The sequence below is a fragment of the Anabrus simplex genome, chromosome 11 (genome assembly GCF_040414725.1).
Source record: "Anabrus simplex isolate iqAnaSimp1 chromosome 11, ASM4041472v1, whole genome shotgun sequence".
NCBI lineage: Eukaryota > Metazoa > Arthropoda > Insecta > Orthoptera > Tettigoniidae > Anabrus > Anabrus simplex.
In genome coordinates, this window is record NC_090275.1 from 20,522,683 (window position 1) to 20,666,861 (window position 144,179).

The 144,179-nt window shown below is 38.7% G+C and overlaps 2 protein-coding genes and 1 pseudogene across 5 annotated transcripts; 1 reads left to right on the top strand and 2 right to left on the bottom strand.

Moving 5' to 3' along the window:
• The first annotated feature begins 12,323 nt into the window (after positions 1 to 12,323).
• On the top strand, positions 12,324 to 45,875 carry LOC136883433 (protein FAM177A1). Its single transcript, XM_067155714.2, has 5 exons — positions 12,324 to 12,626; positions 12,824 to 12,916; positions 16,004 to 16,159; positions 29,478 to 29,642; positions 39,139 to 45,875. Exons 1-5 carry the CDS (start codon positions 12,498 to 12,500, stop codon positions 39,265 to 39,267), a joined length of 672 nt encoding a protein of 223 aa, XP_067011815.1. The 5' UTR covers positions 12,324 to 12,497; the 3' UTR covers positions 39,268 to 45,875.
• Positions 45,876 to 58,041: 12,166 nt separating this feature from the next.
• LOC136883536 (uncharacterized) lies at positions 58,042 to 113,375 on the bottom strand. 4 transcript variants are annotated; one of them, XR_010861265.2, is made up of 9 exons: positions 113,071 to 113,375; positions 112,632 to 112,762; positions 107,555 to 107,696; positions 97,433 to 97,554; positions 97,026 to 97,124; positions 89,912 to 90,118; positions 63,196 to 63,321; positions 62,822 to 62,919; positions 58,042 to 58,187 (listed from the first exon to the last, which is right to left on the bottom strand). XR_010861265.2 is itself a non-coding variant. In XM_067155902.2 (8 exons), exons 1-7 carry the CDS (start codon positions 113,204 to 113,206, stop codon positions 63,205 to 63,207), a joined length of 954 nt encoding a protein of 317 aa, XP_067012003.1. In that variant the 5' UTR covers positions 113,207 to 113,374; the 3' UTR covers positions 58,042 to 58,187; positions 63,196 to 63,204. The 4 variants fall into 4 exon arrangements, 2 of the variants coding, with proteins under 2 accessions (XP_067012003.1, XP_067012005.1); XR_010861264.2 differs by having other exon boundaries at positions 62,822 to 62,923; XM_067155902.2 differs by lacking the exon at positions 62,822 to 62,919 and having other exon boundaries at positions 113,071 to 113,374.
• Positions 113,376 to 137,105: 23,730 nt separating this feature from the next.
• On the bottom strand, positions 137,106 to 138,497 carry LOC136883100 (serine/threonine-protein phosphatase 2A 56 kDa regulatory subunit alpha isoform pseudogene; annotated as a pseudogene).
• Between the last annotated feature and the right edge of the window lie 5,682 nt (positions 138,498 to 144,179).

Genomic DNA, 144,179 nt, shown 5'->3' on the forward strand with positions numbered 1-144,179 from the left:
AGTAGAGTGATTCACATTTGAAGGGTAAGCACCCCGTCTCCTAGTCAGAACAAAGGTTCCCATATGTCTGTGCACGCTGCGTGAGAGTTTATCTCATCACGCGACTAATGACGTTGGTATTCTGTTGAAGTGGAGCGGGAAAAACTTACTCCTGTTGTACGCATTAGCATTTGACTTAGATCATGCTCGGAGCGTTCTCCATCTGCAGTTACTGATAAGTGTGTCTTCAAAAAGGTTGAGTCGAGGAAGAATGTTAGTTGAATTAGAGCTGTTACAAAATCCAGGTAACTCACATGTTGAGAGAAGACCTAATGTACTTCATTCTTGGTTTTGTATTGCGAGTGTCATAGAGTCTTATATTTTCAATATTACGAATATTACATACTGACATGTGATTGAATTTAAGTCTAATTTCCAATATAGTTATTTTCAGACATTAATGCATGACGACAGGAATCTCACCTAACAGAAGACTTAGGAGACGATGATGACCAAATGAATGAGAGTGATAATGAAAGTGAACATAGCGAACATTTTGCGGACACAGGTCACTCTGCATCCAGTGAATCGGAGTGTGGCGAGCTTCGTACTTATGGGCCTAGTTATTTGGGAAAAGACAAAGTAACTGAGTGGTTGATGCATCCTCCCCTCCTAATGTACGCACTGCAAGATATAACATAGTTACTCACCTTCCAGGTGTAAAGCAGGTAGCAAAAGATGCGAAAACAATTCTGGATTGCTGGAAATTGTTTTTCCCTGACACAACCATAAGTGATATAGTTCAGAATACCAATATTTATCTCAGAAAACTTCGCGAAAATTATAACCGTGAAAGAGACCGTAAGGACACAAACTTTGAAGACATTAGTGCCTTATTCGGTCTTCTTTATCTAGCTGGAGTAAAAAAAGCTCAGCACATGAATATCGAAGAATTATGGAGTGATGATGGGACTGCACCGGAATGCTTCAGGGCTACCATGACCATGAGAAGGTTTTATTTGTTGCTTCGAGCAATCAGGTTTGACAACGTAAATGACAGAAATCTGCGAAAGACGAGTGATAATTTAGCACCTATGCGAAAAGTTTTTGATGATTTCGTCGGTCGGTGTAAAGCAAATTATCAGGTTGGGGAATGTACAACTGTAGATGAAATGCTGGACGCTTTCCATGGTCGGTGTAAGTTCTGACAATACATTGCAAATAATCTAGCTAAATATGGCATAAAAGTTTATGCCCTAGTAGATGCACGCATGTTCTATACCGCCAAATTAGAAATATATGAAGGTCGGCAGCCTGAAGGCCCTTACAAAGTTGACGATAGTGCAAGTAGCATTGTAAAGCGTATTGTTGCTCCCATACTGAACACAGGAAGAAACGTTACTATGGATAACTACTTCACATCTTTGCTGCTGGCAAAGGATCTTCTTGAAAACAGGACCACTATTGTTGGAACACTGCGAAAAAATAAGAAAGAAATTCCACCCACATTTCTCAATGTAAAAGATAGGCCACAGTACAGCAGTATGTTTGGATTTTCAAAAACTGGCTTATTGGTATCGTACGTTCCTAGGAAAGGCAAGACCGTATTACTTTTGTCCACCCTTCATTCTGACGACAAAATTGATGAGGATCCGGGTGAACAACAGAAATCGGAAATAATGATGTTTTATAACTTGACAAAGGGAGGCGTAGATGTGGATGAGTTGAAAGGTCAATATTCCGTGTACAGAGTAAGTTGCAGTTGGCCTCTGACGATATTCTTTTCACTTCTAAATATTGGTGGAATCAACAGCCAGATAATATACAGGGAAAATACCTATGAATCAGTAGCAAGGCAGGTATTTTTTAAGACACTGGTTCTTGATCTCATGAAGCGACACCTCATAAGCCGTTCTTCCATCACAAACCTGCCGCAGACTTCACACGATGCTATAAAAATAATTACAGGGGTTCAACAACCGAAGAAAAGGGAACTTGAAGACGGTTGACCTGAGTTTTGTGGGTTTTACCCTCGCAGAAAGAACAGGAAAACAAAGAAAGTGCGTAATACTTGTGAAAAACCGATCTGTCCCAAGCATTCTGTGTACACTTGTCCCGACTGCTTGGAAAGTGCTCAAGAGTAAAACCACAGATGTGACTATGCAACAAGACCTTGTATTATGAGCACTTCTTGTTTTTGAAAATGTTATTGTGTTCAGAAACCTTGCTTTGTATGTAAATAATACAACTTCAGGACAGAAGTTATTTTTATGTACATTGCATATTTTATTTTAAGTAGTAATTTGGGTCTTTAATAAACAGCTGATCATTTCATTTTTATCTAAAATATATAAGGTAGAACTTGCGATTAATTTCAGTAGTAAATTTCAGCCTTACGCACCACAAAACTGTGAAAAATGTCATATTTATTTTAATGTGAGAGAAAGTCTCACACGCGACCACTCACGTTACATTTCGGCTAGCGACCACTTGCGGGTTAATACCCTCTTCAGACAGTCTTCATTAACATTACTGTACTGGAAATCAAAGCACTTCGGACACAGCTAGCAGTGTCAATAATAAAGTATACCAGGTCTGAATTTATTTATTTTTCTAATGGCTTGTAGAGAATGATCAACATACTAGCAGAAACTTTAGGCAAATGGAACCTCAAAATTAATACAAGGAAAACAAAAACCATGATATTATGTAAATGTAAGAAAACACCTATAACATATTTCAAAATTGGCTCTGATAAAATTGAGCAAGTGAAACAGTTTTGCCACCTAGGAACCCTAATCACGAGTTATATTTGGAGCATATCAAAAGTCAATGTATTGACAATAAAAAGTACCAGGAATCTGCAGGATATATTGGGTGGGTGGGAGGAGAAACAAAATTGAAAAATATGGATGCTCTCTGAGCGAATTTCGACAAAGAAGTAAGGTTTGAAAGTTTACCAACCTAACTGCTGGTTATAAAAGTTTTCGTGGTATTGATTCAATACTAGACAATAAAACTTTCACCAAAAGGACAATTACATTACAATTAAATAGAAGCATGGCATTATTATACAACAAAAAAGAACTACACAGACACATTGATTGAGTGAGACAAATTGACAAATGCGCGTAGCAAGTGGGGGAATCATATCTCATTGTCCATGACTTTGGCAAACATCTACCCCTGTTTCCCTTTCTCACAGCATATGCTAAAAGGTGTGATTTATATCTGATGACACAAACCTGCGCAAAGCCCTGAGTTTGGAGGGGAAAGTAGGGAAAGGAAGGTAATGATGGGGTAACTTCTGCTGAGCTATTTGGAGAAAAATAAAGACTTGTCACCCTAACGTAGTTGTCAGGTGCCGATGTGAACATTCTCCCCTCTCACTCCCACTGTGGCATATGCACTCGCAATTAAGGTTTTGTGCCATTGCCTAGTAATCGCTCTTCTACACGCTACTGTATGAGTTCCCACTACTTGCTGTGACACTGTACGAATCGGTTAGCTGCGTCAAATGACATTTTGTGCATATTTACGCTCAGTAATATTTAAAGATATTAGAGGAAACAATTAGGTTTATAGACAACAGGGTTTGAATACGGTAAATGTTTTTTTTTAATAATTCCTAGTTTTAGGACTCTAAAATGGAATAAAATTTTAATTTTTCCCTCCATAAAGTGGGGGTGGGGGTGGGTGGGAACTGCCATCTCCAGCACCCCCTAATCGCCGCTACTGTCAGAAGTCATGAAAAGGATAGGAATGGAGAGCCTTCCAAGATAAAAAGCATTTGCTGGCCAACAAATATATAGATATTCAAAGTCGGAAGGCTTTTGCAAAAACCTTTGTATGGAGCGTGTTTCTGTATGGTTGTGAATGCTGGGCATTAAGAATGCAAGAAGAAAAAAAAAAAGACTAGATGTAATTGAAATGTGGATCTGGAGGAGAATGCAGAGGATAAGTTGGACTGAAATTAAGAGCAATACCGAAGTCCTTAGAGAGATAGAAGGAAAACGGAATCTAATAACTGAAATTGATAAATGGAAAGTAAAATTTACTGTTCACATTCTGTGGCATGAGGAGTTCCTTTGTAACATCACTGAAGAAAGAACTGCAGGGAAAAGTGGAAGAGGACAACCCAGAGTGTCTTATTTTAAGAAACTGCTTCTGAGAATGAACTGCAAGACCTACGCTGAGTTGAAAAGACTGGCTCAAGATAGACATCTATGGCTGCAGCGACAAGGCTTAGCCTTTAGAATATGATGATGATAATGATGACGTAGGGAGAGGGTGAAACCTGGCATCAGCACATAGCCTACTCCTGTCGAATAACACCAAGAGTATTGCAAGCTGTCCACTTCATGGCCGTATTGACACCGCTACTACACTAGGTCGTGCACAAAGGCAGATCCCCAAGGCAGCACAGAATATACATTTCCCAGATAATATCGTGAGGCAAGCTACCCCTAAGCAGAAGACCGCCATTTTATATAATAGAAGCTACCATAGGATTTTAGCAAGTCAAACGGCCAACACATTCTTTTACCACAATCCAAAGAGCAATTCTCGGAAGTTAAACAGTCAACACGGCCTTTTACCATAACCATGAGTGCAAAAATTAAGGAAGATATTCAACACAAATTATAAACAACAAAATACCTGAAAACTGGTATTCAATGACATAGACTTTTATTCAAGCACAAGTGTTTTTAAAAAATAAGTGCCTCACCATAAACGCTTTAGGATATTTTAAAGTATGTTTATTAGAAAACAAGGTTTTTAACATCACTGCAGACGTGAATTTTAATTAAGTATTCTTCTCACAAATGCCTGAAGATTGTTACAAACATCATCATCATCATCATCATCATCATCATCAGTTTTCCACTCCAGTTGCCTGGGTGTGGTTTACGAGCACTCTCCACTTCTGTCTGTCCATGTACCACTCTTCTCTCAAGACGACATCCCAGCTGATTCCTCTTGTTCCTATGTCCTCTTTCAGTTGGTCCAGCCACCTCTTCCTAGGTCTTCCTACCGGTCGTTTTCCGGCTACGACTGTGTGTAGCCATTGTTTTGCTGTCCTTCCATCGTCCATTCGTTTGACATGGCCAAACCATTTCAGACGGGCCCTTGTCACTTTTTCATTCAGGGATGGGTACACACCAGCTTCCTCCCTTATTCTTTCATTCCTTACCCTGTCCCTTTTTGTCTTCTGTACCATAGTTCGTAGGAACTTCATTTCTGCGGCTTGTAGTTTGCTATCCACTTGTTGGGTTGTTGTGCAGGTTTCTAGGCCATATGTTATTATGGGGGTGAAGTATGATTGGAATAGAATCTGCTTTGATCTTAAAGGAACTTGTTCGTTCCAGAGGAGGTTCTGAACTTGATGGTAAAACTGAGCTGATTTTTGAATGCGGTTGTTAATCTCATGCTGTATTCTGTTATCACTTGAAATGATGCACTTTTTATTCATGCCACCTAAAGTTATTACAAAAGTATTTCACCACAGACGCTTTTAAATATGTTAAATATGTACTTTAGTATACAAGTTTTTAAACACAATTGTAGACGTGAATTGTAATTTAGTAACATTCACACATATTTCCTTAGCCCCCCTCCCTTTTCATTTAAAGCACGTAGAACAATAGTTTTTAGGATCCCATGGGACATAGTTTTAAGATCTAATGTGCTTACTGTCCAAATGCTCTCATCTAAGATATTTATATACAGCTGAAGATGACCACTAAATGGTTGAAACATGTTCTGTGTGTGCTAATGTATTCTTAATTTTGCCTAAGGCAAAAGAAATAAAGTATCGATTAGGTGGCTTTTTAGATTAATTTGTTGATAACACCAAGAGGTCGGCTCAAAGCTTTACATCCCCATCCGATGGACAAATCACCATCAACAGTGTCATATGCCCTCACTCCATATGAAACTGTGGGGAGGTTTTGAATTGAATCCAGACTTTAACCTTGCAAATCTAGTGATTTGAAATTGTATACCACCACCTCTTCCACCCTGCCAGCCAACATTCTGATGGTAAATTTTTTTTACTCAAACTGGCTAATCACGGTATCAGACCATACAGACTTGATGCCTTAATGATCTTGACCACCAGGCGGACACCAGGTCCAATGAAACATTGAAACCACCTCTGTTAAATGTCAAAGTAAGTGTCATTAGTAGACGCTTTTTTTTCCCCTACTAAACTATCTACACATTGGGGTAATCATATTAAAGAGGTTGTAAAGAAATGTTACAGATCTGTTCTCAAGGTTATGAGGGTATTTTAGATTGTAGTAATGATGAAAGAGAGAGAGTATAAGTTTCTGGTAAGACCCCCAATTGGAGTACAGTTCCAAATTATGGGACCCATACCAGAACTACTTAATACGAGAACTGGGGAAGATGCAAAAGAAAGCAGCACGATTTGTTCTGGGTGATTTCTGACAAATGAGTCGGCTTACAAAAATGTTGTAAACTTTGAACTGGGAAGACTTGGGAGTATGGAGACGAAATGCTTGACTAAGTGGTATGTCCTGAGATGGCATGGAATGACGTTAGTAGACGAATAGAGGAATTTTTAAAAGTAGGAAAGATCATACTATGAAGTTTGAATTCAAGAACAAATTGGGGCAAATATTCATTCACACGAAGGGGAATTAATTGGGGATTGGAAAAAATGATCAATGGAAATGCTCAATAAATTTTGAAGTTCTTTGGAAACATTTAAGGAAACGCTATGCAAATAATTAACAGGGAATCTGCCATCTGTGCGACTGATTAATTGATTTGTTCTGTGGCCAAAAAGTGAACATTCTAGCTTTGAGGAAATGAAGCATAGCCTGATACAAAAGGCAGGAAAAATCAACTTGAAAGTTTAAAAAATATATTTTAGAATACCATACTCGGCAGATTTTATGCCTAAGACTTTTCAATCTTAGTGACTGTAAAAATGTATGAATGTAAAATCATATTTAGTCTACACAAAAGCACACTCTTCAATGTGGCCTCGATTAGGGAAAAAGTTTGTATTTTATATCACTTACAACTTAAACTCACCTGTTAGAGGAATATGCACGCTACTGTAGACTTAGTTTAAGCGTGCTAAGTACAGCAGAAGGTGAATAATGCTGTGAAATAAACGAGAACACTTTGGAGTCTGAAAATTCTTTTCGAGTTCCCGCCTGGCACAGTAGTAAGCAATGTTGCCAAGACTCAACCGACCGTTACTTAAACTCACCTGTGAGAGGAGTATAAATACGCTATTGTAGACTTTGTTTAAACATGCCAAGCATAAAAAAGCACAATAGAAAGTGAATAATGCTGTGAAATAAACGAGAACACTTTGGAGTCTGAAAATTCACTTTGTGTTCGCGCCTCGCACAGTGGCAAGCAGTATTGCCAAACTTCAATCGACATGTTACTAGAGTAGACCTACATATTCTCTTTGGAGTAGACCGTGTTGAACTCTGTGACAACTGACAAGATCGAGGATTGTGTACTGTATATTTATATATTTAGAGGAGCTTTGGAATCTATTCTCTCTTATTAAAGCCTATTTAAAATAGTACTACAGGACCCGTGCTGTTCCGCAGCATCGTTATAAATAGGTCTGATAACTCGTCATGCCTGTCAAAATCATATTGTTTTGCCTGCCCTTTTCAATGGCGTATGAATACTTAATAAGAAGCGCGTTATGGTATGTCTTAGTTCGTAGTCATTAAACCATTCTAACGTTTGGTAAAAAGCTATCCATATATTCACTTGTTTTAATCTCAATTCCTTATGTAAAGTTTGGTATTGTGTAGTAGAGGGCAGTGGTATTTTTAATCGCAGTTCTGCTATATAGAACGGTTGTCTTGTGAGCTCAGAGGTTAGTCTCGAAGGAGCGTTTTTTGCCAGGCAGAGAACTTTTTGAAATGCATGGCCTTCGCTCTTTCTAGTGTAGCTAGGGTATCCTTCGATACGTGTTCCCAGGCGTGTTCTAAGGCGTAAGTCATGATGGGGTCTATTTGTACGTAACTTTTTGCTTTTTTTTTTCTCTTAGCAACATGTATGTTACAAGGTCTGTCTAGGAAGGTCAAGTCACGAATGCTACTTTTGGAGTCGCCATATTGGGTCTTTAAGTTAACGTAACCGAAGGCAAGTGTATTCGAATTTAGAGGATTTAGGCACCGCATATTGAACAAAAAAACTATTTGAATAGGACGTTAATTAAAAGAACGTAAATTTCACTTGTTTTGAGGAACAAGAATCAGGAGAAGTGCTCATGTATACCCTTTCACGTCTATATTACTTGATCTTACCGTGTTTCTAATCTATATCGTCTGTCAAAATACGTAATCTCATTGACAGAAACATAGAAATCTGTACAGTACCTCTATTATATCCTGAATAGATGAAATATTGAACTTAAAGTTATTTAAAGACAGTTGTAGTAAATTTCCTTGAGCATTTCCTTTATTAAGAAAGTGGTTTTTTTTTGTAGTTGCTTTACGTCGCACCGACACAGATAGGTCTTATGGCGACGATGGGACAGGGAAGGGCTAGGAGTGTGAAGGAGGCGGCCGTGGCTTTAATTAAGGTACACCCCTAGCATTTGCCTGGTGTGAAAATGGGAAACCACGGAAAACCATCTTCAGGGCTGCCGACAGTGGGGTTCGAACCTACTATCTCCCGAATACTGGATACTGGCCGCACTTAAGCGACTGCCGCTATCGAGCTCGGTTATTAAGAAAGTAGTAACGGGCACTGTGTTTCTAAAAGGTTACTTCAGCATGTTGACAAAGATTGAATGCCTCTTGAGTTGACTGCATTAAATTATGTTCGCTGTTTTTTCTTTTTTTTTTTCTTTTTTGCGAGTTGATTTACGTCGCACCGACACAGATAGGTCTTATGGCAACGATGGGACAGGAAAGGGCTAGGAGTTGGAAGGAAGCGGCCCTGGCCTTAATTAAGGTACAGCCCCAGCATTTGCCTGGTGTGAAAATTGAAAACCATGGAAAACCAATTTCAGGGCTGCCGACAGTAGGGTTCAAACAAACTATCTCCCGAATACTGGATACTGGCCGCACGCTGTTGTTATCCATTGATGTGGTAAATTCTTTGGGTTCTGAGGCAAAAATACGCTTCTCATATATAACAAGGGTGATTTTCTTAGCTACTCTAACTAGTTCATGGATAAACCATGCAGCTGAGTAGTAAAAAGTGGTGGTGGTGATTATTGTTTTAAAAGGAAGTACTATTGGGCAACTATCCACTTTTAACACTAGTCAGAGGGGAAATTTTGAAACGATCCAACATTTCAAAAAATTATGGTATTGTCCAAAGAATGACAAAGGTCACGAAGTTCGTGAAAATGAAAGACTCCCAAAGCTTCAACTGCTCTAATACCATCGGGGTCGGAAAAGAACAAGAGTTGACCAAGGAAGGTTGGATACGATAGAAAAGTGAGGAGCCTGGCACAAGTAAGTGGAAAGAATGTTAAGACTCAGCTAATGACCCCGTGGTCACCAACACATGCTCTCAAGTTAAGAGTTCCTGGTTCAAACCCGACGTCTGTGTTATGTTTATGTCAACATCATTTGAAAACCAGTGATAATAATTTGTCGGGCTACAGTCTTCAGTTGGCTTTTGGCAAAAAAAGTCAAGGTAATACTCCCCCTCCTCCTCCTCCTCATCATCATCATCATCATAAGAAGATTGATCAAGTGGCTGTGCGGTTTCGGTCACGTAGCTATCGACTTGCATTCGAGTGATAGTGAGTTCGATCTTCACTGTTGGCAACCCTGATGAAGGTTTTCCGTGGTTTCCCCATTGTTTTTCACACCAGGCTGTTTCTTAATTACGAGGCCACGGTCGCTTCCTTCCCACTCTTAGCCCTTTCCTATCCCATAGTCAACATAAGACCTATCTGTGTCAGTGCGACATCAACCATATTGTAAAAATAATAAGAATAATACTTAGGCATTATGCGAATATTGGGCTACACTTATCATTCGAATCACACATATCACAGTTGTAGGAGTGGTATAACACTTGCGGTATAGGCCTATAACTCCAAACCTGTGGGTGGGGGTGGTAGAATAACACCCACGCTATCCCCTTGCCTGTCGTAAGAGGTGACTAAAAGAGGCCCCAGGGTCTCTTAACTTGAAAGCCCGGATTGGCGACTATGGGGCCCTTAACTGAGTCCTGGCTTTTTTTCTGTCACTTAGCTTACTTGTGCCAGGATCCAGACTTCATTTTTTCCTTAACGACCTCCCTTGTGAAGTTAACTCAAAAATAAAAAAAGAAGTAACAAATAATATTATTATTGTACAGTTCCAATTACATTTGCTGCTTCTTTAAAAAAAACACATTTGTTTGGAAACTTTCCTATAACATGTTAAAGACTTGGGTGGTTTAGAAACATTTTTGGGATCAAATTCCACTTGAGTGTTACCGTCCATCTACACTCTTCTTTTCCAATTGCGATTCGTAAGAAAATACATAATGGAACCCACAAATACCAAAATTGTTCATATAAACATGTGATTCTTCGGGAATAATTCTATTGTAATAACTTACTAACCTCGAACAAGACGGAATCATAGGTGGGTTGCCATTTATCACGCCTGTAATTTTTGACCGTATCCTCTGAGCTCACCATTGCTTATCACTGGAAAGCAAAACTATAATCTGCCAGTTGACTTATTCTGACAAATTGGTGTAGCGCAGTATCCCATTTCCCTTAAAAATACAAATATATTTCATATTATAACTTCGGGCCCGCCCACATCATAACGATGCTTAAGACCGAATATGGCCGTCACCGCAAAGCATTGTGGTAGCGTGACCAGACCTTGCTGGACAAATACCGGTACTTAAAAATCACAACACTCGCTTCACTCGCACTAATCAACTACTGTAATTTAATGTACCGTAGCCTAACATAATTTCCTAATGTAATCCCTGAAATTGCCTAACCAAGGTTAACTCAACTTAATAGCAACTGAATTTCTATTTCTGATGGAATCGTGTCTACCAATGGCTTTAATTTTCTTAACCATTATTATTATTATTATTATTATTATTATTATTATTATTATTATTATTATTATTATTATTATTATTATTATTATTATTATTATTATTATTATATGCATGAATATTAGGACTCGGCTAAGAGCCCCGTGGTCGACAACCCACGCTCCCTAGTTAGGAGCATCTGACGCCCCTTTCAGTCGCCTCTTATAACAGGGAGGGGAGACCGTGGGTGTTGTTCTATTGCCCCACTCACGGGGGGAAATCTATTTTGGGTTGTGACTACGAGGCCCTTAGCTGAGTCTTGACATGGCTTTCACTATTCTAGCCCATCCGACCTACCCTGGTCAACACTTGGTCTTTTCCGACCGCGACGGCATTAGCCCGTTCGAGGTCTAGGAAGTTTTTCATTTCCCCGCACTTTGTGGCCTTCATCTTTCTTTTGCCGATACCTTCATTTTTCGAAGTGTTGGTCCCCTTCCATTTGTTTTCTTCTGATTAGTGTTTATATAGAGGATGGTTGTCCAGTTATAGTTCCTCTTAAAACAATAATCACCACCACCACTTTGTACTATATAGCTGCATGGGTTATCAATAAACTAGTTAAGAGTAGCTAAGAACATCACTCTTGTTGCATATGTGCAGAATATTTTTGCCTTGGAACCCAAAGAAATACCATATGAATGGATAACAACAGTTACCATACATAATTTAATGCACTCAACTCAAGAGGCATTCAGTGTTTGTCAACATACTGGGGTAACCTTTTAGAAACGCAGTAGATATCGGAAATTATTGCAACCGTCGTTTAGTACTTTAAATACAGTACTTCAAGTTCAGTATTTCGTGTACCGGTAATCATAATATGACACAGATACTGTACAGATTTCTATTATTCTGCCAATAAGATTACGTATTTGACAGATGATATTAATAAGAAACACAGTAAGACCAAATTGTAAGGAAGTAAAAGAGAAGAACTTGAGCTTTTTTGTTGATTCCTGTTTCTCAAAAAAGAATTTCAAGCTCTATTCAAATAGCTGTGAATGTATTCATATCATTTAAGTGTTATACAATTATATATACATGACCAGTAGATGCCCAATTACATTTTTTTATGAAAAACAGTTGGTATTTAGTTTTTATTTCAATTTACGGTACCGAAATCCTCTAAATTCGAATACACTTGCCTTTGGTTACGCTCGCTTAAAGACCCAATATGGCGGCTCAATGAGTAGCATGACCTCCCTAGACAGACCTTGAGACAGAGGCATGGTATATTTATATATTTAAAGTCAGTCAGGTTTTCGCGGTTTTCGTTTCCTAGATGTCAGATTTTGTTATCAAAATATTTACATGTTGGTCGAGTTCCAGTGACCACGCCTTCTAAAATGGTTGCTGTCTGATGTTTGTGTACTTTTATACATATCATTCTCTTCAACAGAATATTAGTAAGATATGTGATATTATTCGCGAAAAATGTTGGCATGTGGAGGGCTTACGTCATTGATCATTTCAGATTACTAATGGTAACAAACACAACAAATGCTAATGAAATGGAATCAAACCGTCCTGTAATGTCTAATGTTCCTGCCGAGTTATCGCCACAAGATTTGGTAAATATCATAAAGGAAAAGAAATATATTTTCTGTTTTGTTTTGTTCAATGACTTACATAGAAGGGATATTGTCATCACTTGCTATGTGTACTGTATGAGGTGCTGGAAGACATTAGTTTCTACGAATTCTTGTTGCCAAATTATTATTCAACCTTATAGTAATTCGTTGTAACGATGTTTCCTTTTGCCTTTTAGTTGAATAACGGAATCGGTGATTTCAAGCAAAGACAGCAATTGAATGGTGAACAAAGTGATGTGTTAACGACATCAGAATTGCCAGTTGACGTGGTAAGTTTTGGCCTCACTGAGTGTTCTGCATATAAAGTTGTTTGATGGCAAAACTTAACGACGCCCTCCCCAGCATAAATTATTGCAAAGGTAAATCATATAAATACATGTGACCTTGTAAGACTTCTAGCTGAGTGATGTGTTCATTGCTATGGTCAAGAACTTACCAGCCTGCATCCAGAAATGGGAATTTTATAACCTACCGGTAATATTATAAATGGTAGGACTTTCCGGCCGGGTCGGGGATTTTCACTTTGTCTGTTTAATCCCTCTAGCTTGGTGGATGGGTGTATGTGTTCGTCTTAATACACATCTTCACTTACGATAAATCACTCTAAACCATCACAGAAACTGTAATACCGTAATAAGCCTAAATACTTCCCTCTACATGGGGTTGGCGTCAAGAAAGACTAAATCCATGCAAAGTATCAACCCCAGTAAAAAAGGGAAAAGGCCAGCAAGATCATAAGTCGTAGGACATTTTCCATACTACCGGCATCAACAATCATTGATAATGGGTGAAATTTATACAATTTCACATCACTCCCAAAATTCAACACAAATTTTGTTACAACTGTGGCACAAAAAAATCTAAACCAATTGATAAACTGACACACACACATACAGAGTCTAACCTCTTAAGCCAAACACTGAAAATAATCTAGTAGTGGTAAGTTTTCTGGTAGAAATTCTAAACCCTCATGCCTCGCTTTGTTCACCATAATATACATACATACATTAACATTAAAGACTGTTATGCCTTTCAGCGTTCAGTCTGCAAGCCTCTGTGAATTTACTAAACGTCGCCACAATCCTCTATTGCAACTAGTGCTGTGGCCTCATTTAGTTCTATACCTCTTATCTTTAAATCGCTAGAAACAGAGTCTAACCATCGTCGTCTTGGTCTCCCTCTACTTCTTTTACCCTCCATGACAGAGTCCATTATTCTCCTAGGTAACCTATACTCCTCCATTCGCCTCACATGACCCCACCAACGAAGCCGGTTTATGTGTACAGCTTCATCCATCGAGTTCATTCCTAAATTAGCCTTTATCTCCTCATTCCGAGTTGTTCCCACCTGTTTGTACCAGCAATCATTCTCGCTACTTTCATGTCTGTTACTTCTAACTTGTGAATAAGATATCCTAACTTGTGAATAAGATATCCTGAGTCCACCCAGCTTTCGTTCCTGTAAAGCAAAGTTGGTCTGAAAACAGACTGATGTAAAGGTAGTTTCATCTAGGAGCTGACTTCCTTCTTACAGAATACTGTTGATCGCAACTGCGAGCTCACTGCATTAGCTTTATTGCACCTTGATTCAATCTCACTTACTATATTACCATCCTGGGAGAACACACAACCTAAATACTTGAAATTATCGACCTGTTCTAGATTTGTATCACCAATCTGACATTCAATTCTCTTGGATTTCGTACCTACTGACATCAGTTTAGTCTTTGAAAGGCTAATTTTCATACCATACGCATTGCACCTATTTTAAAGTTCCAAGATATTAGACTGCAGGCTTTCGGCACAATCTGCCATAAAGACCAAGTCGTCAGCATAGGCCAGACTGTTTACTACATTTCTACCTAACTGAATCCCTCCCTGCCATTGTATACCTTTCAGCAGGTGATCGATGTAAACCACGAACAGCAAAGGTGAAAGATTACAGCCTTGTCTAACCCCTCTAAGTACACTGAACCAAGAACTCATTCTACCATCAATTCTCACTGAAGCCCAATTGTCAACATAAATGCCTTTGATTGATTTTAAAAATCTACCTTTAATTCCATAGTCCCTCAGTATGGTAAACATCTTTAACCTCGGTACCCTGTCATATGCTTTCTCTAGATCTACGAAACATAAACACAACTGCCTATTCCTCTCGTAGCATTTTTCAATTACCTGGCGCATACTGAAAATCTGATCCTGACAGCCCCTCTGTGGTCTGAAACCACACTGGTTTTCATCCAACTTCCTCTCAACGACTGATCGCACCCTCCCTTCCAAGATGCCAGTGAATACTTTACCTGCTATACTAATCAATGAAGAGGCTCCTTGTCTCAGACGGCAGCGCGTCGGCCTCTCACCGCTGGATACCGTGGTTCAAATCCCGGTCACTCCATGTGAGATTTGTGCTAGACTAAGCGGAGGCGGGACAGATTTTTCTCCGGGTACTCCGGTTTTCCCCGTCATCTTTCATTCCAACAACACTCTCCATTCTCATTTCATAGCACTTATCAGTCATTACTATCACCTTGGGAGTGGCGACCCCATTGTAATAATAGCCTATATCTGGCTCATTCATTACATCCCTGACCCGGTCAAAGACTGGAAAACAGGTTTTGGGTTTTCATTTTCACTAATCAATGAGATACCTCGATAGTTGTTGCAATCTTTCCTGTTTCCTTGCTTATAAATAGGTGCAATTACTGCTTTTGTCCAATCTGAAGGTACCTTACCAACACTGCATGCTAATCTTACTACTCTATGAAGCCATTTCATCCCTGCCTTCCCACTATACTTCACCATTTCAGGTCTAATTTCATCTATTCCTGCTGCTTTATGACAATGGAGCTTATTTATTATATATACTGAAATAATAAAACCAATGGGGAAAACATAAACATACCTTATTGCCCTCTGTTGGTAGCAGTTCCAATGAACTAAGTACGTCCCTAGCATCAAATAACACCGAGCTCAATAGCTGCAGTCGCGTAAGTGCGGCCAGTATCCAGTATTCGGGAGATAGTGGGTTCGAACCCCACTGTCGGCAGCCCTGAAGATGGTTTTCCGTGGTTTCCGATTTTCACACCAGGCAAATGCTGGGGCTGTATCTTAATTAAGGCCATGGCCGCTTCCTTCCCACTCCTAGCCCTTTCCTGTCCCATCGTCGCCATAAGACCTATCTGTGTCGGTGCGACGTAAAGCCAATAGCAAAAAAATAGCATCAAATAAGCATCACACAGCAGTATACCTGCTAGAGCGGTGCAAGCCATGCATGTTGAGGAGATTTTGTTAAGTTTTACCAGAAGTTTTCTTGAATTTTATTTTATTTGATTTCTAATGACCTTTTCTCTTTAGGTTGATCATAATGTGATTGGTGGTGATGCACATATCAGTGTAGGCAAGAGTCCTCGGAGAATTCTTCATTTCAGTGATGGCACATTGGAGGAATATAGTACTGATGATGAACCTGATGAAGTGGATTCTTCACACGTAGTGTCCTCTGTTGATCCTGTAAGATTAATGTCCGTTCATTATATTTATACCCTTTTTGGGGGCTTGATTTGTAGTTTTAAAACAATGGTCATCATCACTGCCCAATTTTGGTAGCTTGATGTCCATAGAAAAATAAGAGCAATTCTTTCCTTGTTTATAAATCTTCATGCAGTATATAATAGGCCTACTCTTTTATGAGGAAGTATGTAAACAAGAATACTTAGATATTTTGGATTTAAGATTAGTTATATTAGATATTTCTCTCATAGTGTATTGGCACTGCCGGTGGCTTCAAGTAGCCTACGCATTGGCCTCCACGGTATGCACTAGCCATGTGTCTTGGTGGGTGTGCTAAGTACCAACTGATGAGCCCAACTTAGCACACTGGGGCGAAACGCTGGCAACCAGGAATGAGATAGCTGGAAAACTTATAATGTCCAATAACGGACCATTTATATTGGTATTATAAATTTACTCATTCGGGACAGGTATTTCAGGTTCCCTGTGGGAATCAACATCGATATCACAATATGACATGACGGTTGGTTAGGTTAGGTCCCAAACTTACATGACATGCAAAGGAGGTGTAGGGGCTTAAATCCCTAAATTAGCTGCCATAAAGAAACCTGCAGGCCTGTATACCCTGGACAAGACCATTGGTTTGGTTAAAAATATGAATAAATAAAAATCCGTGAATTTCACAGTAAAAATGTACCCTGCTCTCTGCAAGCTTTATAACATTATAAGGAAGTAGAAATTATGCAAATCTTGTGTTGAATTCCTTTCATAGGAGAGATGTGTTCATTGCAAAGTCCGGGAACCCACCAGCCTGTTCCCAGAAGTACATTTACTTTTATAACCTAATTAAGAGCGGCACACAGCATTCCCTATTGCTCAAGTAGCTACTAGCATTGTTATTGGCCTTGGTAATGATGTGAATTACATTCCATTACCAATCTCCAAATAGAACCTGTAAAGGAGCATCCTGTACGTACGGCAAGAAAAAAGTTATTTAGTGCTTATCTTAATTCCTAAGTAGACAGCCTTGTGGACCGCCCGATCACATTATCTGTGAGGAGGAAACAAAGGATGGTCATTCCGCTTGTAGATGTTTGCAATACAAATGGTGACCCGTGGAACTAATATTGAGGTGCGTGGGATATAGTTTTAATTTCACCTGATCGTTAGTTGTAATGCCAATGTGGTCGCATCTCACACACACCATGACAGTTTCAAACTGGGCACTTATTTTGACCAAATGTTGTTCCCATGTAGCCAGTCACTCAGCATTTGCTTGGTGTGAAAATGAGAAACCACGGAAAACCATCTTCAGGGCTGCCGAAGTGGGGTTCGAACCCACTATCTTCTGGATACAAGCTCACAGTTGCACGCACCTAACTGCACGGTCAACTTGCCCAGTCTATTGGAGTCAATTGCAAACTTGCCTTCATCACAGCTGGCCAATAGCAACATGAAAAGTGGTTGCATTTCTCACATTTACACAGTCTCGATTTTAATTCTTGTATATAAGTAAGAATACTCCTAGGGGTGGCTAGGTGAATCCCTAGCTAGCATAAAGGAAGGATCTGTCCTCACTGCTACTTCTTGTAACACTTCATGTCATATACTTCCTGTGGTGGATGGAGGAGTGGGGCCAACATTAGCTCCATGCTCTCACTTTATATCACTGCCATCTGCACAGCCTGTTGCTTTATTAGTCACCTCGTCAGCCCTTTCACTGCTGCTTGCTTCTTAAGGTTCAGAAAGGTAGTCCTTGGATCATGATTTCTGTGGTAGTCTTGAATACAGTTTATTTTCATTTATCATATTGCTTTTAGTACCGGGAGTGTCCAAGGACTTTAATACAGTGTTGTCCGGCTCTATGGCTAAATGGTTAGCGAGCAGGCCTTTGGTCACAGGGATCATGGGTTCGATTCCTGGCAGCGTCGGGAATTTTAACCATAATTAGTTAATTCCCCTGGCACGGGGGCTGGGTGTATGTGCCATCTTCATCATTTCATCCTCATTACGATGTGCAGGTCGCCTACGGGAGTCAAATCAAAATACCTGCACCAGGCCTCTCTGGAGGCCACACATAATTTCATTTCAATAAGTGTTACAGGAACTCAAATATGTAGATAAGATGTACAGAAATGTATGCTCTTCTCTAGCCCAGCATGAGCTCAATATCAGTGAAAGTATACATGAATTTTGAAGAAATATGAAATTAATTATCTAAATACAAAGAGGGGGGGGGGGGGAGAAATGCATTACAGTGAATCAAGGGAATGACCAAAAAATCTACCCTTCCAAATCACATTGTCAAATTTCCGCAGTGCATTACACAAACCAGAAGATGAGAAAAATCGACCATCAATTTTTAAGAATCAACGTGAAATTTAGGGCTGGTTGCATAAAGACATCTGACCGGAGATCAATTCAGAACCTACTGTAGTTCTGAAAATGAACTGAGATTACGACTTCGCTGCGTTGAACAAAGCTGAACACGGATTATACGTGTGTAGTTCAAATGTAATCAGAGTTCAGAAAAGTGGACGTTCAACACCACAAAACAAATGAAATACGAAATAGATTTGCCCATAGGGTAATACTTAAATGGTGGGATTGACCTGGCCGTGACTGTCAACAAATAATGAAATAAGAAATTGCTTTGCCCCTTGGATAATACACGTTGAATTGAGCTGGCCAGGGCATTGAAATAATAAGTGATTTGCATCCCCCGCTCGTGTGCCGCATATGCATGTAGAAAGGTTGGTAAAAATGACTGTCGACAAATGAACGTCGTTTGCAGCATGTACTGGAATTTCTTCACATTATGCTTTTCTTGCAGCGAACACATGTGAAGGAAAAACGGATATCCGACTTTCCTCAGCATGGACGCCCACATGACAGTTTGTAGTGAGGGGGGCAGACCTTGGGGTATGTAGTATTTTTAATATTTTGGAGGATGAATGGTGACTTGTATTCCGTGGTAGAATAATGCCCACGGTATCCCCTGCCTTTTTGACTTCCTAATTCTTCTTTTCAAAAATTCCAAATTCCAAAACCCCAATTCTATTTTCCATGCCTTACATAGTTCCCACCCACATTTTCTACTCCAATATCCCACCCTCCTAACCCACCCTAAACTACCCCTCCTTCATTTCCCTATCTTATCCTTCCTCATTACTATCTAACTTCAATTTCTTTTATTCTTTCTCTTATTTCACTATCACTCTTCCTCGTTTAATTTATTCTTCCTTCTCTATTTAAAAAAAAAAACCCACGACCTTCATTTCGGTTCTCCTCTTTCAAATTTTAACTCTTGTCTTGCGCCAACTTCGACTACTTCAATCATAACCTAAAAATTTTTCATTTAAAAAATAGCGCACTGTGCATATAAGTTTTCATTTGTTTTCCGATATTGCGCTTTTTACTACTTTTTTTCTTCTCTCTACAATTGTTTTTTCAAGTCAACTGTTTTCCAAGAACTTAGCAGGAGTACAAGTACTCATTCAATTATACTGATTTGCGTCGTATATTTTTATATACGTACTTAACTTCCCGCAACCGTGACAAATTCTAGACCTTCAAAACATTCTCCACTCTACTTTGGCGTTCGACTGCAGCGCATGACCTTGAATGTGCCGCGCTGATCACCAGGAGCTGGCGGCTTTCTACTACAAATCTATTCGTCTGCGACTTCAAGTTATTTTTGATCTCCGTATATTAGTTGATAGTGTTGTGACTTTGTGCATGACAGAATATGGTGTCGTGTCTTTGTGCCTATCAAAGTGTGAAACTGACCTCCAATATTCATAAACATTGTACATGTTTTTACGGCTGATGATGACCTGGACTAAGGTCGAAACCGGTCCCATTTAAATAGGAATGTGATTACTGCATTTCTTTCTTTTAAGTATTGAATAGGTTGAACCTCCTTTTCAATTATTTAATTTTAACATCAATAATTTCAATACGGAACAATGAAGTTTTTATCTTTAAACTTCTACGTAATACCGACTTCTAAATCATTTTCTTGAAAGAAAAACACCTGACTACATAAGATTTTTTTCCTTTCCCTGAGAGCTAGGGGGGGGCCACAGCCCCCCACCCCCTTGCCCCCGGGCATGGGCGTCCTTTTTTTTTTCTGATCCCCACGGTATTAGGTTTGCGAAGTCTAGTGAGTCTTTCATTTTCAGGACCTTCGTGGTCATTCTTTCTTTTATTAATTTTTTGATGAATCGATTAGTGTTAATAAGGGGTAATTGCCCAGTTGCACTAGGGTCGTTCGATCTTGTGTGGTTTAATATCACGTCAGGATAAAAATTTTGTCACGTAGAGCACGTTGCATGTCCGTTTTTCCTTTACGGTACCTGTTACCTGCGGCGATATCAATGAGGTTTTAAATCATATATTTGGTCATAGTGCAGTTATGAGCACAGCAGAATGAATACATAGCTGTCAGGAAAAGGTGAAGCAACTCTGCATGTCATTGGCTAGCTGATGTTTGATACGTAGCTCGAATTGAACAGGACAGTCCCCAGCTGGCAAATGAAGCATGTTTGAATTCATTACATTTTCTCGAGAAGTACTTGGATCTATTTTCGGAATAATCACAGTACTGAACTTGTAATGTTTGTAGATTTAAGGCTAGGTGTAGAAAACAGTGTACTGGTAGTTCCATTTTAAAAACAAAATTAATAGCATTCTCTCAGAGGATATTGACACCTACCATTCTACCTTGAATGGCCCCTATGTTATTTGAGATGGACAACTTGGCTGAATAACCCTCTATATTCCAGTAATCAGACATCTGTAAAACATGAACGTAAGCAATTCATAGAGGTTATGTTGTAGAATTAAGTTTCACTGCTTTATAAGAAGCGTAAAGTAGCACATATATGGACAACTATAGCTAACAATGTATTAGGTTAGTCTTTTGTGTATTTTCTTATGATTTATCGTAACAACACAGGTAATATTATGTTCACAATCAGCTGTTCTTATATCTCGGAAAGAAAACAACTCCTTGAACTGAGATCAAAGAGTTTAATCGGATAAATTTCTCCAGTCAAAGTGAATCCTAGGTCAGTGCGAATTGATTTCAGATTAATGTTTATACAACAAAAAATCCGAGTTTAGCGTGAACTGAGATCAATTTCATCTCTGATCTAAGATCAAACGGTTTATGCAACCGGTCCTTAGTGCATAAAATCACAAAGTTTAAATTAAGTTGCCACTTGTTCCAGTTAGTATGGCAAGGATGAAGTGGTTGGTGCAAGCGCAATGGTGAAGGAAAGGCTACAGTCATTTTCATCACTTGCAGTGCTTTCCTTTTACCACAAACCAGGCATTCCCAACTTGTGTATCGTAGAACCTCATGGAGTGTGTTACAAAATGAGCCCGGTACATAAGCCGACCATTGCCATTTGGGTCTCTGAAATTTTTTAACCTAAAGGGCGAATTCTACCATGTCTAAAAGAACAATTTTAGATGCAAAAATTATGATTTTTCACAATTCGTAAGTGATTATTAAATGAAAATATTTGCCAAGCGCTACGACTATTTTGCCATGGTAGCCATGTTTACGACGTCATAGTTTTACAATGCTTAGTAAAGCTAAAGGTTCCACCTATTCAATACGTTATCGTAATGGTCTATTTAGAACATCACATATTTATTTAACTTATCATAAAATACATCTTTGGTACCGGTTTCGGCAAGATGTATTTTATGATAAGTTAAATAAATATGTGATGTTCTAAATAGACCATTACGATAACGTATTGAATAGGTGGAACCTTTAGCTTTACTAAGCATTGTAAAATCTTGAGTCAATACGGACAAAAAATGAAGTTTTTAATACTAAATAAGACGTCATAGTTCACAGTCAGTACATGCTTTCAACTGTTGAAGGTCACCTACTATATAACTATGATTTTACGAGCCAACACCTGACAGTTTAAATGTGAACAAAAACACAAACTGAGCACCCCATGGGTTACAGCAGAAAATGATCACTTCACATCACATTATTGCATACTGATGTTCTTCTCAGAACTTCTTCATACGTCGGCTGATCACCTGCCTCTGTTCCTCCAATGACACAACCGAGTTTGACGTTGAATTTGCAGAAGTGATCTGTTGCCAGGCATCTGTGATCTTCAGTCTTTAGAGATCCTATCATTTCTCTTCCAACCAACCGGTGGTATGTTTTAATTTGGAGATGTAATCAAAAATCTTCTTAGCCTGTTATTCATTCTGTGAAAGTGACCATCAAAGTGTAGCCTTCATCTCTTAATTGTGTCTGTAATTTTCTCTATATTGTGGTAGGGGGGTCTTCATTTTTCTCTTCATCCAAATATCTTTATTCCTTTGGGGTCCCAAAATTTTTGTTAGTATTTTCCTTTCTTCCATGTGATGTTTGAACATGATGTTCATAATGGAATAAGCTGTTATCGACAGCAAAATATAATAGATGGCTGCCTCATTCATTGCGCTCCCCTAAACCGTAATGTTGCACCATGCCTCGCAAATGATTATCCATTGCAGTATTCCTGACCATGGCATTAAAATCTCCTAGAACAATTGTGATTCCCTTAGGTTTCAGGGTTTCTCTGACATTATCTAAGCTAATATAAAACAAAAGGTAAAGGTTTCCACCTATTCAATACTATTTATTATAACCTTAAAAAAATTACATATATTTCATTAAACTATTTCGATCTTTCTTTAGACCATCATCAGTCAAAATCAAGTTTAAGCAAGATATGAGTTACAGAAAAAATTTATGAAGACAGCGTGTGTTGTTTAAAATGAGTGCAAGTCAAGTAATGATTTCGATGTTAAAACACTCATCACAATCACATTGTGTAAGTTCTCAGTTTTTTCAATTTGAAGAAAACACTTCACTGAAGACCAGGTGAAATACTTAAAATATTAGCACTTGAATCTTGTAGAATTCTGTTCACACTTGTTTCAACTGAACCAGGAACCAAAAACTTTACGCCAGGAAGTTTGTCAGAGACTCCTGCATCACTACGGGGAGGAAGAAGATTTCTTGTGTCGTATTGTGACTTGTGATGAAACTTGGGTGCATCATTACACCCCAGAGTCAAAGCAAGCAAGCATGGAGTGGTGGCGAAGAGACAAAGCAGGTCCAGTCAAGGCCAAAACACGCCCATCTGCTGGAAAAGTGCTTGCAACAGTTTTCTGGGACTCCATAGGCGTTTTGCTGGTGGATTTTCTTCACAAACAAGGTACAGTTAATGCAACCTATTACTATCGCCTTATGAATGAAGTAAAAGCTGTGTATCACAACAAGCGATGCGACAACCAATCCAAAATGTCATTCTTCTCCATGAAAATGCAAGACTGCATACTGCTGCTTTAACAGGGAAAAAACTGGAGGAAATTCACTGGACACCTCTGGAACACCCTCCGTACAGTCCAGATTTATCGTCCTGTGACTACCATTTGTTTGGACCACTCAAACAAGACCTAGGAGGACAGTGGTTCTATGATGATGCAAGCGAAGAAGAGTTTGTGCATAACTGGCTCCGCACACGTCCCTCTTCTTTCTTTTAGGGCGGAATCAGAAACTTACCGATCTGATGGAGAAAATGTGTATCGAAGGCAGGACACTGAAGAAAAGTGATCTCTGCATGTGTATTTTTTTGGTTGATGCAATAAATTTTAAAAAATAATTCTCGTTTATATTTGATTCGCCCTCATCTGCTCTGCTCTAGTGTTTAATAGGACTAACCGTTCAGCAACTTATTTACTTTTAAGGGTCCAGGGTATACGTTTTCCTCTGACTGGCTTCACATTTTATTTCTCTGCACTGAGCGAGTTGGCCGTACGGTTGGGGTCACGTAGCTGTGAGCTTGCATTCGGCAGATAGTGGGTTTGAACTCTGCTATCGGCAGCTCACCTTAATGAAGACTGTGGTCATTTCCTTCCCACTTCTATCCCTTTCCTCTCCCATCATTGCCATAAGACTTCCCTGTGTCGGTGCTACGTAAAAGCAAAATTGTAAAAATAAATTGCTGCACAGTCCCCTCAAGATACACTGTAATAGTAGGTAGCCTGTATGTTAACCAAAATTCCATTTGTATGCTTACCAAATTTGAGCACAGTCCGTCAAGTAGTTTTTATGTGAAAGAAACTAAAACAAAGAGATCAAGGATAAAACATGGGCTAAAACACAGCAAAACATTTTTTCTCGAAATGCAGATATATTTGTCTTTTCTGGTTTATATTAAACTGATGTCAAATGGACCTTATTTACAAAGTTCTGTCGAATCTTAGTAATATATTGGTGGTTTTTTTTTGCTATGGGCTTTACGTCGCACCGACACAGATAGGAAAGGCCTAGGAGTTGGAAGGAAGCGGCCGTGGCCTTAATTAAGGTACATCCCCAGCATTTGCCTGGTGTGAAAATGGGAAACCACGGAAAACCAGGGCTGCCGATAGTGGGATTCGAACCTACTATCTCCCGGATGCAAGCTCACAGCCGCGCGCCTCTACGCGCACGGCCAACTCGCCCGGTTATTGGTGTTTTGGAAGGGAATATCCTGTAAGGTGATTTTTGCTTGTTACTGTGGTGTTATGCATGGAGAACCAGTAAGCTTGTGATGTTACTTGTCTGTTATACAGCTTGTGGTGTTGAAAATATGTGAATGTCTGTAAAGAAAGAAGAAGAAAAATGGAAGTGAGACTTTATAAAAGATCCTGACACTAAGTGTAGAGCTATTTAATCGTACTTACTCCTTTCCTTGTCCTAGAAGTGTTAGCTGTACTTCACTTGTTCGTTTTGGTGCGGAGCTTGTATCTCGGTGAGACTGGAGGGGGTGTAGGGGAAGAAGGTTTCAACTTGGAGGGGAGGCTCGAGGGATTTGCATGTTGGAAAGTACATAATTATGATGGAGATCGATATACCTCTGATATGTTTTCATGATGAAAGAGTAAACTATTTCGTACAAGGTAATTAACTTTATCTTGGTTCATTTAAATTATTGTTAGTTTTTTTGTTCCAGAAAAATGAAAAAATCTTCTGTAATATTGAGTAGGAACCCCTTATGTATCTTTATCAATATTTATAAATCTTGACTAATATCGGAAAAGTCGTGACCGGAATCCTTTGTGTGTTGCCCCATAGCTGAGAACCAGTTACGTCTTATTGCATTTATGTGTCGCGTATTCAGCGCAGAGGTTTGATCCTCCACAGCTCCGCCAACAGCTGTCGTAGATAGCCTAGGTGTCACTGAAGAGGCATGCTTGGGAAATGAGGAGTGATGTAGTTTCCCATTGCTTTCCTCACCAAACCAGAAGTTGCTATTACGTATCAGTCTGCTAAGCCCACTGAAATGCATGCACCAACCAATCCTATAAGCAATATTTTCACACCATTCATAACAGCGACTGACTGCATAAGGAATGGTATTACTAGCATCGCTCATACCTCGGTCACTTTCATATTACAGGTAATAAATCTCATTGTAGACTGTATTGGACATCAGATTATGAACATTAAATAATAGTTTGCACCACCTTTCCAATACTTATCTTTCCTTATATTTAGGATATAAACATTACAACAAGTGTTGTAAGTTGGGACGTTTTGCTTAACTGTCGTAAGCATCATCAGCCACAATAAATCTTAGCCTAAAGTTAGGTCAGAGCCCCGAACCTAGTGTCCTTAAAATATATGGTACCGTAAGATTCAACATTTACATTATAGAAAATCAAATAGACTTTAAAACTAGTGTGAAAAACATAGAATGTTCATCATGTCTAAGAGAAAAACTAGTTTTATGTATGAACATTCTGATTGACTGACTGGTAGCAATGATATCCTATATGATTTTAATTATTTAAATTATTTCACTACCAGCTCTGTATTGTACTTTATGGTTTTAACCTCTGCAAACACCTTGTCATCTCAAGAGGCCAAATACTCTATATACTTTATATACGAGTTAGAGGGACTTGCCGTACTCTTTGCTTTAGAAATTTCTGCCTTTATCTAGAGCATGTCAAGTTTGGATTAGAGATAAACAATCAAGCCATAAGCTGGGTATTAGATAGGCCCTGTCGTACCGGGCTTATCACCCGCTGGGCTATTAGAACTTCAGCTTTCCAGTTTGACGTGCGTCATATTTAGGGATCTGAGAATGTGGTCGCAAATGGGTTAAGCCAAATGTTTTCCAGCGATTCTAATTCTGTTAACTCAGAGAAAAGCCCTCTGCCTTCACTTTCCACACCTTCTGGTTTAAATGCAACTCTGACTGATGTCCCTATGCTATATCATGACATAGCGAAATACCAACGTGAAGATCCTGTGCTGGCTCCCAGGATGATAGCCTATGTTGCCCAAAAATGATCCATATATTTCAAATGGTGAAAGAGGTTTCAAAATCGGTCCAGTGATTTCTAAGATTACCCATTACATACAAACAAACTTATAGTCTCTCATCTATACGTTAAAAGAGTTTACTAAAAACAGCTTTGGCAAATCAGTCCGTCCATTCTGCTGGACCGATTTGCTTCATTTTTGTTTTGTTCTCTCCGGAATCACCTGCCGGTGAATCACAAGACATTGATAGGTCTCTAAGTTCAGCGAAATTTGAGTAATTATAAAATCAAATCATTAAATTATTACTCCAATAATTGCAGGTGAAGGCTTACCCTAACCCGCAGTACATTCTGTACTTAGCAGGTTCCTAAGCAACTAACACTTTCATTAATATTCTGATGCTTACTAATATCATTGCATGCAGCTATGTTAGATTACTACCTGTCAAGCCAGAGAGTATAAACTTCCTTTGATCATGGAAGAATACTATTTCCTGCTAGATACTCTTTGATACTCTAACCCCTTTCCCAGCTTCCAAATATATTCTTTAGATGCCAGAGCGTTTCTGATAACTTACATGCTGCTAACAGAAAAAATGTCTGCATACAAACAGACCCCAATATGACATACGCCTTAGACATTACCTGGGAACACCTATTGAAGGATAACCTTCCTACACCAGAAAGAGTGAAGACCATGTATCTTTAAAAAGTTCTCTGCCTGTCAAGATACGCTCTCTCGAGACTAACCTATGAGCTCACAAGAGAACCGTTCTATGTAGGAGAACTGCGATTACAAATACCATTGCCTTCTACGACACAGTAGCAAGCTTTACATCAAGAACTGCAGGATTTTAAAATAAGCAAATATATTGATAGATTTTTACCAAATAAATTGTATGATGACGTCAAAATGGATGAATTCTGACTACGAACTGTGACTTCTTATCAAATGTTCACAAAATCATTGAAAAGGGCTGGCAAAACAAAATTACTAGGACAGGCATATCAAGACGAGTTATCTGACCTATTAATAATGTATGCTGCAGAGCACCACGGGTCCTCTAGTTATATATTATTATAGATATAGATGTGCAATTCATGACCATTATGGACTTCAGATTAAATGTGAAGGATTTTATTGTAGTTTTAATATGATTTTGATATCAGGTAGATTAATCTAATACTTTTTTTTAGTTTATCATTCTTTTATCTGTGAATAAATGCTTTATTATTTTTTGTGATTTTCAAAATATAATTTCATGAAACTACTTTTTTCTTTTAGTATCTTAAGGTTTGTCAATCTAGGCAACTTCCAACTGTGGGGAAACCAGAATAAAATTTATACTGGTACAGGCTTTCGCAGACAATGTCAACTGACAAGTTTTAATGTTCTCCACGGATATTAAGCCTAGTTGATATATTAAGCATGTTGATGTTTCATCTACTCTACAGTAGCCCACGTCAAGATTAAACGACACGAGCTGGTAGCCGCTCATACTTTTAGAGCAGTGAGAAGTCTTAAGTGGTGGTGCCAGCATTGTCTTACCTCACTTGCAGATTGGTGTTTCTAGAACCTGCACAGTGTGAACCAAGTGAATTCATTCTTCATCGTCTGGTGGTGAACAACAATCAACAAAATCTGCTATCTGCAGATCCTTTTCTTTCCTATTGAAACATTTTTTAAGTTTGTCTCTGCAGCCACCCAAATACTGGTGGGTGGTAGCCAAAACTACACGATTTCCTCAAATTTTAGTTCATGTTCAAGGTATGAGAGTGTGGACTCCACTACAGCAGATTCTTTCGCTTGGATGAGACAGCGTGATGCTTGTATTCTTTTAGTCTGGTGTTAATGCTGCATTTGGTGGTTCCAATATAAACCTCTCCGCTCAAATGGCAAATACGGTACACACCTGCACAGGAAAGAGGATCCAGAGGGTACTTAGCTGAGCATAACTGCTGTTTTTTTTTTTTTTTTTTTTTTTTTTGTTTTTTTTTTTGTTCTTTTTAAGGCAGTCTTGATGTTGTGTTGCTGATCCTGTCTGTAATTGCTGGGATGTATGGATAAATGCCTCTCTCATGTCTCTTCCTGTTTCTCCTCAGATTGTGGAGGAGACTCGACAGCAGTCTTGATCTCAGTTGTAATGCCGAGAAGAGATTCTCCACTTTACTCTAGAAAAGTTTTACAATCCCTTGGCTTACTTTGACAGCATCCTCGTGTCTGTTTATACTTAGGGTGATTGTTGTAGTACTTATTGAAATAGTGGTTGATGTGTGTAGGTTTCCTATATACTGTATTGACTATATGGTAGCCTTCCCTCTTCAGAAGGATGTCCAGCAGTAAACTGGATTTTTGCTTGGATGCTGATGACACTGGAGAAACTCAAGCAGTTTATATCTCCGCTTTGTGGCCATTGGATAAACTATTCATGACATAGCTGTACCATATAGTGGGCTTATATATTGCCACTTCCAGTGCAGAATTCTTGAATCTTTTCACACAGATATTGATGATGACTGGACTTAGAATTGTCAGGTAAGCAAAGCAATGTAGGTGCCACAAAATATGTAAACTTGCGACTGCCCTCCCACCCACCAGCTTGTGTCATTTTGTCTTAACAAGGGCTATCGTAGAGGTGTTGAAACATCAACACAGCCTATTCCACAGGAACATCGAACACTGAAACTTGCCAGAATAAAGTTTAATACCAATATAACTGGTCCGTTATTGGACATTATATTCAAGATAGAAAATAAGCAACTTCATTGATGATTTAAGGGTAAAAGTGTCCTGCAAAAGTGGAGCTAGTACACAAGTAAACAGTCTGACTCAGTGTCACATTCATTGAAAATCCAATACTTGAACGAAAGCTGTAGCTTAGATGATACATAGCTATGATACACAAGATTATTTGTAACATTGTGTTTTATTTCTCCTGTAATTCTCACTCATGAGTAATTTTCAACCTTGTTATAGAAAACCTTACCTTGGGGTTCTTGGATGTGGTATCAGACAGTTGTAGCTGCTAGTACATCCCTTCGAGTGTGTGATTATTTGGGTGAAACCCTAGCAAACTTTTTTGGAATTACTTCACCAAAATATCAGTATGAAATTGATGAGTACAAGAGAATGATGGCACAAGTAAGTACTGATATATTTTTCTGTTAATTATGTTTAATTTTAACCCTTTGCTCTCCAATCACTTTTACAACTTCACTGTCAGCACTTACTGCATAAAAACATCATTACACTTTCAACTTATTTATTTTCTGCAATTTTACAAAATAAAAAGAAATAAAAAATGGAATAGAACCTCTGAAAATATATTGCCCTACAATGTAGTGAGCCTGCCTCTCACCTTGAAACCCCAGCTTCGATTCCCAGCCAGGTCATAGATGTTTACCTGGGTCTAAGGTTTGGTTTAGGAGCTATCTGGTGGTGAGATAGTGGCCCCAGTCTAATAAGCCAAGAATGACTGAAAAGAGGATTAATCACACTGACCAGTGTCACCTCATAATCTGCAGGTCTTCAGGCTGAGCAATGATTGCTTGGTAGGCTAAGGCCATGCCATGATTTTGAGAAAAATGTCTGAACATACTCGGGCTGTGTTTTTTTTTTTTCCTTCCTACAAGCTACATGATTAAAATTAAATTTGTCAGAGTCAATTCATTCAGCACTAAAGTCACCAGAATTTCAATGCTTAATTTCTTCCTTAAAAGTTTAAATAAACCACAATAAAGTATGATAAAAATTCATTAGTTTTTAAGAAAACTGCACAGAAGTCCACATAACACACCAATGTTTACATTTGCAACTTTGAAAATGTTTGAGTTTGGGAAAAATATTAGAAGAAAATTGCAAAAAATTTGTAACAAAGGAATACAAACAATGAAGCGTTCACTAATTGGCAAACAAATAACAAGCAATAATATGATGTCATCTTATTGTCGACATCAACTTACTTCACTTGTCATCACAGTGTCATTAGAGTGGAAAGGGTTAATTTCTAGTAGCAGTGTGCTACGAGGCTTTTGGAATATTCAACATTTTATGCAATTCTTGTAATAATATGAATTTGTAATGAAAAAACTACAAACAAATGACAAATCAAATCATGTATAGAAGGGTAGGAACACACAATACTACGAGGGCGAATCAAAAAGTAAGTTACACTTCCAAGTTATGTCCATTTATGAAACCACCTACACATAAGCAATACAGCTATGACAACGTACAATGTAAGTCCACTTTTCCACATTGTCCCCAAGAGACTGTAAACATTTCTCGGAATAGTCAACCAACTTTTTGATTCCGGATACGTAGAAATCACCTCCAGCGCTATGTAACCAGCTGGAGATGGCTGCTTTCATCTCCTCATCATTTCAAAATCGTCATCCACCGAGATTCTTTTTCAGCTTACAGAACACATGATAATCACATGTCACTAAGTCTGGACTATATGTAGGAGGTTGCCATACCTCCCACGTGAATCTCTGCAGCAGTTCGGACGTTTGGTGAGCCATGCGAGGTTTTGCGTTATCGTGTAACAAAATCACACCGGCGCTCAATTTTCCCCGCCGCTTTTCTTTAATTGACTTACGCAACCGATTCAACGTTTGACAATACGAAGCTGAGTTTATTGTAGTGCCTTTCAGCATTAATTCCATGTGCACCACACCTTGCTTGTCAATCAACACTGTCGCCATACCTTTCCTGCTGAAAATTGGACCTTGGCCTTCTTTTGTGGTGGTCACACGGTGTGCACCCATTCTGTTGATGTTCTCTTTGTTTCGGGGGTCAAGAGGTGGGCCAGCGTTTCATCGCCTGTAATGATTCGCTGTAGAAACTCGTTGCCCTCCACAGAATACCATTGCAAAAATGCCAGTAATGATGGGAAGTGTTGTCCCTTGTGAACATCGGTGAGCACTTTACAAAGGTAAAATTATGTATACCCTCGTAATTCAATACATCATATAATTCCATCATTAGATGGAGTAATCAAATTCAAACATGTTTCGACTCGTTTGAACCATTTTCAGTTAAAAAAAGGGGTGGGGGTTGAAGTAATTTACATAATACAAGCTAAAAATGTGCCAAAAAACATAATGAAGGAACAAATGAAAAAACAAAAAAGAGACATGACGAAAATAAAAACAGCACAATATACAATATTTACATCATCATATGGAGTAAGAAAGAACTCGCTGCGATAAAATTAGGTGAAAACAGGGTTAATACAAAACATAATTGAATCTAAAAACTGTGTTAACTCAAGAAAAGAAATGAAAACAAATGATACAGATGGAAACGAACAATAAGTGCACATAGTGAGGTTGTGGACCTCTTAGTTTACAAAATTTTGGTTTTATAACAATTCAAAACAGGATGAAATCACTGTGTCGAAAATTCAGGCTGAAAGTCTGCATTTTTTCATCACTTGTCACATGCATTTCAATCAATCAATCAATCAATCAATCAATACTGATCTGCATTTAGGGCAGTCGCCCAGGTGGCAGTTTCCCTATCTGTTGTTTTCCTAGCCTTTTCCTAAATGATTTCAAAGAAATTGGAAATTTATTGAACATTTCCCTTGGTAAGTCATTCCAATCCCTAACTCCCCTTCCTATACATGAATATTTGCCCCAGTTTGTCCTCTTGAATTCCAACTTTATCTTCATATTGTGATCTTTCCTACTTTTATAAACGCCACTCAAACTTATTCGTCTACTAATGTCATTCCACGCCATCTCTCCGCTGACAGCTCGGAACATACCACTTAAAATGTATATTGGATAATATTTAATATTTATTTCCACCTATTCAATACAATACAGGATATTGGCATTTAAGTTAAAACATTTTTTTTAAATGTGAGACATGATTCATCAAGTGAATTACATATAAGTTTATCATTATATTAGATTTTTAGTTATTCATGAACATTTTTACAATAACTGTAAAATTTTTATCTCAGCTACAATCATTATCAAACACATTTTAAGATAATTTCAACCTGTTGCCTGACAAAAATAAGGTTTTAATAGTGACTGAAGATGCCTCACAGTAAGAGGCGAAACATGTCTCACATTTAAAAAAATGTTTTAACTTAAATGGCAATATCTTGTATTGTATTGAATAGGTGGAAATAAATATTAAATATGTTCCTATATACATTTTATGACACTTTCAATACGGACGAAAAATGAATTTAATCACTTGTAACATACCACTTAGTTGAGCAGCTCTCCTTTCTCTCAGTTCTTCCCAGCCCAAACTTTGCAACATTTTTGTAACGCTACTCTTTTGTCGGAAATCACCCAGAACAAATCGAGCTGCTTTTATTTGGATTTTTTCCAGTTCTTGAATCGAGTAATCCTGGTGAGGGTTCCATACACTGGAACCATACTCTAGTTGGGGTCTTACCAGAGACTTACATGCCCTCTCCTTTACATCCTTACTACAACCCCTAAACACCCTCATAACCATGTGCAGAGATCTGTACCCTTTATTTACAATCCCATTTATGTGATTACTCCAATTAAGATCTTTCCTTATATTAACACCTAGATACTTACAATGATCCCCAAAAGGAACTTTCACCCCATCAACACAGTAATTAAAACTGAGAGGACTTTTCCTATTTGTGAAACTCACAACCTGACTTTTAACCCTGTTTATCAACATACCATTGCCTGCTGTCCATCTCACAACATTTTCGAGGTCACGTTGCAGTTGCTCACAATCTTGTAACTTATTTATTACTCTATAGAGAATAACATCATCCGCAAAAAACCTTACCTCTGATTTCACTCCTTTACTCATATCATTCGCCTGTTCGTTATCTAACGTTTGGTTGCCCAAACTTTTTCGCTCTCGCTCCCCTCGTAGCCATTCAATGTGATGGTGTTTCTACAAAGTCAGACTTTCGGCCTGAATTTTTGACACAGTGATTTCATCCTGTTTTGAATTGTTATAAAACCAAAATTTTGTAATCTAAGAGGTCCGCAACCTTGCTATGTGCACTTATTGTTCGTTTCGATCTGTATCGTTTGTTTTCATTTCTTTTCTTGGGTTAACACAGTTTTTAGATTCAATTATGTTTTGTATTAACCCCTGTTTTCACTTAATTTTATCGCAGTGAGTTCTTTTTTTGCTCCATATGTTGATGTAAATATTGTATATTGTGCTGTTTTTATTTTTGTCATGTCTCTTTTGTTTTTCATTTGTTCCTTCATTATGTTTTTTGGCTCATTTTCAGCTTGTATTATGTAAATTACTTCAACTCCCCCCCCCCTTTTCACTGAAGATGGTTCAAACGAGTCAAAACATGTTTGAATTTGATTACTCCATCTAATGATGGAATTATATGATGTATTGAATTAGGAGGATACACTTAGTTTTAACCTTTGTAAAGTGAAAACAGTCACTACGGAATGATTTTAATATCTTGTAATCGGTGAGCAGACGTGGGACCCATCTTTGACACATTTTACGAAATCCAAGATGCTGGTGAACAATGGAGAACACACTGCTATACGAAATGTTCAGCATGCTGGCAATTTCCTGCAGTGTTATGCGCCGATTCTTTCTAATGATCCCATCCACACGGCCAACAGTTGCAATGGTACTGGATGTTGCGGGCCTGCCTTCACGATATTCGTCCATGAGATCCGTGCGTCCGGTATCAAATTGCTTACACCACTTTACAATACCTGGGTGAGGAATTGCATGTTCACCATATACAGCAGTGATTTCACAATGAATGTCTGTGCAATTGAGCCATTTAGCCCATAGAAATCTGATTGCTACACGCACCTCCAATTTGGAGTAAACATCCAATTGATACGCCATTGAGCCTAGCCCGCGTTGCACACACAACAAGACAGAATACGACACCAACCTTCCTATCGGACGCGTCAGCAGTTACAGTAGCTTGCTCCACATTGGCCACGGTCACGACACATAGCGTGCTCTTGCAGCGAGCTATTGTAACTTACTTTTTTATTTGCCCTCGTATAAACACTGTGATAGGCAGCATTGAAAGAGAGAGCAACAAAAAAGGAGACAAGGAGACACAGCTGTCTTCAAATAGATATGCTCTCTAGCCTCGATATATCAATCACAATTTTTCTACATCCATTTCTTCTCAACCCTGTGTGAGCTCATTTTGTTTTCCCAGCTTCATCAGGAGGATGGGCACGAACACTGACTGAGGGGCCATCTGGACAGATCTTCCATCTTGATGTGGAAAGCGTGAGATAAAGAAGAAAGTCAGATAAACACAGGAACAGGGAAGAGATGTAAGATAAAGATGAATGCAGGTGATAATCGAAGACCAGGATTATAGGACAATAACAAAAGGGTTGCCTGTTATCACAAACAGTTGAGGTTCTCCACTTGCACGTAATGGGGTGCAAGTCGGTACATTGCTGTACTCTACTCAAGCTTCTGTTCAATGATTGATTTCAGAAAGATGCTGCCATCATTGTTTTGTCCTTATACACGAAATCAATTGCAAGAAATTTATGCTTGGCATCAACAAGAGCCAGGAGAACTACGGAGTGATTGCCTTTATACTTATAAAATGCAGAACCAGAATTTATTGGGCATCTGATACTTATGTGCTTCTCACCTAAGGTTGCAATTTAGTTCAGGGGTTTCCGTAGCACTTTCAACTTATCTGCTGACTTTGTCCAAATCTCTTCTGTGGGTTCAGGCATTACAGTAGGTCCTAGCTTGCTCCAGATGGTGTTGCAGACCTCGATGACAATCCTGGAAACCCAGTCAGAAGCTCAAGCCCAAACTTCTAAAAGAATTTCCAATTGCCAGATATCTAGAAATAAATGGTCTGCATACAATGGTATGGCAGCATTTATGTCATATAACTTATGTCTCTTTATATGTACACAAGTTACACATTTAAAATCAAATTTGTCTGAGTCACTATCATTAATCATCAGAAATTATATACACATCAAGATATATAGTGGATTCAAACCCCATCATCGGCTGTCCTGAGAATGGTTTTCTGTGGTTTTTTCATTTTCAGACATATGCCAGGATAGTTCTTATCCATAGGCGTAGTCTGTTCCAGATGTGTTCATATTATTAAACTAAAGACACTTTTGGCAAAAAAAATTACATGTATTACAAGTTTACATCCATGTACATATTATATTCATACATTTAATACTTACTTTGCATGCCTTTATTCTTAATCAACAACTTTATCCTGTTTGGAATCATTTTTACCAAATTTTCACACGAGTTTTTAATTTCGTCATCGTGGTACCAAATTTCCTCTAGCCTGTCCATGAGATCTTGTTTGATGATTATTATAAATTTTGTTATCCTTCACTTGACATTAGCCCATAAAATTTTGATGGGATTCATGTTAGGGCTGGCGAGGGTAACACTTTCAGCTGTCTTTCTTCCAAATACTTGGAGACAATTTTGACTTTGTGGCAAGGTGACCCATCATGCATGAAAATGACATCTTTATTTGGGAACCACTCACTTGTTTGGGGGAAAAATTCCTTTTAAAGGATTTTGTTATATTGATTTTACCTCATTGTTCCTTCTACAATTTTAGTCTGCCAGGACCTTTCACAGACATCACACTCCATATCATAATGGATGTTGGATTTAAACGCATTCGGACTTGAAAGCTTCTCCTGGTCTCCTACGAACATACTTGCTACTTTCTGCCATCACAGTGTATACAGATTCGTCAGTGAAGCATACTTGAAGAAAATATGTACAGAATTCCAAATTTTTAAAAAATGTGAATAGTAGCACAGAAGACTTCAACCAACAATCCCAAAATTCAAATTTGTGTATATATGTTTTTCATTTTTTCTTTTATTGAATGCCAATAAAGCATCACAATTTGGAGCATAAACTCTTAATTTTGCAATGCACCCCACATTAATTTGACATACTACATTAACACTTGTTCACTCTCGAATTTGTTTGGCTCACTGCAGTCTCTTGGTTTTCATTGCTGGTATGATTTTTTTTTTTTTTTTTCCTTGGTCAGCATGTTTTTAAACCAAAACAACCTCCTCCTCACTGTCACAGGAGACACTTCAACAGCAACACCTTTCAGCTGATGGCATTAGACGTAAGCTTACAGTTCAACGTTGTCATGTTCATGTCTTCTCATTGATCTAGGACTAATTTTTCTCTTACGTTCACATTTTTCTGCTCTCTTTGGCTTGTATTCACCACTTTTATGCAGTGAAAGTTTGATTCTGCTGACAATTTTCTGTGATATTTTCGTTCTGTTGGCTATTTTCTGCTGTGTATAACAGTTTTCAGCAGTAAGTGCTGCCACAGCAGCAGTTTTCCTAGGTGAAATGTCTTTTCTCTTCCCCTTAACCTCAGTTTCATTTGCAGGTTTAAAGATTTATCTTTATATTAAACACGGTCAAGTTCACAGGCTTTATAATGTCTCAATAATGTAGCAAGAGGAATGCAAAATGAAAACCAAGCCTAAGTTTACCACAGAAACATAAAATAAAACTGCAAGGCTATAGTGTTGGCTACTGAATGTATGATTCGAAGCAGTGTATCGATTCATTCAAGTGTCCGAGTGAATCGATTCACAGGAACGGCGAGCTCACGGCACATGATTCAGCTTACTCCCAGCGGACAGTGCTGAGTGGCGCACTCACTGGACGTTGACGGGGAGCCGAGCTTCCGCTGCAGCGAGACAGTGTATCATGGCACATCGAAAGAATCGCGAACGAGCGCGGCTCAGTGAGACACATGATACACACGGCTCCTTATCGGCTCACTGGACACGCGGAGAGCCGAGCTTCCGCTGCAGCGACACATACAGTGAGCCATGGCACATCGAAAGAATCGTGAATGAGTGCGGCTCAGTGAGACACAAGATACACACGGCTCCTTATCGGCTCACTGCAGCGAGGCATACAGTGAGCCATGCTACACTGAAAGAATCGTATGCTATAATGGACTCTCGAGCTCAGCTCATTTGAAAATAATACCCATTTGCATTCACTGTCCTCTTCTTACAGGGAGGTTTAAATAATAGATGGATTTATTTGCAGTGTTAAAAAGGTAGTCACAACATAATTCTGAAGTAGCTAGTAAGTAGGTAGGCTATTAGGTTATACTATTTATTAGTTTAATGAATCTTAGTATTATAACTTAGTTGACATTTGACAATTAAACTCGACTCTAGCCTGCCCTATGACTATGAGTCATGCTCATGACCACTCAAAAGTACCTGTTTTATATTGGGAAGAACGGCTCAGTATTCTCTCAGTTCATATGTCACATCGTTGCACAAGACTTCAATCATATGTGGACAGACGCAATAACAGTATGTTGAATCAGAAAACCAGCGGGCTACTGTACATCTCGGGTAGCCTATACAAAATATGACTATTAAAAAAAATCCTCAGCTGATAGAAAAATACTTTTTTTTTAAAAAATGACTGAGCGAGTTGTCGTGCGGTTAATATCGCGTGGCTATGCGCTTGCATTCGGGGGATGGTGGGTTCGAATCCCACCGTCGGCAGCCGTTAAGATGGTTTTTCCGTAGTTTCCCCATTTTCACACCAGGAAATGCTGGGACTGTACCTTAATTCAGGTCATGGCTGCTACCTTCCTAATCCTAACCTTTCCCACCCTGCGTCGCCGGAAACCTTCGATGTATTAGAGTGACTAGCATTTTTTTTCTAAGAAAGTAGTTCATAGTACGAAGACCAGATGGCAGCTGCGAGCACTGAATGCTGTTGCTGCTGTCTTACCAGCACATACTACACAGATGCAGTAGGAGCGGTGACCAGTGAGCCGTGAATCGGATCACTGTATCGATTCAGTAACGTGAACGGAATCAAATGAATCGATTCAGTAAAATGAATCGAATGTCCCATCACTACAAGGCTACACTAACACAATTTGGAGGGAAACAGACACCTGTTGCCAACTGTGAAAAATACATTGATCTGCGAGTTGCTTGAAAGGGAAATCTCCGAGTATCAGTCAGGAAGGAAGTAACCAGTAAAAACAACCAGCTATTATACTTTTCTCTCCTATTTTTATACCATGGAAGTGAGGAATAATAAAAATATATTCCTTGGTCTAATAATTTGAACACGTCTGTCCTTCCACCTCCTTATCCAGTTTCGTTCATCATCATTCACTTTATCTTCACTAGCTCAACTGAAGGTGCTACAAAAGGCGAGTCAAGTAATTACGGTTCGTAAGTGGTTTCAAGACGTTGAAATAATTATAGGAATTTTCAATAGATTATGTCAACATCTATCAGTGGAAAGATGGTGATTTACTGTATACTATCAGTCTACATAAGGAAACATTGTGTAGTGATACATCCGTTAGAATGCAGTGAGTCTATATGCTCTCAAGCAGAAAGAGATCAAACTACTTTCGAACTCTATAGAAAGAAAAAAAAAAACAAAACACTGATTTGGGCTGGTTCAGAACACAAGATTTCTGAGTTGCTCTAACGACATCAGATGCAGGCCTGTTATATTAGTGAATTGGACTATACATCTTGGCTTTATTATCTTCCTTATCACCTCCTTGCTTTTTACTGTACTAAGAGTGACTTCATTTAAATCTTGTTTACAATTTTGTTGTTTAGGAAGAAGCTGCTAAGGAAGAAGAAGACATCGAAATGAAAGGTTGGAGAGAAGAAAACTGTGAAGAAACGGTACACACATCACAAATAAACACAACTGAAGCAGCACATAATACAGAACAGAGGTACTAATAATCGAAAATTGATTTATTTATTTATTTTTTTATTTTTTTCCTCCCTTCAGAGAACATTGTACAGTACATATCCAACAAGGAACCCTCGTCAACTTGACTTTTCTGATTTTGACAAATTGTGATAAGTAACACCCTTTCAGGTGTGGGAGATGACTGAACCTTTTACTTGGTGGTCTTAATACAAATAATTATCCCTCCTCCTCCTCCCAGAAGGTCAGTGATGATCATAGTTTTCCCATATCACAGTTGTTGCATCATGGATGTTGAATCCCTATCGGAGGTTCCACATCCGGTATAATCTTCTCCACGCAAGTTTTCCTTCTAAGATAGGTTGTATCAGACTATTTGTCATTTCTGAAGATGTAACTGAAATTGGCTGTTTTCTTTAATAAATTAAATGAAGCCTTTGTAACAGCTGTTGTTCCTACTCCTTCAACTACTCCTGGCTATGTGTAGTGACTGACGAAGGCAGAGTAAAATTAGTAGCAGAGGGATCAGCACCTTCTTTAAAATAATTAATTCAATAGTGTTAGATTTAAAAACCTATTAACACGTAGAAATCATATTTAAATGGCCTAGCAAAGAGTTTGGAAGCCTTTTCTGTTGTAGGAATATGCAAGTCTTTCATCTTCTTTCTGTCTTAATTGCTCAGTTGCTTTTTGCATATGTATTGATTTAATCAGAAATTTTGTCATTTAATAAATGTTACATATTATATAAAGTGTTCAATGGTGGAGCATTCCTCAATTGATTCCTATTATATAAGTCAAACGTCAACACGGAAATGTAAGTCATAAATCATGATTACAGTAAAACCTCGTTAATTAGAAGTCGTTGGGATGCAAAAATCGGACTTCCAATGACGTGATTTCGAATTAACTGCCAGATCTTAATTCAGAAATGCCAACCCTCGCGACATCACAAAGTATTCTAAGACCTGTTACTGCATGCAATTAACCTTGATTCACAGTTTAAACCTTTCAAATGCCTTGGAAAATTGAAAGAAAAAAAAACTATTTTCAAAATGTATCCATCCAATAAGGTGCATTTACAGTATTCAAATAATGCACTTGGATAACTCGCTAACAAACATAACCTCACGCAATGAATTTTTAAAAAAAAGAAGAAATGATTCGAAGACAATATTCTTTGGTGCGTACAAATTGATTATATGAGCCACGCTTTTTCGCTAACTGTTGACATCGTCAGTGTTAGCGGATTATGTTTCTCCACACATTGCCTGCTGTATGATATTGTGGCATTCCTTAAAACGCCAAATACAAAAGAATTACTATTTCACTCAAACTTAGCACATATGAAGCACACTGTAGACACACCGAAGTGAGTGAAAGTGCTGAAAGCTATCCCTGCACGTTCCGGAAGAAGCGTTTGTTCATGACGCGGAGAAATTTTGAATTTAAATTGCTCTCTAAATACTATTTTTGTAAAATGTAAAGGCAGTCTTGAATTAAAAGTCTGAATTTTGGTAATGGGATTGACATTGTTCTTCAAGTTACGAATTATCGGTATTTGAAATTAAACAATTTAAATAACATTCAAAACTGTACCTCATGTTTCTGGGAACAAGAGCTTCTTCGAATTAGGCGAGATTTTGAATTAATTACTTCTTGAATTATCAAGGTTCTACTGTATTTACTTTGTTAAGAAGGAAGCCATACCTTTTAGTGTCGACTTAGTAAATGTAACTTAAAACCTTTTCAGTCTGTCAAAAACACTAGTTGTTACATAATTAACACTATAACGTAGCAGTAAAAAAAACACACCATACTATTAAACAAAGAATGACATGTTTCATTCTACAAGAACATCGTCAGATTACATCAAATCCCGTTAAATCATGAAACGATCCTCCCTGCCAGGGTCAATGCAAGCCTTCTTGACGCATATATGTCCTCACATTTCTACTGCGTCCAACACCAATACTCAGTGTAATGAGAATGGTTCAAGTTACAAGTAATGAAAATCATTGCAAATCCATATTGAAAGTATCTTATAATAAATGTAAGAAATTTACTTCATTTCCACCTATTCAATACAATTCAAAATGTTGACATTTGGAGTTAAAATATTTAAATAATAATAAAGTGGAAGTGAAATAAATTTCTTACATTTATTATAATGGTTCAAGTAGTGTTCAGTGAACCAAACCATACAACCTGCCACGCTTAGTCCGACAATGAAGTCTCTCAAATTTATTTGGTTGGTCAGAGGCTTGTCGAATGTACCATCAGGTCATGCTGTGTGTTCTCTCGACTTAGCTCTGTGGCTTACACTGCTACTGAGGTCTTATCTGGTGCCGTGCATTTATGAATGCCACTTCTGTGCGATCAATCATCATTAAGTCCGGCTCCATGGCTAAATGGTTAGCGTGCTGGCCTTTGGTCTCAGGGGTCCCGGGTTCGATTCCCGGCAGGGTCGGGAATTTTAACCATAATTGGTTAATTTCTCTGGCATGGGGACTGGGTGTATGTGCCGTCTTCATCATCATTTCATCCTCATCACGACGCGCAGGTCGCCTACGGACGTCAAATCAAAAGACCTGAACCAGGCCTCTCCGGAGGCCACACGCCATCATCATCAATCATCATCAAACACAAAATAGTGGGTCACATGCCAGCCTACGCCTTCATTGTACTGATGAGATTTATTCATAGTATGCACCTTTTTTTGCAAACTATAATTGACACGTAATGTAGTACATTTTTCAACCTTAAGATACAATATGTTAGTGTAGAACATCCGTCTTCTGTCCTTTCTCTCGGCAAACATGTCGATAACTTTCCTGAAGGTGGGCATGTCCCTAGCTAAAGTTGTCAGTAGTTTTATGCCCCCCCACCCCCATTGTGATGCACAGAAACATTTTGACACTCTTTAATGTTGAGAAACACCTGTCAGCTTCACTAGGCATTGTCACAAGAATCTTCAGGAGTTTAAGACTTCCACAGAATGTGCGTTATTAATTATTCTCAGTCATGAACTGCAATAGAGCACCAGAGCAGTTGCTAAAATCTTTACACATGTAGATAATCCATTGCTCATTTCAAAGTCTGTGAATAGGTAAGCTTCAAGGATTTTCTTCAGCAAGGTTTCTTTGGCTACTACTTTCCTCATCTCAGGCATCTATCAATCAGTCTACATTTAGGGCTGTCACCCAGATGGCAGATTCGCCAACAATTGTTTACCGTAGTCTTTTCTTAAGCGATTTCAAAGAATTTGGAAATTTCTCAAATATTTCCCTTGATAAATTATTCCAATCCCTAAGTCTCCTTCCTATGAATGAATATTTGTCGCAATTTGTCCTGTTAAGTTCCTACTTTATCTCCATATCATTATCGTTCCTATCTTTCAAACCTCTACTAATGTCATTCCACGCCATTTCTCCACCGACAGCTCGTCTCCTTACTACCAAATCTTTCCAGCCCAAAATTTCCACCATTTTTTTGTAAAGCTATACATCTGTCTATTTCCGCTCTGATATTACTGCTTCTTCCTACATAGCAGTAAGGTCCATCAGGGGCACTCGTCCTACAAATAAATACTGGGACCTTGAGGACTTACTCTTTCAAGCTAAGATACAGTGGTGCATTTTGTAAATAGCAACAAACCGCTGTGCCTACCCCTTTGCAGTACAGGTCCATCTCGTATACAACACTAACGTGATCATTTCTTCTCCCCAAGTGCCTTCCTATGCCTTGCCCACAGCACATCGAAAATCCTCAACATTTTCTCAGCATACTGTAATGCCATGCTATACATTCTGTGGAAGAAGCCTCATTGGCACTTCATGTTAAATAGCAAGAGTTCTAAATTCCATTTCCACAATAATTGCTGCATAATGGTTTAAAATGTACAGTAGTTGTTCAGGTGTACATATACAATCATGTGATAGCCATCTGCAGCTACCAGTGTTTTTATTATTGTCTGCAAAGGCAAGAAATTTGAAACACGTACAGAACATAAGTAGATGTCTATCTTCTTCCCGAGTGCTGTTCCTGCACCTTGACCTCTACTTCAGTCTGGGGCATCACTATGGTGAACGCCTACACTTCTCACATCCTCGTGCAGGCAATCCAACTGCCACTTCTGTGATCTTCTTCTGGGTCACTGTCCATCAAGGCTGAATACAAATGTATGTTGAATGATGGACTCTGCATCAGCTATGGCAGCATTTGTCCATTCCAACATAGCCTTGCCTCTCTCATCTTGTCTGGTGTAGGGGCAGCTTGAAGTGAGGTCGAGACATCTTCGTTTCTTATATGGCCCAGCCTTGCGACTGTCAGAGACCATCATAGTATCCTCATGAGTGTTCCCCCAGAAATGTTCATCAGCTGGGTGGCAGGAATGAGTAGCCGGATGGAGAATACTATAAAAAAATGAATATGATAAAATCTCAATTTATCCCCCTCAGGGCATTAACAGTAATAACAGACAGGGAAACATTAACTCCAAAATTGAATTATTTTAGTGTTATCATCACAAACAAGACATAAGAGTATTTTGAACTTCTGGTGTTCAACTGCTCGTTCATAATCATTTAACTCCGAGGCTTACCACTCAGTTGCTGTGAAGTGCCATACGGGTTTGTAACGTCATGCAGAATTGACTGCTTGTATGCGATTTCACGCTAATCCATTCACCGCTCGCGCACGACACTACGCGATAGTCAAGCTAAACATTGATGTACATGATGCAATTTTGCTGACAATAATAAAGATTATTATATAAACAGTTTGACAGTATTTAAGTTTTAATTTGGAGCACCGTACGATTCAAATATGTATTGATAAATCTATTAACTAGCATATACAGTATCTAGGTTATGTTAGCTGAGCGTTCTGTAAAAATGGCAGTGCGGAGCGCCCATTAAAAAGGTCCTGGAGAGAACACTGCTCATTGTGTGGAATATCTGCTCATGCTGCTCTTGTTGTAAGTAAACATTCTGTCCTATACACTGCCATTAGCTGAACAAACAGAGGGGGTGGGTGTGTTTATACCTTAGATTTCAAGTACAGCGGAATTTCACGGTCACAGAGGACACTCGTGGCCTGATGCCACTGCAACCAGGCAGCATTTATAAGTGGTCGGGCATCCAAGAGCTTGCTACCATCCGTTATCAGATATGTAAAGCCTATGGAGGACTTTGTAAGTGGGGTTCTATCAGCTACGGTCATGCTGCCTGTTTGAGCTCCACACTGTAGGTATTCAGTTTTTTGTAAGATTAAACTACAGCTCAAATTTTTCAATTCTCCTTTTAGATTGACTGGTTCCTCAAGATTGTTTATAAGTAGCTCTCATATTAGGGCGAATATTAGGAAGAGCACTGAGTTGCATTTGGAGCACTTCGTGAGCCTGACATTGAAAAGTATTCTAGCAGGTTGTCGAAACATTGGTCTCGATATTTGTGTATTCATCATCATCATCATCAACGAATCTCCACTCCAGCAGGCCACATGTCAAATGAACTAGCCTCCTTGATAAACTTCTATCTTGCCACCTCTTCTCTTCCAGTATCTACTCCATTTTGGGCTCCTCCTGGCTAGGTCTTTTTCTTCCTGCTTCATACAGCCATCTCTAGGTCTGTTGTGCATTTTTTCCCCTAGTTTTTCTTTCTTTCTTCTTTTTTTTCAAAAAGTAAGCCTTGGGCATTCTTTTTTATGTCATTCTCGCAATGTGGCCAAAACCATTTCTGTTGCGATTCTTCTAGAATATCAGGCACACTCTGTTGTAGCCCTAGTTTGAGGTGGAATAATCCATTTCTGATTTTGTCCCTTCTGGTCTTCTGTATGCTCGACTGAAGGAACTTCATTTCTGTTGCTTATAGTCGACTGTTGTCCCTATTGCCTAGCCCATAGGTCAGAATGATTAGCAAGTAGAACTTATAATAAAGTGACACTTTACCTTTGTGAGGAAAGCTTTTGTCCTGTAATAGTAGGAAATCAGAACTGTAGAAGGCTGCAACTGCTTTAACCTTGCTGCTAATTTCATATGTAACTCTGTTTTCAGCTGACAGAACACTTCTGATGTATTTCATGTGCTGAGCCATTTCAATTTCATGCCGTCCAAGTTTCGGCTTCACTTCCTCTGTTCACCGCCTAACTATTTTGGTTTGATTGATTGTTAATCCAATCTTATCAACTTTCTCTTTCCACCAATTTGGTCATCGTCGTACCTTTATCTACAGTACATACTAATGATTATAATTTTAGCCAGGGTACATAGTTCTGCTCCCACAAAGTACATTGCCACATGTAGCTAGTAAGGAGTGAGAACACTATAACAATATTCAAATGTTCCCTTGCAGTGTTAAATGTAACAGATATTGTCATATTTAAGGTTCAGTAATCTCTCAAACCTGAAACAATGTTTTTCATAATGCTCCATCAAATTAGATAGGTTCATTCGGTGAGTATGACTTGTAAGGTATTCAAATGTGACTTGAAAGGTTAGAACTGAAATAATATATTACCTCGTCCATTCCTCCTATTTAATGTACAGTTTTGAACTGAATTTACTATTTAATAGTTACTGTTGATAAAAGCAAGTTTGTGATGTGGTAAAATTTATTAGTGCCTTAGCAAATGAAAACATTGCATTTATTTATTTTTTTATGCATAAGAACTGCTTTACTAGAACTGTTGAATGTTGCAACTTTCTTGTTAGCCTTTAATTTCAATTTTTGAAAATAAATTGAAGAAATAAATGGCATGAAAGGTTCTGTACAGATGAGGCAATCATGTAAAAATGTAGTTAAGAAGGATGGAGAGACAAGAAAGGACATACTTCAGTTTGTATTTTTTTAAATCCTTCTATCAGATGAAGAGAGAAAGGGTAGCTTACCAGATAACACAATAAATATGATTGTGCTATTCATAGGTAAAGGAAGAGTCTCCTAATATTCAAACTAAAATCTTCCTTAAATATGAGAGCTGATGTAAAAGTAATGCACACCAGTTTTTAACAAAATGTTTAATGCTTAGGGGGGGAAAAAAATTAAGGACAGAAAAATGCAAGAAAACTTTTACCAGTTTTTCAACATATGACTCAAGTCTATAGACATATTTCTCCCATTGTGACATCAAATTTAATATGCTTTGTTCATAGAACCCTGTTCCCTGGGAGTATTTCCACCTGTGTATGATTGATTTCAAGTCTTCACCTAACCTAGGAATTTCTTCAGTGGCCCAAAGAAGTCAAATGCTTGCCTCATGTTGCAGCTTCTGTTCATGCAAAAACTGAAGTATGACCGGGAGATATTCATTCATCCGCCATACACTCTAGATTTTCCAGTGTCTGACTTTAACTTCTTTGGACCACTAATGAAATTCCTAGGAGGTCAACACTGTTTCAAATGAAGAAGTAGAAATGGGAATTCTTCTTGCTCGAAAGTCTTGAGGCTGGCAGACAAAACCTCGAAAATCTCTTGAAACATCTCGTACTGTCTGCGCACATGTGCGAAGCGTAGGACTCAAGCTGTTTTTATCAAAATGGTCTTAATTAGTAAGTCTAGTAACTAACACTAACTTAACTTTGCGCTCCAAAAACATTTAACAGTTGACTTCCATCTACAAGAAATACAAATACAATATCATGTGTTCAAAGAACAAAGTTATGATTTGACACTGTGCGAAGTCCAAGAAAGTATGAAGAAGAAGAAGAAGAAGAAGAAGAAGGATATCATTTTCACTTGATCTCTCATAACACATGCACAATATATTTTCAGAATGCCTTGCTCCGGAGTAATCACACTGTGTATCGGATCTTCTTTGTTAATATTCACATAAAATATTATTTATGAACCTAAAGAAAATAGGAATTCTTCAAAAAAACATAAAATATTATTCAGATATAAAAGTGGAGTATTTTGAATTATTCATTTTTTAAAGTAACTTGGTATTTAACTGTAAATTAGCATATAAATATGTATTTTCATAGTGAAGAACAGAACAGAATGTAGTTTAAGCTAAGTAGAAGAGCCGATGATTGACTTGAAATGTCCCACGATACTTCAAATGGCAAATCGTGCCCACTGTATTTTTTGCTTTTGAAACTAATACACTGCAATGTGCGACTTCCATGAAATAATCTCATGCTTATGATTTTCTTTTGATAGCCATCATTATGCGCTAAAAATATATTGTTAAATTTTTAGCAGAAGGGCAGAGATAAGGTTCAGATTCAAATGAAATGGCAGATTATGTTACCTGCCACGTGGATTGACTGGAACTCCTTGCACATATGACTTGGCTATGTGCAAAATGGCAAACTGCTTCCCAATTTATGCAGTTGACTGTGATGTCTGAAGCATACTTACGAGGGGATCACGCCAAATGTAACAACCCGTTTGCCAGAAACTTTGCTCAGCGAGAGAGGTGTCGGAATAAGCGAACGCATGTTTCAGTTTATCTGTAGACACTCGACCGTTTCTGAGAAAATGACGGTCGAAGTTTCTGATGTGCTTTACTTGCCTTTTAGAGTGTAATAAGTTCAACCGACACGGTGGTGCAGTGGCTTTTGCCGCGACCTCAAAGTTTTGCGCTCTGTATTCAAATCCTGATGAATTGTTTGATATTTTTTTCATTTTTTTTTTAATCACTGCAACAATGATTTATTATTGAACAGTATCCTCCTTATTCATTGCATTATGGTTAATGTTATTTTAAAAAGAAAAACTTAAATTTCACATTTGTTACATCTATACATGTTTCGATTCTTATTGGATTATCTTTAGTAGATAGCTAAAATTAACATATACATATTGTAGTTAAAAACATATAAACTTTAAGCAAGAATGATGTTATATGAATGTTTATGCACAAAACCACGCATGTAAACACATCGTTCAACTGGGCAAAGAAGGCAATCATACCACCGAGACATATGAAATTATTGTGATCCCTGTTGGCAGCAGACCAAATCACAAAATATCAGCTATTAATCAGAAACCGCCTAGTCCAATTAGCAAACTTTTAACTAAAGGAACATCAAGAGGACATCGTGACCAGTGGATAGCAGTGCACACTGAAGATTTTAACACAACCTTATAAGAGCGTGAACTTTTTCTTAATAAGAACATTTTAACATTCGTAACATCATTCTTGCTTCAATTTTATATGTTTTTAACTACAAAGGTATATGCTAATTTTAGCAATCTACTGAAGATGATCCAGTTAGGATTGAAACATATATATGTGTGTGACAAATGAGAAATTTAAGTTTCTTTAAAATTCACATTAACTATAATGTATTAAACAAGGAGGATACTGTTCCATAATAAATCATTGTTATAGTGTCCGGCTCTATGGCTAAATGGTTAGCGTGCTGGCTTTTGGTCACAAGGGTCCCAGGTTCGATTCCCAGCAGGGTCATGAATTTTAACCGTAATTCGTTAATTCCCCTAGTACGGGGATTGGGTGTATGTACTGTCTTCATCATCATTTCATCCTCATCACGACGCGCAGGTCGCCTACGGGTGTCAAATCAAAAGACCTGCATCAGGCCTCTCCGGAACCACACGCCATTATTGTTGTAGTGATTTAAAGAATATTAGTTTCCCTGCAATAGGGAAACATGACATTTATTTACTTTTGCCCATTGATCCTTCTTCTTCTTCTTCTTCTTCATACTTTCTTGGACTTTGCACAGTGTCAAGTCATAACTTTGTTCTTTGAACACATGATATTGAATTTGTATTTCTTGTAGATGGAAGGATCACGAATGGTTTTGTTCAAAGTATTTTGAAATATTGTTGTAGTGTTTTGTCTTTTAATGCTTTGTCTGGTAAATTAATGTTAAAACGTCAATAATTGTTCTACACTCATTGCACAGCAAAGGGATATCACGACTAGACGCGATGCAATAAAAATCCACGCATTGATTCATAATCAATGGCAAGCGCCTGTTTTGGAAAAATTATCCGTTATGCGTGTTTTGCCGCAAACTTATTGCCAACATGTGACATCTTCAGTAATATTAGCAACGTTTCTTTCCCGAGTGACATTCCCACCCAGAAATGTAACTGTGGCAAGCCTGTCTTCATGCGATGCGCATGGTGTGCAAAAATTCTATGTTTTGAATGGTTCTATGATCGGTAGTATGCAAGGGAATTCACCATATCTATCAGAAGCATTAATATAAGAATAAACTTGCAAAACATTGTAATCCATATCAAATACCATATATATAATAAATACATAACCCTTATTGTGAAACCAGTTGTAATTTTACAACGGCGATAGCCGCTGCGCCACTGTGACAGTTGAACTTGTTACGCTCCAAAAGGTACGTAAAGCATGTTGGAAACTTTGATAGTCGTTTTCTCGGAAACAGTCGAATGTCTATGGATAAACCAAAACATGTACTGTATTCGCTTATTTCGACCTCTCTTTCACCGAGCGAAGTTTCTGGCGAATTGGCGTGCTCCCCTCATTAGTATTATCGAGAGTTCCTTTGAAGGTTGTACACAGGTGACTATACTTCCCTTCTATGAACAAGTTATACTGAACTTGTGTCACTATGGGTAAAATATTTCGAGAGACTTGGTTCCTCAGAATAGGTAAAACCTGTAGTTCTTTTGTGCATATTTTTTGTTATTTCTATTTACAAAATAAGCTGTGTTGTGCATTACTTTTCAGTCCGCCAGTGTATAAGTACAGCTGCATTTATTCATGTACCAAACGCTCCACATTCCAAATATTGGCTGACAAAAAATAATTTATGCCCTTCTCCGCTAGAATCAAATACAGGTAATCGGTATTGAAATAATTATTGTATTTTAAAAAATTATATTAAAAGCTTAATAATACCATCATTCATTACAGCATCAGTAATTTGAATGTTAACTATTTACTGGTAGCGGCAAATGGGCAGTGTCGCCACTCACAAACTGATGACGGCCATGGAAACAAGATTTTTTCATGACCACACATTTGGCAAAAAGAAAGGAGGGAACGTCACCTGTGCACAACCTTCAAAGGGACTGAATGAAAGAAAAATAAAACTATCAGCAAACAAAGTCAAGCTGATAGTTTAATGTATTACCATATTTGCCTGCTTAATTTTCCCACCATGATCATGTTAAAGTTTTCTGTTGATTTCTTTTTGCCAAATGTATGGTCATGAAAAAATCTCGTTTCATTGGCCGTCATCAGTTTGTGAGTGGCGACACTTCAGTAACGGAACCGCTCAGCAATCTATGTTAGTAAGCCTGAAGTAACCACATGGGAAAAGCACACCTGGTGCGTAACATATACCAGTCTCTACACTAATTAATTTTTATGTATGCAAGTGAATAATAATTGTCAGTGGGAGTTACAGCAAACAGTTTAAATTAACAGTGAACATGTTCATAGAAAATAACTTCAGTAGTCATGCTGTAACACATGAGTTTTGTGTAGAGCCATCACATGCAGTAAAACAACAGTTGTAGTGTGACAAGAAGACAGCCTAATCATTTTGGATATCAAATTCAGGCCAGTATCCAGAAACAGAAGAAAAAAAAAAAAAAAAAAACCTGTTAAAATATTTAACTGGGGTAAAAAACAAGAGCACTTTAGTTTTGCACAAAATCTTACAGTTAAAGGCACTGGAGATTGCAAAGAAAAGCAATATGGGAATCTCACAGTTTAAGCAAGTAGAGAGCAGCTCTGTAGATTCATGATGAGAAACAACGTTACTCTTCGAAGGGGGTCACCTCCATGCCTATACTGAAAATGTGGTGAAATTCCATGGTATTTTAGATTCAAAATGTACATAATTTTCCCTCCTGTTAAAGGTTAAAAAATTGCTTTAAAAAAGCAGAAAAAATGCATGAATGAATCAAGTATGAACATAAATTTTAAAAAATTGTAATTCATTTTTCTGGAAGATATAAGATAAGATCAGTTACAAAATTCAATGTAATGGTGGATTTCCTGGTATTACTTTCCGGATATGTCATTACCACTAGCATGTGAACTTGCTCACATTTGTTTCCACATGTGTAGCACAAGCACAGGAGTGGTTTGTAAAGAAAGGAAAAGGGAGCACCGGGCGAGTTGGCCATGTGGTTAGGGGTGCACAGCTGTAAGCTTGCATCTGGGAGATAGTGGGTTCGAACCACACTGTCGGCGGCCCTGAAGGTGGTTTTCCATGGTTTCCCATTTTCACACCAGGAAAATGCTGGGGCTGTATCTTAATTAAGGCCACAGCCACTTTCTTCCCATTCCTAGCCCTTTCCCATCTATCGGTGCAACTTAAAACAATTTCAAAGCACGTCAAAGCAGATTTAGCAATTCTTAGCAGATTCGGAATACAGAATACAAATCGCATGCTATTATTCTGATACCAATGTTGTTATTTCGTATGGCATGCCACAGTTTAATGTCCAAAGAAGTAATCCACTTCACTGCATCATCACTTGCATTCTGATGGTCTTCATATCCTCCATTGAAGGACTGTAATGAGCATTCCGTCACAATATGATGAATTGCCTGCACTGCATCACAACAGTCACACTGAGGGCTAGGAATTTTGCCCCACTTGTTTAGCCATAAGTTACATCTTCCATGATAGGTCCGCACTCTATTCAGAGACGTCCATATCCTTCTTGTGAGATCGAAACCAGGAGGTTTTCTGGAGGGATCGGTGATCAATCCAATGTCAATCTATTTGAATATAAAACTTATATAGACTTTCGATGTAGCGATCCATTAACATGTAGCACTTGAAATACAACATGACATCAAAATGGTTGTTCACCATATGGGTTGGCTTATTGGCCATGTCTGTTGAACTACTGTTAAAATTATGAAAGTTTTAAAATTCTGTAAAGATAAAAAAGTCTCCAAATTTGTAAAACTGTCTGCCAAAGTTTGATTTGATTTATTCTGATAAATTTTGGCTTTCTGATTTTCAAACCAATATCTATCCCAATCCTGTTGAGTTCTTGTTCCATTAATGCATCTCAGCATCTATAGGAATTTCTTTTTGTACTTCATAATACTCCAGTAAAGTTTGGTACAACAATTTTATCAAAAGAGAGTTCTGCTTTCTTTGCATGTGGTCAACATTTACCTTGAGTTTGGATTTGACTTCCATCATTTTCTGTTTTTTAATACTTCTAAGGTTACATACTTTCTCCTCGCTTGTACCTAGCAGTCCTTTTCACAGCTTTGAAGATCTTTCATCTTTTCCAAATATGAAAACTTTGTAACAATCTTTTTGCCTTAAGAACAAATCATGTTGCATGGCTTTTGGAAGTGTTTCTGTTCTATAAATGAACCTCCACAAGAAAAAAAAAGTCACCTCTGATAGCAATATGAACAACGGCAATGCTGTCCCTAACACAGTTCACTAGTGTTATGACTACTGCTCATGCTGTAACAGTTTGTGTCACTCTATATAAAGCAAATAGAACCTGTTGTTGCCTCTGGTAATAACTAATACTAATGACAGTTCAGGTATTTGGATGATTTTTAAAATATATATATGGTATAACATGAAACCATTAAAGTACACACATGGACTAGTAAATGGTGAGAGCAGAGGTATAGGTTTGATTCGTTTGTTCTGATGAGACTAAATATTAAGTACTCTGCAAGTGCTATAACAGCATAGCTGCTCAACCAGAATATCGGTAGCTGTAATGGATCTACGCACCCATTAATATTTTCTTACCTCTCTAAGAAGTATATTTGTTCTTGTGGTCTCCACCACAGTTTTGCCTGGTGAACCCCAGCTTTCCATCTGTATTGAATATATTAAATATAAAACACTGTAGATGTTTGTAACAGTGTTATAATTAAATAATATTATAATTGTCTGTAACTCAATTTTAAACTGAGGTCCTGGAGTTTTATCCTTTTTTTGATACAGCTTTCTTTATAGTAATTGTTGATGAGGTCCATTGTAGAAGTTCTGTGTAATGAACCATGACCCTAAAAAGTGTGCCTGTAATTTTTTTTTTTTTTTTTTTTTTTTTTTTTTTGCACTCAGAATGGAATTTTTGAGATATGACTTATTTCCATAACATGAATTTTGGGGGGCAGATGACCTGCGATGTTAGGCCCCTTAAAACAACAGGCATCATCAGCATGAATTTTGGCAGCTTGTTTACACTGCAAACTAAATCTACAAAGGGTAAACAGAAGATGCTGCATCATAGAACAACAGAAATATCAGGACTGAGTAAAGAGCTCAGCAGAATTTCTCGGTTGAAATAAACTTTAGTTACTGAACCTGACAGCAAATTTCTCAGTATTTATTTAAAGGGTTAATATTTAATGGCAAGTGGCTTTGATAGTTTTAATGTTATCTATTTATTAAAGTTTAACTGAAACAGAAAAATAGCAGTATTTATTTAAATATTATAACAGTGAATGGCAAGTGGTCTTAACAATCAGCTTTTAACTATTTAATTTTAATGACTTTTTGTATGTTTTGTAATGATTGAATTTCACCAGATGTATTTATTTCTAGAGAATAAACATGTTGCAAAACCTTATTCTAGTTATCCTGATGTTTTCCAATCATTTAACCCATTCACATACCATTTAATTGAACTTATTATTTTATGCCTTGGTGTACCCTTTATTTTCATTATCACTGACACAGAAAAAGCATGCCTTACGGCAATGTAATGAGAGGAAATATCGAAACTACTGTCATATGTACTTTGTAAAGTCTTTATGTGAATGGTAGATCATAAAACAGTCATGTACATGCAGCGCCACCTTGCAGCGGTGGCATTCATATGAAGTGTACTTCCTCGGACCCCGTGTCACACAGACTTTGCATCTCCGTGATGGGATAATCTTCTTCGTTGTTGGGGGTATTTTGGTTGGAAAGTGTCCCCAGTGCCTCCCCTGATGTCTCAGTGGTGTATCCCCAGGGCTTGGACGTCCTCATTTTGGTTAGGTAGGCAACAGCTGTTCGGCCAAATTGATTCGCAAGCAGGTAAAGCCTACTTGCTTCTTGTCAGGGTTGATTAGGCGGGATGCTGGAATTCAGAAGTGTCATGTCTAGCATGTAGAAGTATATTTTTTTGTGGTATATTTTTGGTGTGGGTTACTGTAGTCACATCCTAGTTTGTGAACCATGGGCAACGGCTAAGTGGCCTAGTAAGTGGTCCTGAGAGTCGGTTGCTATGGAATGGGAGTGGGAATCTCGGACATATTCTAAGCCATTGCCCTCCTTGTGCTCGGGCGGCTAGGACTATACAATCCACCAGTGGTCCATAACCCGTTAAAGAAGAGATCTTCACTTGGACTATGTGTAACTAGGGTAGCATCCTGCTTCATGAATTTACTGAGCTCAGAACATTTTAAGCAAGCCTCGGACCTATGGAAGCAACGGTGTCCCACTCCCATTTGACAGGCGAGGGATTCTTTGGAAACAACTTGGCGAACGAAATGGAATTCGATGGGGAGCTATCAATATTAATTGGGCTTATGGAAGAAAGAAAGTAGAACTAGCTGAGTCAGCAAAGAGGATGCATCTGGATGTTCTACGAGTAAGTGATATACGTGTAAGGGGAGATAACGAGGAAGAGATAGGAGATTATAAAGTGTACTTGACGGGTGTTAGAAAGGGAAGGGCAGAGTATGGGGTAGGGCTGTTTATCAGGAATACCACTGCACGCAACATAGTTTCTGTTAGGCACGTAAATAAGCGAATGATGTGGGTAGATTTGGCAGTTGGAGGAATTAGGATAAGAATTGTCTCAGTGTATTCACCATGCAAGGGTTCAGGTGAGGAATGAAGTTGACAAATTTTATGAAGCATTGAGTGACATCGTGGTCAGCATCAACAACAAGGATAGAATAGTGCTAATGGGTGATTTCAATGCGAGAGTTGGAAATAGAACTGAAGGATACGAAAGGGTGATTGGTAAATATGGGGAAGATATGGAAGCTAATAGGAATGGGAAGTGTTTGCTGGACTTCTGTGCTAGTATGGGTTTAGCTGTTATGAATACATTCTTCAAGCATAAGGCTATTCACCGCTACACGCGGGAGGCTAGGGATACCAGACCCATAATAGACTATATCTTAACAGACTTGTAAACAAAACAACAACAACAAAATGAAAATACAATAAAACTATTTATTGAAAGGAGGAATTTGAAAATGAATTTAAAAAATTAAAGTATGATTTATTAAGCCAGAAAGGACACAAACTCATCAAAGGGGGAACATAATTATGTTCCCTAAGTAACAGAACACTTGAAATTTATAAGCCCTTGATTAATCCACTCTCACACATAAAGCGAATGACTCGATCATCAGTATTCTAGTCATCAGCTAGTATGAGTTTGAGAGTCTCCTGCAGGCCAAGGTTCCATCTTAGGCCAGAGAGGTCCATGCACTCTGCAAAAATGTAGGCCATGGTGAATTCAGTACCACAAGAACACACTGAAGTGGGCATTATCCCTTACTAATCAGGAAGATAATAAAGACTATCAAAATGAGAAGAAAAACTTGAACGAATGATCACTCGAAGAATGAGGAAAGAAAGGAATCATAAAGGGTTTTAAAATCCTAGGCCTCTGATGCTTCTAATAGCACACAGCTGGGAGAAAACAAAATGTCATAAGTCCCTAATCTTATCACCAATAGCATTACACTGACTGATGTTGATGTTAGTGATTGCTATCTAATTTAATGTAAATTTAATTTCAGTTTCATTCAAGGATCAAGTAAACACCAGATTTGTGAAGGATGAAGGTGGCATAATTTTAACAAAACCAGAAGAAGTAAGAAATAGATGGAGAGAGTATTTTCAGAAGCTCCTGAACATAAAAACGGATGACAGTCATTCAATGGACGACCAGGAAAGGCAATTAGTTGATGAAGAAATGGATAAAGAAATTACAATGAATGGAATTGAAATGGCAGTTAAAAAGATAAAGAATGGAAAAACTGCTGGAATAGATGAAATTTCAGTGGAGATGATAAGGGCAGCTGGAGCTGTAGGCCTGCAGTGGACATAACGGGTTCTCAGGAATGTCTGGGAGAATAAGGAGGTCCCTGAGGATTGGCAAAAAGGAATAATCATCCCAATTTTCAAGAAAGGTGATAAGAAAGTTTTGAAGAACTACAGGGGAATTACTCTAATATCCCATGTTGCTAAGATAATGGAAAGGATACTGGAAAGTAGAATAAGGTTGAGGGTTGAGAATCAGATACAGGAAAATCAGTTTGGTTTCAGAAGTGGAAGGTCAACAACAGAGCCCATTTTCATTATGAGACAACTAATGGAAAAGCATTGGGAGTACAGGAATGATATGGTGATGACATTCATTGATATTGAAAAGGCATATGACAGTGTCCCCAGGATGAAAGTTTGGGACAGTCTGGTGCAAAAAGGAATCGGACAGGGATTAATAAAAATGATCATGGCATTGTATAAGGAATGTTGTAGTTGCGTGCAAACACAAGTTGGCAGGACAAGTTGGTTCAAAATAACTAGTGGGCTGAGACAGGGAAGTGTTCTATCACCAATCCTGTTTACAATAGTAATGGATGACATCATGAGAACAGCAAAAGCAGCATATGGAGGAAGAGAAATGAACATGATGTTATTTGCAGATGATATTGTGATTTGGGGAGAAGACAACAGGAAGGTTCAAGAACAGTTGAATGCGGTGAATGGGAAGATTGAAGAATGTGGATTGAAAATAAGTGTAGAAAAGAGTAAAACTCTTGTTATGACTAGAGGGAAGAAAGAAGGGAAAGGTCAGATTAGACTTGCAGACAAGCCCCTGGAAGTAGTGGAAACGTTTAAGTACCTGGGGAGTGAATTAATGGAGAATGCTCGACTGGATGCTGAGATTAGTAAACGGATTCAAGCTGGAAGTTGTTTCTATCATAGTGTAAGAAACATGTTATGGGACAAAGATGTACCAACGGAAGCAAAGGATACTATGTACAAGATGTACTACGTACCCATAACAACTTATGGAGCAGAAACTTGGACAATGACAAAGAAGGATGAGAGTCGAATACAGGCAGCCGAAATGAAGTTCTTGAGGAGTATGATGCAGAAGAGTAGAAGAGACAAAATAAGGAATGAGAAAATCCGGGAAGAAATTGGAGTGGAAAAAATTAATGATAGAATAGAGAAGAGCCGACTAAGATGGTTTGGTCACATAAAGCGAACGAGCGACGAAAGGACGCCAAAAAAGGTGATGGAAATGCAAATCCAAGGAAGTAGAGGCCATGGACGACCACGATTGAGATGGAAGGATACCATCCAACGCAGCATTATAGAAAGAAACCTCGACTGGGACACAATGTTGGAGGAGGAGTGGTGGAAAGACCGAAGAAAGTGGAGAGGAACCATATTTGCCCCTACCCGGCTACAGCTGGATAAAGGGAAATGATGATGATGATGATGATCAAGGATTTTAATAATAATGGATAGTATTTTTATACATGATTAAACTATGTTAATGCATTTAGTTGATTCAACATTTAACTAGTTATGGAGCTGACCAAAAGAATTAAGAACTGAAGAAACTTTTAAACAAGATGTAACATGTAGGCCTATGCTTAAAATTAATGGTACTAAATGGCTGTAAGAATACTGATTTTTATGTAAGACTGATAAATAAATATGGTTGAACATGACTTTCTTTTTCTATTATGATCCATATGCACCATTCCCTTGTTCCTCATCTCTGCATATCGTAGCTGCCTCAAGGAATAATCTAATTTGCTCACATTGCTCACTGTTCAACAATGCTTTATCATTTCCTTGAAAAGAAACAATTCAGTAGAACTGAAAATAATTTATTGTAACAGTTTTAAACTATGAGACCAAACAGTTATATAAACAACACGACACAAACTCAACACAGTACAGAGAAGGTGGCACTCATACTGGTTCAGGTAGGAATGTCATCCAAAATGCGTAAGTCACCTGTAAGGAAGAGAAATAAACTGTTAAAAAAGAAATTAAGACTTGATACCTGTATTTGAAATTAAATCTATTGTTAAGTTCTGGAACAGGAACAATATCTAAAAGCAGAACTATGGACAAAGAATTTTCCTTAACCCCTCTGCGCCGACCTCTATACGTGGTATAGACCCTCTTTTCTTCCGTAGCCGCCGACCTCTATACGTGGTATAGACCCATACATGGTTTCACATTGACGGCTATAGCACGAAGAGTTTTTGAGTTACTGATATGCAAATTGTTTTGTTTCCAAGAAGACAGTTTCGGGTTTATCATTCAGTGTTGTAAATAAGAATTGAAAAATCATTATAATGTTGTTGTTTTGTCAAATAAGTCTGAGCACTAATGTCTTGTTTTTTAAAAGTCTGTTTGCTTCATTCTTTCCCACAGAATAAAATAAAGAAAAGATGATCTGAGAAGTTTGTCTTTTCGTGTGATGTTCCTTGCTCTATGTGTACATTTGGAGTGCGGTTTATTTATTATATTTGTCTTTATTTCTCAGCTTGTAATATTTTCGTAACGCTCCACGAGCGCTCTGTGTAGGCATCAGTTAGTGCTGCTTTCTGTCATACGATACGAGAACCAGTTGTTCATGGTATATATCTCGTTTGAAAGACGTTGTCTCGACCTTTTATCTGAAATATGTATCGAGTTGGTTTGTTTCGTCATAAATGTTATTCCCCTCATTCAGTTTCATCCTGCTCTTTTCGGTTTCGCTGCAGCTGCATCAGTCCGTGTGACGCGCCGTGCTTAATGGCCAGCTCCAGCCATGGTTTGACTGACAGAAACGTGCTTGAAATATTGTATAATTCAGATGAAAGTTTAGTCGGAAGAATAAGCAGCAGTGATAATGAAATAGATGATGTAGCAGTGGTAAATGATGAGAGTGACGATGAGGAGGAAACAGTACTTGGAAATTTTGTGTAAGAGACTATAGATAATTATACAGGTCAAAGAGAAGTTTTCAACGGTGAATTCTGATTGCTAAATTCTCTAATAATACTCACACAGGTCACAGAGACAAATATTGAGCAATTACCTTATCGGGTTCAGCTGGTGAAAGGTTTGTTTACAAAATACGCTCGGGAGGGAGGGGAACGAAATATTCAAGGCCGGCGCGCATCAGATAATACAGTTCCAAGGTTGCAGGAAAGACATTTTATCAGGAAATTAGCACCCAAGAGTTGGAAATCCAAACCTTAGAGACATTGTATCCTGTGTTCAAAACACGGCGGAAAGAAGACATCAGTGTACTGCTGCCAGGAGTGTGACTTGAGTCCCTGTCTCAAAGAGTGCTTCGAACTCTATCACACGGAACTAAATTACTAAGGAAATGTGAAACAATTATGTAATTATCTGCATGTACATAGTTCTGTCATAAGGAATTCCAAATTTCGTGAAAATCGGGCTACTCTTATACTTGTAGTAACGCTTTAAGTGAATCGATGTATTTCAGTAGAGCGTAGTTGAAATCTCATCTGGCCGCGGGGTAGGAAGCTATTTAAATGGCTGCGACGCTGAGGGGTTAACACTCTTAGCCAAGAGTCGCTGTGAACACTCCTAAAAAAAATGAACGAAACTTGGCAGCGTCGCTCTGAGAGACGCTTTGTTTCTTTAATCTTCGATAGGCCTGGTCTTGGAACAACCACCGAAGAGAGTTCAAGCTACCCTGTTCGGACAATATTGTTTTGTTTTACTGTCTATTGATAATCTCGAGCAATATTTAAAATTCCTTGAATTGTTTATGCGCAACTTGAAAACAGCATGATGTCAAAGTGTAAGGAAGTGGTGTAAGACAAGAGGAAATTAAAGAATTAATGAAACCAAAAACTGTTGTGGAGTCTTTGCAGGATTGTCCTGGTCAACATTCCTTTCTTCCCAGTCACTATTAGTATCAACATCATTGTCCGAGACAATATCGGCACTTGATTTTCACCAAGATCGGAATCACTGTCCACGAAGTATGAGAGGTCACCATTTGACTCTCAAATCGTTAGCTATACCGCGGTTTTATTTTCACTGTCTTCATTTAAGTGTGTTTACTTGTGTGATTGCTATTGTTTGCGTATTTTTTCAAGCTAAGTTTTCAAATTTAGGATTTTTGACACCCCTGCAGATATTTTTAGAAGAAGAAAAATGCATTTCTTTGTTCTTGTATTATGTATGCCATCCAGTGTTCATTTTTTCTCCATTTGTAAACGTGTGATAATAGGAGGAATCAACATTTCCAATTTTCATTTTCCTGCATAAATATTTTAATGAATTAAATTAATAACGTGAAGAATAAATTTCATAATGATCTGAAATGTATACTGAGTTTAGATGAATACATTTTGCACTCCCTGATTTTCACTTTCATACAAAGGGCACTAGGAAAGTTTTGCAATATGCAAAAACGGTTGACTGGACACCCCTGTTATGGTGAGGGATGAAAAGAGGGGTGAAAACCGGTCTAGAAGACAGCAAGGCACGACCTTCACACCAGTTCTTATCAAGCAGTGAGATTGAAAGCAAGTTAAGATGTCAGTGTGGTCTAAAGGTGAATATCGCGCAATTATCCGCTACAGTTTTGCTCGTGGATTAACTGTTGACCAGTGCCTGGAGGAAATTACTCCTGTGCTGGGGAAAGACTGTATACATCGGACAACAATTTTCCACTGGTACAATGAGTTCCGGAGGGGAAGTTTTGGGGTAGAAGACGATCCTCGTTCTGGGCGACCGTCTGAATCAGTGACTGAGGAAAACATTGAAGCTGTGAGGAAAATGTTGCAGCAAGAGAAGCGGTTGACATATCAGCAGGTAGAAGAGACCTTCAACATCCCCGTACCAGCTATTCATTCAGTTCTACACGACCATCTCCATGTTAGAAAGGTTTGTTCCCTTTGGGTGCCCCATTCACTTTCAGAGGAACAAAGGGCACATCGAGTGAAATGATGTCGAAAAATGCTAAAACAGTTTGAAAATGTGACTTGCGTAACGTCAATAGCATCGTTACAGGTGACAAAACTTGGCTTTATTACTACAATGTCTCAACAAAATCCCAGAACACGGTGTGACTGTTTGAAGATGAGAGTACTCCTGTGACTGTGCAAAAGTCAAGGTCAGTTAAGAAAAGGATGATTGCAGTATTCTTCACTAAACGGGGCATCCTGACTCAGGTTGTGCTAGAAACACAAAGGACAGTTACTGCGAAGTGGTACAGTGAGACTTGTCTGCCTCAGGTCATCAAGGCTCTCAAGCAGTTCCATCCAAGGTCATGGCTTAACACTTGGCTCTTGCATCACGACAATGCTCCAGCACATCGTGCTAATGTAACAATGGATTTTCTTGCCAGATCAGGGTTGACTGTGCTTGATCACCCTCCATACAGTCCTGATCTTGCCCCATGTGACTTTGCACTCTTCCCAGAAGAGAAGATGAAGTTGAATGGGCAACATTTTGCATCCGATGAGTAGCTTCTGGCAGCATGGGATCAAGAGTGTGAAAATGTAACTGAAGGAAAGTGGCAGAGTTGGTTCAGTGACTGGTTTCGACGTATGGAGAAGTGTATTGAGTGTGGTGGAAATTATTTTGAAAAAGTCTAAAAGTGTTCACTCACATTGCAAAACTTTCTTAGTGCCCTTTGTATCTTTAAAAACAGGGGAGTTACGTTCTTTTTCTGAAAGCCTACATCTATATACTGTATATAAAATAAGAGTTTTGTCTGTACATTGCTCACAATTTGAAAAGAATGGTATTTCTGTATCGGTCATGTCCATAGTAACAAGGAAATGCAATTTTTACTTTTCCGTAATTTCTGTCTGTCTGTCTGTCTGTCTGTATGTATGTATGTATGTATTTATTTCACTTCTGACGCAAGCATCAAAGCATCACCCAAGTGTTGCTCACGGCTTGCAGCCATTATGAATATTGAGCATGAGAGAGAGAGAGAGAGAGAGAGAGAGAGAGAGAGAGAAATGCATTTATTTCTGCTTCCCCCATTTGGAGGTTGCCAAAAAGACAAAGATTACATGAAAATTTGATTAATAACTACAAGGGTCGTTTATAATATGTCCATAAATGATAAGTATACTATATTAAAGCCTACTTAATACAGTAATTAAAAATGTGTATCAGTCAATAATTTTGAAATCCATGAAGGATTCCTCATAGGACAAAGATGTAGCTAAGAGTATAGATGATTTTTGACTATTGCTAATGATCCTTTCAGAGCTGCTAATCCAATGTCCTTAATAAATTGGTTATGCAAATTGAATTTCTTGGATCTATCTTCAACAGCGTAAAAATTATGCAAACTAAACAGCAATGGAATGAACTCAAAGCTTAAAAGTACACAATGCAATAAGATATCAAACTCATGTTAAATAATTATTTATTTTGCTACACACACCACCGAGAACAATAACTATTCACAGCCATCTACGTATGAAATATAAGAGTTAGTATCAAACCCGAATAACATACAACTTGTGATATATTTTCCATATTTTAACAGCACAAATATTTTTAACGGGTCATGTCAGTTCACCAGAATATCTAACCAAGTTGATGGAAGCTCCTAACTGCAGCAACAAGCAACAAACATAGGGAATATTTACCGCTGCAGAAGCCTCTTCACTGACCAGAAGTCTGGCTAACATCAAAGAGGCCGCTTAAGTCTCGAGTTGACTCTCAGTATAGTTGGCACATTTAGGGACTATCTGGAAGGATGATAGCTATTAGTACATGTTTGTGATCAGTCTGCGCACAACAAAATATTTTAACACTATGTTAGGTGCGAGTGTCTTTCGACTGCTCCCTCTCCCCACAGCCAACCCCACTGAGATACACACTGCTTTGGCCTTCCAAAGCACATTGTGGAATTCCTGTGCTGAAGTGTTATTGGACAATATACCACAGTTGCTATGACTTATGATACGTCCCCTGTATTAAAAACTAAATCTATTGCAATGTTAGTAAGAGATATACTTACACAGAACTGTTACAAAACTTGATACTGCTTCACGGCAGCTGCCTCTGAAGTGGGATCCAGGATACCTGGAGGATCTCCATTATAAGCAGGGAGTTTCCGAACCCACTGCTCCAGGTCAATTCCAGTCTAACAGAACAAAAATGACCTTTGGTTACCATTAATAAAAATACAGCTTTAGAATATTTTGGTACAACTAAGTCACGTATCTTAATAAGTAACCCAACAAATCTGCTAGTCACATAACAAGCATATTACTACAATTAGGAAATGTCATGTTCAGTTGAAGCTGGAACTGTTTTATGAATTGTTTTTTGGTGGTGTGTTGCATGTAAGGGGCTTGCAGCATTTTGAATACTTGGCCAATTAGTAGTGGTAGCCATAAAAATAACATGACAATGAATTGGGGGGGGGCTACAATGCCAGTGCAGCAGTGACAATGCAGGTGGGGCCAGTGGTGAGTAAAACAACAACCTGGTGAACTACAGAGGCTTACGACATGGACGCTCCTTCGGTAACAATGGAGAAGGCACCCAGAATTATCTGGAAGTTGAAAATGTGGCGATTGTCCACTGGCCTATATAAAAAGCGAAGCCAAGTGAGTGCCAGTCAGCCTTGAGAAGGCATGAGTGAGAGTAAGACAGTCCCAAATTGGTAACAAGACAATCTGGAGTGCGTCAGCAAGAAGTGAGTCAGACAGCTATGCAAGAGTTCAGCATGGCGTGCTAGTAGAGTTGTGAAGTGAACTGTTCTGGGGATGACGCTGCACTGTGGGAGGCCCTGTTGGATACTGGGAGTTTGATGAGCTGGAATGCTGTGTGTTCAACCATGTTCCTGAATACTAAGTGTGTTAACACGTTCGCGGCCGCTCAGACATCAGCAACCATTACCGTGGTACCGTAATAACTTTTTTTGTTTAAAGGAGTTCATTTCTCTGTCCTTGTGCATTTTAGATTATTATTTGAATTATTTCAATGTGCATACGAGCCATGACGCACATGCTGCATCAGCGGCACTACCAATGAGCTTTTCGCCTTCGGTGCCGTTTGACGCAGCATGTGCGTCATGACTGGTAATGAAGTGGAACGAGAAAAATAATGTTTTGTTCGTTTGTAGAACTTCTTTACAACAGAAAAATAAGTTTTTGAACATTTCACACAAAAATACTGTGCAGTAGAATCTTATTATTGCTGTGTGAACAATGTATACTTACATTACTCCATAAGCTGTACAATGTAACTAGTCAATACAGTGTGCTACTTTTCTTTTGCAAAAATAACTCTTCTGCAAATGCGTTACATTCAGTTAGAATGTTATTCAGCAAGTTGTCATCTGCAAGCAAGCGAAAATAATCAATAGGTTTCGCGTCACTTGGCTGTGGAACCTTCATTCCCGGCCGACCAACAAAGTTAATTTGTTTCATTGAGGACGAATCTGAACTCCAGGAAATGACTCCTGAAATACTGCCCATGTTATTTGGCGGGAGATTTGAAGATGAGATATTATTTACGGCTTCCTCATCTTCTGTAATGTGAGAATTGGGAGCAGACACTCGACACACACATCAGTGATTAAAATTCTCACTCAGGTGGCTACAATCACTTTTCACACTGTCATCACTGTCGTCACTATCAATGCTGTCACTGTCACCAGTGTTCAGGATAGCTTCCAGACTACCATCATTAATTGCAAATCACCTGCTTATCCCGCTAAGACGGGGTTACTTGCAGTGAGAAGTTTCTGAAACTTCACTGTTCCCTCTTGACATCGCTGAAATGTATGCCGACTTGTAATGGCTGCAGAGATTGTAACTAACAATTGATCTGATGCCCGGATGGCGCATATGTTTAATAGCACCTTAACAATGCACAGATAAAGAGGTGTTTGTTTACACGCATATTGGCGGAAATACGAGCTTTAATATTTGGCATGGAATGTGAGGCACGAGTGTCGTCATCAGCACTGAGTGAAAGTAGAGTCATGACGCATATGTATCGTCATTGGCCGCAAACGTGTTAAGTGGAAAACTTCCAACTCCAGTGCACTTGTAATAACTGTCCGTAGTAGTTCAATTAATTTAGTCTATAGTAAAACATGCTATGTCTCTGACAACTTGCCTCAGTAATAACTGATTGGGTGATGTGCAGCCTCTGGAGAGGTCTGGTGCATGTCTATCTAGATGATGCCCATGAGTGATCTGCACATCTGGATGTCATGATGATGATGATGATGATGATGAGAATGAGGTAGGGTGAGGGGTGAAACCTGGTGTCAAAACAGTCTGCTCATGTCGAATAACACCAATGCTGTCCAGCTCTATGGCTAAATGGTCAGCATGTTGGCCTTCGGTCACAGGGGTCCCGGGTTCGATTCCCGGCAGGGTCGGCAATTTTAACCATCACTGGTTAATTTTGCTGGCGCGGAGGTTGGGTGTATGTGTCGTCTTCATCATTTCATCCTCATCACGACGCGCAGGTCGCCTACGGGAGTAAAATCAGAAGACCTGCATCTGGCAAGCCGAACATGTCCTCGGACACTCCCGGCACTAAAAGTCATACGCCATTCCATTTTCACTAATGCTCAAGGTTTAACTAATCCATCCGACGAATGAATCACCATCAATACCATCATATGCCCTCACTCCATAACAACACAGCGGAGGTGTTTGGAATTGAAACCAAGCTTTTGGCATGCAATCTAGTGATTAGAAATTGTACACCTATCCTGCTGGCCAACATTCTGATGGTGATTTTTTTTTCTTCATTAATGAGACTTGAATTGGCTAACCACAGTGTCAAACCACAAAGACTTTGCCTTAATAATAACGACCACATAATAATACGTCAATTTGATATAGTTTATTTAGGAACACGAGCGACTGGAGTGTTAACACACAATGGCTATGGAACCAAGCTCTGCATTTGGGAGATGTGTGGGTTCGAACTCACCACCAGGTGGGAATAAAATCCAGGAATAGGAATTTTGTAGTTACTTTTGTTGACTTCCAAAAAGCCTATGACTCCATAGATCGACACACTCTCCTCCGCATTCTGAAGGAAATGGGCTTAGACAACAAAACGAGAGCTATCATTCAACAGACCTTAACCAGCACTACGTCCAGGGTGAAATTCAGGGGAGAAATTTCACACGTCTTCGAAATCAAGACTGGTGTTAGGCAAGGGGATGGACTATCACCCCTTCTCTTCAACTGCGTTCTGGAGAAAATCATTCGGGAATGGCGCAAGGAGATGTGCAAGGAAGAGGTTGAGAATGGCCTTAGAATAGGATATAAGAAAGATGATCTTATCATAGACTGCCTAGCTTTTGCAGATGACCTAGCGATCTTTTCTGATTCCCTAGATACTGCTGAAAAACAAATTAACCAACTGAGAATCCAGGCAGCAAAAGCTGGCCTTCAAATCTCTTTCCAAAAAACAGAGTTTATAACCAACATCAAGCCAGTTCCCAGAGATCTCATTGTGGAACAGGGAAAAATCAAGCAGGTGGAAAAGTTTAAGTACTTAGGTGAGTGGATAGTACCTAACAACTCTGAGAAAGAAGCAATCATGTACAGAATCAACAAGATGGAGATGGCATATCAGCTGACTAGGAATGTCTACAACAAAAGATCAGTGTCCATCAACGCCAAGCTTAGGCATTATTGTTCGGTTGTACGCCCGGAAGCACTGTACGCAGCAGAATGCCTTGCAATGAACAGAAGAGGTCTGATGGAGAAGCTAGAAGCTAAAGAAAGAAAAATCCTGAGAAAGATTCTTGGACCAATCAAAGAAAATGGTGAGTACAGGAGACGACACAACAGCGATCTGTACCAGCATATGGAGAGGATAACGGACACGATTCGGAAAAGGAGGATTAATTTTTATGGCCATATAGCACGCATGAGCACACAGAGACAGACCAATAGGATATTTTCCTACTTTCTTAATAAGAAAACCAAGGGACCCTGGTTTATCAAAGTTGAAAAAGACCTTCAGGAAATAGGAATCACACTCAAAGACATCCAGAAACGTGCTCCTCTCCAGAAAAAGCTCCAGGGATACAAGAGGTTCCAAGAAAGGCCAAAGTTGAAAACAGGCAAGAAGTGGACTGATGAAAGAAAGGAGGCTCACAGAACGAGAATGCGTGAGTACTGGGGAAGAATTAAAGCTCAAGGATGCAAACGGTTGAAATAACGTGGTCCACAGCAGGCCGAAACGAAGAAAGAAGAAAAATGATAATAATAATAATAATAATAATAATAATATCATCCAATACTTGCAAAGAAAGACTACTTATGAAGGAAAGACAACGTACCAAGAACTGTGTAAGCAAAATGGACTAGCTACAGATGCAGAGTCACATCACAGAACTCCAACCACAAGAATGGAAAACATTTACATTTCACATTGCACTTATTGATGAGTTCATTTATATTTCCTACCTTTTCAGGCCCATATTGTCAACAACGTTGGCCAAGATCAACTTGTGTCATTCAACATATGTCCACCTTTCTTCAACTCATCACAAGAAGCTAATTTAATGTAGCATTAATCTGGCACTGTCTATGTACACATGTCAATAACATGTACAATACAGTTCAAAATGGTGTGATAACTACATTACAAATTTATTTTGCATAACCACTCATGTTGCATTACATTTGTGCAATTTCATGCACGCAAACAATATTTTAACCCCTGCAATAGCTGGACTTTATGATATATAACATCTTCACGTTTATATTATTTTATAACTCAAGATTGATAAGACAACAATAAGCTGCGTCACAAGATTCTTAGACCTTTTATCCACTGATTTTTATTGTGTGTCATTGCAATATTTTTGATGATTTTATGTATGACTGAAGATGTCCTGAATGAGGGACGGAACAAGTACCACCAATAAAGTTTAATGTAGTCTTATTAATAAAGACGATTATGGTATTGTAAAGGTGGAACATTAGTTGACTTGATATACGCATTTGGGCTTATGCCGTGTCAAGAAAATAAGGTGAAATTCTTTACGTTTCACAGAGAACTATGCTCTGTGTCATCAGAATAAAATCTTGTCTGTCCACTATCACTTTCGTTATAGTATATAATATTTTTCGATATGCCTAATAACATAGGTATTTACAAAATTAAATTGTAGACACCTTCCCCTAAACTACCATTTCATCCAGCGTGAATAAAAATTATTTATAACCTAGACTGTAGCACCTTATTCCCAGACTTTACATACCAATTTTCATTAAATTCTGTTTAACCATTTTCTCATGGTTCGGCGCTGATATGGACCTAGCAACAAAAATCAAAATTCACAAATAACTTTTATCATTGCCAGTACAGTAAAAATGTATAAGACATAATTGATTGGAACTTGCATTCTCTGTAACTTTTGTTACGGTATGTAATATTTTTCGATAGGTACAATAACATAGGTATTTACAAAATTAAGTTTTAGGCACCTGTTATCATTGCCGGTGCGGTAAAAAGTTATAAGACATAAATGAGTGGAAATTTAATTTAATATTAGTTGTGTATATTTATTGACAGGACCATTAACAAAATAAAAAATAAATATTTGAGAATTAAATTTTAGGCCTTCCCCTAAACTACCATTTTAATCAGTGTGAATAAAATTATTTATAGCCTAGATTGTAGTGCATCATTCTCCGACTGATGCAGAGAAAGGTACTGTTGACGATATCCTTGGATGAATTAAAATCAAGAGACATCCACCATTCAATGCATGCATTATGAGACGAAACCTGTCCTTAAAATGAAGTGTTCTCTTCCGATAACATAGATAATACGCGTACACGCATTGAAAGGTAGAAGTCTCCCAATTTTAATTAGAAACGTGTCAATGCGGATGCCTAACAATGAAGGTTATCAATTGAAATCCTTGGATGTAAAAACATTTCTGGCCATATAGAAGAGGAAATCTTTAATACACTAAACAATTTCATAAGAATTGAATTGGACTTGGCGTCACAATAGTGGTTCAGTATTTCTAGATGGTCCAGCCTCAATGATGGATCGAAATAATGGTGTCATTGCGCGCATTTACAAAGTTACTTGTAAAATTAGCTGGCTGCATTGTTGTCATCCACAGAAAAAGCTTGGTTCCTAAAAAAAATGACTGGAGTTTCATGACATGTTGCACTTTGCCGTGAAAATGGTAAATTTCACAAAGTCGTGAACATTAAATTCCCATTATCTTTAAGAATATGTGTGAGGAAATGGGATCTGTACACACACACACACGGATATTGTTGCATAGTGAAGTACGATGGCTGTAACGTCGAAGAATACTGACCCGCCTCTTTGAATTTTGAGAAGTGATGTACTTTCTTTCACAAATACATTCTGATTTGGTGAATATTTCAAAAAGAGTGAGTAGCTCTGCCAATTGGTCTATCTGGCAGAGATATTCAACAAACTCAGTGAGCTGAATATCCAACTACAAAGGTTTGATAAATGTGTATTCAAGACATAAAAACAAGGTCAAGGGTTTCCACAGGGAATGTTCTGTTATGGGTTAAATGTATTGAAGATGGCAATTTTGCCGCATTTCAAACTCTTAACGAATTCACTTTGTGAAGTGGCTTTTAGTGATATTGTGGCTGGAATTACATAGTGTCATTTGATCAATCTAGGTGAAACACTTTCCACTCAGTGAGCAGAAAACAAAACAGACGATTGGGTGGCAAATCCTTTTGATACAAAGACCTGAACTTCCACTCAAACTAAGAGAGGATTTATCCTATTTTCTCGCATAATTAACACATTTTTTTGATGAAAAATACAGGCGAAAACTTTAGATGCATAAATTATTTGAGAAATTTAGATATTTAAAAATTATTTACAACTCATTTACATTTAAAAGATAAATCAAATATAATATAAACACAACTGGTTCAACTCATCTGCGGTTATCGACATTTGGTGCAAAATTCAGGAGTGAGATTTTTTCTGAAAAGTCAAATAGGGTACATCAGGTAAGCTGAACACAAGGGTTTGACGTACCGACACTGGAAAACATTCCTCCCCATACGAGCTGCCAATACGGCCTGAAGCAAAATACACATGAACTAATAGAAGTACAATTCATATAAGTACATAATAATAACATGCCGGCAAAAAAGAAAACTGCCCAAGACGAGAAGGGACGGGCATCAAAGGAGGGACACTGCTAGATTTCCCCAAACCGTCCGTATCCAATCTTGTACGAGTGACGTGTCCATCACCCTTTTTCTTGGATACGAACGTGGATCCCTCGCGAAATGTTTCTTTACGCATGGTTTTTCGTTTTAGAACAACGAAAGGTGCAAGCTTTCTGCCAGCAGCTGTTACAGCAAGCATTGTAGTACATCGTTGTCTTTTGCTTCCAGTAGTGCATACGGTGACACCTGATGTCCCTTTCTTATTCATCATCATCATCATCATTTTGTGTGGATATTTCTAGCCGGGTGCAGCCCTTGTAAGAGAGAGCCTCCGATGAGGGTGGCATCTGCCATGTGTAGTAACTGCGTGTTATTGTGGTGGAGGATAGTGTTATGTGTGGTGTGTGAATTGCAGGAATGTTAGGGACAGCACAAACATCCAGCCACCGAGCCAATGGAATTAACCAATGAAGATTAAAATCCCCGACCCGGCCATGAATCAAACCCGGGACCCTCTGAACCAAAGGCCAGCAAGCTAACCATTCAGCCATGGAGTCAGACTCCTTTCTTATTGATTGTTCGACTTCGTGGCACATTGAAACTGACTGGCATCTGACCTGCAGATCCTGTTTGCGAGATCAAATATTTCTTCACTTTGAAAATCAATTACTTTTTGGCTGAAATCATTCGGCATTTTTTTTTTTTGGCATAATGTTGTTCTTCCTCGAAGAGAAAGTCCATTTCTCTTCATAAAATTAATCATCCAGCCGCAGCTAACCTTCAAATCCGATACACAAATTCCACGTGCAGCAGCTATTTCTCGTTCTTAAAAAGCACAGCATTTCGTGAGAAATGGCATATACAACGTTATGTAACGAAAACATATATTTAAGCAGATTCTCCTCTAGTTGCAGAAACTTGCTGCTTTTTGTCTGCAAAATGCATTGTGAGACTTCGTCGCTTGAAGTGCATTTCTCTGTTACTGCGGTAGCACACGTTGCATTCGGACATTGAATACTTGCGGCCCGCTACCCTATTCCCATATGTTTCGGCATGACTGATCACCACAGTGTTACTTGAATACTTGCTCACTGTGAACAAACAAACAATTTTGAGATCACAGGAAACGCATGTCCCATAACCGAAACACTTGTAAAATGTTTACACCAGATTGGAATAGAACGTCACTAGTCACTTCTGGGCCGATTCTCTCAATGAACTAATGCAGCGGTATTTCCTACTGGCTGATAACAACACATAGCCCAATATTTGGAATGCCCAGTTTTGCAACAGGAAGGCTGCTACTTGAGTAGCTAACATTGATTGATTGATTGATTGTGTGCCCGTTCGCATCTCGTAGACCATTTACAAAATGGCGGCGTAGGAAGGTATGGCCCATGCGATCTATTAAGGCAATGAACTTCTTATTAATACGTCATATAGGAGACCATGCACGTCACGGAACGGACTGATTTGGAAGACACTGCAGGACAGTAGAGGCTCATTTTGAATTGTTTTAAAAAAATATATAGCAGCGGAATGATTGTTTAAAGAAATACTCTAAAAATTTCAACTGCAGAAGTAAGACGCAAATACAAGCCTAGCTTTACATCTGAAGATTATCCTAAACTCCTGAGGAAGATATTGACTGTTTTACAATCGGCGATAACATCTGATAAAATAATTTACCGGCGTATGTTATAAAAGAGACAAAATATTATAGAAATAAGCAATTCGTGGTGAGATACGTTTGACTTGGATCCGGTGAGCAACCACTCTGCGATTGAAGAAAAAGGACTCACCATATTGCAGAACTGATAATTTCGTATGAGAAGAAAGTTACCCCTGTGGTTATAAACTTAATATCTATATACGGAGAATTTATTCCAACCGAAGAAAACTTCGTCGTTTAGAATAGCAGTAGAACTATGGAATATATCATGACTGATTGCTCCGCAAAAGGAATTTTCTACGTTGTCTGCAGATTTGGAATGATGACTGCTTGCTAAATCTACATGATGGACTGAACTGGGGATGAGCACCGGCCAGCCAGAGGACCAGCTGATGAGGATTGGACCGGCGAGCCGTGTGACCAGCTGATGACCAGGAAGACGTTATCCAACCAGAGATCCAGATCCTAACAGAGGGTCTAACTACAACCAAGGAATGGAGCGACAACCAGACCAAACGTAGCATCTGACGAGATAAGTCGATACATTTTTTAGTAGAGTAGTTTCTTGCAATCTACACCCTCAATCTAACTTCGGCATGTGCTGAATAATTGGTGATATTTATGAATTAATTAAGAACGTGTGTGAAACAAAGTGAAGTGTGAGATATTTAAGGCTATAAGATAAGATGGCAGTGTAGAATTAGAATTCTATTATATCATATACAGACTACCGCACTTGCATACATACAGTAGAAACTAGCATGAGTAAATGAAAGAAGTGTTACTTGTGAAGACCTAATAGCAATGAGTCTATATAACTAGTGAAATTTCGATTAATCTCGTTTACCTGTACAAAGATTACGTCACGAATTTACCTGCACGACACAGATGAATATAGTTAAGTTACGTATTCCTTTCTTCATAGAAAGAGGGCATTGAACTCAAACTGCTGTTTTTAAGATAAAAGGTTATTAAAATGCGTTTATTACAAGGCAATTCTAAAATGTTTGGCATATAGTTTTGGGTGTAATCGGCTATATGCGTACGGCAATATGTATGCCGGTGGTATGATAATGTATATTTGAATGGTGTTGAAATGTGGTTATTTCTTGGAGCATATTAAGGAATACTTGAAATATAGATGTTTGTTTATATTCTGCGGTAAGAGAAAGAATTGCTATTCGCCGAGGAAACGTTGTGTTAGATTTACATGAGGTGAGTTTCTGTGTCAAATGGAAAGAATATGTCAAAGTGTGAATATCGCGCAGATGACCATTTTAAGGTAAGATGGACATGTATTATGGTAGAATTGTGAATCGTGACAGTTTTTATCTGACATTGGTAAATGGCATGTACCGAGTACAAGAGAGTTCTTTAACATACGGTTTACTAGGCTCATGAATATGTATACATGTGATATTCTTTGGCGCGGTGACGTTTCAGTATAATACGTATTAATTTCATTCTGTACTGTCCATACGAGTTGTGTAGCTCGTACACATGAGAGATATTGAGTAAGAGCAGTTAGCTAAAGCACATTGAGCCGTTGGTGGAAGAGTGTGTGGATCGGAAACTACTTGAACAGTTAGATAGATGTTCATTTCTTTTCACGCAGATATGATTTCAATTGAAGTGTTTTAAATATAAAGAATAGGATAATGGTTAGTTAGGAGCCATATGTCGTAGGCTCTAGGGAGGTATTGTCTTAGCCCGTAAGTTGTTATTTATGCGTATTCAAGATAAGTGACCAAATAATCAGAGTTCAGATTTATGAATGGAAAATTTGGAGAACAGTTTTACGATTTCATACTCACGCAAGAGTTTGTTTGGGAAATACATACGTAAAGATATGATCAGATTTACATTCGCAATCTGACTTTATCCCATTTAATTTTTATTACGTTTCAATTTAGCAAACCATCCATTTTTATCACAGTGAGATGACTTAAATGTGGTGAGAATAATTTATATAATTAGCGTGACAGTATTCACAACGAGTATTTATATGGAGACCGTGATTGCTCAGTGATCTCTTGAATATAATTGGAGAAAATCAATTACATTTCAGAACATGGCTATAAATATAGAAGTAAATAACTAATATGAATTTGAACATTAAATGAGAAAGAATGTAAATAATTTAAAGCTTAATTATTTTACTTTTATTTGAGTCAGCGCTAACTCTAATCCTTTATGGTTAAATATTATTAAGATAATACTACCCAGAATTCATATTAACTTACATTGAACATGATTTATTCAATAAATTTTCTTATATTTTTCTTTTAGAAAGTGCCTGTGTTTTGAATTCCTTTTGGGTAACGGCTAGTTTGTAAGTTAGCTAATAAGTTTTGTAGATATAAGTAATTGATGAGCTTGACAAAAAGAAAGAAATTCTTTTTGAGGTTTTCGGCCACAGGTCCTTACTTGAGCGTATAGGTATTCCCATGATGTGCATCTCAACAGACCGAGTCTCTTCCGAAACCACGTAAAAAACAAACCCATATAAAATCACAGATTTTATGAGCGATAGATAGAATACCCTGAGAAGAAATTGAGTTACCGGGAGAACTTGGCACTGACCGCTCGATAGGCGGGTGCAAGTTAAAATGGCTGCCCAATCGTGGGGCAATTAATGAGAAAGGTACTGGAAATGGTCGCCAATAGCAAGTTAAATGTCGCACTAACGTGAGGCGATTAAAGAGAAAGACACCGCGGGAACGTCAAGTAAAGGACCGCCTAAGGCAATATTATTTGGCACCACAATGTCAAGCTCGACGAAGAGAAAGACACCGCGGGAGAGTAAGAAATAGTCCGATAACCCATACTACTTAATTGGCAGTCCAGTGTTGAAGCTCGAAATGTAGGTATCGGGCAAAGAAAAAGAGTCACCAATGTATTAATTTATTTAATTACTGCCACATTGTAAGACCTGCTGAAGAGAAAGATACCGTGGGAAGCTATACAGAAGCGAACTATGTATTATGAGCAGTTGATATGGTTGTTTAAGGTGAAACTTATCCAATCATGAGACGTTATAATGAAGAAATGACGTAACAAGGAGAATTCCCAGGAATGTAGCAGTCAATGGACACATGATAGGAACGATACTAGGAAAAGAAGATGGATGTAGATACAAGTCTATTAGTAGGAATAGATATTGATAAGGAATTATTGTTATTTATTAGATGATTGCTTTCTTTTAACGACAATAATGAAGGATAGGGTGATTTTAAGTATATATGAATTGACACTTAGTTGATTTTAACTATGATAAAAGCTGATGGCCATACATGTAAATATTGGATGCCGCATAGCGGAAATTTAATTTCTTTCTCTCGTAACATGTTCCGAAATGAGATCAAAATCATAAATCTGAACTCGTGGTCTGGTTGTCGATGGTCTATCTGGTGGGATGGTGCCGATCTCCAGGAAGGTCCATCTATATTATCATTCAGTGAATAAGAAAAACTTTACACTAGTGCATTAGGTGCAAACTTTGAACTGCTTTGAACTTAGTAGACTAAGAAGTTGTTGTTTGTGTGATATTATATGTGATATTCTATGAACTTAGAGAACTGTTAGGCAAATTAGAGAAATTTTTAACAAAATAGAGAACTTATTAGAAATTTAGAGAGATTGTAACGAATATAATGAACTCGACAAAAGATGGCAACACAAGGAAGAGTACAGACAAGAAGGGAACAAGAAGAGGAAATGAGAAGAGCACAAGAAAAAGAGGATGGAGCTCCATTATGGTTCCAAGAATATTTGAAAAGACAGGAAGAAGAAAGACAGAAGGAGAGACAGGAACGTGAAGAGAAAGAGAAGAAGCAAGAAGAGAAAGAGAGAAAGTTGGAAGAAGAAAGACAGAAGGAGAGAGAAGAGAAGGAAAGAAGACGGACAGAAAAGGAACGAAAACAACAAGAATGGTTTAGGGAATTTCAAAAGGAACAAGAAAAGAAACAAGAAGAATGGCAACAAGAACAACGCGAAGAAAGAAGAAAAGAACATTATGAATTGATGCAAGAGTTGCACAAGAAACAAGAAGAATGGCAACAGAAACAAGAAGAGAAAGAACAGGAACGGGAATCAAGATTCCAGAGATGTTGAGATGAGAGAGGAAAGAAGAGGGGATCAGCTGAAACAGAAGGAATCTTTAGAAGAATTCGTTAGGAAAATAAAAGATGAACACAAAGGGATGATCGATGAGTTAAGCAAAAAACAAGAAGAAGCGACTGAAGAAACAGCGAAAACACGGTCGGAAATTTATGAAGTTAAGAACGAAATTCAAAATATGCAGACGAGATTGACCGAAACCTTGGAAAATAGAAACAGAGAGATGCACGAGGAAATAAATAAGATAAATGAAAAGGTAACAGAGAGCCAAGAAACCATCAGAAAATTGGAAAGAAGAAAAGATAAATGATATAACAACTGGCATGCAAGGATTAAATCTAAGGCAACAAGACTTAGATGAGAAATATGATCAAGCTGCAAGCAAAGTAGCTCAGAAAATAGACGAATTGAAACAGAAGATAGAAGACAACAAGGTTGAATCGGAACGGAAAATCGAGAGGACAGAAGAAGAGATGAAACAGATTAGAAGGGAAATACAGGAGATAAAGGTGGAAACACACACGGCGAAATCTATGGCTTCAAGCTCTAGCGATAGGCAAAGAGCAATAGAAGTACAAATTAGTGAGAGAGAGAACGCACCTTCAGGGATAAGCGACCCAACTAGGAGAGATATCGAACTGTTAAACGGAAGTAACCAGAGTGAGGGAAGTACAATAATTAATATCATTAAAAACTACGATGACCGCCCGAAACATTTCGACGGCTCGGCTAAAACCTCACCGAAGCAATTCCTTAGGGACATTGAGGAATATTTTAAAGAAGGAAAGATTCAAGAAGAAAAGAAATTGCGCATTATTGAAAAACATCTGGGCGGGAACCCAAACATTTGGTTCCAGGCTTTCAAGTATACCTTCCACAACTATGATGAGTTTAAGGTAGCCTTCCTGAGAAAGTTCTGGGATCCTGAGATCCAGCAACAGCTAAGATTAGAGCTGTACTCGAGGAAGTTCTCGACTGCTGGCCAAACTCGCTACAGCGATTTCTTCTCGTTCCAGTTTCATCGTTTTCAAGACTTGGATTCTCCGCCTAGCGAACTGGAGGCGATTAAAACCATTCAGAGGCAATTGCCACTTGAAGTATAGCGGCCTCTGACATACAAACTGCCATTGACATGGAGAGACGATTGAGACAGATTGATCTAACGTCAATGTGCTTAATAGAGAGGAACCCCAGAAATCTTAGACAAATAGAGGCAGTTAATACAATTAGTCCCAAAATCACCAACCGCGGAATAGATAAGGCTGATGAGATTAGGGCGGAAAATTGTATCAGAGCCCAAGACAAGGAACCGAGGAGATGTTATTGCCAGTACAGTGGAGAGCAGCATGGAAGATGTGGGCAATTAGGAAATAGAAATAGTTTCCAGTATAGGAATAATACTCGATATGGGAACAATAGAAGTCGACCATATCACAGGAACAGGAGGCGATACAATGAGAGGAGAGGACCAGCCCAATATAGTCAAAACGAAGAGAATAGGCGATATGTCCAAGAGCTCAGGGAACAGAGACAAAACAGGAGCCGATGGGAGGAAGCCATCAAAAACAAGGATATAAACGGCGACCTCGAAGGCACAGAAAGTCTCGAGCTTCAAAATTATAAACGAAGGAGACAAGAAGAAGGCTGGAAAGAGCAAGAGAGCCAAGGGAACACAGACAATTCCCAGCCATCTGAGCGGGGAAAAAAAATGCCGATGGCGAATTAACAAGTCAAGAAACTGTAAATAATGAACCGTTGGAAAATATTGTCAAAATTCGCAGTTGGGTAGTAGCTCAGATAGTTCACTGGGACATTCAACCCGAGGACTTAATTAGAGAGGATACCTGTCACGAAACCCAACCTCAATTCAAGTTACCAGTAATAGTCGTGAGAGTGTTCGACACCAGGTTGTACTGTTTAGTGGACTCTGGAGCCAGCATAAGTGTAATGTCACATACCTTATTCCAAGAGCTAAGCCAGAAAATAGAGATACCGACCATACCTGTATCTGGCGTAAAAATCCGAGGTATCATTCCAGACAAGTCAGTAGAATGCAAGATACAAGCTTACTTAAGTATAAAGATCGGAAAATACGAATTCTAGCACCCGTTCATGGTTATGAAAAAAATAAAATACGTCATATTTGGGATAGACTTCATGATAAGTTCTAGGATGACAATTGACATGGAAAAAGGAGAAGTTCGATTCCCGGTAATAGAAAATGATGGAAATAGAACCGTAGAAAGAATCCAAATTAGTGACACACTTAAAGAGAACGAGTGGTTGAAGATCGAGGGAAAAGAAGTGGATCTATTGGACGGAGAGAGCCTAGGACTAGAAGAAAAGGATCTTAGCACAGAAATAGAGCCGGAATTGATCATGAGAATTGAGGAAATCATTGCAATTGAAGAGGAAAGCTGCGAAAAACCTGAGATTTGGGAGGCTATTACTCAAGCTGCGGTCCCAGCAGAAGAAAAACGAACACTGTACAATATCATAAATAAATATATTGAAGTTTTTAGCGATAAACCTGGGCAAATTCCTAACTACAAGTACAAATTGATGGTTACTGACTGGACGCCATACAAGGGAAAAATATATGATGTGCCAGAGAAATATTTCACTGAAGTTAAGCAAATCATCGAAGAAATGTTAGTTGATGGATTGATCGTGAAGACCACCACTCCATTCCTAAATCCCATAGTTATTGTAAGGAAAAACAACGGAAAACTCCGTTTGTGCCTTGATGCTCGTAGGCTAAACTCAAGACTAATTCCAGAGTATAGTCAGGCTCCCAAGATTAAGGACATTGTGAAGAGATTTCGAGGTCAGAAATACTTCACGAGTATGGACTGCACGGCCTCATTTCACCATATCGTCCTTGAAGAGAAGTCACGGTTGTTAACAGGTTTCATGTTTAATAACCAAACATATGCCTATTGTCGCCTACCCTTTGGGTTGAAAGTCAGCTCGGCAGTATTGATAAGGGCACTAGACAGGAGCCTAACGAGTGAAGTAAAGGAGTTCGTAAATTGCTATGTCGATGATCTGGTCTTTGCGAGCTCTACCTTCGAAGAACACTGTGTCAAACTGGAAAAGCTATTAAGTAACTTACAGAAAACTGGCTTCAAAATAAATCAGTCAAAATCCAAATTTTGCCAAAGCCAAGTGCTTTTTGTAGGCCACGTGATTGACGGAGAAGGGATAAGACCAAATCCTGTAAAAATTAAGGCTATATGCGACTTCCCGAGGCCGACAAAGGTAAAGCATATAAGGCAATTTCTTGGGATGACTGGATTCTTCTCAGACCATTGCGAAGGTTACACAGAGACGGCTGCACCATTACAGAACCTCCTAAAGGTCAACAACAAGTGGAAGTGAAATGATGAGGCCGAACAAGCTTTCATCAACATGAAAGAGCTGATGAAGAAAAGTATCAAACTGGGATATCCTGATTATCAACAGAGATTCATAATTCAAGCTGATGCATCGCACGTTGGTATAGGAGCTTGCCTATATCAAGAAGATAACAAGACCCAAAAACGAATTTATCTGGCGTTTACCAGTAGGAAACTCAGAAAATACGAACAACACTATACCACTACTGAGCTCGAACTACTAGCGATAGTGCACGCATTACATCAATGGAGACGTATAATTTATGGGTACCCAGTAACGATAAGGACAGACCACAAGGCGTTGACTTTCGGGTTGAAAGCCGTTATGATCAGCGAAAGGATAACGCGATGGATGTTATTCACGCAACAGTTTGACCTAAAGATCGAACATTGTAGTGGAAAGCAAAACATCCTTGCTGATGCGTTAAGTAGAAACCCACATGAAAGTGAAGAAGATGTTCTAGTAATTGAGTTGGATACTCGAGACGAACAACTGCTAAGAAAGTTGGAAAATTTGAGAGAATTTCAGGAATCCGACCAGAAATTGAAGATCATCATCGATAACTTGGCGAACAGGGAATCAGCGCCAGAATTCACAAGGAACTATGAAATCGTAGATGGGATACTACTGAAAGTAGTGGACAAGATCAACCACAGTAAAAGAATTGTAATACCAGAAGAGCTACAAAGAGAATTAATCTGGCATACCCACAAGATGACAGGACATGCTGGCATAGACAAGGTCATTGGAACGATAATGGAGAAATTCACGTGGGATGGATTGCGAAGATCAGTCAGAAACATAGCAAAAACATGCGATGTGTGTCAGAGAGTAAATCATAACAATTACGTATGCGGTCATAAACCGATCCCAATTATACCATCTAGAGCTCAGGAAATTTATGCAATAGATATCTTTGGAAAGTTGCCCACTGCTAGGAAGGGAAAGAAATATATACTAATGGTTATCGACATATTCTCTAAATATATTTCATTGCAAGCCATCCAGAGAGCCAATACCAAACAAGTTATACACGGCCTCATTAATAAGACATTTCCTGAAATGGGAAAACCTGAGAGGATCCTCACTGATAGGGGAACACAATTTACCTCAATTATGTTCCGTGAACGAATGAGAAATGAGGGCATCAAGCATACGTTATGCTCAGTTCGTCATCCAGCAGCGAATCCCGTAGAGAGGTATATGAAGGAGATCGCTAAATTCGGGAGAATATATTGCAGTCAACAACACTGGAAATGGATAGATATGCTCGACATCATAGCAGAAAGTTTGAACAATACTGTTAACCAGTCAACTGCCCAGATTCCTAGCGTAGCCCATAAAAATGTTCACCCACAGCGAACTTGGGACAGCATTTTTACTATGCAGCTAGAGAAAAAGCCAGATCCCCAAGAAATAACTCAAAAGATCCAACAGAGGCTCAAGGATCAATCCCAAAAACGATTAAGAAGAGTACGGAATAAGAAGTTCCATGCACCTTTCAAGCAAGGAGATCTAGTTCTAGTCAAAACTGCCCCAATATCAAATGCACCAGCAAAAATACGTGCTAAATTTCTGCCGCTATACAATGGACCATACAGAATCGAGCGCGTGCTTGGATATAATGCTTATGAAATAGCAAGTTTAAATGGCAAATACCGTAACATACACAATGCATGCAACATCAAGCTTTACTTTCCAGAAAATCAGCATATGAAATCAGAACTTAAGAAACAACAAAGCCTAGAACCAATAAACGACCTACCATTATAAAATACGCCAGGAGGAAGGATTAAATATCTTTATTAGGACTGAAGGAATGAAGAATATCAGCTGTTGAGTATACGGTCACGGGTGAAGTAAACAAACTAGTACAACAAAGACAGAATCGATATTAAACTGCTGATATTCGATAATCGAATAGCTAGTATCGGAATGGCAAAGAATATACGAGATGCAAAGTCACATTTGAGATTCAAGTTAACAATGAGAAAATATATCGTGACCAATATATTTTCTTCGTGACGGGGGATTAAATGTGCCCGTTCGCATCTCGTAGACCATTTACAAAATGGCGGCGTAGGAAGGTATGGCCCATGCGATCTATTAAGGCAATGAACTTCTTATTAATACGACATATAGGAGACCATGCACGTCACGGAACAGACTGATTTGGAAGACACTGCAGGACAGTAGAGGCTCATTTTGAATTGTTTTAAAAAAAATATAGCAGCGGAATGATTGTTTAAAGAAATACTCTAAAAATTTCAACTGCAGAAGTAAGACGCAAATACAAGCCTAGCTTTACATCTGAAGATTATCCTAAACTCCTAAGGAAGATATTGACTGTTTTACAATCGGCGATAACATCTGATAAAATAATTTACCGGCGTATGTTATAAAAGAGACAAAATATTATAGAAATAAGCAATTCATGGTGAGATACGTTTGACTTGGATCCGGTGAGCAACCACTCTGCGATTGAAGAAAAAGGACTCACCATATTGCAGAACTTATAAACTTAATATCTATATACGGAGAATTTATTCCATTGAAATATATATATAATATTACATGTAACATGAATTTATTCCAACCGAAGAAAACTTCGTCGTTTAGAATAGCAGTAGAACTATGGAATATATCATGACTGATTGCTCCGCAAAACGAATTTTCTACGTTGTCTGCAGATTTGGAATGATGACTGCTTGCTAAATCTACATGATGGACTGAACTGGGGATGAGCACCGGCCAGCCAGAGGACCAGCTGATGAGGATTGGACCGGCGAGCCGTGTGACCAGCTGATGACCAGGAAGACGTTATCCAACCGGAGATCCAGATCCTAACAGAGGGTCTAACTACAACCAAGGAATGGAGCGACAACCAGACCAAACGTAGCATCTGACGAGATAAGTCGATACATTTTTTAGTAGAGTAGTTTCTTGCAATCTACACCCTCAATCTAACTTCGGCATGTGCTGAATAATTGGTGATATTTATGAATTAATTAAGAACGTGTGTGAAACATAAAGTGAAGTGTGAGATATTTAAGGCTATAAGATAAGATGGCAGTGTAGAATTAGAATTCTATTATATCATATACAGGCTACCGCACTTGCATACATACAGTAGAAACTAGCATGAGTAAATGAAAGAAGTGTTACTTGTGAAGACCTAATAGCAATGAGTCTATATAACTAGTGAAATTTCGATTAATCTCGTTTATCTGTACAAAGATTACGTCACGAATTTATCTGCGCGACACAGATGAATATAGTTAAGTTACGTATTCCTTTCTTCATAGAAAGAGGGCATTGAACTCAAACTGCTGTTTTTAAGATAAAAGGTTATTAAAATGCGTTTATTACAAGGCAATTCTAAAATGTTTGGCATATAGTTTTGGGTGTAATCGGCTATATGCGTACCACAATATGTATGCCGGTGGTATGATAATGTATATTTGAATGGTGTTGAAATGTGGTTATTTCTTGGAGCATATTAAGGAATACTTGAAATATAGATGTTTGTTTATATTCTGCGGTAAGAGAAAGAATTGCTATTCGCCGAGGAAACGTTGTGTTAGATTTACATGAGGTGAGTTTCTATGTCAAATGGAAAGAATATGTCAAAGTGTGAATATCGCGCAGATGACCATTTTAAGGTAAGATTGACATGTATTATGGTAGAATTGTGAATCGTGACAGTTTTTATCCGACATTGGTAAATGGCATGTACCGAGTACAAGAGAGTTCTTTAACATACGGTTTACTAGGCTCATGAATATGTATACATGTGATATTCTTTGGTGCGGTGACGTTTCAGTATAATACGTATTAATTTCATTCTGTACTGTCCATACGAGTTGTGTAGCTCGTACACATGAGAGATATTGAGTAAGAGCAGTTAGCTAAAGCACATTGAGCCGTTGGTGGAGGAGTGTGTGGATCGGAAACTACTTGAACAGTTAGATAGATGTTCATTTCTTTTCACGCAGATATGATTTCAATTGAAGTGTTTTAAATATAAAGAATAGAATAATGGTTAGTTAGGAGCCATATGTCGTAGGCTCTAGGGAGGTATTGTCTTAGCCCGTAAGTTGTTATTTATGCGTATTCAAGATAAGTGACCAAATAATCAGAGTTCAGATTTATGAATGGAAAATTTGGAGAACAGTTTTACGATTTCATACTCACGCAAGAGTTTGTTTGGGAAATACATACGTAAAGATATGATCAGATTTACATTCGCAATCTGACTTTATCCTTTTAATTTTTATTACGTTTCAATTTAGCAAACCATCCATTTTTATCACAGTGAGATGACTTAAATGTGGTGAGAATAATTTATATAATTAGCATGACAGTATTCACGAGTATTTATATGGAGACCGTGATTGCTCAGTGATCTCTTGAATATAATTGGAGAAAATCAATTACATTTCGGAACATGGCTACGAATATAGAAGTAAATAACTAATATGAATTTGAACATTAAATGAGAAAGAATATAAATAATTTAAAGCTTAATTATTTTACTTTTATTTGAGCCAGCGCTGACTCTAATCCTTTATGGTTAAATATTATTAAGATAATACTACCCAGAATTCACATTAACTTACATTGAACATGATTTATTCAATAAATTTTCTTATATTTTTCTTTTAGAAAGTGCCTGTGTTTTGAATTCCTTTTGGGTAACGGCTAGTTTGTAAGTTAGCTAATAAGTTTTGTAGATATAAGTAATTGATGAGTTTGACAAAAAGAAAGAGATTCTTTTTGAGGTTTTCAGCCACAGGTCCTTACTTGAGCGTATAGGTATTCCCATGATGTGCATCTCAACAGACCGAGTCTCTTCCGAAACCACTTAAAAAACAAACCCATATAAAATCACAGATTTTATGAGCGATAGATAGAATACCCTGAGAAGAAATTGAGTTACCGGGAGAACTTGGCACTGACCGCTTGATAGGCGGGTGCAATTGATTGATTGATCTTTATTTCGAAACGTATCTGGGGCTGCGTGATGTATGTTCGAAGAACTGGGTACGTCAAATACATCAACATTTCTTTTTCTCCACTTTGGACCCAAAAATATTGGGATGAGCAAATTATGCAGAGGTGTTAATTATGCAAGAAAATACGGTATTTATTTATGTTGTGAGTCTGAACAGAGTTATCCTTAGCTTACAGTATATATTCTGAATAACTGTATAATGGATGAGTGAATGAATGAATGAATGAACTGTACTCATACATGCATGAATGAATAAACAATCCTCCCTCCCCTTCACGGATAACCATCAACTGGGGAGAGAGCCCTCATTATTGTAGGAATGAATGAATGGATCAATGACTGAATGCTCTCAGCATACAGCTACAGAACTCCAGCAGCTCATTATTTACATGCAGTCATTGTACGACATGGAATATCAAATGAACTTTTGTCTGCCCTTAAAAAATCCAAATACCTCTGCCGGGTTTGAACCCACTACTTTGGGATCCGGAGCCGACACACTACCATTGATCCGCAAAAGGATCCTGTACAGGAAGATAAGAACACATAAGATAAACACAATGAGAGGTCAGTGTGCGAAGAGGGAGCAACAGAAAGAGGAGGGAAGGACAAGACGAACATGAAAACACAAGGCAAGGACAATCTTCACATCTTCATACACTGCAGACTTCAAATAAATGTTCTATACTTGAACATATCTCCTCTTCCCACACTAAGCTGTCATTGTTTTTATCGTATTACGTTTCCTTTTTAATGTTCCTATCTCACTATACAGAGTGGTCGGAAACAACGCAAACCGAGTTAGAGCGTGACCACCGATAGAGAAGGCCACAGCATAGGAGCGTGAAGTCATCACAGGTGGTTACACGGAGACCATTCTCCCGTTAGGCAACATGAAATTGCCATATAGCTATTAATAAAACGCGTTGCACTTGCACACGTTCTTAATTATGTTATGTTTTAATTTGGAATGTAGCAGGTAAATAAACCTAAGAAAGTATTTTCGAAATATCATCTGCAAAGAACATAAATAAAACATGATTTCCAGTATATATTCAAATCAAGATTTCTTACGCAAAATAATGTAGGCTAAACTTAAGCAGTATGTCCACAATAAATAAATTAAATAAATAAATAAATAAATGACAACTGAAAATAAAACATGTTCCCTTGACTCTCTAGACTCTCTAATAAATTCATAATAGTTGTTAGATATTGTCAATCTGCCATAACTGAAGAAAGTATTGAATATGAGACAGTTTGTTGATTAATCATTCAGGACACATATTTTGACAGGTATTTCAAGTTTTTATACTTTTAGTTGTAAATTTGCCTTGTACCATGAAGTAGACAAAAGTTAGGGTGACAGCGAACACAGGTATTTCAACTTCCTGTATTTTTCAGTTATAAATGTTAGGTAATTCATAATTGTATAGTTAATTTATAATTCACCACAATGAATATTTGTTTCCTTATTTGAATAATTAATGTAAATCACATCTCAACATGCGCTTCTCAGTTTTGGTCAATACTGGGTTATGAAGAGCATTGACTGCCCAACAGGACTCATGAGTCCCATGCTGTTTTTGTTACCATATACTTTTTCTTTCTGTAAATTACTTACAGTGTATTAACATTACATTTAACAATATTCAACATTGGTCAAGAAAGGCTTAGTTGAGTTTCCAATATAAATAAAGCCATACTGGGAGGCCAAGTTTTTCTCTAAACGAAGGTTCATTGATGAGTTTGTTATGTACCGATAATTTTGTACACAACATATTTATGTAAGGGGGTATGGGAAAAATTATATGGATTTGTATTGAGTTAATATCCTGATGAACAATTACTGCAAAATAGTGAAAAGTGAAAGGTCTTTTAGAACAAAATAAGCTCATGTGACATCAGAAAAAAATCCATATTGTCACTTGAAGTTCAATAAAGCATGGTAAATGAAATGTTTGTAGTGGTACTGGTAGATATTATCTTGTTATGAAAACCCACACTGGCTTAATTAACTACATGAACTACCGGTATTACATCCTTTGAAGGGTCAATGATAATCACACTCAAATAGGTCATAATGTAAAACAGGCCTACCATAACCTATCAGAATCCAAGTTAGCAGTAAGTTATTAGGTTTGTTTCATAATGGTATATTTGTTGCTAGCCCTATGGCCATGCTTATCTTATGTAACCAGAAACAAAGCTAACGCATTTAGGTACGTTACATTTATTTTATAATGATCACTTTTCTAACTAGAAAAGTGCCAAAGTAATAACAGGCCTGGTTAAGTTTACAGTAAATCTACCGATATGAGGAATAGGCCAACAAGATAAAGTGATTTTTTAATAGCTTTAGAAGTACCAGTACTGTAAGTAAACATTATTTCAGGAATCTCGAGAATGAAGATTTACAATTTATTAAAATTTGTATCCACCTTATTCAATACATTAAAATGTTGTTAGGATGAAATTACAACATATATTTTATCAGAACTAGTTTCAACGCCTTTTTTGTGTCTTCATCAGCTGATATACATTTTATCTTAACAACATTTTAATGTATTGAATAAGGTGGATACAAATTTTAATAAATTGTAACCCTGGTTCAATACGGATGAATAATGAAATTTATTAACTTAAATGAAGATTGAGGTAAGAACTCGGAACATTAAACTAAGATGTTCTCTACCGATACCGGTACTTGTTTTAAGGTTAGGGGGCACAGAAAGTGATGATTTCCATTGTACATTTCTAAAGCATAGAAATATTCCTCAACAAGTTGGTCCAATTTGTACAACGTTCCTTTAGACTTACCTTGCTGTATGGAGCTGGCGGAAAATCTTGTTTAACTACACCTATCCAATTCTATATTAACTCTGGTTCCTTTTGGAAGTTGTAGACCATTACTTTCTGCTCATTCCTGTAATTTCCATTACATCTGGACACCGAGCAGCAGTGTGCCATGTTTGAGTTGATGTATATTACGCAACTCGTTTACAGAATTGACAAAAAATGCAAATATCACTCATGTAAATGCAATGTAACTCAGCACAACTTTGTCACCACCATTAGATTCCGTGCATACAGAAAACCCAAGATTCCTTGCGCACGGTGGTAGTAGTGTCACCACTCATGATGACATCACTCATAGCTCGCCAGGCAATGCTGAGGCCTTCTCTATCGGTGGCCACGGTTAGAGGGTTGGTCATACTGATAAACAATTTGAAAGAAATACAGTGAAACCTCGTTAGTGCATTCCTCATTAACATATTTTCCCGCTTAGCATGTCGTAAATTCGAAGTCCCGATTCTCATCGTATTAAACCTCACTTATCACGTCTCAAATTTTCACTATTACCGCTTACTACGATCACATTTTTCCAAGCCCTGAAATTGTTGTTTTTCATCCCTTGTGGAAGGAACGGGATTTCCAACTCGGGTAAGAGCCCTCGCTGCAGTTGACTGATAGCGGGAAATTGCACGAGAGAACAAATATGAAAACTCATTCTGCTGGGGCTTATAAAATAATAATGTACTGAAAAGTGTTTAAAAGACCAAACAAAAAATATGAAAAAATTTGAATGGGTCCCATAAAAATATCAAAGTATTATTGCAGATCACACTCTTTCTAACATTTGTCTGTTCTCTCGTGTTCTTCACACCTTTTAAAACTTTCTTCATGTACAGTATTCACTGTACACGCAGATATATGAAGTAAAATTCCATTATGCAAAAATACATCAAGGATAATTTAATAAAACCACCTATTCAATACATACCATGTTTAATGTGGTTTGAATCTACATGAATTTGTAGAGACTTATCAGGTACATGTTTCACCCTTTTTTTTGGCATCTTCAGCCTGTAGACAACCTTAAGGTCAAGATTCTGGATCTTATTTAACCATACATAGTATGAAATATGAACATTAATGTTATACAATAATAACCTCTTAAAATGAACATGCCACAACAATATTTTTTTTAATGTGAACAATATATAAATGTGAATGAATAAATTAATGGTATTTTAACACAATTAAAACTTCTCAGTCCTATTCTGATTTTTAAAAATGTCCAAAACTTAAAATGGATCTTCACCTAACATGAGAACCATTTGGATAACAATGGCCTAGGCAAAGAGTATATTCATCCGTGGGCTCATGTGACCTACATAATTCATTTACTCAATCTTGACAAAACCAATGTTGAATGTGTTGTCAATCACAAATTGAGACTTAAAAACCGTTTGTTTTATGTAGACTTGATAAGATTGTTTAAATCTACATTAAATTTTGTAATGAATGAAAATATAAGCATCTCGGTTTCCTGTCATATGTGTTGACAATGAATTGTGAAGAATACAATCTTTGGTTGCTTCTTAGTTTTTGAGCTGCTGCTTAATTGTGAAGGAACGTCCTAGACACTTAAAAACGGTCTCGTAAGAATAATCATTCCTGTCGATATATTACTTGGCCTTGGGAGGGATCTTACATATCAACGGGAATGATGTTATGTTATGTTTGTCATTGTTTTATACAAGAGCATTATTTGAATAATGTAAATGCACCTTGTCGGATATATTTCTGAAATACTGTTTTCCATGGCATTTGAAAAGTTTAAACTGAGAATCAAGGTGATTGCATGCATTAATGGGTCTTAGAAGTGCCATGGCGGGAAATCGTACAAGTATAGTCACTGTACTGTTGTAATGTGGGCAGAAGCGAGAGACTTTCTCCCCTCGTCATAGGAAAGTTCGATAAGCCGCGATATTTTAAGGGCATCGGGTACATTCCGTGCAAGCACAAGGCATCTAAAATGCATATAGTACAGTAATCCAATGAATAAAGCACTTGCACAGGGGAGCCAGTATAGATTTCTCCTCGTCTCTGAATCATGTTTTCCTTCTTTTGATTTCAGTGCGTGAGGTTATGTTTGACGGTGAGTTATCCAAGTGCATTATTTAAATGCTGTAAATGCACCTTGTTGGATACATTTTGGAAATAGTTTTTTCCATGACATTTGAGAGCTATATACTGTGAATCAAGGTCAACTGCATGCAGTAACGCGTCTTAGAGTACATTGTGAGGCCACAAGGGTTGGCATTTACGAAGTACGTGGTGGCGGTTAATTCGAAATCACGTAATTCGAAGTCCGATTTTTGCGTCCCAACGACTTCGAATTAACGAGGTTTTACTGTACTCAGTTCACGTCGTTTCCGACCACCCTGTACATCGCTTGGGTGATCTCTTGATTGTTCCTTTCTATAATTTATATAGAGAGAGAAATGTATCTATAAATAATGCACATACAATGATCACTATTTAATTTAAGGATCATTACCGGAAGAGCTGCAAATGTTTCCTCGAGGGCAGGTGAGGTGATGAGAATGGCACCTTTTTTGATGGTCTGTCGAAGGAAGCTCCATATTACAACTTGGTGTTCAGTGTCCATAAAGAAATCAAACACATTGTTTAAAATAACCACATCAGCGGCTTGTACTACGTCGGGACGGTTTATAACGTTATCCTCCACAATTTCAATGCGGTCCTAAAAAAACATACATCAGACATTAGTAAAACAGATAAAATAAAAACACCTATTTCACCACCATATATTTAAACAAGAATAACAATAAATCTATTTCCTCAGTTGAAATCCTACCAGAGGTATGAGTCAAGAGACATCAGTCGTATCAGTGCGATTGTACCTTGTAGGTGAGACTCTGATTACTTGCAGGAACTCAAAATGTCTCTAATACCATCAGCACTGTCTTAGAAGAATGCTTCAAGTCAAATGGCAGGAACATCGAATGAACATCAGTGATTTGGAAGACACCACTACCAGGAGCACATTGAGACAAGACTAGCAAACATAAACTGTGATGGAATGGCCAGCATGCCTAAAATACATCTTCCAAACCAAGCAATGTATTCTCTACTGAAGGATGGACAATGTACGAAGGCGAATCAAAAAGTAAGTTACACTTCCAAGTTACTACCATTTATGAAACCACATACACATAGGCAGCACAGCTATGTCAACAAACAATGTAAATTCACTTTTCCACATAGTCCCCAAGAGACTGCAAACATTTCTCGGAACTTTTTAATTCCAGACGCGTAGAAATCACCTCCAGCACTATGTAAGCACCTGAAAACAGCTGCTTTCACCCCCCCATCGTTTCAGAATCCTCGTCTACCAAGAATCTTTTACAGCTTACCGAACACACGATATGGTAATTCTAAATTCCCATGGAGGGAATTAGATATTTTTCCACCAATAGAGCATATCAAAAATCAGATCAAAAATTAGATGTATGGCTTTTCAGGCGTTTGCTCTATTAACCAGCATTTCGTCTTAGGTCTGACACTAGACTCGTCAGAGTGGGATGTGTCAGACCCTACCCACTTATGCTGGGGTGTATGCAGGTGATAATCGCATGGCGCTAAGTCTGGACGATATGAAGGATGATGCCATACCTCCCACTTGAATCACTGCAGCAGTTCAGACGTTTGGCGCGCCATGTGAGGTGTTGCGTTATCCTGCAACAAAATCACACCGGCGTTCAATTTTCCCCTCCACTTTTCTTTAATTGCCTTACACAACCGGTTCAACGTTTGACAGTACGAAGCTGACCGAGTTGATTGTCGTGTCTTTCGGCATAAATTCCACGTGCACCACACCCTACACGTCAAAGAACACTGTCACCATTACCTTGGCCTTCTTTCATGGTGGTGATGTGGTGTGCACCCATTCCTCTATGTTCTCTTCGTTTCAAGGGCGAAGTGGTGAACCCACGTTTCATCCTCATCCTTCATCCTCTGTAATGATTCATCGAGAAACTTGTTGCCCTCCACAGAATACCATTGCAAAAATGCCAGTGACGATTGGAAACGTTCCTAGCGAGCATAGGTGGGACCCAGTTTATGAAATCCAAGGTGCTGGTGAACACTGTCATACAAAATTTTCAGCATGCTGGTAATTTCATGCAGTGTTATGCGCTGATTCTCTCTAACAATCCCATCCACACCGTCAACATTTGCGATGATACTGGACGTTGCGGGCCAGCCTTCGCGATATTCGTCCGCGAGATCTGCGCATCCAGTGTCAAACTGCTTACACCACTTTACAATATCTGGGCGAGAAATTGCACGCTCACCATATACAGCAGTGATTTTACTATGAATGTCCGTGCAACTGAGCTGTTTAGCCCAGAGAAATCTGATCATTGCACGTACCTCCAATTTGAAGTATCTTACTTTATTTAAGCGACTTGTCTTCAACTTCTACACAATTTTGGGACTTCAAATTTATTAAATCGTGTTGTGACTTCGCGTCTGGCAGTGTTTGTAAGCTTGTTTAATAAACTCAGTTCAAGAATTCAGATCACAGTCTCCACGACTCTCAACGCTCACTTTAAAGGCATCTAATAAAATCTATACTATAATAAATGCCCATGCTCCCACTAATGATAAAAACAACTCCTCAAAAGACCAGGAGGAAACAGGAGAATTTTGGGACCTATTGGACCAGACCATAGATAACATCCCCAAACACCATATAAAATTATTAATAGGTGACTTCAACGCTCAACTAGGCAGAGAAAGAAAATACCGTGACATCATCGGAAAATGGCCAGCACACAAGAAAACAAATAAAAATGGAGAGAGACTGGTTGACCTGTGTAGAAACCATAATTTAATCTCAAAATCTACATGTTTTAAGAGGAAACCTCAAAAACTCAAAACATGGAAACACCCTGACTACACTAAAGGAGAATGGCAACTGGACCACGTCTGCATGGACAAATACCACCACAAAGAGATCTATAACGTCAAAGTCCTCCGAGGAATAGACACAGGTTCAGATCACTACGTAGTTAAAATTAAAATTAAACTCACTCCCCAGAGGAGACAACAAAAGCAAGCCCTTAAAACTAAAAGAAAAATAGATCCTACCCAGCTAATCAACAACAAAAATTACCAGAAAGCAACTGAAAAAATAAAAATCACAGACAAACTTGAAGACTTAGTACACAACCTTAAACAAATTGCAGAAGACCTAGCTCCAATTAAACCACGTAAAAAACACCAATGGTGGAACAGTGAATGTGATGAAACAGTGGAGAAAAGACATCAGGCATGGCTATTACATCAGTCCCAAAAGACAGAAATATCCTATCAAAAGCTAGTAAAACAGAGAAAAGAAACTACCCAAGTCTTAAGAAGAATAAAAAGACAACATCATAAGGACACCCTGCAGTTAATTGAAGAACAGTTCAGTAAAACTAAATCAAGGGACTACTACAAAACCTTCAGAAAGCAGCTCCAAAAATATGAACCCCCGACCCTACTGATGAAGGATGAAGATGGTAAGCTGGCCCATAACAATAAAGACAATGCAGAAATTCTGGCTAAACATTTCAACAAGCTTTTAAATTGTGAGGAACCTACAGAACTCCTTCATTTGGACACCAACACCCCGATAAAAACATCACCAGAAAACATCAATCCCCCCACAATAAAGGAAGTCTACCAAGCTCTGAATAAATTAAAAAACTACAAAGCGCCAGGAGAAGATCAGACCTTTGCGGAAATCTGGAAATATGCAGGAACCTCAGCAAAAGTTGCCCTCCATCAACAACTTGTCTCTATCTGGATTAAAGAAGAACTACCAGAACACTGGACAACAGCCCTCATTCATCCTCTGCACAAAAAAGGGGACAAAACCGACCCTAATAACTACAGGGGAATCTCTCTCCTAGACATAACATACAAAATATTTTCAATAATCATCCTTAATAGGATAAGTTTACAACTTGAGAAAGAACTAGGAGAATATCAAGGAGGTTTCAGACCCTGGAGGAGCTGTCCTGATCAGATCATGAGTCTTAAGTTGATAATGGACTATAACAGGAGAAGAAACAGAGATATGGTGATAACATTTGTAGATTTCAAGAAAGCTTATGATTGCATCCATAGAGAATCTCTGTTTAAAATTTTAAGACACCTTGGACTACACCCCAAATTAATAAACATGATAAAATTGACTCTCACCAATACCAAGTCAAAAGTGAAGTTTAGGGGTGAAACATCAGAGACATTTGAAATTAAAACTGGACTACGGCAGGGAGATGGGCTCTCACCACTATTATTTAACTGTGCTCTAGAAATGGTAATGAGGGAATGGTTTAGAAAATGTCCCCCCAAAATAAAGATTGGCCGAAAAATCAAAACAAATTGCCTGGGTTTTGCTGACGATTTAGCATTACTAGCAGTGGACATAAAAGAAGCAAAAACCCAGATATCAGAACTTCAAAACATTGCAAATAAAATTGGCCTCAAAATATCATTTGAAAAAACAGAAATTATGCCCCAAAAACCAACACAGCTAAAAGAAGTCACCATAAATGGTAATAAAATCAAAATAGTAACTCAGTTTAAATATCTTGGAGAAGTAATAACACATAACTTAAATGAAAAAATCTCAATCCAAGTAAGAACAAATAGATTAGCTAAAGCACAAAAATTAACATGGGATATCTACAAAAAGAAATGTCTATCAATAAATTCAAAAATAAAACACTACAACACAGTTATAAAACCGGAAGCTACATATGCAGCAGAAACACTCTTTTACCTGAATAAACAATCAAAGACTGACAGACTTCAGAAAATTGAAAGGAGGATTGGAAGAACCTGTATCAACAAAAAATATCAGAAAGATGGACAGTGGCGGTTAATACCTAACAAAGTCGTGTACAAAGAGCTAGAACCCATTACAGATACTATGCGTAAGAGGAGACTGGGATTCTTTGGACATATCATGAGGATGCAGGACTCAAGACTTCTGAAACAACTAGTACAACACAATCTCGTCTCAAAAAATACCACAACAGGATGTAAATGGATCAGAGAAGTAAGAGAGGATCTGAAGGAAATAGGCCTTACAACAGAAGACACCAAAAATAAGATAAAATTGAATACAAAACTCAAGAATACAAACCTCCGCTTTACCCTTACACAAAACAAACCAACAACACGCACATTTTCAACTGAGGAAAGGGCACGAAGATCGGAGCGTCTGAAGAAGTACTGGGAGGACCGCAAAGCCCGAACAATCCCTTCAAAGAGACCTGAACGACGGACTGACTAAAGTGATCCTATGTGGTCATAAAAGAAGAAGAAGAAGAAGAAGAAGAACTGTTCACCTCTTCTCGTAAACATTTTAAGACACAGTGCTGGACATTGCGTGTGTTGTGCTACTCTTCAGGGACTTGCGCCTTGCTACATATAAGTGACTGGTCCTCGACTTCTTCTGGATTTTATGATTTAAAATCGCGCAGTGCTAACCCCTATTGTCTTATATTGCTTCTTGAACTGCTTTTGTGAAAGACTTCACCTTTAATTCTTTGTTTTCATAAGCATTGTTTTTGTATTTTTAATCGGCTGATGATGACCCAGATTGGTGGTCGAAACCGGTACCACTTGTAACCAAATAAGAATGAAACACTACATTTCTTATTTACTTGTATTGAATAGGTTGAACCACTTAATTTCTTATTTCAATTTAATTGTCACATTCAGCACAGTCAAACACTCAGGGAGGGTCAGCAATGGAACATTCTCTTCTTTGTTACTTAAGGTCAACTTAATCAATACTTGTTTTATTTGTGATGCGTTACAATTGGTCAGTATATGTTTCGCCTTGTCTCAAGCCACCATCAGCTGACAAATAATTCATAGTAAAGCATAATCATTCTCTTATAAACTAAAATGCATACATTAACACATTCACATTCATGGTCGGATTAGGTTTCAGACATGTAAAATACCATATCCAACCTTAGCCCGGTTTGAATTCGCACCAACTTCTTACGTTCAAACATACTTTAGATGACACATTATATCAGTCTGTTGGTAGGTAGCGGGCAGATTTACTACAGCTTGGGGTAATTTCCCAGATTATGGGAGGTATGATCTAAATAAATAAATGCCAGTCCCCAGGTCTCCGAACTGGCCGTTTGGAATTCAAGTGGCATTGAGTGATATAATGAATAGTCATGACAAGTAAAAAATCGGACTAGATCATCTTGTGAAGGTATGTACAAATTTTCAGATTTTTAGGATTTATAGTATAGCAGTGATACTACATGTGTTACATGTTACCTAATGAGTCAGGGAGGCATATAAAAATTGCTGGGCTGCATGATTAAATAACCGCAGAGGGAGCTGGGAGTGAATGTGTTATAAAACATGCATTATAACATTTGACCCTTTATGAGGATCCTTAAAATGAATCTCTCTTGAAAAATGGGGGGATGTCATGTTAAAACCAAGGCACAATGAAATATCTGACCCTTCTTAAGAATTCTTAAAATTAATGTCTCTTAATAAAGAATATCCTGTTTGAAAACACTGTGCTTTGTTGAATGTGAAGAGTATATTAACATCTCAAGCGTGACATTGTAATAACCCGAGCAGTGCCCACAGTGTGATTCATTTCTAGTCTACTCCCAATGCTGAGTGAGGTATCGTATAAATTTTGCTATAATTTCCAAACGAGCAGGTGAATAAGTTCAAAATGCGCAATAATAATAACAAATTATATAATATTATAATACATATTATACCGTATTTCCTTGTGTATTTGACCCCCCTCACAAATTAGATCTTTCTGGCTTTTCAAGACGAAGAAAATTTAAAAGAAAAACATGAAGCTTGCATATAAGATCTCCCCAACATAATTCGCCAGAGTAGAACAACGATTCCGCTTCAAAGTGTGTACAGGCTGTAAACTGCAGCTCTAACGACATCACACAAATTGATGAATAGTTTAATCCATCTGATCTGCACAATAAAAACATGCATCAAAGTCATGCGGTACGTCTGTGTTTCATAGTTAAGAAATGTCCGCAAAACTATTCAAGCTGGAGGGTGTTTCTACCACAGTGAATGAAACTTTGAAAAATACCAATGAAAGCAAAAGAAACTATGTATAAGTTGTAGTACATACCCATAGCAGCATATGGAGCAGAAATCTGGTCAATGACAAAAAGAGATAAGAGCCGAATTGGTTTGGGCATATTAAGAAAGAAAGCCTAAACAGACTGTGGAAAGGCAAATAAAGGGGACGAGAGGCCGAGGACAACCAAGACTGGGATGGATGGACCTGGATTGGAACACAGCATTCCATGGATGATACATGAAAATGGACAGGAATTAAATTTTCCTCTATCTGGCCGTTGCTGAAAAATGGGAATTGTTGATAATTATTCCACTTATTGTTGTTTAAAGGGGCCTAACATAGGCCATCAGCCTTTGGGAATTATTATTGTTGTTGTTGCTGATGATAACGGTGTGTGCTAGGGTATAATGGCAACCACAGACTTGAGCAGGCCCGAAAGCAGAGATAATATATACAGTATAGCCCATAATTAAATATTTTTTCTTACCTGAAATCCATACTTTTTAATGATTTCTCTTTGGAGTTTGCAGAAATCACTATTCATTTCTATACCAACAATTTTCCCAGCTTTAGAGTACAGGAAAGCCTTAAAAGGACAGAGATAACATTAAATTAACTTTATTAGGTCCTTTAAAGAAATAATTAACAACCATTACCATAGCAATTCTAAATGCTCTTGGTTACTGCTTAATAAACACAAACTAGTAAAATCATGTTCAACACAGAAGCTTATGGGGATGAACTTTCAGAACGTATTGGCAGCAAATGTGTAACTACACAAAACCTCTGTAAAACCATGTAGTTTCGTTATTCAAAAGTTGAACTCGAAAAAAGGTTTGGTTTTAATAATAAATTACAATAAATCTTTGTGTAAAATACAATAGAAATACTTACGCCATAAAGTATTGCTCCGAGTCGCGAACCCACATCAAGTACTATTTTGCCCTCTATAGGTGGCAACAAAGAGTTGAAGATGAATGCAATGCGTTCCCTGGATGCTGAGTGAGATATGAAAGCTAAAAAAGAAGAATACAGCTTCATAAGTTGACAAGATTTTTTCATAAAACTACCTGCAACAAAAGAGAAAAAAAAAAAAACCTGATAGGGATTCTGCCACCCGAGTGACAGCCCTAAATGCAGATCAGTGGTGATGATGTTTGTGTTGTTTGTTTGTTTAACCCTTGTCCTGTTTCTGAACGGGGTCGGGCACAAAGTGAGATGAATCTGTCATGGCGGGTTTTATGACCGGATGCCCTTCCTGACATCAACCTCATCAGAGGAGTTAATGAGATGAAATTAATGACATGATATATGATAGTAGGAAGAGAGAGGGTGAAACCCGGTGCTGGCACATAGCCTACTCCTGTCTAACAGTACCAAGGGGTCTGCTCAAGACTTAATGTTCCCATCCAACAGACGAATCGCCATCAACAGTGTCATATGTACTTATTCCATATGGGCAGCATGGAGAGCAATTTAATCCAGGCTTTTGGCACACAATCTTGTCATTAGAAATTGTATACCACCACCTCCCCTACTCTAATGGCCAACATTCTGATGGTGAAAATTTTTTCAACCCACGGGACCACGGTGTCAGACCGTTTAGACTGCAATGCCTTAACAATCATGGCCATCAGGTGGGCTGATTGATGGTGATTATTAATAATGATGAAGAATAATCTTTAGAACTAGTCTCCATGGTATTACATCTGGTCAACCACAAAGTCAGTTCAAGTCCTGAACTGTTAATGAATGTACTGAACCGATGAGAGATCATCTATTTAGTCTAGCCATAAATACTGTCACCAACAATTTTTTTGATTAACTGGAGTATGGTCTGAGATTTTTTAAACTTCAAAATGTTATGTTAAAATACGAGAGGCATACTGTATTGTTTTACAGTTTATTTTTATATGTCTGGGTATGGCTCACATTTTACTTTTGAAGGTGGTGACGTGTAACTAGTGTCTTGTTCCACCGTTTGGTAGCAGCACATACACAGGTGCCAACGAATGCACTCGTCATAGCAATTTCATAACACTGTCAGCGTAGGAGCAGACAACATAGAGAGCAACCATCACGGACAGCGCTATACGACTTGGTTCCTATGGAAAGAAGGCATGACCACTGCAGAAATTCATCGGCGCTTGGTGGCAGTCTCTGGAGAACATCCGCCCTGTTTTCCAACCTTCCACCCAGTTGTAAACTGTTTTCCATGACGGCGCATGTTCTCCACAGACTGCCACCAAGCACCGATGAATTTCTGCAATGATCACACTTTCTTTCCACAGGAACCAAGTCAAATAGCGCTGTCTCTAACAGTTGCTTTCCATGTTGTCTGCTCCTACGCTGACAGTGTTGTTATGAAATGGCTATGACGAGTGCATTCGACGGCCCCTGTGCGTGTGCTGCTACCAAACGGTGGAACAAGACACTAGTTACAAGTCACCACCTTCAAAAGTGAAATGTGAACCATACCCAGACGTTAAAAAAAAATGAAGTGTAAAACAATACAGTACGCCTCTCGTATTTTAACATAACATTTTAAAGCGATTACCGTGCCGTTCCGCTGCGGACGAGAGGAAACTGTGTCAGGCGGTAAAGGTCACCGTACATCACAGGGTTTACATCACATAGCGAGCCGGAGGCAAAGGGGAATGAGATTCCAGAAAGATCTGCTCCAAATCTGGAATAACGAATCACGTCGCAGAATAGCTGACGACCAATGAGAATTAGTGAAGCTGTTCTATAGTCAGAGAATCATTCTGGAAAGAAGAGGAACAGTGTGGTTTTAGAAGAGACGATGAACAGTGTGGTTTTAGTAAGGCTGAGGAGCAGTGTGGTTTTAGTAAGGCAGAGGGACAGACAGAATACGACGGTCACTGCTAACGCCTTTGAAGGAACTAGTTGACTACGAGATAGTATTGCACGACGATTAGGGTATTCGAGTGTGCTAATTTAATTTTCTGTTTAGACGGATCAGCCTAGTGCGATATATCATTGCCGCACATTTTCCTAGGTAGAAGTTTCCAAACCACGGACAGTCAGTAAAAGACGTTACGTCAACTTTTGCCGCAGAAATTTATGGAATGTTCTATTAGGAATTATGAGGGAAGATTATCACTGAAATGGAATCTTCGAGAATAAACCTGGCCGAGGAACATTGTTTTCAACAGTAACATATTGGACTATTTGAAATTCTGACAACTCAACGAAGTGCTGTAAACTGATAAATGAGGTCAAGATTTGAAGCTTTCTGTAGGATTGAACTACGGTGTACATCATTGCACCAGTTAAGTACTGTAAGGCAAACTGTTGGTCTACAATGAGTGTGGATCAAATTTTAATAATAAAATTTAGTTTCAGCAACATCAACGAAGGCGAGTCGTCTTCATGGACCGACCAAGAAGGAAATCTTGGGGAACTCTAAAACGCTGCTGGAGTGATTCTACGCTATTTGACTATACAGGAATCCTGATGTGTTAAGCCGACGTGTTTGACCAGCACGATGAATTTGTTCATCTACAACCCGCCATAATCCGGAGGAGGAAACTACATCTACACCTATATTCAAGATGCCGGAGATTTACATCGAAATAATAAGTACTTTTGTCACATTTTCTTCTCTTTCGGTAGATTGCTAGTTGGATTGTATTCTTATATAATGAAACGTAGATTAGTTAAAGATGTAGTATTCAAGTTGTGGTGATGTTAGAGTAGTCATTGATTCATTGATTTCATTTTGTACATTTCTTGGAATATTGCTGTGTTGATCCAGTGATTGATAACCCCAGTTGTTAGTGAATTTCACAAGGTTACGTGTAATTAAGGTCTTCAAAATGAATTACAGGGGAATGAAGGCTAATAATAATTATAATAATAGTAATAAGGAAGATGTGTAACTTCATTAAAAATCATATCGGATTATGTTAAAGCAACAATTAAATCGAAGTTTGATAAAGTAATGACTTGTGAAGTACGTCTGATCTTAGGAGGGAAGGTGATAGCTGTGGACAGTAGGCAGCTCATTGAGATAATGTGTTTAGGAGTAATAATCAGGGTTATAATAATAATGAGCCGGAACATTTTAAACTTGTTGTTGAGAGTTAAATGTGAGCGACGATTGCGATGATAAAATTTTATGGCTGAAGATGTTGATAAAATACGAAACATGTACCACTTTTAACAATTAAATTGCCTTAAGCAATCATTGTATCGACTAGGTGGAAAATAATAAATACTTAATTGTGAAGGGTACATGTTAGTCGTAACGATATTGTGATTTATGGTGATATGGTTAATTATTCAGGGAATAATAATAAACTTCCGCTCAACAACTTATATTGTGTAAAATAATGACTCAATAATTTTTTTCTTTCCCTGAGGTTATGAGTGCATTTTTCGATGTATCCCTAACTGATAGTGGTGATGATTGTTTCTTCTATTTTTTTTATTCACCCTATTTTGGTCATTCATCACAGGTCATGGTGATTCATTGCTATTATCTGCAAATAATGCGAGGGTCTTCAACTTAATTCTGAAATAATAATAATAATAATAATAATAATAATAATAATAATAATAATAATAATAATAATAATAATAATAATAATAATAATAATCTTGATACTATGATATAATCTGCTGATAAATAATTGGGGGAGATTGTGTAATTGGGTGACAGCTTATCCATGTGTATCAACAAGTGTTAATTCTTTTGGTGGTTTTTCATGCGGTTTATTGTCAAATGGAGTTTTGGTTTCCGTTGGTTGCGCGTTTCGCTACGTGATACTCTGCTATCTATCCACAGTGTGTTAGTAAGTGAATAATCGTTTAAAATTTTCAATAAAAGAATACAGTCGAACGTAATCTGTGAAGGAGGGGAAATTTGCCAAAGAATTTCCAAATTAAATGTTAATAAATTTCCAAATTAAATGTTAAATGAATTTTCGCATGAAATTGTAAAGAATTTTCCATGTAATGTTGAAAGGATTTTCTTACGACAATGTTCAGAGATTTTCCAAGTATTTTGTAAGCGAATCTTTCCAAGTATTGTGAAAGAATTTTAAAAATGGAAATATTGCTGAATTCTCCAAAAATTGGTAAAGGAAATTTCTAGAAAGTAAAAAAAAAAAAAAAAAATGATTTTCCAAAAAGCCATGGTGAATTACTGAATAAATTGATGGGGATTTACCCAGAACTTATATGAAGGGGTAGTAAAATTGGTAAAAATTTATCCCTCAAGGGAATGATCTAATGTAGCACTATTGGTCATAATGACATTAGAATTATAAAATCCTTTTATTAATTAATTACATGTAACATAATGACATTGTCGCTAACATTATGATTGGTCCAATGTTACAGTTCCATAAACCGAGGATTTGACCTGAAGCATGATTTCGGATGGTGTTTAAATGAAGACAGGTTGAATCAAATGGAACCCATAAGAATGCTGTGTACATATATTCATGTTACAGATCGGAAGCAGTTGATTTGAGTTGTATTTGTGTAAATAGTTTTTTTTTTCCTTTTTCTCATCTGCACTGTCCAGACTGCTGTTTATTTAATAAATGTTATTGTGAGTTTGTTCCGATTTTTTTTTTCATGCTGTGTCAGCTATCCAGTCACCTATAGCCCTGCAAATACAAATAATTCAGAAGGTCTGTCCCGAAACAGTAAAGTTGGCCCTGCGAATGTGCCACCCTTTGGGACTCTCGCTCCGCCGACTGAGCGAGCCCGGAAAAGGGGACAGTATATAGACTGAAGTAGCTTGGTACTCCTGAAAAATTACGTGGCACAGCATTCTCTGTTAACTTGCACGAACAAATTCCACTGTTTTCCCATCTATATTGAAGGTATCCACTTATAAGGATGTTGTCACTATAAAGTACGCAACACACACAATCGTTTAAAGTTATCAGTCTACTACTCCTTGGAATTTCTCTGATCCATTCACTCAAGTAATTTTGCTTAGGTCTAAACCAGTCCCTACCATCCCCTTTACTACACCCAGACTTACAACCTAGCATGTTTGTGATGATTACACTTAATAACCACAAAATTCACACACAAACAATATTTCACCCTCTAATACAGTGTAGCGTGCCTACACAGCAGTGCGCTCAATGGCTACTCATTCAGGCCAAATCGATACGCGCGGCACGTGGTGTTAAAAAATTGAACTACATTCTCTGGGCAACGGAGCCTTATGGAAGTTCCAACGCTTGATAATTTACTCGTCCTGGCCATGGTAAACAGTAAAGTCTAATATATCATATTTTGAAGAGGAAAAATGTAGACAAGAAGAGGCTAAACAACAAGCAGGAATGTTCCATCAAGCTCAGCTCAGCTCAGCCCAGCCCTCCCCAGCCATTCCATGTGATTTTTTTGGACGTATGTTTCATGCAAAGATTCAATCAATCAATCAATCAACCAACCAACCAACCAACCAATCACTACTGTTTTGCATTTAGGGCTGTCACCCAGATGGCAGATTCCTTATCTGTTATTTCCTAGCCTTTTTTTAAATCATTGCAAAAAATTGGAAATTTACTGAACATCTCCCTTGGTAAGTTACTCCAAACCTTAACCCCATTTAACATCATACCATTGCCTGCTGTCCATCTCACAACATTATTGAGGTCATTTTGCGGCTGCTCAAAATCGTGTAATTTATTTATTACTCTATGCAAAAATAGCCTGATCTCTGATTCCACTTCTTTACTCATATCATTTATATGTATAAGAAAACATAAATGTCCAATAATACTGCCTTGAGGAATTCCCCCTCTTAATTATTACAGGGTCGGATAACGCTTCACCTACTCTAATTCTCTAAGTTCTATTTTCTAGAAATATAGCTACCCATTCAGTCACTCTTTTCTCTAGTCCAATTGCATTCAGTTTTGCCAGTAGTCTCCCATGATCTACCCTATCAAATGCCGTTGATGGGTCAATAGCGATACAGTCCACTAGACCTCCCGAATCCAAGATATCTGCTATATCTTGCTGGAATCCTACAAGTTGAGCTTCTGTGGAATAAGCTTTCCTAAACCTGAACTGCCTTCTATCGAACCAGTTAAGATTGGGCTACCAAATCATATTATTATTATTATTATTATTATAATAATGGTGTGTGGCCTCCTGAGAGGTCTGGTGTAGGTCTTTTGATTTGACTCCCGTAGGCGACTTGCACGTCGTGATGAGGATGAAATGATGATGATGAAGACGGCACATAGACCCAGTCCCCGTGCCAGGTGAATTTACCAATTATGATTTAAATTCCCGACCCTGCTGGGAATCACCCCGGGCCTCTGTGACCAAAGACCAGCACGCTAACCATTTAGCCACAGAACCGGACACAAAATCATATGAAACATATTAAAAAACCATTGCAAATGTGAAAATGTAAACAGCTGAAGAATATGTTTACTTGGATACGAGTTGCAGTCGATGACAATGACTATCTGATCTTTAGCCTGCCCTTGAACATATATTTTTGTAAGGATGGAAATGTGTCTTATACCATTCTCTAAAGCGATTTATTACTGACAGCACTCTGAATAAGCAGCCAGTATAGTGAGGTTTTTCAAAACTGGAAAAATGGACGTATGACAATATATTTAGAAATCAGTCACGAGATAATTTAGAAAAATGATGTATGAAGAACCCAGTATTCCACTGGATTGATACTGGATACAACAACAACAACAACAACAACAACAACAAAAAGAAGTATTACTGCTAATTATATACCACATCTTCTTCATTAAACCTATAAGAGTATATTTTATTAGATAAACAGTGAAAGAAAAATTTAGATAAATCATCATATAATTTCTGTCCACACGTCACACTGATTTACTGGAGATTTCAACTTTTGTTTGCCAGTTTTACGATCCGATTTTCATTTCTCCACCATCTCCACTTAGTGAAATATTGAGAGCATCTACACATCCTTCTTGTCACCTGGATTCTGCGACCAATATACGGACATCGGACAAGCTCAGTTTTCAACTCTCATCATCTCCGACACATTGGCTGAATGGTCAGCCTACTGGCCTTCGGTTCAGAGGGTCCCAGGTTTGATTCCCAGCCGGGTCAGGGATTTTAACCCTCATTGGTTAATTCCAATGTGTCGGGGGCTGGGTATCTGTGCTGTCCCCAACATCCCTGCAACTCACACACCATACATAACACTATCCTCCAGCACAATAACACGCAGTTACCTACACATAAGATGCCGCCCACCCTCATCTGCCTTACAAGGGCTGAACCTGGCTAGAAATAGCCACACAAAATTATTATTATTATTACTCTCGTCATGGCAAACATGGTACAATGACAGCATATGTCGCACACATGGACATTTCTCCATTCTATCTGAACCCTGTTTGCAATACCACCAGCAGTTACCATTGACAAAAGTATCTGTCATTTTCCTCGGGACAAAATGTTAATGATACTGGTATTAAAAAAATAACTGAAAGAATTTACACAATTTATTTTCAAACCTTGAATGATCATGAACTTGGGTGAAGGCTTTCATGGTTAAAGTCAACTGACAAGCTTTGATCTTTCTTCTGGATATTGGGCCATGACGACATTTTATGTGTGTCACCGTTTCAACTACTACTGGGTAGCCCTTGTCAAGATGAAATGACACGAGCTGACAGGCGCCCATACTTTTATAGCAGTGAGAAGACTAGGGATGCTATTCATAGTCATGTTTAGTCCGGACTAAAGCCATACCAACTACAGACTAAGAGCAGATTAACATTTTTCTTATCCATAGGCGGCTTTTTCTGTTAGTCCAAGGATGATCCAGCTTTAGTCCGCACAAACTTTAGTCCTTGTCTAGAGGTAGTTTAACTTCTGCAACATGGAGGTCATCTGTGAAGTTGCGGTTAGTTCACAAAAATAAGGGAGATGAGAAGATGTATGAAAATATATAGAATAAAACCGGTTTTATGAATACATATCATTTTACGAAGACCAATACAAGAGAGCATGCAAACAATAGGCCGCTAGACTCTTACCTCACTACGTAAAGTTTCCTGCTGAAGAAGAAGAAAAATGAGCAATGAGAAAGTATCACAACATTGCTCTGTTTCCTCAAATAATTATTTGAATTGTATTAGTTTATTAACTGCAGTAAAACCCTGTATAATATAAATCAGCTAGATAGATAGATAGATAGATAGATAGATAGATAGATAGATAATGCCTTTATTGGTGGCGAAGTTAGGGCTCAAGGCCCTCTCTTACACTTAACCACTAGATGAGTATACATATACGTAACTTATAATTTCGAATACAAATAAAACAAATAATACTAATAATAATAATAATAATAATAATGAAAGAATCCTTAATTTTAAAATACACAAAATAACGTACGCTTAAATTATGTAACTGCAGTAATCCATTCATTCATCCCATTCATTCCTTCATTCACTCAACAATTATCCAGCAAGTCAGCGGGATCTACCCAGCAAATGCTCCCGGCAAGCCACTTTAAACTTGCGATGAGAAGGATTTTCTCTAATGTTCGCAGGTAGTGAATTCCATGACCTAGACACAGAGATTATGAAGGAGCGGTTGTACACAGCAGTGCGGTTTACAGGTATGGCAAGAGAGGAACCAGATCTTGTACTGTGTTATGGTCTGACACCGTGGTTATCCGGTTTGAGTCCCTTTGGACGAAAATATTTTTTACTAACAGAATGTTGGCCGTCAGGATAAGGGAGGTGGTGACATACAATTTCTAATAACCAGATCGCGTGTCAAAAGCCTGGATTAAAATCCACACTTCTCTGCATTACTCATATGTAGTGAGGACATATGACGCTGTTAATGGTGGTTCATCCATCGGATGGGGGCGTAAAAGCTTGAGCAGACCCCTTTATGTTATTCGACACGAGAAGGCTACAAGTAACAAATCTCATGTCTGTTTCATATTGAAGATAACAATAAGTAAAATTCTTTCAAGAATAAAATTTACTGTAACCACCTAATCATACAATTCACAGTTTATAGTGATTAAATTCTAGATGAATTACATACACTTTTCAGGTACATGCTTCATCCTTTTTGGGTATCTTCAGCATATTGACAATCTTAAGGTCAAGTCCAAGGACTTAATAGTATACAAAATGACTTTATTCTTTTTTTTTTTTTAAGTTTTTCTTTAGATGCTGTGTACATGGGTTTAAAATGTGTACGTTGAATAAAACCAAAGTTGTGACATGAATACAATGATAATTATCTCTCATTTAACTAAAATTGTCCAAAGCAAAAATTGGATCTTCATCAAATTATTGGATGAATCATTAGGTTAATAAAGTTTGTAAAAAAAAGTATGTTCGTCCAAAGGTGCTTTTTAACCACCTGTCATACGTTTGGCAGCAACAAAGCCGGAACTATGGTATGTTGTCAATCATGCAAAGCTTGAATATCCCATGTGGAAAGAAGCTAGATTGGATAATACTATTTTTTAAGGAAGTTAGTATAATTATGGGTTAAACATCATGCATGTTGGAATTATGTTGTCAAATATCCTTCATAGGTAGCTGCTCCTCTAACAAAATGCTTCCTGGATTTTTTATGCTGTTCTTATTGGACTACTGTGTTTGTTGATTCGTTGATCTACCTGGGAATATTGTTCATTCAGTCTGATGTTAGTTGGATCCACCTGTTCCGGTTGCATCGGTTCAGACCTGTTCAAAAGGGTTGGCAGGTATGTGGACATCTTTAAAATGTCAACATGGCCTAATATCTCAGAAAAAGATTTAAGCTTGTCAACCCTGTTTTTATTGAAATCAGTTTTCTTAGTTGACTGTCTCTTCCTATGTGAAGCAATCATGTAAGAATATAGTGTATTTTAAATGTAAAACTAATTTTTTTAAGCTGTCTGCATTCAAATCTATCTCATTGGAACTGCTGAATTATCTTCATTTCAACTAAAAAATTTAAATTACACGAAGTATATTGTATAGTGAAGAAGGTACTCACTTAGTGGCTGTGTTTTGTGCGAACCACAATGGAGACAATAGTTCCTGTCGAGCTGCCCAGCATCACTCAAGTTATCCACCATATCATCATCGTAAAGAAAAGCATCCACATGAATCGTATGTTTGGGATCACAGTCAGAATTCTGAAACAGAATCATTTTTTAAAATAAGGAAAACAAAGACATGATGAGTCAATCTCTCTCTACTCGCTGCAATCACATCCTCTTGCCATATACACCATCTAAAAAAAAGAAAAGAATACAGATAATAAATCAAAACATTCTATATCTTATTTGTTTATTATTGATTTAATTTTTTACAGTTTGCTTTATGTCACGATGGAATGGGAAAGCCCTAGGAGTGGGAAGGAAGCGGCCGTGGCCTTTCTTTAGTTACGTTTGTCCAGGAAACTCCTGGGTCAAACAGTGAATCACTGACCTCCATTTCACTCTCTCCTTATTCTGATCCACTTTAACACCTCATTACGGTGTGGGCTTGCCACAACCAAAGGCATTTTATTCCTAACCGTCAGGTATCACTGCGGCTGCCCCTATCCCGGAGAACACATGCTGCATACTGGATTTCAGTGGTATTTCCTCCATTATAACACGAACACCAACACCCACCTAAAGGAGCTCCTCTACCCGAAGCCATTTGCTCATTTAGAGAATCTAGTTACTGACCACCACCCAACACTGGGCATTAAGCCAGTAGCTGTACAGTCTGCTCCATTCTGTAGCAGGCGACCATCGACAGACATGCTACTAATTAGACATAGAAGGGGACACATATGTTTGGAGCAGGAAACACCACTTTCATAGACAATAATAATAATAATAATAATAATAATAATAATAATAATAATAATAATAATAATAATAATAATGTTATTTGCTTTACATCCCACTAACCACTTTCACGGTTTTCGGAGACGCTGAGGTGCCAGAATTTAGTCCCGCAGGAGTTCTTTTACGTGCCAGTAAATCTACCGACACGAGGCTGACGTATTTGAGCCAAGTTGGGGTCAGGAGGCCAGCGCCTCAACCGTCTGAGCCACTCAGCCCGGCACTTTCATAGACAAAGAACCAGCACACCATCTACAATACAGAATATGCTAGACTACACACTTGTCTGTACTGCACTGCACGCCAGTGGTACGACAACAGGAAGCTGCCGCCATAGTAAAAATTCAATAACACACACCATCTGGTGGAACTCCAGTGTTGTCACTGATGTACATGACATTCCAAACCAATAGACTGTATCTATACTCTGCATGGCTTTACTTTTAAATTGACATTTCGCAAAACAATTTAGAATTGCCTTAACTCTGTTGCCAGTGCGCTACTCCCACGAGAACAGCTGGTGCAATACGACCGTGGTAAACAGCCTTCGTGAAATGTAATACCACACTCAGAAAAGCTAATGCAGTGGAATTAAAAACAAATTTACAAAAATTACATTTACTAACAACTTCCGACACTAAAAAGAGAATGAGGAAAACACATCACTCACCACTAATGGCTGGTAGAGGAAGGAGGTTATGGCCTACAAAGGGAAAACTCCACTGATCTCAGAGTCACTTTCTCGCCACTTGTCTTTCCCGAACTACACTGAGACGTGCTAAACACGCATGAACTAAGTACACTAACCAATATATGGACATAAATAAAACTACAGCTATTTTTATACACTGAACTACTAAGCCTGTATTGTAACAACTTATGTTATGCTAAAATGTAAACTACGCTATACTATACTATAATAGAGAGATAAAGACTAATATGAAAAACACCAATTACCGAAGAAAAATGCAAAAGATCGCGAACCATACCGAATACCATAAACTCTGAGCGAGATAGGTTAACCACATGGTGAATGTAAATATTACAGTTAGCAACTAGGTACTCAAGATAGCACTCTCTCGATGTGAGTCAATATGAATGGCAGCTTGGGATTGGTTGGATGTCTATATTTCAGCACATAACCACCAGGCAAAGCCAAAATCGACCAAAGCATCAATTTAGAAGTAAAACAGTGCAGAGTATAGCTTTTTAAATACACTACTCAATAACAGAAGTACTCACACTTAAAAATTGCTTCATCTGAGAATAAGAAATGATCCTGAATTTAACATCAGAGTAGTGCAGCTTGTGGAAGAGTGAAGTGAACTCCGAGATTACTCTTGGAATACTCCAATATACAGAAAGTGTGGAAATGGGAGAGGCACTGAACAAAAAAGATTAGTACAGAATTTAGTAAGCACTTTTAATATTTATGTAATTTACATATTTGCTACTATGTTGCAAATACCACTGGGGCAAAATTACCTTTGCATAACTTTAACTTTGTAGCATAGAAGTTTTGAAAACTAACCTAAATGTCACTGCAATTGCAATTTCTCTCCTTTTTTTTTTTTTTAGTTCTGAAAATTAATTTCTGCAGATAATCTGCAAGGGTGAAAATACGCATACACCCACACAAGACCAACAAGATTTTTTTTTAATTATTTGCTTTTATGTCGCACCGATACAGGTAAGTCTTGTGGCAACGATGGGATAGGAAAGGGCTAGGAGTGGGAAAGAAGTGGCCGGGGCCTTAATTAATTAATTAATTAACGTACAGCTCCAAATCAATAAGATCGCTTCAGTAGTTTGAATCCTGGCCATTGTGAAGGTGATGAATAAACAGTTTTAAAGTACAACTGGCAGCCATCCTCCGTTACCATTAATCAGGAGGAAAAAATGGAAGACGTTTGACCGTTTCTGGCCAAGAAAGGTAAAGGCCACAAAGGGCACGAAAATGAAAAATCCCTAGGCTTCGCAAACCTAATACTGTCGGGGTTGGAAGAAAGCAAGTGTTGCCCAAGGGAAGTCAAATAGTGAGAAGGCTAGAAGGTGCAAGTGGAAGCAATACCAGACTCAAACGTCTTGTGATTGCCATTAGCACTCTCAAGTTGAGAGCCCCTGGATTCCCCTTTTAGTCTTCTCACGACAGCTACTAAATGACCTTTCTTCCTTGGCATGCAGACAGTATGCTTCTTTACAGGTTCTATTTAGTTTTACTCTGCAGGGGTTGGTAACAGGACTGAATTCTCATCATTCCTGGGAATGATAAAAATAATAATCGTATGGCCTGAGCTACCATGCGCAGACATTTTAATATGACATCATCTAGCTGTCTGCTCGTCAATTTCAACATTCCGTGTTTACTCTAGGCGGCAGACAGAGTAAACTGAATCTTCCTTGGGCGTCTGTGGCTGAGATTTAATTAATTTTGGGTAAACACCAAATCATAGGTTATGAATTTCATTATGGTCCGTACTGACAACTGATCACTATCAAAGGGTAGAGAAGGATCCACCTATTCAATACCATTAGCTTGTATAGTGTCTTATATAATTCGGACTAGTTTCGACCCCTTATACACTGGGTCATCTTCAGCCACGGTCCAAATGGAGAAACATATGCTCACATACAACACATAATAAATTGAACAATTTGGTGTGTTACAATTTACAATCCAAATTTTAAAACAATGATGAAGTCCAAACAACACATCTAAAATTGAAATCAAATGACACTTCAAAACTGCTGCTATTGCTGCCGAACTATGTCGTCACTCCTACAGCAACCAAACATTCCTGACGAAATGTGTCACCAGAGATCTTTTACATGCTGACATCGTACGACATGGTGTGTCAAATGGACTTTCTTCCGCCCTTCAAAAATCCGACTACCTCTGCCGGAGTGATGTCACAATGCATTTTACGTTAGCCAATGGCAATGCTAGTAGCTACTTCAGATCAATACTTGCTCCCTTGTCACAAGACTTCCGCCACACACACGTACTAGCAGAACGACTGTCCTTTGTTTACTTCTCGCAGAAGACGTCAGATGACGCATGAGACTACCAACCTCTCTACTCGGGAACCAAGGGGTGAGGATGGTAGTGATTATTGGTTTAGTAGGAACAAAGGAACTAGTGATGGAAAGGTGAATTAAAAGTTTTTTCTTGCTGTGTGGACAGTTAGGGTCGGGCCTGGGCAAGACCAGTGATGGGGACAAGCAATGGGGGTCTGGGGGCGTAAGTGGCCTTAGACCTCCTGCGGAAACACCATTGGTCTGGACAGGTTATGGTAGGGCCTCGACAAGACCATCAGTCATCCTTCACCTGTTCCATTTAAGTTACGTGTGCTTTTATTGTGCTGCGGTTTGTAACGGAATCTTATCATAACTGACGGGAATGACATCATGAGCCACTTTACGTTGGCCAATAAGAATGCAAATAGCTACTGCAGCAATGGAAAATGGCGTGTAAATGCTCTTCATTATGGTATAACAGTAAATGGACTTCTGGGGGCAGGATGGTGGATTCCTAGACATTGCAATGAACACATCTCTTCTCTGACACTCATTCCAAGTACGGTTTTCATTCATTTCTACTTACTTATAATGTTACAAACATCTTGTGACGAGGTGTCAATTTTTACCGTAATTTACTTCTTGGGGTGGACTGGTGGGTTCCTGGACATTGCGCGTGCGCTCTCTCTGAAATGAATTACATGTAGGCCTAAGATTTGAATAATTTCTACTTCCTTACAATGTTATAAAGCTTGGATGGCACGGCATACATTTTTACCCTAAATTAAATTAGGTTATAAAAGTAAATGTACTTCTGGGGGCTGGCAGGTGGGTCCCCGACTGTCGCAGTGAACATGTCTCTACTTTACAATGTATTCCACATAGCCTAAGTTTTGTATTAGTTCAACTCCAACAGACTGCTATAAATCCACAATTATTCAAATGAGGGTTTATCTGGTGGAGAAAGGTTTGATTTAGACTGTTGATTGAAACTCAACCTCATATGCAGGTGTCTGGTTACCTGTAGTGCTGTATGTGTAATCTAAAGTTATTTAAAGTTATGTAAGGCTTAAAACCAATGATTTTTTAACTAGTAGTCCCTACATTATCATTTACTTAAGGTGGTAACCCTACTCTGAAAAAAGTATCTCACATAAACCAATCCCCACCAGTTTTAAGAGGTCTGTTAATCTACTCCAAAACAAACACTCTCACCTGACCAACAGCTGGCGTTCTGATGGTTTCAGAAGGAAGGACAGCATCTGGAGGGATATTGCCTCGAATGTCATCAGCAATAGCTTTCAGCACATCTTCTGGTAATTCATCTTTCTTTGGTGGTGTGCAACCTAGGAGTTTGTGAATGTCATAAGTAGCAAAGATCTATCAAAACAAATATCTGAACAGCAAATGTCAAAATTAACAAACGAAAAATTTACATTCTAAACACTGGTAGATAACAATATTCAAATCGAGAAATAACAATGAATCTACAGCTTATCAATAAAAATGTGCAAATCGAAACGGCATAATTTTACATCTTCATACATAGGAGCTAAATTACACAGCGAAATATTTGCGTGTGTATTAAGTACAGTAAAAGATGTATATGATCGCCCAATATTTGCACAAGAACAAAATTGTTCACAATTCTTACTATTTAACCAATTCCAATGGATCCAAGAAAGAAATGTCTGCACGTTCGTTTCACCGTTTAATCTCCTTAAAATACCGAGAAATTCTTCTTGGGCTTGCGGCACGGTGAGCTTCGATTCTATGCCCGGCTCTTCCATCTTGCCGGTCAAGGAAACAAATTTACAAACGTCACACGCGTCACCTCCTGGCAGGACGCACGGACTTCACACAACACAGAACACCTATGCTATCTGTTATTATTTTGAAGATATTAACCCAATTCACCTCGTGATTGTATTTTCATCGCGCCATGCGTAGTTCGATTTCTTATTCAGAAACACCAATATTGTCACACAAAAAACATTAATTTCTACCAACTATGAAATCACAAATTTTACAAGACGTCAGGGTCAAAAAGTTAGAACCTCGCATTCTCCACCGTCTTTCCCACAAAGGATTAATATTGCTAGAGATTTTTGAACATGTTATTGTCATAAACATACATTTAGTGGTAACGTTGCCACAGTTTCAATGATAGCGCTACCACGTCTTCTCAAATAACTAAATTTTGTCTCCCAGAAGACCTCTATGGGTCAGTCACAAATGAGTGTTATTTTCTTTTAAATGCCGGTAGGCCCACATATAAGGAAAATATATTCCATAAACCCGTTCCTGTCTCTTTGTTGACTGCGAACCATTTACTCATTAGACCAGTAGGCAATATTGTATTGTATTGGGTTGGATTGTGCTAAGTGAAATGAAAGAAAAATGATCCTGTAAGGCTATATGGAGGTAGACGACCTGTGGCCATAGTCGTAATTTGAGCATTTTGATTGGGGTGGTAAGGATTACCGGGGACCATGGGCCGAGCAATTTAAGACCGGCCGTGGCCGAACAGTGGGCGAACCCACTATCTTCCGATTACTGGATATTGGCCGCATTTAAGCGACTGCAGCTATCGAGCTCCGTAAAATTATTCCTAATATTCTCTATCTTTAGCTTAATTCACACGGGGATTGTTTACTGGAGTCAAGTACTTGAAACCACTAAACTTGAAGCCAATACTTTCAATCAGACGGGGAAATGCATGCTAAACTGTCTTTAGAAGAGCGCGTAAACTTCAGTGGCTTAATACTGTATTTCACTAATAGCTGTCTGTTAATTTACATTCAGTTTACTGAAGTGGAGATGCCAAGAACACAAATATAAGCATGCGTACAGCTAATTTGCGCATTATTATTGCATGAATTACAAAACCGTCTTAAAAAGATCTCTTTCTTTACAATTTGTTGTACGTCGCGCCGACACAGACAGTTCTTATGGAGACGATAGGACAGGGCTAGGAGGGGGAAGGAAGTGCGCGTGGCCTTAATTAAGGTACAGCTCCAGCATTTGCGTGGTGTTAAAATGGTAAACCAGGAAAATCATCTTTAGGGCTGCCGACAGTGGGGTTCGAACCCACTATCTCCCAAACGTAAGCTTACTGCTGTGCGCCCCTAACAGCACGGCCAACTCACCAGTTTTTTTTTTTTTTTGCTTTATGTCGCACCGACACAGATAGGTCTTATGGCGACGATGGAATAGGAAAGGCCTAGGAGTGGGAAGGAAGCGGCCGTGGCCTTAATTAAGGTACAGTCCCAGCATTTGCCTGGTGTGAAAATGGGAAACCACGGAAAACCATCTTCAGGGCTGCCGATAGTGGGGTTCGAACCTATCTCCCAAATACTGGATACTGGTCGCACTTAAGCGACTGCAGCTATCGAGCTCGGTACCAGGTAAAAAGAAGAAGAAGAAGAGGGAAGCTTCCGTTAAAGGGTGGATTAGCAGAAGGGCTTTGCATGGTGCATCTGACAACTTACTGAAAGAACTAGCGGGAGATGATTTGTTGCTTATAGGAACCATAAAGTTTCGTATTGTTCATAAAATAATGTCACCGGGCTGAGTGGCTCAGACGGTTGAGGCGCTGGCTTTCTGACTCCAACTTGGCATGTTCGATCGTAGCTCGTTCCGGTGGTATTTGAAGGTGCTCAAATACGTCAGCCTAATGTCGGTAGATTTACTGGCACGTAAAAGAACTCCAGCGGGACTGAATTGCGGCACCTCGGCGTCTCCGAAAACTGTAGTTAGTCGGGCGTAAATCAAATAACATTATTATTATTAAAATCATGTCGAGAAACTGCAATATTTGGTTTGCATTCCGCTTATTATTAGGAGCATTAATTATTAGGTACCCAAAAATATACTAAAAATCTCGAGAAAAATGCAGGTGCTCTGTTTTAAATTTGATCTGCCTACAAGTCGCAGTTCAGACGGGGCAACTACTGGAGTCAAGTTAGTCACGTGACGGGAAAATGGACGCGAAAGTTGACCGCTCGGCAACTCAAATTTACTTGCAAGGGAAGTTACAACTTGACTGTCCTGACTTAATCATACGTGGACAGTTGAAGGAAAGTCGACTTGCTTCAAGTACTTGACTCCAGTAAACTATCCCCGTGTGAATTAGGCTTTTACTTCAATATTCTACGTTAATAACTTCAGCAAACAAACCTCTGTAAAGAACATTCTCCCATAATTAAAAAATAGACATACTTCAAATTTATTTGGAGGCTGCACACACACACACACACACACACACACACACACACACACACACAAGAACGATCACATCAACCACAAACCTCTTCTTGTGGACATCCAAATCTCCACATCAACGCTGCACTTTTTTGGCTGGCTGGGTGCCGCATAAACTCTACCTTGCACCTTGCCAGCGCCAATAAAGCACATCGGCCTGACACCGCAAAGGACGTCGGCCTTCCCTTCAATATGCTTACCTGCATTATCAACGGTGTAGATCCAACCATTTCGGAAGATGATATCACCAGCCACCTTCGCTCCGCCGGCATCCCCGTGGACTATGCTTACCGGTTGCTGGACGGCTACACCTCTTCAGCATCACCGAAGATCCTTCTATTCCTACCTACGTTGGACGCCTGGAAGCGCCTCATCGCCACCGGAGTGACCATTCGTCACCGTTTTTGCCAAGTGGAGCCTACTCCCAAACCCATACTAGCTCAGTTCTCCGCGGACCCAACTATCCTGTCCGTAGTAACCGCGCCTCCACTTCAGACACCGGAACAGCCAACACGGCCCTCCTCTTCCTCTCACCACACAACTACCACAACCTGGACCTTTACGACGTCAGCCTTTACCCCCATCCCATAAACTCATCACTACAATAATGACATGCCATCCGTCGCCCATTATGATATCATCCCCTCCTCTTTCCACCACCCCCGAGCAATCTTATCTCCAGCAAGTCCCTGAAACCCCCTTGGATTACACTGCAGCAGCGCCGCCATCGCCTCCACAATCTTTCCACGAAAATGCCTCAGCCGTCACCGATCTACCATCAACACATCACACCATGTATAACTGCGTGCTCCGCAGAGTACATCCTGGCCTCTCAGCTCGCACAATTCTTCACCAACTTCAAGCAGAAGGCATCCCTGTCCGCCGAGTTTTTCGGATTCAGAATGCATCTGGCCCGACATATATGGTCCGTGTCCAACTCCCGACGGCTCAAGATGTTCAATGGCTGATTAAAAATGGCGCATACATCTACAACCACTGCTACAGAGTGGAGACATCAATCTCTTCACCCCAACCAGTTCGACATTCCCCTCGCAACACTCCTCGACGCCCCCGGCCAGTCCCATCTTTTCAACCTAGTCCACCCTTTCCCATACCTAGTTTCCTTCCCTTCACACCTTTGACGCTAGACCTTCTCCGATTCCTCACTTCTTCCCTTTGCAATCTTACTACAAACTTGCACATCCTCATCTTCCATCTCCAACCTGGAACCCTCGTATAAACTCCACATCTCGTGTACATCTTATATGACTTTGTACCTCTTTACAATAAAGCTTTGTATAAAATAAAATAAAATAAAATAAAATAAAATAAAATAAAATAAAATAAAATAAAAGCAAAATTTAGGCATAGGCAAAATTCCTCTCCCATCTCCTACTTCTTCACATCCTTTACCCACCTCCTTCTTCCATCACATCTCCCCAACCCGCCCGCATCTCTTGGCCAGAGAGAGGGCGTTACCCTCTAGGTGGCCCGCCCCACCCCTTCAGGGTGGGAAATGAAAGCATAAAAAAATTTAAAATATTTATTACTTGGTCCGTTTTTATCAATTAGTCAACACGGACAAAATCAAAATGTTTTTATTTTTTATTTTTACATAATCTGATCACATCGTATTTTTACACAAAACGAAGTCTTCTCTTTCGATTTGAAATAAAGTCAGTCATTATCTTTGAAACGTAATATCAGTACTCCTTTTGCTACAGCCAAAGAGGATAACCTTTCCTGGTTATCGTGTTCCTGCGTTATGATATAAACGGACCAAACATGAAAAATATCTCTCATAAGTTGCTGAATTCATTGAAACAGTAAAAAACAAATGAGATAGTTCAAAAATGAGACTGAACACACTTTTCAAGTATTTCTCTGCAAAAATAATTTTGCAAAGACAATTTTGTTTCATTGAGCTGAATTACACAGAGTAGCGAAAAACGTACGGTCTACTTGTAAATTATATATTTCTATATCTGTAAAATTATGACAATTCGGTTTCCTTCAAAATATTGCGGGGTCGAGGAGAACTGCCAACCCTTGCCATCCCCGAATTACGCCTATGCCTGTGGCTATGCTATTGTGATCTTGTGGCTCAGCCATAGGCGCCACAAGTGAGGTGCACTTGCACCCCGCTGGCTCATGAAAACTGTGATTTAAAATAGAAAAACCCCTAAGGAAATATCTTGTAAATACATAAGGGTACCGGTAATTTATACAATATGCCAGAAATTCAGTGCGTAAAAATGTACGAAGTCCATTTAGAAACCAATTAACGTTACAACAAAAAAACAACCCCGCAAGGTGAGTGGCACTGTAGGCGTAACATCTATGTGCCGAGTCGCGTGGAATGAAACACATGTATCGAATGTAAAAAATGTGTTCGTAAGTCACGGAGGATCTTCAAAAGGCAGAGTCAGCAGTATGTAAAGATTGTTGGTTACAAGGATAATGTCCAGATAGAGGAGGTGACTATTGGTAAAGAAATATTCAAATTTACATATGATAAAAATGACATTGACAATAAGATACAAAAGTTGAAAACTAGAACAGCGACCAGAACTGATAAGATTTCTGGGGATATACTAAAGACAATGGGTTGGGATATAGTACCATATCTGAAGTACTTATTTGATCATTGTTTGCATGAAGGAGCTATACCAAATGAATGGAGAGTTGGTATAGTAGCCCCTGTGAATAAAATAAAGGGTGATAGACATAAAGCTGAAAATTACCGGCCAGTAAGTTTGACATGCCTTGCATGTAAGCTTTGGGAAGGCATTCTTTCTGGTTATATTAAAGACATGTGTACGAAATTAATAACTGGTTCGATAGAACGCAGTTCGGGTTTAGGAAAGGTATTCCACTGAAGCTCACCTTGTTGGATTCCAGCAAGATAGGGCAGATATCTTGGATTCAGGAGGTCAAATGGACTGTATCGCGATTGACTTGTCTAAAGCATTTGATAGGGTGGATCATGGGAGACTACTGGCAAAAATGAGTGCAATTGGACTAGACAAAAAGAGTGTCAGAATGGGGTGCTATATTTCTAGAAAATAATTCTCAGAGAATTAGAGTTGGCGAAGCTTTATCTGACCCTGTAATAATTAAGATAGGAACTCCTCAAGGCAGTATTATTGGACCTTCATGTTTTCTTATATATAAATGATATGAGTAAAAAAGTGGAATCAGAGATAAGGCTTTTTGCAGATGATGTTATTCTGTAGAGAGTAATAAATAAGTTTCAAGACTGTGAGCAACTGCAGAATGACCTCGATAATGTGAGATGGACAGCAGGCAATGGTGTGATGATAAACGGGGTTAAAAGCCAGCTTGTGAGTTTCCAAATAAGAAAAATCCTCTCAGTTTTAATTACTGCATTGATGGGTGAAAGTTCCTCATGGGGATCATTGTAGGTGCGTAGGTGTTATTATAAGGAAATACCTTCATTTGGGTAATCGCCTAAATGGGATTGTAAACAAAGGGTACAGATCTCTACACATGGTTTTGGGGGTATTCAGGGGTTGTAGTAAGGATGTAAAGGAGAGGGCATACTAGTCTCTGGTAAAATCCCAACTAGAGTATAGTTCCAGTGTATGGGACCCTCACCAGGATTACTTGATTCAAGAACTAAAAATAAAAAAGAAGGAAAGCAGCTCTATTTGTTCTGGGTGATTTCCGACTAAAGAGTAGCGCTACGAAAATGTTGCAAAGTTTGGGCTGGGAAGACTTGGGAGAAAGAAGACGAGCTGCTCGACTTAGTGGTATGTTCTGAGCTGTCAGCGGAGAGATGACGTGGAATGACATTAGTAGACGAATAAGTTTGAGTGTTGTCTTTAAAAGTAGGAAAGATTTTTGAATTCAAGAGGACAAATTAGAGCAAATATTCGTTTATAGGAAGGGGTATTAGGAATTGGAATAAACTTCACTTACCAAGGGAGATGTTTAGTAAATTTCCAATTTCTTTCCTATCATTTAAGAAAAGGCTAGGTAAACAACAGATAGGGAATCTGCCCATGGGCGACTGCCCTAAATGCAGATTAGTAGTGATAGAATCAATTGAATGAAACATGATGTTCGCTCGAAAGGTTCGATCTGTATCGCAGCATCGCTGCGACCGCACTGGACTTGGCTGGACAAGCAAGGCGTGTTACAAGATGGCGGCGTCATGTCAGTGTCAGATGTGCTGTCAAGACCGTCTCCAATAGTATCGCATTGCACTGTGATGGTCTTGGCTATGACCGTTTTGTTCGAAGCATATCTCTTTGAATGGATAGAGATCTCGATTATTCTTTTACCATCGTGTTTGGCTTGAGATATTAATGTGTGAATTTTCATTAATACGTATTCAATAGGAACGGAGACACGGGCCTTAACGTTCACTATAAGCCTCGAGATTCAACTTTCACGTGGAATGATAAACACAGTATTGTCACAAGAAATATGTTAGCTCCTCCTGTGGAGTTTTGGTCAGTTCACCTTTGAAACTACCCAGTGAGCTGACAGGACAGTTCGGGTAGCGTAGTTATAAGCTTGCACTCGGCAGATGACGAGTTTGAATAACATCATCAGTAGCCCTGAAGATGGTTTCCGTGGTTTCCAGTTTTCATATCAGGCTGTTCTCTGAGGGCCGTTTCCATCAACACCTGTTAAATATATATACTGACAAGTAGTTAGTTAATAACGTGTTAGGTTTCTAGCGTTTCTTCAAACTTTTCCTGTAAAATGTTAACTAATCGATTGTTAACTCTCCCAACATTGCGAATCAAGGAGGCAATGCTATGAACATGCTGTTTTATAGCGCGCTCCGATACGCTTTTGTTTGAGAACAGCTGTTAAAATATGGCGCGTGAAGTAAAACGGAGACGTAGTTCTAATTTTTCCTCCTTCGAAAAGGAATTGCTTGTTGAATTGGTTAGTAAATATAAAGAAGCAGTAGAATGCAACACAGCTGTCGCCACAATAATGGTTAAGGCTGTCTGGCATTTGATCTGTAATCCTAGATTAAGAACAGGAAATCTTCTTTTCCAGACCTCTATCATCCTTTGCACACAATTCCGTGTGCGCTAGATTGTAGCGGTTTTGAGGTCTTCCTTCAGGCTGTAAGCATAGGGTTAAATATACTTTCTTAGCAGGTATCCACTATCACCTACGTAAATTCCTTCATCAATTGTCCGCACTTCAAATCGGTGTTGCCAACACTGTAAGAGTGAAATCCGCTAATTGACTGTGCCAATTCCGCTACAAATCTGCTAGAGTCTTCACATTATTTTAATTTAATATTAAATAAATACCGTAAATCGTTTAATTACAATATACACAGAATGCGCGTGCATCGCACTGATGAAACTTGCACCGAGCTCGATAGCTGCAGTCGCGTAAGTGCGGCCAGTATCCAGTATTCGGGAGATGGTGGGTTCGAACCCCACTGTTGGCAGCCTTGAAGATGGTTTTCCGTGGTTTCCCATTTTCACACCAGGCAAATGACGGGGCTGTACCTTAATTAAGGCCACGGCCGCTTCCTTCCCACGCCTATCCCTTTCCTGTCCCATCGTCGCCACAAGACTTATCTGTGTCGGTTCGACTGAAAGCAACTTGTAAAAAAAGATGAAACTCACTAAAATACTAAATATTTAGAAAAAGGCCCCCGGGGGAGCTGCAGTAGGATGACTCAGTCCTGCACAAACACCAGGGAAGAACTGAAATATTTAATTTACATTTGTTTTACTTCTTCTTTTTTTTATCACCAGCCCATTCTTGGCCTCCTTCCTCTGCTTCACCTGGCATTTCCTAATCGCGGCCCGGTACTGCTCAATACCGACCATGTTCACGGCACGCACTGCACCACGCGACTTCACTCCTCGGTTGCTCAAGCTAGACTGATTTAATTTACACACTCACAAAGGAAAACGGATCACGTCTTGTAAAAAACTATTCTTCCCAATTACATGAAGGTGATTTACAGCCTCAGCCTAACGCAGTAGAGAAATAACAATAGTGATACTTCCACCGGGGACTAGATACATTCTCTTTTTTCTTCACTAATTTGATTCAGTGATATTTATGTCATAAATGTATGACATTACATTTACACTTAACAAAGCCACTAGAAAATCCTCTGACACATTAAAATTCCGCCCAAAATACCGCTAGCCACTAACTGTACTTTTTCGCTGCTAGAAGGATATAAAATCCGCCAGATTTAGCTGCAAATCCGCTAAGTTGGTGACACTGCTTCAAACTGTGCTCTAATACGGGAGTTGTGTACAGAATCAAGCCGCCTAGCAACTATATCCCTGATTTGGAGGTTAGGATCACTAATCACCTTAACATATCAGAGAAGTATCCCTTCCGATTACAATATATTTCGGCCCTATTGCCTCCAGGTGGTTCTTACATGTGTGCAAACTATTGCACCTAGAACGCCAGGAAAACGGCTTATTTCATAGAAGTCTCGGATAATTTGCTGACGTTCTTCTTACTGAAGGAAATGTTGCATACCTCTTTCTCATGGATGCTATTGCTGCAGAAACTCGACAAACAACTCTACTAACAGTGGCTTTAGAAATTCCAGCATTGCCTCCGACCATTACGTGAAAAGAACCAGCAACAATAATTCTTAATGTTATCAGTACCTTCAACATTGGAGAAAGAGGTAAGTTTCTCTTCATAGGATATTCCGACCTCACTCAAATTTTGTCGACAGCAATAGCAACGACTGTTTAAGACATTCTGCATCCGTCAGATTTTAAAGTCATTACGTCGCAAAATCTTCTTCGATCAGGTTATTGTATAAAAGATGTAAATAAAGCAATTAAGCATCTAAAGGGCGATTTACAACAGCCATCTTGGAAGAGCTTGCTAAATGCTAATGTTAGCCATTTAACACGGGAAATGGCTGACGTTAACTTTAACACGTAGTTTAACATAATAATTATGTTAACGTTAACAGTTGTTGATGAAGCGCACATTTTGTTAAATTGTATGTTAAAATGATTTAACAGCTTGTTAAGTACGGTACTAACATGTGTTGATGAAACCGGGCCTAATTGAATCATGACTTGTTAAAAGGGGTTAAGTCCAGTTTTGGGCGATTTTGTGTTATGTATCAATACAAGGTCTACAGACCTCAATACACAATGTTAAAACAACTTTAGTCCTGGAATCCTGCAGCATATTATTGAAGATGCTTTTCTGAGAAGAAGTGTTAATCGGATTTAAGACAACAACAATATCACTGGAAATCATGAAATGTTCTGTGCGACATTCTGAGAAGACAAGCTTTAAACCTACAGAGTACATGGAGCTCAAATACTCTGCAGATATGAAAGGTTGTGTAGTTACTTCTGCATACATCAGTAGTCTTATTTGTCATACTTTTAAGACTTGCACAGTCGGGAGTACAGGAAATAGTTCTTCCAAAGGCTTCAGAATACCCACAGGGTAGTGTTTCCACCAACACAAAAAACTAGCCGATAGGCAACACCTGCTACCGTACATTCCTTGTGGTACAGAAGAAGACACATTTTACCAGGAGATTCTGCGGTGGAGCAATGAAGACAAAGGGGGGGGGGGGGGTGATGTTAGTGACAAAGACTAATCAAATAATATTGTTGCGCTCATGACTTCTTAAGTAGTTAGCCTTGTTAATGATAACATTTTATACGAACCTAGGGCAATAAGTGCTTATATCATTTGCCATATGCCTGTAAAAAGTGTGTCACTTTAATGGTGTTAATATTTTAAAAAAACAAGCGTAATGAAACTATTTACGTGTGTATGGTTTCAAATTGTCATATACTAACAATATTCAAGAATGAATTGTTGAAAGGACACTTTAAACACCTTAATCTGTATGTAAAATTGCATTAAAATTGAAGAACTTATGATGATGATGATGATGATGACGCTTGTTGTTTAAAGGACCTAACATCTAGGTCATCGGCCCTAAAGAACTTATATTCTATATGTTATACATTACAGGTTGAATCAGGAGAATAGTGCAATTTACAAGAACAAAATTATCCGGTTGCTAAATAACTCTTTTATATCTCTTAAAATTAGGTTCTGTTGACTTACGCCCTTTTAATGAGCGATGATTCATGTACCGGTTGGTACACCTATACGCCACACATTTGAATTTTCCGCCTTTAAGTACTCTCTACAGCTGAAAATCTGAACTTTAAAACTGAATTAATTCAACCGTTTATCAGAAGATGTCACTGTGTTAATTTCGAATTGTTTTTGTTTACTAATTATCAAGAAGTGTGGACATTCTCTCACAGATGTCTCTACCCAAAACTATGATCATGCACCCTGGTGCGAAGTGATGGAACTTTTCTTGAAGATATTTTATACTCATAAGTTTTTCTATAACTAAATTTCGTTCTTTCTTTTGTAGGTTGGCAATATAAATCTTTTCTTTCCGCTAGTTTTGAAGTTAGCCAACCAATAATTTCTGTCATTAATTTTCAGCCAATTGTGTCTTTCTTCCCCAATTTTTGATGTGTAAATTTTAGTTAGCCAATAAACGCCTGTGGGTGTGCCTTAATTATTCATGAAAGGTCTCGAATCTTCTCCGAGAGTATAAAAACTGCTGATTTTCTTGTCTCTCAGCCTCTAGTACAACATCTAGCTTAGTGTATGGAAGTATAGCAGGAGGCGGGAAGCGCCTCTTTCATCCGCCAGCAGCTCTTCTACAAGGTAATGGCCTTTTAACATCTTTATTTCTTGCTAGCCCAGCAGTTTAGCCCTCGGGGAAGGTCCGAAACTTTTTCAATGTAACCTACCTTTCGAAAAATGTAACTTAGTGCCGGCTTATGTAAAAGTTTCTTATTATTTAACTGTAAATCGGGGATAGAGAGTGATTTACCCTCTCGAGCTCCCCTTCATTTTGAGTTGAGGTGACTACGTTTTCATAACCGATTTTCTACTCTTAATGTATTAAAATGTTCTTATACGAGTCACCTCCCTAGTTTGGGAATAGCCCCTGTATCATCGGCCTAGTGCCCCTTTGGTTTTATAAAGTTTCATGTAGGAGTGCAAGCAACGCCTCCATTCATATTGGTATTTTGGGCCATTTAATCAACCTATTATTTTTCTTTTAAGGCCTTGTAGGCTGGGTACGAGATACCCCTGTTTAATTCTTGTAAGTTGTGCGTTGATGGCAATCATGTGTAAAAGTCTGGTTTTGCCTTTAATGGGCTTGAAAAATTGAGAGCGAGTCAGCTCTTTCTTGGGTTTGAAAAGTGCCTCTGGGGAGGCTTGAGGTTAAAGGGTGGGAGCAAGTGCTCCTTGATTGAAGGGGTTTTCTGCTCTTTGAATAATTGAGCGTACCTTGGTAATGTTGGGCTAGTAGCTCAAGGGTTGTGTAACTGAGGCTCGAAGCCAGAACTTGTAAAGACCCCGAAACTTGTGCTTTCGTTTGTAAAGTTATCAGTGTACCTGTGTTTTTAATTGTTATTTCACCTAGTGAAAATTTGTTAAATCTTGTTGTCTATTGAAAATATAACCTTTATTTAAATTTTAATGAATCTTTCGGCCTTGTAGTTAGACCCATTCCAGCCCGCACCTTCTTTCACCTCTGCCTTCCACGGATAACTCCGTAACAATTCAATTAAGGTCACAGCTGCTATCTTACCAATCCTATCACTTTTTCGTCCTTGCGTCACCGAAAACATCCGATGTGTTAGTGCGACGTTAAATCACTAGCAAAACAACAACAACAACAACAACAACTTTGAAACGATACCTGAAACACATAAAACGAACGGTACATCGGTTAGCATCAGCGAGTCGAACAATACTGAAGCGCGCTCGAATACCGCATCATAAGCACCGTGTCAGCCTGCACCTACTAGGTTGGGGAGTGAATGTGCGTGTTTTAAACGAGTGAGGCAGTAGGCTATTATAACGGTATCTGTATTCATTGCATCAAATTTCAGCACATATCCCCCTTTTAGGTAAGGACGTTGTCACATCAGAACGTGAACTTCCTCGATTTCTGTCCAAATGTGTTCGCCACATTGTCAGAGAATTCTCTTTCACTCTCTTCCTGTGAATACTGAGCATTCACGGTCCATCTTAGCCTTTTGTCTTATCTTGACGCGTCATAATGCGATTCATATTGTTACTGGGAGAGTCAGACCGAACATGAAAACACCCGAGGGTTCTGCACGCATTCTTCATTCTAATGATATCATTATAAATATTAATTTGAACAGCGTTTAATTTTAGAGAAAACTATTCCTCGCTTCCTCGAACCTTCCGCAAATAAACATCTTAAGATTTTATGCTGTCACGCCAGGGCCGGATTAAGAGGGGGGCTAAAGGGGCTGCAGCCCCGGGCCCCGCGTGCCAAGGGGCCCCGGCTCTTGCCCGAACCTAAAATTGCATAAAAAGGCTTGCTGCTCCACCTCCGTGCATGTATATGAATATTTACGCTCGCAAAATATCGAACACGCACTCTTCCGTCCTTCTTATCAGTTGTCCGCGTTAGTATTTCATCACTGCTAGAATCAGTTACCGTCCGGGGACACGAATCCTCGCTACTTACACACTGTAATTATTGTAAAGGTTTTGTTGACGAAAATTTAAATCTGGCAGCTTGCGAGTACGGGCAGAGGGGGAAGGGGGTGAAGAGGTCTAGGAAGTGAGCGGGAGGGGACAGAAGAAGCACGGTGGAATGCGCATGCTATACTATATCTTTGCATCAGGAAGTTCACCTCTGATTATTGAACCATTCTTACGTTACAACTGTAATGTTTTTGTAAAATGGATAGAAAATATCCTAGTGGTGCCAAAAAACGTAAGTTCTGTTTTGTATGTCGATTTGATAGTGATGATGAGACAAATGTAATATATGTTTTGGCATTATGAAATATTAACATGAAAAATAGAGAAAAATTGTAGTCTATTTCAACACTTCCCTATTCATTAATTTAAGTGCAAGTAGTTCTATAACGACTTCAGTATGCTAGTCTTACGTGATGTTTCGAAGAAGGGGCCCCACATTTTTAAATAGCCCAAGGCCCCCAAACACCTTCATCCAGCACTGTGTTACGCATCGACAACATTTATAGTTTTTGTGTTCTTTGGTACAAAGATAATTCATTTTAAACATCAGATCTCCCTCTATGTGATGTGGACAAGAACCATTTGCAAGTAAATCGGTTTTAATGAGTTTGCAATAACTTATAACTTAGTGAGACCTACCGCTCCTACGTCGGGAACAATTGTTTCCTTACACACAATCGATAGAAAGCATACATTTTTTAACTAGCCTGTAAAGGGAACATTACGCTTCAAATGCACTTCTTTCTTCCCGCGAAAACGAAAATTCAGTTTCAGTAATCCTCAAATGGGCTGTTGAAGTGATCCTTCATTCAAAAAAAAAAAAAAGAATCGCTTTGACTAGTGAAATATCCAAGCTGTCCAAGTCTAAACAGGACCGACTGCAATCCTCAGACCAATCCTCGATCGTTCCAAGATGGCTAATCGAGTAGCTGGGCATGTTGGAAACGCGGGTTTGTTGTTTTTGCATGCAGTCGGTGTAATTTCATGAATGCTGACGATAAATATTAATTTATTTGTAGAATATAAGTGTGTGAATTTATTTGTATGAGTCATTCGACATTTAGAATCTGTAACTATACCCAGTAATGTCAGAATATGTGTGTTTTGATCGTGTTGTGAACCGGATTTAAACAACACCTCCTAGATAATAAGGCCCAACAACAGCGTGGTGACGTCACGCTAAGGAGGCGATGGCAATGCAGAGAAACGCGGAACATGGTTACACACAGACATGATTTTAATATATTTTGCCAATGGAATAATTTATTTACTAAAATTAGCGTTTAAATTTTAAAGTATTTTCAATTATACTGTCGTTATTACCGTATTTTAGTGACTTTGCCATTAAAGATAAACAGCAAACAGTGGTAAAACACGACAGCATTTTGCAATGTTAACTTAGGCCGAATTGCTAACAGCACAACAGGATGTTACGAACATATTTCAATTTAAATAGGCATTACATGATCTTAAAAGAAAACTAGCACGTATAATATTAGCTTATGCCTGACATCTAAGCTGATGTAACACAACTGACAGTATTTGCACATGAGCCTACAATGTTTCCCCCCTTGAAGTTTATGTATGGTTTAATGAGAATTTCACCTACCATCGATGTTACCAATTTGTCATTCTGTTCGAAACCTTGAACTTTATGTTGTATGTATTCCAGAAAGTATGTAAGTTTCTGTCCTAAAATTGGACTACCATTCAGAACGGAGCCTACTCTTTTAAAAGTATTGGCATGTAGCCACATTAAATTGCTACTATGCCTCATAAATTTGTAAAAATCGCACGCCGCAACAGCCCTGAAGGGCTTGGCCTTGGCCCTGCTCAACCCGAAGGCCTGCAGATTACGAGGTGTCTTGTGTTCGGCAGGACGAATCCTCTCGGCCTCCAGGGCCGCCTCTTTCCCACCCCTATCCCTTTCCTATTCCATCGTCGCCATAAAACCTATCTGTGTCGGTGCGACGTAAAGCAAAGTGTTTGTCCAATCCTTATCCCGTTTCTGTACGGGGTCGGCTATGAGGTGAGTTGAATCTGTCGTGGCGGGTTTTTATGACCAGATGCCCTTCGTGACGTCAACCTCATCAGAAGTGTTCATGGGGCGAATGGCGTAATATGTGACAGTAGAAAGGAAGAAGTTGAAACCCGGTGCCGGCACATAGCCCACTCTTGTCCAGCAGCACCAAGGGGTCTGCTCAAGGCTTAACGTCCCCATCCGACCGACGAATCACCATCAACAGCGTCATATGCCCTCATTCCATATGAGCACTGCGGAGAGATTTAGAATTTAATCAAATCTTTTGGCACGCAATCTAATGATTAGAAATTGTATACAACCACCTCACCTATCTTGCCGGCCAACATTCTGATGGTGAAATTTTTTTCGATTAACGTGATTCGAACCGGCTAACCTCGGACTTGACGCCTTAACAAGAAATCAAAAGGTCTTTAAATATTTCTAACATGTTTGGATCCATGAATTATGTATATGTAATTCAGTTACAGAGAAGGCTCGAGTAGTTCCGTAGTAACTAAAATACGTATAGCTTAACTGTAGCTTTACCTCAGCCCGAAGAGGTCTGATTGGCTTGTGCTTGTTGACCGCTGATTGTTTAGTGTGAATGGTGACGTAAGCTAGGATCTGTGATTGTGGTATGTAAGCTAGTAGCATAATTAATCGTTTTACTGTACCACTGAAGACCACTGTTGTTCCTTATAATTAATATTAGATCGATATTATTTTTGTTGTTATGGTGTAAATGTACATAATATTTAGCTTGCAGCTGATGTACTTAGATCACTGTTTATTTATTATCATGTACAGTAGAGTCTCGATTATCCGACGTAAACGGGACCTGGAGTACGTCGGATAATCGAAAATGTCGGATAATACAGAATAACTTTGAAAATGAACTGAAACGTGGATGACAGCTGTGACGTAAAATTTACCCGCAAGATAGCACCACGATGCTCTTTTCTTTAAAGATGGCAGCTTGTTAAATAGAATTTTTCAAATTAACCGCCTCAAAGGTAAGTAGCTAAAGAGGGCAGCACTGTTCTCTCTGGATTAAAGATGGCTGCTTGTCGAAAAGAATTTTTCAAATTAACCGCCTCAAAGGTAAGTAGCTACAGAGGGCAGCACTGTTCTCTCTGGATTAAAGATGGCTGCTTGTCGAAAAGAATTTTTCAAATTATCCGCCACCACAAAGAGGACAGCACGGTGCTCTCTTGATTAAAGATGGTGGATGACAGCTGAAGAGCGAGTAGAATTTGTTTCCAAACAAGAGCACGTGGAATTTGCCGCCACCACATTTCAACTAAAGAGTGCGGCACTGTTCTCTCTGGATTAAAGATGGCGGATGACAGCTGTCAGAAAAGCGCATAGGTTTGTTTCCAAACAAGAGCACGTGGAATTTGCCACCACCACATTTCAACTAAAGAGTGCAGCACTGTTCTCTCTGGATTAAAGATGGTGGATGACAGCTGTCAGAAAAGCACATGGGTTTGTTTCCAAACAAGAGCACGTGGAATTTGCCGTCACCACATTTCAACTAAAGAGTGCAGCACTGTTCTCTCTGGATTAAAGATGGTGGATGACAGCTGAAGAGCGAGTAGAATTTGTTTCCAAACAAGAGCACGTAGAATTTGCCGCCACCACATTTCATAGGTAAGTAGCTAAAGAGGGCAGCACGGTGCTCTCTGGATTAAAGATGGCGGATGATAGCTGTCAAAAAAGCGCATAGGTTTGTTTCCAAACAAGAGCACGTGGAATTTACCGCCACCACATTTCAACTAAAGAGTGCAGCACTGTTCTCTCTGGATTAAAGATGGCGGATGATAGCTGTCAAAAAAGCACATGGGTTTGTTTCCAAACAAGAGGACGTGGAATTTGCCGCCACCACATTTCAAAGGTAAGTAGCTAAAGAGGGCAGCACGGTTCTCTCTGGATTAAATATGGCGGATGATAGCTGTCAGAAAAGCACATGGGTTTGTTTCCAAACAAGAGCATGTAGAATTTCCCGCCACCACATTTCAAAGGTATCTAGCTAAAGAGTGTAGCACTGAGGTTTGTGATGCAAGATGGCGGATGACAGCTGTCAGAAAATAGCACGTGAATTTGTTTCCAAACAAGAGCACGTGGAATTTCCCACCGCCACAAAGAGGGGCAGCGCTGTGCTCAAAGATGGCTGCTGTCACGTGGAATTGTCTGCCACCACAGGTATCTAGCTAAAGAGGGCAGCACTGAGGTTTGCGATGCAAGATGGCTGCTGTCAAAAAGCATTTTTCAAATTATCCGTCACCACATTTCAAAGGTAAGTAGCTAAAGAGGGCAGCACTGTGCTCTATAGATTAAAGATGGCGGATGACAGCTGCACGTGGAAGGTAAGTAGCTAAAGAGGGCAGCACTGTGCTCTATAGATTAAAGATGGCGGATGTCAGCTGCACGTGGATTTGTTTATCTCACGCTAGTGAGGTTAAGTTGGTAGCACTGAGGTTTATACCCGCCAAGATGGCAGCACTGCCGATGACAGGTGACTAATTTTACAGCTACTGCGATAAAGAGGGCAGCACAGTGCTCTGTAGTTTAAATATGGCGGATGACAGCTGTCAAAAAAGCACGTGGCTTTGTTTACCACACGCTAGTTAGGTTAAGTTGGTACTACTGAGGTTTAGGCCCGTCAAGATGGCAGTACTGAGGTTAGCGATGCGTTGTTGTCTGTCAAAAAGCACGTGGCTGTCAAAAAACACGTGGCTTTGTTTACCTCGCGCTAGTTAGGTTAAGTTGGTACTACTGAGATTTAGGCCCGTCAAGATGGCAGTACTGAGGTTAGCGATGCGTTGTTGTCGATGACAGCTGTCAAAAAGCACGTGGCTTTGTTTACAAATTCAAATCTTGCGCCAAAATTCAAATTTCCCGCGGGAGGTGGAGGCCTCTCCCAAGAGCCGGAGGTGGAGGTGGCGCCCAAATCCCTGTATTATACTATTCCGGGTGTTGAGATAACCAAAGAAATAGTGCTTCACTTGCTTTTTCGTACTCACATTTTTTCAATGTTTTTCTCTGCTCTGGTAGAGCACCACTTTTCAATTTCTTCCCTCTGTTTTTTTCAGTCTCCCACTGTAACACATCCAACACCATAATCTGAAGCCATATTTTGAAGTATTTCCTCTTTGTCCAGTGTCTTTAATGCACTCAACTTGTCTTCCCTAGAAACAATCACTTTCTTCCATTTACTCGCTATACTCACAGAGGATATGAAAATTATAACATCCGCACCCAACCAATACTACAATGAACAAGACTGCGCCTGTCCTTCAGAAAAAAACTCTCCTACCGCCAGCTGTCAGGCCAGTGCTTGTCCCATGGACGCACCCTCCACACTGGGTGTGCCTGAATTTAGTCTCCACCAAAAGTTCAAATTAAGTCTACCAGTGTCGGATAACACGGAATGTCGGATGAGCGAGACTCTACTGTATTTGGTTCTGTTTATGCATTGGCTTATATTTTTCAGTTTGTATTTTACTTGTTCTTTTTCCTTCTCCATTCTTAATCCGTTGACCCTCCAGGGTTGGTTTTCCCTTGGACTCAGCGAGGGATCCCACTTCTACCGCCCCAGGGGCAGTGTCCTCGAGCGAGAGATTTTGGGTCGGGGATACAAATGTGGAGGAAGACCAGTACCTCGCCCAGGCGGCCTCACCTGCTATGCTGACCAAGGGTGTTGTGGGAGGATGGGAACATCGGAAGTGATAGACAAGAAAGAGGGAAGGAAGCGGCTGTGGCCTTAAGTCCCGGCATTCGCCTGGAGAGGAAGTGGGAAACCACGGGAAACAACTTCGAGGATGGCTGAGGTGGGAATCGAACCCCCTCTACTCATTTGACCTCCCGAGGCTGATTGGACCCCGTTCCAGCCCTCGTACCACTTTTGAAATTTCGTGGCAGAGCCAGGAACCGAACCCAAGCCTCCGGGGGGTGGCAGCTAATCACACTAACCACTACACCACAGAGGCGGACCTACTACTGTTTTCTTTTTCTTTTCTTTTTCTTTTTATTTTTGCGCTCCGGATTTCTTTTCTTTTATTTGTTGAGCTTTTTCTTCCTTCAATATATGTTCTCCAAATCTGTTATTTAACTTAGTTATCTTTGATTTTACAATATAATAGTTTATTTTTTCCCCAGACCTGGAGACACTGGAAGGTATCAAATAGACTTCATTATGATTAGGCAGAGATTCAGAAACCAGGTGTTGGATTGCAAAACTTTCCCAGGAGCAGACGTGGACTCTGACCACAACTTGTTGGTTATGAAATGCCATCTGAAGTTGAAGAAATTGAAGAAAGGAAAGAATGCAAAAAGATGGGATCTAGACAAGTTGAAAGAAAAGAGTGTGAGGGATTGTTTCAAGCAACATGTTGCACAAGGACTAAATGAAAAGGCTGAAGGAAACACTATAGACTATAGTGGAGAGTCATGAAAAATGAAGTCAGTAGGGCTGCTGAAGAAATGTTAGGAAGGAAGAAAAGATCAACTAAGAATCAGTGGATAACTCAGGAGATACTAGACCTGATAGATGAACGACGAAAATACAAGAATGCTAGAAATGAAGAGGGCAGAAAAGAATACAGGCGATTAAAGAATCAAGTGGATAGAAAGTGCAAGGTAGCTAAGGAAGAATAGGTGAAGGAGAAGTGCAAGGATGTCGAAGGCTATATGGTCCTGGGAGAGGTAGATGCTGCATACAGAAAAATCAAGGAAACCTTTGGAGAAAGGAAATCTAGGTGTATGAATATTAAGAGCTCAGATGGAAAGCCACTTCTAGGGAAAGAAGACAAAGCAGAAAGATGGCAGGAGCATATCCAACAGTTGTATCAAGGTAAAGATGTAGATAATTTGGTTCTGGAACATGAAGAGGCTGTTGATGCTGATGAAATGGGAGACCCAATTTTGAGGTCAGAGTTTGACAGAGCTGTGAGTGACCTATATAGGAACAATGCACCTGGAGTTGATGGTATTCCCTCTGAATTACTGACTGCCTTCGGAGAAACCAGCATGGCAAGGTTATTTCATTTAGTGTGCAAGATGTATGAGACAGGAGAAGTCCCATCCGATTTTCGGAAGAATGTTGTTATACCTAATCCCAAAAAAAGCCGGTGCTGACAGGTGTGAAAACTACCGCACCATTAGTTTAGTATCTCATGCCTGCAAAATGTTAACACGTATTATTTACAGAAGAATGGAAAAACAAGTTGAAGCTGAGTTGGGAGAAGATCAATTTGGCTTCAGAAGAAATGTAGGAACACGTGAAGCAATCCTGACTTTACGTCTGATCTTAGAGGATCGAATCAAGAAGGACAAGCCCACGTACATGGCATTCGTAGATCTAGAAAAGGCATTCGATAATGTTGATTGGACCAAGCTATTTATGATTCTGAAGATGATAGGGATCAGATACCGAGAACGAAGAATTATCTACACTCTGTATAAAAATCAGTCTGCAGTGATAAGAATCGAGGGCTTTGAAAAAGAAGCAGCAATCCAGAAAGGAGTGAGGCAAGGCTGCAGTTTGTCCCCTCTCCTTTTCACTGTTTACATAGAACAGGCAGTAAAGGAAATCAAAGAGAAATTTGGAAAGGGAATCACAGTCCAAGGAGAGGAATTCAAAACCTTGAGATTTGCCGATGATATTGTTATTTTATCTGAGACTGCAGAAGATCTCGAGAAGTTGCTGAATGGTATGGACGAAGTCTTGGGTAAGGAGTACAAGATGAAAATAAATAAGTCCAAAACAAAAGTAATGGAATGCAGTCGAACGAAGGCAGGTGATGCAGGAAATATTAGATTAGGAAACGAAGTCTTAAAGGAAGTAGATGAATATTGTTACTTGGGTAGTAAAATAACTAACGATGGCAGAAGTAAGGAGGACATAAAATTCAGACTAGCACAAGCAAGGAAGAGCTTTCTTAAGAAAAGAAATTTGCTCACTTCAAATATTGATATCGGAATTAAAAAGATGATTTTGAAGACTTTCGTGTGGAGCGTAGCATTGTATGGAAGTGAAACATGGACGATAACTAGCTCAGAAAGAAAGAGAATAGAAGCTTTTGAAATGTGGTGTTACAGAAGAATGCTGAAGGTGAGGTGGATAGATCGAATCACGAATGGTGAGATACTGAATCGAATTGGTGAGAGGAGATCGATTTGGCTAAATTTGACGAGAAGAAGAGATAGAATGATAGGACACATCTTAAGACACCCAGGACTTGTTCAGTTGGTTTTTGAAGGAAGTGTAGGTGGTAAGAACAGTAGGGGTAGACCAAGGTATGAATATGACAAGCAGATTAGAGCAGATGTAGGATGCAATAGTTACGTAGAAATGAAAAGTTTAGCACAGGATAGGTTGGCATGGAGAGCTGCATCAAACCAGTCTATGGTCTGATGACTCAAACAACAACATATGTATATTATCATAACATTTCAGTGGTTAAGTGTAAGAGAAGACGACGAGCCCTAACTTCGCCACTGCCAAAGTAATAAATAAATAAATAAATAAATAAATAAATAAATAAATAAATAAATAAATAAATAAATAAATAAATAAATAAATAAATAAATAAATAAATAAATAAATAAATAAATAAATACGTTGCTGAGTGGATCCTTTCTTAAGGAGCTTCAAGAAATTTCGTGCTACTGTGTTTGGAAGACAATGTTTTTTAACCCTTTAATTGACAGTCACCTAAATTTTTAGGGAAACGTCTAAAAGGATATTTCCTACGCCAAATGGACTCTCTGAATATTCTGATGTGTTGACAAACTTTTACTTACTTTATGTGCAGAAATTAGGGAATGTTGCAACACTGGCAACACTGCCTGTTTTTAAAGGGTTAAGGTGAGTACTTCTTCAATATTTAATACTACGACATTTAAGTACGGCAGTATTAGGCGGCCCCGTGGTGTAGGGGTAGCGTGCCTGCCTCTTACCCGGAGGCAGAGGATTCGATATCAAGTCAGGGATTTTCACCTGGATCTGAGGGCTGGTTCGAGTTGCACTCTCTCTACGTGATTACGATTGAGGAGCTATCTGGCGGTGAGATGGCGGCCCCGGTCTAGGAAATCAAGAATAACGGCCGAGAGGATTCGTTGTACTGACCATACGACACCTCATAATCTGCAGGCCTTGGGGCTGAGTAGCGGTCGCTTGGTAGGCCATGACTCTTAGGGGCTGTTTCAACATGGTGTTTGGTTTCAAGTAGTTTCAAGCGAGCCCTTCCTTGGCAAGATATAGTGTTTACAGTGCACTGTGTCTTCTGGTATGGGCTAGAGCAATTTTGTTACTTTCATTGATCTGTCTCAGTCCCATCCTTGGCTTTGACAATGTGAAAGTGACCGAGGCATGAACGATGCTAGTAATACCATCCCTTATGCAGCCACTCCCCGTTATGAATGGCGTGAAAATATCGCTCATTGCGTCGGTTGGTGCATGCATTTCGTTGGGCTTGGCAGACTGATATGTAATAGCAACATCTGGCTCGGTGAGGAAAGTAACGGGAAACTACCTCACTCCTCATTTCCACATTATGCCTCTTCAGTGATGCCTAGGCTGTCTATGATAGCTTTTGGTGGAGCTGTGGAGGATCAAACCAGCCTTCGGGCTGAATACCCAACATACGACATACATAGATCCAAGTAGTTTTATTTGCGGGTTTAGGCCTACTGGCAACGAGTCACGGATCACTGCAGAATTGGCCATACCATGCCGGACTGCTGCTGACTTAGCCGAAGTATTGCAATTAAGTGAATTAATTGAAAAGTAAATTATAATGTTATCTGAAGTACTAAATGTAGCACAGGTAACCGTTGTTCCAGAGTAGGCTATTATACGTATATTATTTTGATAATCGTTCTCAAAAATTTGGCCTTAATATTGGGGTCTTAGCGGAATCTCCCTTGCAATAAATTAATGACACTTCTGGTTTAATACAATTTTAATTGCCATATGAAAATCTGCAGGCATCTTAGATAAAGTTCCTGACGTCCATAGTTTTTTTTTTTTTTTAATACCTGGACAAGTGAAGGAATGGCATGGTTAGAAAGGAAACCGGGATTGAGACATCATTGTCAGATCGGCTCAGCATGTCCAGATTGAGGTGGTTTGGGCATGTTATGAGGATGGAGCCAACAAGGTCAGCTTATGTTAACTTGGAAAACGGATGGTGGGAAGGCCAAGAACTCATCGTAAAAATGGACATTGCAGATCGGGGAAGGACACTGGAGGACGTTATTAACAACATAACGTATCTCAGTAAGACACAGCGGAAGAGGCTCGCCAACAGCACCCAGGAAACTGAAACTGAAAAAATGATGATGATGATGATGATGATGATGATGATGATGATGATTAAAATCCTTCTTTCCTTAACCTAATAACACCGCAACTTACGTTACAGCTTTTCACCATTTCACTGCTAAACTCAAAACCGATTTACGCCACTGTTGCTTTCAAAAGCATTACAAAAACGATTCCACTTCTTATTCTTTGGTCATATATTTCAATATATAGCACCATACATTCTTTGTTTACATAAAAGTCATTCAACAGTTTGCACTTTGTTCCTTTTTAATACACGGATCAAGTAAGGAGGAATAGTCTAATTTATTTTTAATAACTAACTATAAATTGATCAACATTTCTGATCTTCTCACTAAGTTGAAGCCCGAACGTCTCAAGAATTAGCCCTGTCATGTTTCACCTTCGAGGTAATAATTTAGTACAACGCGGTGGAAGACCTCTCACGTATGCTCGAGTTGGTGAAAGTCTGCAACAAATACCCATGCAAGTCTCATTTGTTTAGTGATCTTTTGCTCTCAGTCAATTCCACTTCTAGCTCAGAAAGCTTCTTCCATAATTGTTCCCGTTCTTTTTCACGCACCTTATCCTTCTGTCTCTGAATCTTGTAAGAAGTAGATAGCTCTTCGAATAGTTTATTGTTTGTTTCCATAAATGTCTTAAGTACATTGAGTGATAAGGCAGCAATGGTTTGGTTCCAGTGTTCTTTACTTATCTCATATAAAGCAGGAAACATTATTGGCATTATAACATCATTATTTTCCACTATTAAAGTTGCTACACAGTCGTTGTGCCAGAAAAGCAGAGCACGTTCAGCTACTTGAAAGTGCGGACTAGAAACACATTTTGAGAGTTGTTTGAACAGAGGAAGCTGAATCTTCGTGAATTCAGTTGGTTGAATAACAAGTAAGATTTCCTCAATCTCGGACAGAAACATTATTTCTTTATGGCTACTTGTTTTAGGCCAAAATCGCAATATTCCCAACACTACAGCTTCAGTTAATGTAGGATCCTTTTCGAGAAACAACACAATGCAATAAGCTAGCTGGGTCTGGTACAGAGCTAAATTTTTCGTCTTATGTAGTGGTAACAAAATCTTGATGAGAAATTGTTTATGTTCTGGCTTCAGCGGTAGTGCGAACCCGTTTATGATGCTACCTAATATTTCCAATAGCTCACCAATGCCATTAAAATGCTCCGTTTCAAAAATGAATCGTAGAAATATATGATTTATGTGTTTGCGAATACAGGATCTTAACCCCAGAAATTTTCCATAAATTCGATGTAATATTGTCTTCAAGATATCCCTTTCACGGTAATCTTCACAGTCAAATAAATCTAGAAGACTGTGAACAAATTTATAATCGATTACCTTCTTGCCAAGAGTAGGCTGAAAATCCGGAGAATCTAGAAACTGAAGGAAAAACTCGTACACTAATTGTAGGTGGGACCATGAGGCTTCTAGTGAGGTTGGGCTCTCATCCTCCGGTTCACAGTCAAGGGCTTCATGAGGGGGTAACACACGGAATATATTGGCTGATACCATTTTTATGATTTCACAATACACATTCTCTGAAAGAACTCCACGGTTTCCAGTCAAATAATTGGTTAATTCTAAGAGAGTTTGACGCTTAACCTCTTTCTCTCTCAGATCAGCTGCTGATTCCATGAAATCGAACACTATTTGAGATTGCTGCAGTTTGCGAATAAAAAGTCCTTCATGTTCTTGAAGGGGAACATCTTTAAAAAGAGGAAGAGCCTGATAATCATCATCAGGCTGCTTGAGGTGTTTCGAAGATCCTTGCGATTTTTTAGAGTATTTCATTAAGCGTCGTAATCCGCTGTCAACACTCTCCAGAGAGATATTTGAAAGATTTGACGTCATGGTCTTTGACAGAAAACTGTGGTAAAACAGCAGAGTTAAATTGAATAGCTTAAAATTTAATAGCGGTTGCAAAGGATTAAGTTCATTTGGTTTGGAACAGATTCGTCTTTCCGTAATAAAGCCATGAGGATGATCTTCAGGTGCTAGTATGAAATCATTTAAAGTACTTTTCCCATTATTTCCAAATTTCTTGCGCATAGCATTGGTGTTAAACATACCTTCACGGGTCTCCATACGTTGAAAGCACTGTTTTCTCATCCGGGTAGCGATATCCAGTTTTTAAAGTATAGTCCTTCATTTTAATTTTAATTTGTGTACATGTGTTGGCGACGTAAGACTCGAGCAGTGTAGGCTCTTATAACACTACTCAAAATGAACTACAATATTACGTGTATATCCATCGAATCAGGCAAATACTTCGCCAAATTCTTTCTGACATTCCGAGAATAAGTGAAATACATACCGACAATAATTTATCACAAGTATACCCGTGGAATATTTGAATAGGTTATTATTTTGAGATCAAAATAAATTTTCGTAGCAGGAATTCAAGATAATTATAATCATCGCAGGATAATGAAAGGAAAATGAGCAATTTTCAATGAAAAGACATGAAACGATCATGAAACTAGTATCTCATAAAACTTCGCTTTGAGGTATACCGTAGTTGTACTGACACCGATCACTGTTATAATTTGGACTTGCATGTGGACAAAAACAGAATAAATGATCTCCCAGTCACAGCACTTAAGTTACAATCATTGAACTACACTAGGATAACTGGAGCGTCTGCCAGGCAGGGGAAAAGTGAAGCCTCTTATCGCCTAGTCGTGTCTGGTGCTGTATTACAGAGACCTGAAGAGCGCTTATCCACACCAACCCGCGTAATTTCAAAATAACCAAATGCTGTTCCTCTTTTCAAAACTGCTTTATCAGTTAAATAAGCCGACGTACAGTTATTAAAAATCCCATATCACATTTTATGCGCTTGGATGCTATTCATCGTATAAATATAATGTACAAGGACTTTATAACTACACCTTTAGCTCTAAATGCAATATAGACCGTGCACGAACAATACCTCGTATTCAAAAATGCTCTTCCGACTTATTTATATAGAATTTACTATAAATAAGGAATAAATAACTAGTCGCATAATTCTATCAAAGACTTCCTCTTCGGGCACTTATCGAGATGGTAACGATCACAAGTATTATCGCAGAGAGAGCATACACAGTTCACGGTAGTTGTATGAAACTTGGTTGTGCGGCAAACTTTATGGTGAAAACCATATAGCGCAAATCTAGTAACAAGATGACGTAACTCGTAGTTGGAAACTGACCGTTCTCTGCTGATCATAGCGTCAGTAGAGTAAAAGTCACACCAAATCTCTGCTTTTTTTTCCTATAATGCTCTTGCAGTAGTTCGTGATAAGGCGTCGTTGAAGGTAGTGACAAGCTGAATCTCAGGTCTTCCAAGATCATTGGTTCTCGACATAATTCATAGACCAGTCTGGATGGTGTCCACTTAGAAACACAAAGCACCCTTTTCAGAAAAGTAGCCTTAAGCTTCTCGATATTCTTCAAATTTGATTTAATGAGATGTTCCCATATTAAGTGAAGTCCATATGTGATTATTGGTTTTACTTGCATCTGAAATAACTCTAGTGCAGTTCTCAGAGATAATTTTAGCAGGTGCTGAATATCATGAATAGCAAGAATCGCTGCCGACAACCTCTCCTTAACATGGATAGTGAAAGTTGTTCCGTGAGTTTGAAACGTTATGCCTAGATATTTAAATTTGTGTCCTGTTTCCAGTTCTTCACCCTCATACGTAATGGTCTCGGACTCACTGCGTCTCCCACCTCGTTTGAAAGTCATCATTACTGTTTTCTTTTTGTTTATATTCAATTCGTTAATTCGAGCCCAAACTAGTAACTTGTCAAAGGCTTCCTGAAGTGCATCTCTAGAAGCTGAAGCGAGGACCATATCATCAGCATAGATGTAGGTTTGTACTCCACTCGTCTTAATTGCTTGCATCACATCATGGGTCGCAATGTTGAATAATATAGGACTCAAGGAATCCCCTTGTAATACCCCAATTGTCTGATAAATTCCTGTAGAGTCGTTAATTTGAAGTCTGTTTTCTGCCAATATGTTATTAATTATACGAACTAAAGGGTTGTTTTCACCCAATAAATTGGTCAATTTATCCATCAGTTTTACTCGGTTAATTGAGTTTCCGAGTTATTTATTATCCTCCGTAAGATCGATCAAGCCTCCCAGCCACACAATAAGATGCAGTCCATCAGAACAACGTTCGTTGGTGGTGGTGATTATTGTTTTAAGAGGAAGTACAACTAGGCAACCATCCTCTATATAACACTAATCAGAGGGAAAAATGGAAGGGGTCCGACACTTCGAAAAATGAATGTGTCGGCCAAAGGAAGAGAAGGGCCACGAATGGCGTGAAAATGAAAGACTCCCTAGCCCTCGCAAACCTAATAGCGTCGGGGTCGGAAAAGAACAAGAGTTGACAAAGGGAGGTCGGATAGGATAGATGAAAGTGAGGAGCCTGGCACAAGTAAGTGGAAGAAATGCCAGGACTCAGCTGAGGGCCCCGTGGTCGCCAACCCACGCTCCAAAGTTCAGAGCCCCTGAGGCCCCTTTTAGTCGCCTCTTACGACAGGCAGGGGATACCGTGGGTGTTATTCTACCGCCCCCACCCACAGGGGGAACAACGTTCGTTGCTAATGTGCAAAGGAAAATGAATCTCAAATGCATTATACTGTAGGAGTGCGTAAATACTGTACGTCTTGAAAATATACATTCACGCAGTACGGTATTATAAGGTTAATTTTCCTTTACATATTGGTGTACGCAACGAACATTGTTCTCATGGACTGCATATCCATGTGTGGCTGGAAGCGTGACCAGTCTTAAGGAAAACAATGGATAGGAAGAGCATTGTGTATTGCTCGCGCACCGACTGTATATTTAATCCATTTTCATTACAGCTTAGAAACGGGATTTTAATGCTGAAAACATTTCTTAGCAGACAAAGTAGGGGTCACCAGACTAGGAAAAACGTAAAATTAAGCAATTTCCTCAATAGTGTCGAAAGTTGAAGGGTTAATGGGCCCGGAAAGGTTTCAAATTATGAGTTTTGGATAACAAATTTCGAAAATAACTTCCGACCTAAGTGCAGTTCCGGAAAAACTGCTTAAAATCGCTTGTTTCTTTACTCGTTTCCTTTTTTATTCTAATCCTAGCCAAATTTATTTACATAATTCTTTCTGTAATGTGCTCATAGATTCATACCCTCAGGCATTTCTGATTCTTTTTGGAAAAATGTCCACACCGAATGTAGTTATAAGGGCTTAAGTGAAACTCTTCATTGACTCACATTAGCGCTCGTAGTGGTAGAAAAAGGCAAACTGCTAATCTAATCTATCGGCTAACGATGATTAGAAAATGGATTGCATTTTTTAGGTATACATAAACCGTTTTACATAAAAAAAGTCCTTATACAACTGTTTACCACTTGTATAGTTATACATTGAATAAACCCTGTATAAGCGTTGCACATTTTTCTTGCTAATAAACTTGGTATACGCATTGTATTACTATACTGCACGTATACACTCGTTCCAAGCCGTAGGAATCTCTTCCTGCAGTTCACTGACGTATTTCGCACGTTCGCCGCCTTTATGATCGCTTTTGTTGGTTATCCACGAGCAAAAATTTCCGAAAAGTCGCGTGATAGCACGAATAAACTTAGCATATCGAGAAGGCTGTGAAGATCAGCCGAATCATCTTGTATCTCTTGAGAAAGAAAGAAATGTTGAACGAATTCTTCCTTTTTAGATACACTGCAATGGATCAAGTTACGAAATTCATCGAACCTGGACGTCAGTTTGCTAAGGATTCCATCCGGTTGGTGAAGCGTTGTACCAAACCTGACAGGAAAGGTAGGTAAAACCTGAAGTACGGAGTTCATGATATCCAAAATTAGAATACCGTAACTATGCTGGCCTATTCTGTTGTTTTCCTTTCTGTAGTCGTGACGTGCTATTAAAGTACTTTTTTTTTAGATTTCTAATCTTTATACCAATCTCTGCAGTATTTGGTAGCAATACTTGAGGATCGTATATAATTCTGCTGGAATTTCTAATATAGGTTCTTTAGTTGTGCCTTTTACCTTAGAGAATCTGAATAATTGAGATATATCAAATAATTATTTCTACTTTGGTAACATGGCCAATAGTGCACTATGGTAGAGGGTTAATAAGACCCCCCCCCCCTTTTCCACAGTGTGACATAACGTAAGGTTTAAGTCTTTAAGTCCTTATATAATTCATCGTGGGCTATTACTACTGCTATTTGCTGGAATTTCATGCGATGTAATGATGTTGCTTCCAGAAACAAACAAGGATTTCATTATCAACTCTTATAGTCTTTATCCTGCCTGGTTGTTGGATCCGTCACACGGATCTGCTCTCTCCATTTAGTTCTGTCTCCGGCTGCATCTGGATGGATATTTGATATCATTATAAAATATTGCATATTAAAAAAAATCTGAACAGCATGTCACTTGTCAAATGTGCACAGACGAATAAAGACAAGCAGAGTGCTGCAGGTGTAAGAACTAGCCTGCGGGGAACTTGTTCAGCCTGTACCCACACTGTCTGCAATTGGCTTGTGGAACGTATAGCCTATCCATAACTCTCTTGCAGGGCTGCTGTGTATGTGTCCTGCAAGACACCTGTGATTCATACCATTTGTCATTTCTACACTACATGAAAATAAAAATCACTGTTTGAATGTTATAAAAATATTTCTTTTGCGATAGCCTATCCAGGTGCTTCAAGCTGTTGCAGTATGACTATAATCATTTTAAGGGGTTGATATGAAAGTTTGTTTACTGGTGGTCCTTAGAAGGCCGGAACGCAAAAAGAAGAACTGTATACACAGGAGGTTTATACACGGTTTATTAGTAACACATTTCAGATAAAGGATGTATAAACCTTGTATAAAAGTTATACAACGTTCATTAAACTAAAATAATATATTCCCATATTTTATTAAATTTTATTTAGCTAAAATTCGTAGCTCATGTCCCTAGGATGTTTTCACCTTTGAGTTGCTTGCCTGAAGGGCTAGAAATGTGGAATTTTTTTTAAACATGACATATAGAACTGCATGTTGCAAGACCTAAACCTGGTCCCTTTACATGAACGTATCTGATGATTTTTATTTAAGGAGACAGAAAGTCACCTACTATCTACTAACCTTAAGGATATTTACTATCGCGGAGAAATCGTATGGTTGAAAAACCCGTAGTTTAACACGCATCAGCTTCACCATTTGTACATTAACCACAATCCTCAGGTTTTACGTCTAGCAGGCAATTTAGAAATTTGGGAAAGTCTCCTAATCATGCTGATGCCGCGATCTTGAGGGCCGCTAGGAATACGACCTAATGTCTTGTCTACAGTATCAATCTGCGTATCGTCGGTATGTGTAGGGAGGTGTGTGGTGTAGATCATAATGCATATTACCGTGTTTTGCATGACCTGCAGTGCTCTAATATATGTCTTGGGGATATATCCCCAGGCTTCGCATCCGAACATTAGAACAGGCCTATTGCAGGCCAGGTACATCCTCTTTTTTAGTTGAATAG

Excerpts from the sequence above, each read along its gene's own strand:
- LOC136883433 (XM_067155714.2), top strand. The coding sequence starts at position 12,498 with ATGTGGAGGGCTTACGTCATTGATCATTTCAGATTACTAATGGTAACA. Across the intron at positions 12,917-16,003 it reads CAGAATTGCCAGTTGACGTG|GTTGATCATAATGTGATTGG; the intron begins GTAAGTTTTGGC and ends TTTTCTCTTTAG. Across the intron at positions 29,643-39,138 it reads ACAAGAGAATGATGGCACAA|GAAGAAGCTGCTAAGGAAGA; the intron begins GTAAGTACTGAT and ends TTTGTTGTTTAG.
- LOC136883536 (XM_067155902.2), bottom strand. The coding sequence starts at position 113,206 with ATGGAAGAGCCGGGCATAGAATCGAAGCTCACCGTGCCGCAAGCCCAA. Across the intron at positions 112,763-113,070 it reads CCATTGGAATTGGTTAAATA|GTTGCACACCACCAAAGAAA; the intron begins GTAAGAATTGTG and ends ACAAACTCCTAG. Across the intron at positions 97,555-107,554 it reads GCACAAAACACAGCCACTAA|CTTTCATATCTCACTCAGCA; the intron begins GTGAGTACCTTC and ends CTTCTTTTTTAG.